The following is a 115,101-nucleotide window of genomic DNA, read 5'->3' as shown; positions in this document are numbered from 1 at the left end:
GGATAAACACTCCAAACCTCCTAACAGACCGATCGAAAACTGGAGGGGATAAAAATGCAACTCCAGAATGTGGGACATGCCCCCCATGTCCCCCCCCCGTCCGTCCGTCCGTCCCCAGTGAAAGTTGCACACCTGATCACTTGAAAAAACCACAATGCTGGTTGGCGAAATTTATACGTTTTTAACGATATATTTAGTCAAAATTACATGACTCAGTCAAATCACTGGACAACTGAAACCAAAGCAACCATTCCACATAAGCACTGTCAGGAATATATTCTCAGATTTATGTTTTGAGTAATAATAATAAATGTGTCAATACTACATCAGAATTGATTATATTGTAATCATTTTGGTGAATCCTAACAGATGCAGTGTATATATGTGCCTCTACAGTTATCAGTAATTGTGTAGTGTAGTGATGTTGTAGCTTATGTCTTTTGTTATGGCACAAGATTAGCATTTTTTGTTGCGCTAACCTTCTGTTTAGGGTATTTTATCCTTATGCTGGTATGTTGAAACTGTATCTGCATATAGTCTCTTGTATTGTTGCAGGAATGTAGTATATCAATGTGTAATCATTATATTGTGTATTGGAATAAAGCACAGTTATATTCATGAGTATGCAGAACAGCAGTTGTGGAATAAATAATGAAAGGTATTGTTTTAGTTCTAAACAACCACAGACCATGACTGCAACTGTTTTTGGACAAAGTTTAGGATTCTAAACATCTCGATGCCTTCAAAACTAACAATTTTAATATCCTGAGCAAACATGGTGTGCAATAAGCAATATGTTGCTAGATAAATTGTAAAGATTGCCTTGAAATATTGTATATTCTGAAATGTTTTATGATTTTTATACATGAAATATTGTCCTTGATTCATTGTTCTCGGATATGGTGCTTCCCTGGCCTGCATGGTGCTCTGATAATGAGTTACCCATCATCAGGAAAAATTGGAGACATTGCCTGCCCTAGGACAATTTATTTCGGTACTGTTTACCACACTTGCCAAATAACAGAAATCAAACTGATCATGCAATATAATATGTTTTTGATGTATTTTGGACCATTTTCAATGATGTTGACTACTTTTAAAACGTATTCTTCTACAGAACCACTGAACAGATCAGCACCAAATGTTGTGTTTTCCAAGACTCTTGCTCAAACAATATGGCTGTGATGATTTTTCCCGTCCAACAGCGCCACCATGCAGCCAAACTGAACCATACTTTACAGGTTAGCTAGACTCCTATATAATTGATTTTATTTTGAGTAACAGACATATACAACCAAATGTACAATGTGGAACCCGAGGTCCACATTGTATTATTGAAAGTATTAATTAAAACGCTTGTTTCCAAAGTGGTCCTCGATGGTAAAAACAATAACACTTATAATGATTAAAAGGCAAGACAAAATTACAAACAACCATAAATACATTCATTTATATTGACATCCTAAAAAGTGGCACTATTCACTGCACTTCTCCCGAACCTTAAAAATCAACCATATTCATTTCACATTAAAACAATCTGTTAATTGCAAATCATACCAATCCTTCACATAAATACACCTGACCAGCAGTAGGGGGCACAAGGGGCAGTGGAGTGGTTTCTCTTACTGAGACAAACTTGTCCAAATGGAAACCTTTTAACTGCTTTTTAAATCTAATTTAACTTTTTCTTTGCTTGCTCTCCAAGGGAAGGCTATTCCATAGACAAATACCTCTATGGAAAAACATGCTCCTCGCAGTACTGTTTACTCTTGGCATTTTACAAGACATAACACTAGCTCTGGTATTGTGACTGTGTTGGTTATAGACCATATCAATGTGTTTTTGTCATGTAACCTGGGGCACAATCATTTAAGATGTCAAGTTTAAGTTGGTCCACTCTGAACTCCAAAGGCAACGAGCCCACCGGGAACTCCTAACATTATTTTGCATGACCTGCATTATCTTTTTCAGCTTTTATGATAGCCCACTATACCAAGCAGAGCAGGCATAATCAAAATTACACTAAATTAAGGTTGAGACGAGCAATTTCTTAACTTTAATGTTCAAATATCTAGTGTTGCGATATAAACATGTCAATTTGTTCACCATTTTAGAAAGAATTTTAGCAGCAATCGGGTCTCCAGGGAAACACCAAGATAAGATACACTTGTTTTAGATTCAATCTCCTTGTTTGCACAGGTTACCGTTATTTTGTCAGCCCTAAGCAATCTAAGTTTTGTTCCAAACAAAATCGATAAAGTTTTTCCCAAATGTAGTGACAATTTGTTGCCAGACAACCAATCTCTAACAAAATGAAATTACTTACTCAGGGTCTCATCTATGTAAACTATATCCTTCCCTGATACCAGTATGGATGAATCATCAGCAGAATAATTTGCAAATAAATTCAATTCAATGTGATTTTCTGGATTTTTTTTCTCTCATTTTGTCTGTCATAGTTGAAGGTACCTATGATGAAAATTACAGGCCTCATCTTTTTAAGTGGGAGAACTTGCACAATTGGTGGCTGACTAAATACTTTTTTGCCCCACTGTACACTTTGGTTGGAGTCATTAAAACTAGTGCATCATGTTTCTATTCATCATCCTTGACTTGTTTTTACAACTTGATTGGAGTCCACCTGTGGTCAATTCAATTGATTGGACATGATTTGGAAAGGCACACACCTTTCTATATAAGGTCCAACAGTTGACAGTGCATGTCAGATCAAAAACCAAGCCATGAGGTCGAATGAATTGTCCATAGAGCTCCGAGACAGGATTGTGTCGAGGCACAGATTTGGGGAAGGGTATACCAAAACATTTCTGCAGAATTCACAGTGGCCTCCATTCTTAAATGGAAGAAGTTTAAAACCACCAATACTCTTCCTACCAATCAGGGGAGAAGGGCCTTGGTCAGGGAGGTCACCAAGGACCCGATGGTCACTCTGACAGAGCTCCAGAGTTCCTCTGTGGACATGGGAGAACCTTCCAGGGGGACAACCATCTCTGCAGCATTCCACCAATCAGGCATTTATGGTAGAGTGGCCGGATGGAAGCCACTCCTCAGTAAAAGGCACATGAAAGCCCGCTTGGAGTTTGCCAAATGGCACCTAAAGGACTCTCAGACCATGAGAAACAAGATACTCTGGTCTGATGAAACCAACATGAACTCTTTGGCCAGAATGGAAACCTCATGTCTTGAGGAAACATGGCACCATCTCACCGGTGAAACATGGTATTGGCAGCATCATGTTGTGGGAATGGCCCTCCTATGTTGAACATAATAAACGGCTCTCTATCCACTGGATGTGTACCAAACTCACTAAAAGTGGCAGTAATAAAGCCTCTCTTGAAAAAGCCAAACCTTGACCCAGAAAATATAAAAAACTATCGGCCTTTTATAGAATCTTCCATTCCTCTCAAAAATTTTAGAGAAGGCTGTTGCGCAGCAACTCACTGCCTTCCTGAAGACAAACAATGTATACGAAATGCTTCAGTCTGGTTTTAGACCCCATCATAGCACTGAGACGGCACTTGTGAAGGTGGTAAATGACATTTTAATGGCATCGGACCGAGGCTCTGCATCTGTCCTCGTGCTCCTAGACCTTAGCGCTGCTTTTGATACCATCGATCACCACATTCTTTTGGAGAGATTGGAAACCCAAATTGGTCTACACGGACATGTTCTGGACTGGTTTATGTCTTATCTGTCGGAAAGATTTCAGTTTGTCTCTGTGAATGGTTTGTCCTCTGACAAATCAACTGTAAATTTCGGTGTTCCTCAAGGTTCTGTTTTAGGACCACTATTGTTTTCACTATATATTTTACCTCTTGGGGATGTTATTCGAAAACATAATGTAAACTTTCACTGCTATGCGGATGACACACAGCTGTACATTTCAATGAAACATGGTGAAGCCCCAAAATTGCCCTCGCTAGAAGCATGTGTTTCAGACATAAGGAAGTGGATGGCTGCAAACTTTCTACTATTAAACTCGGACAAAACAGAGATGCTTGTTCTAGGTCCCAAGAAACAAAGAGATCTTCTGTTGAATCTGATAATTAATCTTAATGGTTGTACAGTCGTCTCAAATAAAACTGTGAAGGACCTCGGCGTTACTCTGGACCCTGATCTCTCTTTTGAAGAACATATCAAGACCATTTCGAGGACAGCTTTTTTCCATCTACGTAACATTGCAAAAATCAGAAACTTTCTGTCCAAAAATTATGCAGAAAAATTAATCCATGCTTTTGTCACTTCTAGGTTAGACTACTGCAATGCTCTATTTTCCGGCTACCCGGATAAAGCACTAAATAAACTTCAGTTAGTGCTAAATACGGCTGCTAGAATCCTGACTAGAACCAAAAAATGTATCATATTACTCCAGTGCTAGCCTCTCTACACTGGCTTCCTGTCAAAGCAAGGGCTGATTTCAAGGTTTTACTGCTAACCTACAAAGCATTACATGGGCTTGCTCCTACCTACCTCTCTGATTTGGTCCTGCTGTACATACCTACACGTACGCTACGGTCACAAGACGCAGGCCTCCTAATTGTCCCTAGAATTTCTAAGCAAACAGCTGGAGGCAGGGCTTTCTCCTATAGAGCTCCATTTTTATGGAACGGTCTGCCTACCCATGTCAGAGACGCAAACTCGGTCTCAACCTTTAAGTCTTTACTGAAGACTCATCTCTTCATTGGGTCATATGATTGAGTGTAGTCTGGCCCAGGAGTGGGAAGGTGAACGGAAAGGCTCTGGAGCAACGAACCGCCCTTGCTGTCTCTGCCTGGCCGGTTCCCCTCTTTCCACTGGGATTCTCTGCCTCTAAACCTGTTACGGGGCTGAGTCACTGGCTTGCTGGGGCTCTCTCGTGCCGTCCCTGGGGGTGCATCACCTGGGTGGGTTGATTCACTGTTGTGGTCGGCCCGTCTGGGCTGGCGCCCCCCTTGGGTTGTAACGTGGCGGAGATCTTTGTGGGCTATACTCGGCCTTGTCTCAGGATGGTAAGTTGGTGGTAGAAGATATCCCTCTAGTGGCGTGGGGGCTGTGCTTTGGCAAAGTGAGTGGGGTTATATCCTTCCTGTTTGGCCCTGTCCGGGGTGTCCTCGGATGGGGCCACAGTGTCTCCTGACCCCTCCTGTCTCAGCCTCCAGTATTTATGCTGCAGTAGTTTATGTGTCGGGGGGCTAGGGTCAGTTTGTTATATCTGGAGTACTTCTCCTGTCCTATTCGGTGTCCTGTGTGAATCTAAGTGTGCGTTCTCTAATTCTCTCCTTCTCTCTTTCTTTCTCTCTCTCGGAGGACCTGAGTCCTAGGACCATGCCCCAGGACTACCTGACATGATGACTCCTTGCTGTCCCCAGTCCACCTGTCCATGCTGCTGCTCCAGTTTCAACTGGCCTGGGCCCTAGGACCATGTCCCAGGACTACCTGACATGATGACTCCTTGCTGTCCCCAGTCCACCTGGCCATGCTGCTGCTCCAGTTTCAACTGTTCTGCCTTACTATTATTCAACCATGCTGGTCATTTATGAACATTTGAACATCTTGGCCACGTTCTGTTATAATCTCCACCCGGCACAGCCAGAAGAGGACTGGCCACCCCACATATGCTCTCTCTAATTCTCTCTTTCTTTCTCTCTCTCGGAGGACCTGAGCCCTAGGACCGTGCCCCAGGACTACCTGACATGATGGCTCCTTGCTGTCCCCAGTCCACCTGACTGTGCTGCTGCTCCAGTTTCAACTGTTCTGCCTTATTATTATTCGACCATGCTGGTAATTTATGAACATTTGAACATCTTGGTCATGTTCTGTTATAATCTCTACCCGGCACAGCCAGAAGAGGACTGGCCACCCCACATAGCCCGGTTCCTCTCTAGGTTTCTTCCTAGGTTTTGGCCTTTCTAGGGAGTTTTTCCTAGCCACCGTGCTTTTACACCTGCATTGTTTGCTGTTTGGGGTTTTAGGCTGGGTTTCTGTACAGCACTTTGAGATATCAGCTGATGTACGAAGGGCTATATAAATAAATTTGATTTGATTTGATTTTGATTTGATTTTTCAGCGGCAGGGACTGGGAGACTAGTCAGGATCGAGGGAAAGATGAACGGAGCAAAGTACAGAGATCCTTGAGGAAAACTCTATCGAACATCTCAGGAGAGACCTGAAAATAGCTGTGCAGCAACGCTCCCCATCCAACCAGACAGAGGATGAAAGGATCTGCAGAGAAAAATGGGAGAAAATCCCCAAATACAAGTGTGCCAAGCTTGTAGCGTCATACCCAAGAGGACTTTAGGCTGTACTCGCTGCCAAAGGTCGTTCAACAAAGTCTGAATACTGATGTAAATGTGAGATTTCAGGTTTTCATTTTTTTAATGCATTTGTAAACATTCCTAAAAAACAGTTTTTGCTTTGTTATTAAGGGGTATTGTGTGTAGATTGAGGGGGGAAAGCAATTATCAATTTTAGAATAAGGCTGTAATTTAACTAAATGTGGGAAAAGTCAAGGGGTCTGAATACTTTGTCCTGAATGCCGAGAGCGTCACGTCTGGAGGAAACCTTGCACCATCCCTACGGTGAAGCATGGTGTTGGCAGCATCATGCTGTGGGGATATTTTTCAACGGCAGGGACTGGGAGACTAGTCAGAATCGAGGGAAAGATGAACTGAGCAAACTCCAGAGAGAGCCTTGATGAAAACCTGCTCAAGACCTCAGACTGGGGTGAAGGTTCACCTTCCAACAGGACAACGACCCTAAGCACATAGCCAAAACAATGCAGGAATGGTTTCGGGACAAGTCTCTGAATGTCCTTGAGTGGCCCAGCCAGAGCCCGGACTTAAACCTGATCGAACATCTCTGGAGAGACCTGAAAATAGCTGTGCAGCGACACTCCCCATCCAACCTGACAGAGTTTGAGAGCATCTGCAGAGGAGAATGGGAGAAACTCCCCAAATACAGGTGTACCAAGTTTGTAGTGTCATACCCAAGAAGACTCAAGGCTGTAATCTCCGCCAAAGGTGCTTTAACAAAGTACTGAGTAAAGGGTCTGAATACTTATGTAAATGTGATATTTCCGTTTTTTTTTTTAGATTTGCAAACATTTCTAAAAACCTGTTTTTGATTTGTCATTATGGGGTATTTCGTGTAGAGTGATGAGGAAAAAAACAATTTCATACATTTTAGAATAAGGCTGTAAGGTGACAAAATGTGAAAAGTCAAGGGGTCTAAATAGTTTGTTAGTCGTTTTATAATTTGATTACGCTATGTTTAGAAAGCCTGTAAGTAATTTCAAGCCTTATTCGTACAGTTTTGTTGAATAGGAAATGCGTCATATAAAATATTACATTTTCATATTTTTATCATATATACATATATCCTCAACTCACTAAACCTCAACAATGTTTAACTATTTTTTTACCAGAAAGGTGAGATTTTAAACTTTCTTTGAGTATGCAGCATTTCTAGTTATTTTTTATGGCACTCATGATAAATCACTACTTTTGGGGATTACTTTTTCCGATTACATTTAGTTAGATTAACTGGTTTTAAATTCGCATGTATCGAATGAAAAATAGAAGTTAAATGGGTTTCCATCGCATTTTTAACTCTGATGGTTTTGTCTCAAAAACTGTTGCGTTATATAGCAAATGTGCCAATTCCAGTACAAGCACATTCGCTCCAGCCAACAGTTTGCACCTACATTATGAGATTATTATGGATAAGAGTGATATTATTTGTATTTGTCAAATGGTAGTCAAGCGTCGATCATCATGTCACCAGAAAAATACCCTCGATATTAATTGGAAAGGAGCTCCAAGCTCATCCCCTTGCACATTTACCACCTTGTGATGTTCATCATCATTTATTTCATCTGTTGCCTAATAAACTGCATGCTTTCCCAAGGCGTAGTGGGATTACCGCACAACATATCATCGCTTCAATCCAAGTTTACATCGATATGTTTATTATATCAATATTTTCTCATTAAGGCGTTTCCACCTCCAATTCTCGCATAATGAATTTTGACACAAAAATACCCCCCAATGTCAAACAAACAAATTGTCTGTTGCCATTCATTCGAAAAAAATCCATCAACCCGGTGGTGACTTTTTTAATGCGTCGGGTAATTCATCCGAGTAAAATGGCTGAATGGAAACATAGGTAGAGAAGTGAAAAATTCTTCCTTAGCTGTTCATTTTCGCAACATCTAAAGGTACAACCTAGATTGGAGCAAATGTCTTAAGTAGCTGAACATGTCATCACTCAAATAAAATAAAATTGGACTGGTCACATACACATATTGTTGCTCCAACAGTGCAGTACTATCTAACAATTTACAACAGTACACAAATCTAAAAGTAAAATAATGGAATTCATATAGAAATATTAGGACGAGCCATGTCGGACTGGCATTGACTAAAATAGAATACAGTATATACATATGAGATGAGATAAGCAGTCTGTAAACATTATTAAAGTGGCCAGTGATTCCAAGTCTATGTATAGAGGGCAGCAGGCTCTAAGGTGCAGGGATGCTTAACTGGGTGGAAGCTGGTCAGTGATGGCTTTTTAACAGTCTTGAGATAGAAGCTGTTTTTCAGGCTCTCAGTCCCAGCTTTGATGCACATGTACTGACCTCACCTTCTGGATGATAGCGGGGTGAACAGGCCGTGGCTCAGGTGGTTAATGTCCTTGATGATATTTTTGGCCTTCCTGTGACATCCTGTAGGTGTCCTGAAGGGCAGGCAGTGTGCCCCGGTGATGCGTTGGGCAAGCCACACCACCTTCTGGAGAGCCCTGCGGTTGCGGATGGTGCAGTTTCCGTACCAGGCAGTGATACAGCCTGACAGGATGTTCTCAATTGTGCATCTGTACAGGTTTGAGGGTCTTAGGGGCCAAACCACATTTCTTCAGCCTCCTGAGGTTGAAGAGGCTGTGTTGCACCTTCTTCACCATACTGTCTTTGTGGGTGGACCATTTCAGATTATCAGTGATGTGTACGCCGAGGATCTTGAAGCTTTCCACCTTCTCCCCTGCAGTCCTGTCAATGTGGATAGGGGCGTGCTTCCTCTCCTGTTTCCTGAAATCTAAGATCAACTCATTTGTTTTGTTGATGTTGAGGGATAAGTTATTTTCCTGGCATCACTCAGCCAGGGCCTTCACCTCCTCCCTGTAGGCTGTCTTGTAAATATAATCAATAAATAATAATACATTTCTGATAATCAGGCCTACTACTGTTGTGTAATCTGTAAACTTGATGATTGAGTTCAAGGAGTGTGTGGCCATGCAGTCGGGGCTGAGCATGCACCCTTGTGGGGCCCCTGTGTTGAGGATCAGCGAAGTGGAGGTGTTGTTTCCTACCTTCACCACCAGAGGGCGGCATGTCAGGAAGTCCAGGAAGCAGTTGTACAGGGCAGAGTTTAGACCCAGGTCCCCGAGCTTAATGATGAGCTTGAAGGGTACCATGGTGTTGAAGGCTGAGCTATAGTCAATGAACAGCATTCTGACCTAGGTGTCCTTCTTGTCCCGATGGGATAAGGCAGTGTTCAGTGCGATAGCGATTGCATCGTTACTGTTTACTTACCGTAACACACCACACACAATAACGGAATGTACACTAGCTGAACTGTTTCTGAAACGCCAACCACGCACCCGCCTGACATTGTTGAAACCAGACTTGTCAAGCACTGTGGAAAAGCACCAGCTACAGCAGAAGAAAGCTCATGACAGACACTCAAAGAATGTCAGATAATTCAAAGAGGGAGAGAAGGGGATGGTACGTGACTTCAGACACCCCAAGCGCCTGTGGAACTCAGGTGTGATCTTGCAACGCAGAGGACCTTTGATTTACCAAGTCCAAATTGGTCATCGCCATGTCAACGTTCATGTGGATTATCTGCTACGGTTCAAAGCCCCAGCAGAGACATGGTGAGAGAACAAGAACAATAACGACCTCCAGGACTATTCTCCTGACTGTGGATGTACGGGAGAGACAGAGCCAGACCTTCCACCCGAACCTGGCCCACCACCGGAAGCCCAGGAGGAGCGGAGGTATCCTATTCGACAGCGAAGGGCACCTCAAAAGCTTGACCTGTGAGTTGAGCTGTTTCGGGAGGTAACAGACAGTAAAACAAACACTTTAATATGTCCTAGATAAAAGGAAAGAAAAAGGACATTACCTGGGTTAGTAATTAGGACACAAATTCCATCTTCGGGGCAGAATAATCCCCTGGATTTGTGCTGGGTTCTGAAAAGTCTGCTTCAACCCAGTAGTTGAAAAATGTTTAAGAATGCATTGTTCAGATATTGCATTAGTAGTTCCCTAACATATTTACCTCTTTCTCTGGGAGTTAAACACTATGGGGGAGGAGTGTAGTATCTGCGATCGACATCTGTTTATATTAGTTACTATGCTGTTACTAAGCTGTGATGTATTATGGCAGTTACGTTACTACACCTAATAGGAAATGCACAAGCGCACTATTGTGCCGGGGGCTGTGGAGCACTTTTTTTTTTACTAAACGAAAACCTAACTGTACTCCCGTCTCCTGCCTTAGACCGATGGGAAATGTCCCCTACTGGCTCTCCAACACCACTTCCAGCAGTGTCTGGTCTCCCATTGAGGGACTGACCAGGACCAACGCTGCTTAACTTCAGAGGCAAGCCAGCAGTGGGTTGCGGGGTGGTATGCAGCTGGTGCTACATTGCCATGACATGGCCAACAAGTGTTTATCGAGTATTTCTATTGGAGTAGCAGTTTATTCCTATCTTCATACTGTCTTTAATTGCACCTTCCAAGGCCTCACCATTTCATGGGAATTTGCATTTTAATTTGGCCTTATGGGGAGGAAGAGGAATACTAATAATAATAATAATTAATGCCAACAATCACCATTAGGTTTCACCAGGTTCGCTGCTAAACTGCTAATGATTTCTAGATCTGTCATGTGGACATTTATACTTTGTTGCAATATAAAAGAGTAGATTCCACACAAACTATGCATTATGCAGGTTGTTTCAGCCTATCAACATCCAGGATCTAAACTACCCGGTTCATAAACAAACCTATAGCATGAATAAAAATGAGTGTAAAGAAAGAATATTATTAGCTATTTTGTAGAATGTTAATGAATGTATAGTCGGCACATTACAAATGACATGTAATTACCACAGGTACAAAGTAAAAAATAAAGGGGCTATATCGTAAAAATTTATAAAAAACAAAATGTGCTTTTTTGTCTTAATCTATGGTTAGGATTAGGTATAACATTAGCAAGAAGGTTTGGGGTTAGGTTTAAAAACAGATTTTAAGAAGATACATGTAAGAAATAGGCGGGGTGTATGACTTTGTGGCTTTGGTAACCAGTGACGACCGTATTTTGAGTTCTCTTATCTGCATCAGCGTCCTTCCGGCTTCCAAGACTCAGACCGAAAAGGGGTTGTCTCAAGTTACTACAGCCACAAAGTCGAAATTGACTATATCGTAAAAATACCGGGGGGGGGGATCGTTTCTTGGCCTTAATTTAAGGTGAGGTTAACAGTGTGGTTACGTTTAAAAATCAGACTATGTGAAGAGAAATAGGAGGGATTTAGCCATAATTGTGACTTTGTGGCTGTGGGAACTAGTGAGCCCAACGGAAAGAGAAAAGCCTTGGCTGTGATGCCGGTGAATGATGGCTGCTTTTGGGATCCTGAGTTACGAACACCGGCCACTGAAGCGGCCACGACTCGGACCTCCGGACGTTTATCCTCAAGACCCAAAGCAAAAAGAGGTCAGAAACTTAAATCGTTTCTCAAACCAACGTTGCAAAGACAAATTGACACAAAGAGCCTAGCTACCGTTATTTGGAAAGGAGTCCCATTGGCTAACTAACTACGGTTGCTAGTTCGTCCCAGACGGCTATCACAGGCCCAAGCCAGTCTCTCTAGCAATAACAATGAACAGCTAACGTTACTTGGCTTTTCAGTTTGCTAAACATCAACCAGGTAATGTTAGCTTGATAACAGTAGCATTCTAGCTCGTAGTTAGCTAGCCAACCTTTTCTGACGTAACCAAAATGTAAACTTTACGATAGATAATTTGGCCATATTTCAAGTTATCAAATTAGTGCACTAACCATTAACGTTACTTGCATGGTTGCAGATTAGGTCAACTTGCTTGCATTTAATGTAACGTTAGTTAGCTAGGTACACAACTCGGATTCATTTAGGAGAAGCTTGATCGATAACAAACTAGGTAGCTACTTAGCTAGCATATTTAGCAGCTATTTTAGCTAGCTAAATGCCTTCATTTTCACAAATTGGCAAACGGTTAACGTTACCATTGAGGGTTCTCCCCAGGATTTAACAAGGTGGTGCTGCTGAGTTCAGCCAGAGGACTCAAGAGATTTTTGTGTTTTTGAACACCTGTAACTGCCAAAACATTGCCAGAAGGTGGCGCATCGCCTCTTACATTCTTTGGGGAGAAGCCTTGCATGTTGTGCTAACATAGCTAATTTTAGCATGTGTGTGTCTAGCTATTATAATCTACAATGTTTGTCTAGCTATACAGTTTAGCAAACGTGAACTACTAGTTTAGCTACCAATACCATAGCTAGATAACGTTAGCCATATAATTTTATCTAGCTAGCACTGTCTGGTTCTCATTTACTGTGCCAGGAGACTACTTTTGTACAAATTGCTGTGGGAAACTATTGGTCATGATGTAGAGCTTCTACTAATTCCAGTGACATTTTAGTTAACTTTCCAGGCATTTTTGGCATAGGATCCTTAGACTTAGTAAAAAATAATTGCCACCTCTGGTCTCTTGGCAGTCCCACCCCTATGGGAGATCAACTCCCGCTCAGCAGTTAGTGCTCTTCTCTGTCTTGGAACCCCAATGGTGTAACAAGCTTCCCCCTGATGCTAGGACAGCAGAGTCCTTGCCCATCCTCCAAAAACATCTGAAACCCTAGCTCGAATTCGGTTTTGTCTAGAGGGGATACAGCTTTTGTCAATTGACTTTTCGTAGCAGGTCTAGAAGAACGTACGCAGCAATTTTGACAAAAGCTGTACCCCATATAGACATGACCACCTTCGGTGAGGTTTTAGGGTGGACTACATCCCAAAAGTTGTATTGCCACCCACTACTGGATTCAAAGTAAAAAAGAAAACCATACTTGATTGGTAATCTAACTCACTCCTCACAACTAAAATAGTCAACAAAATAAAGGAAAACATACTCCCACTTCGTCCATTCTTCAAATTTCCATTTTTCTGCACTCAAGCTATGGGGCCTGATAGGGCAGTACAGCTCGTCACAGCCTATTGTGTTACTCATTCGCGGAGAAGTCCTCCAATCCCAGAAACTTTTTTTTGTGTGGGGGATAACACTGATGTCATATATAAAATAAGGGAGGGTTTCAGACATTCTGGATGTCGCCACATCTTTGTTGATAAATGCTGATAAATGTACTTACTACGACTGTGATGTGGTTGTCTCACCAAGTTCTCTTAAAGATGAATGCACTAACTAAGTCGCTCTGGATAAGAGCCTCTGCTAAATGAGTAAAATGTAAAACTGTAAACTCAATGATATTATCGAGTTACTCAATCCCCCAATGAGCTATTCGCCATTTGTTTTGTGTTCAGGTGTTCATTGTGTGACTTCATCAACTGCATGGACTGAATTTCACGAGATCTAATGTCAATTTCTGTTCCAGGATGAATTGACTGCGTTGAATGTGAAGCAAGGATTTAATAATCAACCGGCAGTGTCAGGGGATGAACATGGAAGTGCTAAAAATGTCAACTTTAATCCCTCAAAGGTGATCTTCTACTCGTAATGTTTCTCTTTGTATCACATGTAGTGAATCATGATTCATGTTGTATGTATAGTAGGATCTCTTGTTCATTACATACTTCCCTATTACCCCAACAGATTAGTTCAAATTTCAGCAGCATCATTGCAGAGAAGCTGCGCTACAACACATTTCCAGACACAGGCAAACGGAAGCCGCAGGTTAACCAGAAGGACAATTTCTGGCTCGTTACTGCCAGGTCACAGAGCTCTATCAACAACTGGTTTACAGATTTGGCCGGAACTAAACCACTCACCCAGCTGGCAAAGAAGGTAGGACTTTGTACCAAAAACATCCCTGCGGTGCACATTCAGCAGAGCACTACATTGTGAAAGAAATATGTTGTGTTCTGGCCTGGGGTGGTCTACCGACCTATGCACTGCCTCTGGAGCACATGTCAGTATGGGTTCGAATCAGGCTCACTGTTCTTCAGCACTCTTAAAATAGCTCACTTCAAATTATAACAGCACCCTCACAAACTCAAAATTCGAAAAAATATTCTGCAGCAACATCCTCCATCAAACCTGTTTTGTTAAATTGTGTTGGTGTGCTAGGTGCCGATCTTTAGTAAAAAGGAGGAGGTTTTTGGCTACTTGGCCAAGTACACAGTACCTGTGATGCGCTCAGCATGGATGATCAAGATGACCTGTGCGTATCACGCCGCCATTACAGAAACAAAAGTCAAGAAGCGGCACGTGATTGACCCCTGCATAGGTAAGCAAACACTCCTTAAAATAATATATAGCCTATCCATCCTCCTAGGAACATCAGTTTTTTTATGATTGAGCATTTTCCAGCCAAAGCTCCTCAATAATGTAACATTCCAATATCCTGGGTGTGTTCACTGCCATTTAGAAAAGATAGGCTGCTTTATCTCTAGAATTTTGCTCAGTCATGCTGCATTAACAGGAGCATATGTCATTGTTAGGAATTGAACTGTTCTTTCTGTCTGCACTGCAGAATGGACTCAGATCATCACAAAGTACCTGTGGGAACAGTTGCAGAAGGTGGCCGAGTTCTACCGCCAGTCTCCCAGCCAAGGCTGTGGCTCTCCTCTCCCGGCCACCTCGGCCGAGGTGGACACGGCCATGAAGCAGTGGGAGTACAATGAGAAGCTGGCCATGTTCATGTTCCAGGTTGGATGGTCCTTTGGTTTGTCTGTTTTTTTGTCTGTTTGTCTGCCTGTGTCGGGTTGCATGTCTGTCTTCAGGTTTTCATATGTCTGCCTGCCTCAACCAGGGACCTATGTCTGATGAGTTTGTGATAAGCAAACTGCATTTTTTTTTCACTGAACAGTTTGAAATTGAGTTGTTACTTGGTTAGAATTGTTACTTTGATGTTAGCTTTACACAGTTGTCTGCAATGGCTGTTGTGATAGTATAGTCCTATTTCACTATGTCACTGTGTAATTAGTGGTTCGTTGAAGGGGAAAATGTCATGAAACTGCTAGCAAGTTAGCTTATTGTTAGAGGGCCAGTCATTTATTTGTTAAACTAAACCATGAGGTAATGTAAGAGCCATGAGGTAATAATAAGACAATGTATGGATTTTATGATAGCATCACAAACAAGCGAAAACGGTTCACTTTGGATACAAGCATATCCAAAACATGATACAGACACCACCATGCTTGAAAATATGAAGATTGGTACTTGGTGGTGTTGGATTTTCCCCAAACATGCTTTGTATTTAGGACAAAAAGTACCTTTCTTTGCCACATTTTTTGCAGTATTACTTTAGTGCCTTATTGCAAACAGGATACATGTTTTGGAATAGTTTTTATTCTGTACAGGTTAGTATTGTGGTGTAACTACAATGTTCATCCATCCTCAGTTTTATCCCTTCACAGCTATTAAACTCTAACTGTTTTAAAATCACCATTGCCCTCATCGTGACATCCCTGAGCAGTTTCCTTCCTCTCCGGCAACTGAGTTAAGAAGGACACCTGTATCTTTGTAGTGACTGGGTGTATTGGTACACCACCCAAAGTTAATAACTTCACCATGCTCAAAGGGATATTCAGTGTCTGCTTTTTCTACAAATAGGTGCCCTTCTTTGCGAGGCATTTTAAAACCTCCCTGAATTAATAGTGAAATGGAGTAATTTCATAGGATTCATTTACGCTAAATACTTTGTTGTAGAAGACCAAGCAATAACAAACGGTTGTTTGCTTGCGTCCAGGATGGCATGCTAGACAGACACGAGTTCCTCACGTGGGTGTTGGAATGCTCCGAGAAGGTCCGACCTGGAGAGGACGAGCTTCTGAAGCTGCTACTGCCCCTCCTGCTACAGGTAATGCCTATATACCATCCATATAGCACCCATCATCTTAATAATTTGGTGGTTGCTTATGTTTTTCCTATTTCACACAAGTGTGTATTGGAAATGTGTTTTTTTGCATATCCCAGCTCCCCCTGAGACACCTTTGGAGACGAGGTCACGGCCAGGGTCTGCTATTATCAATTAGTGTTAAGTGCCTTGCTTGAACACATCGGCAAGATGTTTTACCTTGTCAGTGCAGGGATTCAAACTAGCAACCTTTCTCCTAGATTATCTTTCTCCTACTGCAGTGATGGATTTCATTCTCCACGTTACAAACCACACATTTCACATGGAAAGAGTAACTTAAGGAGACACTCGAGATGTAATTTATCTTGAAGAATCAGAAAATGTCCAGGGTTTCTGGCATCTTCTAATTATACATTTGGGGGCATTATAAGCTACTTTTTCAAACTAACTTTTGTGCAAAAATGGTACATTGTTAATGACACTCTCAGGTTGATGCCAAGCACCAAGTTTATTAGCAGTCTTCTAACAATAACCTAAGTAACGAACAATATTTCAGTAATATTCCCCTGGCGGTGCAGTTTAATCCACTTGGAAGTAAATGTATTTACCTTAACTTTTACAGGTTAGTCATTGAAGCGGACTTATCTACCCTCTCCTCAATTTTTTTCCCCCCCCGTATTCCATTGTTGTGATCACATATCAGCTCTGAAGAGTGTGTACTGACCTTGTGAGTCATGTCCCCTTCTTCAGTACTTAGGGGAATTTGTGCAGTCGGCCTACCTGTCCCGGAGGCTGGCCTATTTCTGCACGCGACGCCTCAACCTGCTGCTAAGTGACGGGAGCCTGGGGCCCGGCGCCGGGGGACACCCAGCCCACAGCATCCTGGCACAGCCAGGGAACGCCCTGCCCCCCATGCCCACCTCCCAGCCCGCAGGGGGCAATCAGCCCCAGACCCCATTTACAGACTTCTACATCTGCCCTCAACACAGGCCCTTGGTGTTTGGGTTCAGCTGCATGCTACAGGTACACAAACACGCTCAATAGCCTTCCCACTGAACTGAATGGATTGCTTATTACTGCTACTGAAGTACTATTAATATTACTGCTAAGCCATCAGGCTAGTATGGTACATGACTAAGTTGGTGAACTAGCTTTGGTAAAATGTTCAGTGTTGTGATTGTTTCTGATTCTCCATGTTATATTTACAGTGCCGTCGGAAAGTAGTCAGACCCTTGAGTTTTTCCACTTTTTGTTAGGTTACAGCCTTTTTCTATAATTGATTAAATCGGGTTCTGGCTAGGCCACTAAAGTTAATTTAGAGATTTGTCCCGAAGCTATTCCTGTGCTGTCTTGGCTGTGTGCTTATGGCTGTTGTCCTGTTGAATGTGAATCTTAGCCCCAGTCTGAGGTCCTGAGCTCTCTGGAGCAGGTTTTCATCAATCATCTTTCTGTACTTTGTTCCATTAATCTTTTCCTCGATCCTGACTCATCTTTCATTCCCCTGCCGCTGAAAAACACTGACACAGCATGATGCTGCCACCACCATACTTCACCGTAGGGATATGCCAAGTTTATTCCAGACGTGTGGCATTCAGGCCAAAGAGTTCAATCTTGGTTTCATCAGACCAGAGAATCTTGTTTCCCATGGTCTGAGAGTCCTTTAGGTGTATTTTGGCAAACTCCAAGCAGGCTGTCATGTGCCTTTTACTGAGGAGTGGCTTCTGTCTGCCACCACTATCATAAAGGCCTGAATGGTAGAGTGCTGTAGAGATGGTTGTCCTTCTGGAGGGTTCTCCCATCTCCACAGAGGAACTTTAGAGCTCTGTCAGAGTGACTGCCGGGTTCTTGGTCACCTCCCTGACCAAGGCCCTTCTCCCCCAATTGCTCAGTTTGGCCGGGCAGCCAAGAGTTGCCGCTTTCTAGGTAAGCCACACTGAAGCATGCATTAGAGCACCAGCTGTTCCGGACGACTGTGTGATCACGCTCTCGGAAGCCAATGTGAGCAAGACCTTTAACTTCTTATGGGCAGGTGGGACGGTAGCGTCCCACCCGGCCAACATCCGGTGAAATAGAGTGAAATTCAAAAATAACATTTAACATTCTTTAAAAAAATGTGTTTTACATCAAAATAAAGCTTAACTTCTTGTTAATCCAGCCGCGGTGTCAGATTTCAAAAAGGCTTTACGGTGAAAGCAAACCATGCGATTATCTGAGGACAGTGCCCCGCATACAAACACACAATCATATTTCAACCATGCAGGTGCACCACAAAAGTCACAAATAGCGATATAATTCATGCCTTACTTTTGAAGATCTGCTTCTGTTGGCACTCCAAAATGTCACAGAAACATCACAAATGGTCCTTTTGTTCGATAATATCCGTCTTTATGTCCCAAAAATGTCAATTTATTTGGCGCATTTGATTCAGACATGCCTACAAAGTATCTAATAAACGCGCATCAGTAGAGTCCACCTGGAGTGACACTTACAATGAATAGCACTACTTCTTCATTTTTCAAAAGAAAAACATTGAACAATTTCTAAAGACTGTTGACATCTAATGGAAGCCATAGGAACTGCAGCCAGGTTCCTAATAATAAGGGTATCCCATAGGGAAAAAAATGGAAAATCCTATGACCCCCCCCGGATGGTTTGTCCTTGGTGTTTTGCCTGCCATATCAGTTCTGTTATACTCGCAGACATTATTTTAAGTTTTAGAAACTTTGGAGTTTTCTATCCAAATCCAAATGATATGCATATCCTAGCTTCTGGGCCTGAGTAACAGGCAGTTTACTTTGGGAACGCTTTTCATCCGAAGGTGAAAATACCCAAGAGAGGTTAGACAGGCCAACATTCACAAAGCCAAAGGACAGACGAATTACCAGTAAGTGTACTCAAAGCATGCTCAGACTAACTGGCAAGTGTCTTCACTGACATTTTCAACCTCTCCCTGACCGAGTCTGTAATGCATACATGTTAAAAGCAGACCACCATTGTTTTCTTGGGCACAGGGACAAAGGTAACCTGCCTAAATGACTACTACTCACGTCGGTAGCCATGAAGTGCTTTGACAGGAAACCCTAAACCCACTCCAGTTTGCATACCGCCCCAACACATCCACAGATGACTCAATCGCATTCCACACTGCCCTTTTCCACCTGGACAAAAGGAACACCTATGTGAGAATGCTGTTCATTGACTACAGCTCAGTGTTCAACACCATAGTGCCCTCCAAGCTCATCACTAAGCTAAGGACCCTGGTATTAAACACTTCCCTCTGCAACTGGAACCTGGACTTCCTGACAGGCCACTCCCAGGTGGTAAGGGTAGGCAACAACACATCTGCCACACTGATCCTCAACACGGTGGCCAGTCAGGGGTGTGTGCTTAGTCTCCTCTTGTCTTCCCTGTTCACCCACACTTCGTGGCCAAGTACGACTCCAACACCATCATTAAGTTGGCTGACAACACAACAGTGGTAGGTCTGCTCAGACCTGGCAGTGTGGTGCCAGGACAACAACTTCTCCCTCAACGTGAGCAACCCAAAATATCTGATCGGGGGACTACAGGAAAAATAGGGCCCAACATGACCCCATTCACATCGAAGGGGCTCTAGTGGAGCAGGCCGAGAGTTTCAAGTTCCTTTTGTGTCCACATCACCAACAAACTATCATGTTCCACTGTGTTCTTGTCGACCTTCAATGCTTAGGTCCCCAAGAAATTGGGGTTACCTGCCTTGTTCAAGGACAAATCAACAGATTTTTTTTTTTTTACATTGTCGGGTATTCAAACTGGTGACCTTTCGGTTACTGGCCCAATGCTCTAACAGCTAGGTTATATGCCGCCCTATTGTCAGTCACATCCCTAAATTCTTATTCTCCTCGTCTTGGTTTCGTCAGAGTATTATGCTGTGCTGTCCCAGTGCCCTGGTGTGGCACTACTCTCTGACAGATAGCCGGAACAAGACTGGTTCCCCACTGGACCTATTGCCCATCTCCCCCTCCAACCTGCCCATGCCAGGGGGCAACGGCACCTTTACACAGCAGGTAAGGCCCAGAGTCTGGTTCTTGTCAAGGTTTCTTGATCCTGCTGTTTGCTGCGCAGCACTTTGAGACTAAACCTTTCAATCAATCGACAAATGCATAACATCATTGCATGCCTCTTGCCTACTAGATTGAGATTTGTATTTGTCCTCTCAGCTGTCCTATTTGTATTAAGGATTTCCATTAGCTGCTGCCAAGGTAGGGTCCAGCAACATTAAGGCAGTTCTATACAATTTAAAATATTACATGACATTACATTTCATAACACATTAAGTGTGTTCCCTCAGCCACTACTCTACTACCACATATCTACAATCCAAAATCGTTGTATACGTGTATGAAAAGTGGGTGTCTTATCATGTGTCTGTGCCTGTGTTCGTCTCCTCACAGGCCCTGCTGTTCCTTAAGGTGTATTTGTTTTTTAAAATCTGATTCTACTGCTTGCATCAGTTACCTGATGTGGAATAGAGTTCCATGTAGTCATGGCTCTACATAGTACTGTGCACCTCCCATAGTCTGTTCTTGACTTGGGGATTGTGAAGAGACCTATGGTGGCATGTCTTGTGGAGTATGCATGGATGTCAGAGCTGTGTGCTAGTATTTTAAACAGACACCTCGGTGCATTTAGCATGTCAACACTTACAAAGACAAGTAGTGATGAAGTCAATCTCTCCTCCACTTTGAGCCATGAGATATTTACATCCATATCTGCTTATCTCAGTCTTATCTATGCTTTTACATCAGGTCCGTGCAAAGGTGCGAGAAATAGAGGAGCAGGTCAAGGACCGAGGGCAGGCTGTGGAGTTCCGCTGGTCCTTTGATAAATGTCAGGAGACAACTGCTGGTAAAGAAACCGCTGTTAAGAGGCACCTATAAAATGACATAATACATCCAGACAATGACTCTATGGGCTGTTTTCCCTGACAAAGATTGAGACTAGTCTTGGACTAAAAATCAATTTCAATGGAGATTCTCCATTGAGCATGCTTTTTGTCCAGCACTAGGCTTGACCTGTGTTTGGGTTATCCAGCCCTAGGTGCGTAAGGGAAATGGAAATGAGCAACATTTAGTGTTTTACCTCACAATAATTTTTCTGCTTTCACCAGGCTTCACCATTGGGAGGGTCCTACACACCTTGGAGGTTCTAGACAACCACAGCTTTGAGAAGTCAGACTTCAGCAATTCCCTGGATTCCCTTTACAACCGCATCTTTGGCTCGGGCCAGAACAAAGACGGTCACGAGGTAATTTTTTCCCAATCAATATTGTAGTGGTCTCTAAGATGAGCACTCCTGCATATGTCAATCTGAAGACTTTAATGATTTGCACTTGCAGATGAAAAGTTAAAATGTAAAGTTTGAGTAAGAGCCCAACAAACACTGCGGCGAAAAGAAAATCTGCTTCCTAAGATTCAATTTGGCCCTAGTCATTACAGTATATTTTTTATTTTATTGAACCTTTATTTAACTTGGCAAGTCAGTTAAGAACAAATTCTTATTTACAACGGCCTAGGAACAGTAGGTTAACTGCCTTGTTCAGGGGCAGAACGACAGATTTTTGCCTTGTCAGCTCAGGGATTTGATCTAGCAACCTTTCAGTTACTGACCCAACGCTCTAACCACTAATCTACCTGCCCAATAACACATAATTTCTTCTTCTGTGGACAATTAACTGTGTTCTATTCGACTCTTTTCTATTTTATTACATTCTAGAAACACTGCGTATAATTCTCCAGACACAGGTTTCCGTGCTGTATGGTCTTTGCCCTGACATGTTTCTCTATGTGTAGATGTCCCCTGATGACGACGCAGTGGTGACCTTGCTGTGTGAGTGGGCGGTGTGCTGCAAGAGGTCTGGCCGCCACAGGGCCATGGTGGTGGCCAAGCTACTGGAGAAGAGACAGGCGGAGATCGAAGCCGAGGTGAAAGAGAGGCGCACACTGACACAAGCACACACAAAAAGCACACACACACAAAAAGCACACACACACAAAAAGCACAAAGCACCGTGACTGCTCCATAATGACACGGGCCCATGAGTCACTCAGCCACAGCTGTTCCTGAGGATTCTCCTTTGTTGCCTCTTGAAAACATGTCTCTCATGCAAAAGAGATTTTTACCTTGAGATTACTTAAATATTATTTAAATAACAAGATTTTACATTCTGTCATAAGATGAGGTATAGGTTTTTGTATTTCCAGAAGGCTATTTTTCTTTGCAATGTTGTCTACATCGTTTAATGAAATTGTACTACCCCTGTAAGGTATATTTGTTCAATTGCAGTGGTTCTCACACTATGTGTATGATTGAGAGTTCACAGAGGTGCGGTGAGTCAGAGGTGGTGGATGAGAAAGGCTCGGTGTCATCGGGCTCTCTCTCGGCGGCCACCCTGCCTGTGTTTCAGGACGTGCTCCTACAGTTCCTGGACACTCAGGCCCCCGTGCTCAGTGAGTCTGCCCTTCACTTCAGTCATACTACTATTTCATTATATTCCCTTATTTTGGTTGTCTGCAGCTCTGTCCCTAATGGCACCCTATTCTCTATAATGTACAACTTTTCACCAGGGCCCTGGTCAAAAGTAGTGCACTATAAATGCAATATAGGGTGCCGTTTCGGAGCCAGCTTGGTTCTCTGCATCTCTTGATATTGTTCCTTATTCCAGCACCCTTTTGGATTTACCGTCTCCCGTTGTTATGCACTACTATGTCTCTGGGACTTGAGCTATGCTGTACTGCGCTGGTCTAGTTACACATCCACCCTATTGCTGAAAAGGACAATGTGAAAAGAAAACATCCGCAACAGCACAGTATTGTTCAAGTCGACACGATAGTGGGGAATGCGTATTGGGTTTGCTAAACTTAGTAAGGGTCCTGTGCAGCTTAGTTGGTAGAGCATGGCGCTTGCATCAGGATAATACGTTTGATTCTTGCTTGGGCCACCCGTACAAAAATGTACGCGTGCACTACTGTTAGTTGCTTTGGATAAAAGTTTTTGCTAAATGTCATATTATATTATAAACCTTTCTGTTACTGCTGCTAATGCTGGAGTGTATCGTGACAAACTATCTCCCTCTGTCTCTCCTCCTTAGCTGAGCCGAGCAACGAGAGCGAGCGCGTGGAGTTCTCCAACCAGGTGCTGCTCTTCTGCGAGCTCATCCGCCACGATGTCTTCTCCCACAACATCTACATGTGCACGCTCATCTCCCGCGGCGACCTTGCCTCCGACTCCCACCTGCCTCGCCCCCGTTCCCCTAGCGATGAGCCCTCGGACGAATCAGAGCGCAAGGAGGCTGGCAGCAGTGTCAAGAATGAGGCATGTTATTTGGAGGCGGCTGCTGTTATTTTATTGTGCATGATGAATCACCCTACATTTACATTTGAGTCGTTTAGCAGATGCTGTTATCCAGAGCAACTTACAGGAGAAATTAGGGTTAAGTCTCTTGCTCATGGGCACATTGACAGATTTTTCACATAGTCGTCTCGGGGATTCGAACCAGCGTCCTTAGGGTTACTGGCCCAACCTGCCCCCCCATCAGTAATAACTAATTGCTTTTGAATTAATTTGGGGAATAAATATTGTCTTTTTTTCTTTTCGCAGGACACTGGTCTCTCAGAGTCAATGGAGATTGATCACAACTCAAGTACTAATTTTGATGAGGTAAGCACCATGTCTCAGAAATTGGCAGCCACTGTAATGTGCACTAGTGAATATTCTCCCTGGCACATCTATATAGTATTCTTAACTGTACTTCATCCTACTTTCCCATTGACCTCTGGATAACCTTTCCATCCTGTGTACAGCCCTATTAATTTTAGCTGTCTCTTTTTTTGTAGATGTTTTCTCCCCCCATGCACTGTGAGTCAAAGGGCAGCCCCTCCCCGGAGAAGACTGCCCAGGATCCTGCCTTTCCATTGGTGTACGAGCAGCCCCGCCACATCCAGTATGCCACCCACTTCCCCATCCCCCAGGTAAGCAGTCCGGAGAGAGGTTTTTGCTAGCTCAGATGGATTTTAATTCTGGGTTAGCAGTGCAACTCTAGACATGTTAGCCCTCTGGGCAAAAGCCTAGGCTCTGGGAGTGAAGTTTACTCATCACCCAGAAAAGCTTTGTGAACTACTTTCGCTACATTGGTAACAAATGTTTACAGGTTTTCTGGTAATGCTTTTCACACAACCTCCACTACATATCCTATGCACAAATGTACTCACTATTTGACACGGTTATCCCTTTGAGCTAAAGACTAGGCATTCGCTAAGGGTGCTAACACAAGTCTGCAGATCTCAGATAACTCATAACATCCTGCCGCTTTCAAGGAGAGGGACACTAATCAGGATACTTAAAAGAAATTACGCTTTGCCCTCAGACGAACCATCGAACAGGCAAAGTGTCAAAGATTGAATCGTACTTCAGCGGCTCTAACGCTCGTCGGATGTGGCTGGGCTTGCAAGCTATTACTGACTACAAAGGGAAACCCAGCCGCGAGCTGCCCAGTGACGCGAGCCTACCAGACGAGCTATGTGCCTTTTATGCTCGCTTCGGGGCAAGAAACACTGAAGCATGAATGAGAGCACCAGGTCTTCTGGACGACTGTGATCATGCTCTCCGTAGCTGATGTGAGTAATCGTAGTCCTGATGTCATAGTTATTTTCGGTCATAAGAGATGGTAGCGGCAACATTATGTACAAAATACAGTTGAAGTCCGAGGTTTACATACACTTAGGTTGGAATCCTTTAAAACTGGTTTTCAACCTCTCCACACATTTCTTGTTAACAAACTATAGTTTTGGCAAGTCGGTTAGGACATCTACTTTGCATGATACAAGTAATTTTTCCAACAATTGTTTACAGACAGATTATTTCACTTATAATTCACTGTATCACAATTCCAGTGGGTCAGAAGTGTACATACACTAAGTTGATGGTGCCATTAAACAGCTTGGAAATTCCAGAAAATGATGTCATGGCTTTAGAAGCTTCTGATAGGCAATTGACATAATTTGAATCAATTGGAGATGTACTTGAGGATGTATTTCAAGGCCTTACCTTCAAAGTCAGTGCCTCTTTGCTTAACATCATGGGAAAATCAAAATCAGGCAAGACCTCAGGAAAAAAAATTGTAGACCTCCACAAGTCTGGTTCATCCTTGGGAGCAGTTTCCAAATGCCTGAAGGTACCACGTTCATCAGTACAAACAATAGTACGCAAGGGACTACGCAGCCGTCATACCGTTCAGGAAGGAGACATGCTCTGTCTCCTAGAGATTAACGTACTTTGGTGCAAAAAGTCTAAATCAATCCCAGAACAACAGCAATGGACCTTGTGAAGATTAATTGTTTGGCCATAATGACCATCGTTATGTTTGGAAGAAAAAGGGGGAGGCTTGCAAGCCAAAGAACACCATCCCAACAGTGAAGCACAGGCGTGGCAGCGTCATGTTGTGGGGGTGCTTTGCTGCAGGAGGGACTGGTGCATTTCACATAATGGATAGCACATGAGGGAAATTGATGTGGATATATTGAAGCAACATCTTAAGCATCAGTCAGGAAGTTAATGGGTCGCAAATGGGTCTTCCAAATGGACAATGACCCCAAGCATACTTCCAAAGTTGTGGCAAAATGGCTTAAGGACAACAAAGTCAAGGTATTGGAGTGGCCATCATAAAGCCCTGACGTCAACCCTATAGAAAAGTTGTGTGCAGAACTAAATAAGCGTGTGCGAGCAAGGAGGCCTACAAACCTGACTCAGTTACACCAGCCAAAATTCACCCAACTTATTGTGGGAAGCTTGTGGAAGGCGACCCAAAACGTTTGACCCAAGTTAAACAATTTAATGCAGTGCTACCAAATACTAATTGAGTGTATGTAAACTTCTGACCCACTGGGAATGTGATGAAATAAATAAATAAAAGCTGAAATAAATAATTATCCTATTATTCTGACATTTCACATTCTTAAAATAAAGTGGTGATCCTGACTAATTTTTACTGGGATTAAATGTTTGTCAAATACATTTTTCACGATTCCTAAGGTGTATGTAAACTTCCGACCATCAACTGTAAGTAAAAAAATGTTAACAACCAACGCAAATAAACAAACGAATCACAATCTGCTGTGGGCGCAAAACGTCTGCCTTCTCCGGCGCCATCGGATGTGAGTAAGACTTCTTTAAACAGGTCAACATTCACAAGGCCGTGGGGCCAGATGGATTACAAGGACTTGTACTCAGATCATGCGTGGACCAACTGGCAAGTGTCTTCACTGACATTTTCTACCTCTCCCTGACCGAGTCTGTAATACCTACATGTTTCATGCAGACCACCATAGTCCCTAGGCCCCAAAAAGCAACGGTAGCCTGCCTAAATGACTACTGCCCCGTAGCACTCACGTTGTTAGCCATGAAGTGCTTCGAATGGCTGGTCATGGTTCACATTAACACCATCATCCCAGAAACCCTAGTCCCACTCCTATTTGCGTATCGCCCCAACAAATCCACAAATGACACAATCTCAATCGCCTTCCACACTGCCCTTTTCTACCTGGACAAAAGGTACACCTGTGTGAGAATGCTGTTCATCGACCACAGCTCAGCGCTCAACACCATAGTGCCCTCAAAGCTCATCACTAAGCTAAGGACCATGGGACTAAACACCTCCCTCTGCAACTGGATCCTGGACTACCAGGTGGTTATGGTAAGCAACAACACACCTGCCATGCTGATCCTCAACACGGTGGCAAGTCAGGAGTGCATGCTTAGTCCCCTCTTGTACTCCCTGTTCACTCACGACTCCATGTCCAAACACCGTTCCAACACCATCATTAAGTTGGCTGAAGACACAACAGTGGTATGTCTGATCACTGACAGCGATGAGACAGCCTATAAGGAGGTGGTCAGAAACACAGTACAACCTCTCCCTCAACGTGAGCAACCCAAAAGATCTGATCGTGGGACTATAGGAAAAAGAGGGCCCAACATGCCCCCATTCACATCAAAGGGGCTGTAGTGGAGTAGGTCGAGAGTTTCAAGTTCCTTTTGTGTCCATGTCCCCAAAAAACTATCATGGTCCAAACACACCAAGGCAGTCGTGAAGAGGGCACGACAACGCCTTTTCCCCCTTAAGGAGACTGAAAAGATTTGGCGTGGGTCCCCAGATCCTCCAAGTTATACCGCTGTACCATTGAGTGCATCACCACCTGGTATGGCAACTGCTTGGCCTACGACCGTAAGGCGCTACAGAGGGTGCAGCGTATGGCCCAGTACATCACTGCGACCAAGCTTCCTGACATCCAGGACCTATGCGGGTGCATCTGTGAACTACCTGTGAACTACCTCCACTATGCATGTGTTGACTCACTCTTTGACACAGTTAGCATTCTGAGCTAAAGTCTATGCCAGTGATGGGCAAATGCAGATAAAAAAATATTTTTTATTGGCGAGTTAGTCTAGCGACCAGCTACCTTTTTTAACTTGTAGTAATCTGACCGGGGGGCCCCAATTAGATTTTGTTAGTCACACTTTCCGATATCATATTAAAAACTGCAAACATTTCTCTCAACCTAATGGCAAAATGTCTAGAATTGCAGGAAATTTGCTGTAAAACTGAAGAAGAAAAAATAATCTGTCCCATGACAAAATGTGCTAAATCTCATCTGCCCCATGGCATAATGAATTGCAGCAAACTTGCTTTATAATTTTAACATTTTCTCTTTGCCCCATGTTAAAATGTGTAGAATTACAGAAAATGTACTCAACTTTCTTCTACACTGTCAATATGGGGGGGGGGGACTAGGGCTAGCTCTGGGTGGGTATGGTTGTGGGTACTCAGACCCATGGGCCAGTATGGCCACTCATGATGAGTTCAGATTTTTTGTAACCCCAGCCCCTGCAAAGTTGCCCATCCCTGGTCTAGGCATTAGCGTTAAGGGCCAACATAAGTCTTCAGATCTCAGGCTACATAAACTACTTCCACTACTCAACGCGTAGTGCATACATTGACTGACTTGTTGTTCCCAGGAGGAGAGTGCCAGTCACGAGTGCAACCAGCGCCTGGTGGTGCTCTACGGCGTGGGAAAACAGCGAGACGAAGCAAGACACGCCATCAAGAAAATCACCAAAGACATCTTGAAGGTGCTCAACCGCAAAAGCACAGCAGAGACCGGTAAGACCCTTACTGGTGGTTTACATGCTTTACGATTTGATGATGGTAACTGCTTGTATTATCTTATCTATGGGGCTTCTGTTTTCCCTCGTGCAAAATGGTATGTTTGATGTATTTCTCTCTGCAGTTGCTTTTAGCATGTTTCACATAGAGGGATAAGAAAGACTATGCTCGTTCTGGAAACTCGAGACTCTGACATGACTGCGCACCAGTCGTGATGTTCAACGATAGATTTATGGAGCTCTCAGCAGATGTGCTCCCTGTATATCACACTGCATATAATGTTTGTGCAGATTGCAGCGAGCCGTTATCTTTTTAAGTTTTTTTTATGGATGCTGTCCTTTTTTTTTTTTTTTAATGCTGACTCAGCTCTTGGGCTACCTCACAAATAGCGCACTATTCCTACATAGAGCTCGCAACCTTCATTCAATTTTAATTTTCATCCTGTCCGATTTCTATGCTAATAGCTGTCAGTTGCTGCCACCCATCTTATTTCTCAGAGCATGTGACCTTAACAATAGTTATTTGAAACAATAGTTATTTAAGTGCTTTAGCTTACTTCATTCAAGTAATTTCTTTTCCTTTTAATAGTTTAATAAACTTCTATTTTCCTTTTAATATTTGAATTGTGTTATTTGAGCACAATCTATTTTATAATGTGAATTTTAAAAGCGCATGGGGTGCCATTTGGGGCATAAACATGTCATCAGACGAGCTCTAACCTTTGAGAATGGCCCTATATATAATAGTCGATTTTCTTTTCTCTCTCAGGAGGAGATGAAGGACAGAAGAGGAAGAGGAGTAAGCCCGAGGCCTTCCCCACAGCACAGGACATCTTCTCCAAATTTCAGCACCTCTCCCACTTTGACCAGCACCAGGTCACCTCTCAGGTGAGCGACGCTCCTCCCATAGCAGTCCAGTCCCACCTTTTTTAATGGGGCTTCAAAACTTGCTAGTGGAGTCCTCTGAAGCTATTCAGTAAAAATAGATACTGATGATATGCAATTAAATAAATGATTCCTATAAAACCACATCTTTCACTACAAACTGATATTTTCAATTGCTTTTATTTTGATACTGGAGTTTGCAATGTTATGGATATTCACAGTAATGTATTTACAGTAGGCCTGTTTCCCTTCTCTTCTCTATGACTAGGTGTCCAGGAATGTTCTTGAACAGATCACCAGCTTTGCCTTAGGGATGTCCTATCACCTGCCCCTGGTCCAACACATCCAGTTCATATTTGACCTCATGGAGTACTCCCTTAACATTAGTGGCCTCATCGACTTTGCCATTCAGGTACAGCTTTATCTCTAATGTCAATGCATTTAATCGTAGCATTTAATTACACTTTTCGTACTGATAGTTATATTTTCTATTTTATTCCCTGAATGGTTTTAATATTTGTATAATTAACCTTCTCTTACTTCCCCTCTCCCGTGCCTGTGTGTGTGTGTACTTGTGTCTCTAGCTGCTGAACGAGCTGAGCTTGGTGGAGGCAGAGCTGCTGCTCAAGTCGTCCAGCCTGGTGGGCAGCTACACCACTGGCTTGTGTCTGTGCATCGTGGCCGTGCTGCGGAGGTACCACTCCTGCCTCATCCTCAACCCTGAGCAGACGGCGCAGGTCTTTGACGGGTAAGTCACACAAGCTTAACTATTCACCTTTTATAGCCTGGGTGCTAATGCCATCCAACCCTTCGTCATTCACATCAATAGCCTGGGGCGCTATCCAACCCCTAGGCATTCAGCTCTATTATATAGCCTGGTCGCCAGTCTGAATCGACTTTAGCCATTGTATGGGCAAGGCAGTGACATGGCGTTATTGAATGCAGAAACAGTCAGGTACCTAGGCTATTCACTGACAAGAAACCTGTCTATGTTTTATTCAGACCTAGGTCATCAAAAAGTATAGCTAAAGCAAATACTTTGGAGTCAAATGCACCCCTCAAATACTTTGGCGTTTGCACTTTTGGGACTATTGCAATGGTCACCTTGTATCCTGCAAGCTCAATTCAACCTGTCTTCCATATCTCATTTAGTACAGGAAGCGTTCTGTCCTTTGTTGTTTTGCATTAACGTGTTGAATTATTTTAATTAACCAGGTTGCGCATCGTGGTGAAGTCAGGGGTGAACCCTGCAGACTGCTCCTCAGCTGAGCGCTGCATCCTGGCCTACCTATATGACCTCTATACCTCCTGCAGTCACCTCAAGAGCAAGTTTGGAGAGATCTTCAGGTTAAACATGAACATGGACCATCAACTGTTCAATGCAGTTTTATTGTATTCTACCATTTCCATGACGTTGTTTTAGTGGGCCAAGTCAAGTAAACATTGTGTTGAAACCAAAATATTTGGCCCCACATGGTAGCCGTCTAATGATTCTAAAAACAATCCGTGTCCTTCCTCTCCCTCAGAGCCATGTATTTAGAGAGTTGGGGCAACTTGTAGAATTTTGAATATTTGTTACATTTTTTTGACATTCAGTTACATTGCATTGTTTAATATCCCCCATGTAATGTTAATTGGGAGCTAACATTGCTGCCATAGAATGTTGTAGTGCCATGTAAATGAATCATAATGCAGAAACATCAATGTCCAGGCTCTCTAAATATATGTCTCTCCCTCCCTGGTCCAGTGAGTTCTGCTCCAAGGTAAAGAACTCCATCTACTGTAACATCGACCCGTCAGACTCCAATATGCTGTGGGACCCTGTGTTCATGATGGAGGCCATCGCCAACCCATCGGCCCACAACTTCAACCACAGCATGGTGGGTAAGATCCTCAACGACAGCCCCGCCAATCGCTACAGTTTTGTCTGCAATGTCCTCATGGATGTGTGCGTGGACCACCGGGACCCCGAGAGGCAAGCACTGTTTTTCTATAAAACCGTTATCAATAATTGATTGCGGATATGTCCAGATGCATTAAAACAATTCAGGTGTCTTGACTGTCAACTAACCAGTTATGCGTATCTTATATGAATTATATAGTAAGGTGTTATGAGTTTAATACCCATCTCTGTGTGTCTATTTATACAGAGTGAATGACATTGGGATCCTGTGTGCGGAGCTGACTGCGTACTGTCGCTCTCTGAGTGCTGAGTGGCTGGGCGTCCTCAAGGCCCTCTGCTGCTCCTCCAACAATGGCAACTGTGGCTTCAATGACCTGCTGTGCAACGTGGACGTGAGTGTGTTCACACGCACTCGGCACACCTACACTGCGCAATAGCCCTGCAGCTCAGTGAAATTCTTGAGCTCCGATGCAGGACAATAAAATAATACAAATATACATATTCACTGTGGCAATGATAATGTCCATTGGGGTGGGGGCAGGGTGAGGGGAGTAGGGGGAGCAGCAGGGGGAGAGGGTGGGTTGGAAGACTGGGGGAGTGGGTGGGGGTGACATGGAAGCAGATAGCTGACTAGTGGTGGCTATTCAGCAGCCTGATGATCTGGGGGTAGAATCTATTGGCCAGACTTACAGATTTTGCCATGATGTTCCTATACTGCAACGGTCTGAGTGATGGAAACGGGAAGAACAGACCATGGCTTGGGCGGCTGGGTGCCCTGATGATTTTATTGGCCTTCCTGTGACACCTGGTGTTGTAGCTGTCCTGGAGGGCAGGCAGTGTGCATCCAATAATGTATTCGGTTGAGCCCTCTATAGTGCCTTGCGATCCACGGCGGTGGAGTTGCCATACCGGACTGATTCAGCCCGACAGTATGCTCTCGATGGTGTTCCTGTTGAACACTGTGAAGGCCCTTGGAGACGGGCTGAATTTCTTCAGCATTGAGATGTGTATGTCGAGGATCTTGCCAGTTTTACCGTCTCCACGGCGGCCCAGTTTATGAGGATGGGGGCGTGCCCAGCCTGGTTCCTCCTGAAGTTCACAATCAACTCATTTGTTTTTCTGACGTTACGGAAGAGGTTGTTTACCTGGTACCGCGGCATCAGTGTTTACCTCCTCCAAGTAGGCTGTCTTATTGCTGTTGGCAATTAGGCCTACAACTTTTGAGGCCACGCAGTCGGGTATTCATGGAGTACAGGAGGGGATTGAGGATGCCCCCTTGTGGAGAATCGGTGTTGGAGGTAATGTTGCTTACCTTCACCACCTGGGGGTGGCCCGTCAGGATGTCCGGACCCAGTTGCATTAGGAGTTCAGGGCCATGAGCTTTGTGGTGAGCTTAGCGGGCACTATGGTATTGAAGGCCGAGCTGTAGTCAATGAACAGCATCCTCACATATGCATTCCTTTTGTCCATGTGGTTGAGGGCAGTATGCAGTGCAATGGCGATTGGGTCGGCCGTGGATCGGTCAGGGCAGTAGGGGAATTGGAGAGGGTCGACTGTCTGGGGGGGTGATGTGATGTGGTCGTCAAAGCACTTCATGATGATGAAATGCGTGTTGGGTCGGTAGTCTTTCAGTTCCTTTCCCTTTCTTGGGAATGGGGATGATATTGGACATTTGAAGCGGCCTGAGCTAGAGAGATTAAAAATGTCCGACACACAACAGCCAGCTGGTATGCACATGCTCTGAGGACACGGCTAGGGATGCAGCTTGGAACAACAGCCTTACGATGGTTAACACGTTTGAATGAATTAAGTTGGTCTTTGAGAGACCTTAAGTGGGTAAATCTATAAATATTGGGGCCAATGTGTGACATTGGGATCAACATTTAAAAATGGTTTGAAACAAAAATAAAAAGAAGTTTCTTGCAATTCCCCGTTTACTTTGAGGAACAAATATGCAAATTGGCCCATAACTGTGGGCTACCCTATGACCATACTGTTCATTCTAAAAGTATTCAGACCCCTTGACTTTTTCCAAATTGTATGTTACGGCCTTATTCTAAAAATGGATTAAATTGTTTTTTTCCCCCTCATCAATCAACACACAATACCCCATAATGACAAAGCAAAAAAAGTTATATTATGAAATGTTTTAAAAAAAGATCACATTTACATAAGAATTCAGATCCTTTACACAGTACTTTTTTTGAAGGGCCTTTGGCAGCGATTACAGCCATGAGCCTTCTTGTGTATGACGCTACAAGCTTGGCACAGCTGTATTTAGGGAGTTTCTACCATTTTTCTCTGCAGATCCTCTCATGCTCTGTCAGGCTGGATGGGAGCATCGCTTCACAGCAATTTTCAGGACTCTCCAGAGATGTTCGATCGGGTTCAAGTCCAGACTTGGGCCACTCAAGGACATTCAGAGACTTGTCCCGAAGCCACCACCATGCATAGTGCCACGTTTCCTCCAGATGTGACTCTTGGCATTCAGGGCAAAGAGTTCAATCTTGGTTTCATCACACCAGAGAATCTTGTTTCTCATGGTCTGTGTCTACTATAAAGGCCTGATTGGTGGAGTGCTGCAGAGATGGTTGTCCATCTGGAAGGTTCTCCTATCTCCACAGAGGAACTCTGAAGCCCTGTCAGAGTGACCAAAGCCTTTCTCACATAATTGCTCAGTGTGGCTGAATGGCCAGCTCTAGGAAGAGTCTTTGCGGTTCCAAACTTCTTCCATTTAAGAAAGATGGGAGGCCACTGAATTCTGTAGAAATGTTTTGGTACCCTTCCCCAGATCTGTGCTTCAACACAATCCTGTCTCGGAGCTCTACAGGCAAATCCTTTGACCGCATGGCTTGCTTTTTGCATTGGCATGCACTGTCAACTGTGTGACCTTTATATAGACAGGTGTGTGCCTTTCCCAATCATGTCTAATCAATTGAATTGACCCCAGGTGGACTCCAATCAAGTTGTAGAAACATCTCAAGGATGATCAATAGAAACATGATGCACCTGAGTGCAATTTTGAGGCGCATAGCAGGGTCTGAATAGTTACGTTAGTATGGTATTTATTTATATATATATATATGTATATGTATATGTATATATATGTGTGTGTGTGTGTGATATATATATGTATGTATGTATGTATGTGTGGGTGTGTGATATATATATATATATGTATGTATGTGTGTGTGTGATATATATGTATGTATGTATGTGTGTGTGTGTGATATATATATATGTATGTATGTGTGTGTGTGATATATATATATATATATATATATATATATGCAAACATTTCTAAACTTGTTTTTGCTCTGTCATTATGGGGTATTGTGTATTGATTGATGAGAAGTATTTTTAATGTCATCTATTTTAGAATGAGACTTTAATGTAACAAAATGTGGAAAAGGTCAAGGGGTCTGAATACTTCCCAAATGCACTGTACAGCCTTCTTAAGCAGGGTTCATACAGTCATTGGCAAGTCAAATGCAAGGACTTTCTTGTAATTGTGTAATTTATATACTTGTTCATATAAAAAAAAGTTTCTTCCAGTGCAGTTGCAAATACCATCCAGCGCTATGATGAAATTGGCTCTCATGAGTACTGCCTCAGGGATGGAAGACCCATACTTACCTCTGCTGCAGAGATTGCAACCCAAATAAATGCTTCAGAGTTAAAGTAACAAACACATCTCAAGATCAACTGTTCAGCGGAGCCTGTGTGAATCAGGCCTTCATGGTTGAATTCCTACAAAGAAACCACGACTAAAGGACACCAATAAGAAGAAGAGACTTGCTTGGGCCAAGAGACACAAGCAATGGACATGAGACCGGTGGAAATGTCTGGTATGGAGTCCAAATATGAGATTTTTGGTTCCAACAGTGTGTGAACGGATGATCTCTGCATGTGTATTTCCCACCGTAAAGCATGGAGGAGGAATTGTTATGGTGTGGGGTGCTTTGCTGGTGACAATGTCTGCGATTTATTTAGAATAAGGCACACTTAACCAGCATGGCTACCACAGCATTCTGCAGCAATACGCCATCCCACCTGGTTTGAGCTTAGTGGGCCTATCCATTTTTTTGTTCTCAACAGGACAATGACCCAACACACCTCCAGGCTGTGTAAGGGCCATTTGACCAAGAAGGAGAGTGATTGAGTACTGCATCAGATGACCTGGCCTCCACAATCCCCGACCTCAACCAAATTGAGATAGTTTGGGATGAGTCGGACCAAAGAGTCAAGAAAAAGCAGCCAACCAAGTGCTTAGCATATGTGGGAACTCCTTCAAGACTGTTTGAAAAGCGTTCCAGGTGAAGCTGGTTGAGAGGATGCCAAGAGTGTGCAAGGTTGTCATAAAGGCAAAGGGTGGCTATTTGAAGAATCTGAAATATATTTTGATTTGCTTAACACTTTTTTGCTTTCTACATGATTCCATATGTGTTATTTTATAGTTTTAATGTCTTCACTATTATTCTACAATATAGTAAAAAATAAAAACCCTTGAATGAGTAGGTGTTCTGAAACTTTTGACCGGTAGTGTATTTATTTTATAATTATATCCAGAATAATTAATAGGAATAGCGTTTTTGCATCATAGTCTATCAAAAATAAATGAGCACAGTAGACTGTCCAATCCGAGGCACTAAAACATGAACCCATGACCTTGATGCTTTCTCTGTTAAATCTAACGAGGCCCTGCTGTAATGCAAGCCCTCAATATCAATTCGATAGGGATATTAGATCCAGGCACAACTGTCTTCACCAGCGTGAGGAATGAGAAAAAATGTATATTCTGGACATTCCTCGCAAACACCTTTTATCTAGCACTTGGGCTGTTGCGTCACATGCGCTATCACAACAGCTGTTCATCATTTAAATGTCAATTATAAAAATTCCTTCCTAACTAATCATACACCAAATGCACATCCAACAAGTATTATACAGAATTATTGAAGAACCACGTTAATGACAGTATCGATTTAGGTTTTAAGTATCAAGGTGGCTCTTTCAGTTAGAAGCATTAGATTTGCATTCGCATACTGTACATCATTTTGTATTTGTGTGCCCATAAGGCAGGGTTTCCCCTAACACTACTCGGGACCCCGGATTTACGTTTAGATTTTTGCACGACACAGCTGATTCAAATAATCAACTAATCATCAAGCTTTGACCTTGGAGGACCGAGTTTGGGAAATGCTGACATAAGGAGACGACAAATGTTACGTAGTTACACTGGATTTCTTAGATCTCTATATAAAAATTTGACTGAAAGCTAGATCCAAGATTCTTAACTAATTAATGCTTAAAACATGATATTACAGCTACTTAACACTGCCATAAATACAAGAACAGAAAAGTAATGTATTATGTGCCACAATTTTAAACAAATCTGTCAAGACAACAACCATGAGAAAGGGTTAAACATGAGTTTACCTATTTACCTATGAATTTTATTGCATTCGGAAAGTATTCAGACCCCCTTTTTTAATATTTTTTTACACAATATGTTTCGTTACAGCCTTATTCTAAAATGGATTAAATAAAATCCTCAATCTATACATAGTACCCCATAATGACAAAGCAAAAACATTTGTTTGCAAATTTGGAAAAAAATGAATATAAACATACCGTATTCAGACCATTTGCTATGAAGCATCTGAAATTGAGCTTTGGTGCATCCTGTTTCCATTGATCTTTCAATTGATTGGTCATATCTATATAAGGTCCCACAGTTGACACTGCATGTCAGAGCAAACACCAAGCCATGAGGTTAAAGGAATTGTCCATACAGCTCCGAGACAGGATTGTTTCGAGGCACAGATCTGGGAAGGGTACCAAAACATTTCTGCAGCATTGAAAATCCCCAAGAACACAGTGGCCTCCATCATTCTTAAATGGAAGAAGTTTGGAACCACCAAGACTCTTCCAAGAGCTGGCCGCCCGGCAAAACTGAGCAATCCAGCGAGATGGACCTTGGTCAGGGAGTTGACCAAGATCTTATGGTCACTCTGACAGAGCTCCAGAGTTCCTCTGTAGAGATGAGAGGACCTTCCAGAAGGACAACCATCTCTGCAGTATTCCACCAATCAGGCCTTTATGGTAGAGTGGCCAGACGAAAGCCACTCTTCAGGAAAAGGCACATGACAGCCCGAATGGCATTTGCCAAAAGGCATCTAAAGGACTCTGACCATGAGAAATAAGATTCTCTGGTCTGATAAAACCAACATGAACTCTTTGGCCAGAATGCAAACCTCATGTCTGGAGGAAACATGGCACCATCCCACCGGTGAAACATGGTATTGGCAGCATCATGCTGTGGGAATGTTTTTCAGCGGCAGGGACTGGGAGACTAGTCAGGATCGAGGGAAAGATGAACGGAGCAAAGTACAGAGATCCTTGAGGAAAACTATCGAACATCTCAGGAGAGACCTGAAAATAGCTGTGCAGCTACGCTCCCCATCCAACCAGACAGAGGATAAAAGGATCTGCAGAGAAAAATGGGAGAAAATCCCCAAATACAAGTGTGCCAAGCTTGTAGCGTCATACCCAAGAGGACTTGAGGCTGTACTCGCTGCCAAAGGTCCTTCAACAAAGTCTGAATACTGATATTAATGTGAGATTTTGGGTTTTCATTGTTTTAATGCATTTGTAAACATCCCTAAAATACTATTTTTGCTTTGTTATTAAGGGGTATTGTGTGTAGATTGAGGGGGAAAAAACAATTATCAATTTTAAAATAAGGCTGTAATTTAACAAAATGTGGGAAAAGTCAAGGGGTCTGAATAATTTCCGATAGCTGCGTTGTAGCTATATCTTAATGCAATTACATGAAAACTTTTGGCAAATTATTAGCAATGACTTATCACCAGCTGTAATGTATTTTCCAGCATAGGACATTCTCACTAGGACCCTAGTTTATAAAAATACCCATGTAACCCTCGTTGTCCTCTGGGGCTCTCCTTGGCTGCTTAGTCATTGTGGTGCTCAAAGCATAAGAAAAAGGTGTTTTGCTTGTCCGATAGGGCAGCATTGGTGTCCGCGACATGGCTGGCTTTGTTTTTGTTATCCGTGATTGTTAGGAGCCCCTCGTGTCCGACCCGCTGAATGCTCTGAGAGGCACGATTAGAGTGGAACACACACAGTAACATTCCAGCATCTCTTTCTCTCGACACCAATACGTGTTGAGTAATTACCAGTCCACTTCAAATTTGAACATTTCCTTCTCTGTTTCCTTCTCTCTGTTCTATCAGGTCAGCGATCTCTCCTTCCATGACTCCCTGGCCACCTTCGTAGCCATCCTCATTGCCCGTCAGTGTCTTCTCCTGGAGGACCTGGTCCGCTGCGTAGCCATCCCTTCCCTCCTCAACGCTGGTAAGAGCCCGTCTCTCACCCCCAGACCCAATGCCAGGGTCCTGTTCCTGAGGCACCAAACAAAAGAAATCCGTGAAATAGGGATGGACTGACTACCTGTACTCGGTCTAATAAGGAACGTTAATTTTCGTTTTCCGTTGCTAAATGCTTTGAAGCGTTTTTGTTGCATGCCCTAAGGAACACCACCCAGGCCTTATTCTTAGATCCCAGTCTCTTCTATTTAATCTAGCCTGAACTCTCTGCCATCTCGGTATAAATGAGTTTACAGTACACAGGCGCCCTGTCTGCCTGCCTCTCTATGCTTTGAAGATACTCCCATGCCCATAATGCATTACTTTTGTCTTTTCTGTCTGAGCAGGAGGTAAACGCCACAGTGTGTCTGATCCCACTCGGCACAGTGTGTGTGTCTGTCTGTGATGGCCAATCAAGGCCTCATTCAGCTTGTTTTCAAAGTCCCCTGTGAAGTTGTCAAAACATGGTACAAACATTATTGGGCACAGACAACAGCAAAAAGGGCAGGAAGGTAGAGACAACAATACATCACACAAAGCAGCCACAACTGTCAGTAAGAGTGTCCATGATTGACATAAAACTGTCCAGTTTGAGTGTTTGTTGCAGCTTGTTCCAGTCGCTAGCTGCAGCGAACTGAAAAAAGGAGCGACCCAGGGATGTGTGTGCATGTGACTGTCAGAACGGGTGTTGTATGTTGAGGATGAGGGCTGCAGTAGATATATCAGATAGGGGAGAATTAGACCTAAGAGGGTTTCATAAATAAGCACCAACAGTTTACAGAGGAGTATAGAGTGCAGTGATGTGTCCTATAAGGAGCATTGGTGGCAATTCTGATGGCCAAATGGTAAAGAACATCTAGCCGTTCAAGAGAGCACCCTTATCTGCCAATCTGTAAATTGTCTCCGTAATCTAGCATGGGTAGGATGGTCATCTGAATCAGGGTTAGTTTGGCAGCTGGGGTGAAAGAGGAACGATTACGATAGAGGAAACCAAGCCTAGATTTAACTTTAGCCTGCAGCTTTGATATGTGCTGAGAGAAGGACAGTGCACCGTCTAGCCATACTCCCAAGTACTTGTATGAGGTTATTACTTCAAACTCTAAACCCTCAGAGGTAGTAATAACACCTATGGGAGGAGGGGCATTCTTTTTACCAAACCACATTACCTTTGTTTTGGAGGTGTTCAGAACAAGTTTAAGGGTAGAGAAAGCTTGTTAGACACTAAGAAAGCTTTATTGTAGTGCATTTAACACACATTTGGTGGAGGGGCCAGCTGAGTATAGGACTGTCTCGGTCGATTTGTTTTCGTGTCTGGGTCTGATTGTTCTTGGGTCCATTGTTCTTGGGTCCAACTTTTTCGTCTCCCCCATAAAACTGGGGACCACCCAAGGACCCTGGAACACCACACCAACCAAAAAACAATTGTTTTTAAATATTCTAAAACAAACATGCTGCCCTGGTTAAAGCTGCCCCAGCCAATCTCGTCCTCCACAGACCTCAGCAACCAGTGTGCACAGGAAGCTACCTTTAAGCATGACACTTTTTTCAAAAGGAGGACAACAGGGACTGATGACAGGAGCAACAGGACAACACTAAATGAACAGTGTCAGTGAGCGACACGCATATGTCACAACACTCGGGGACAACGCGCATTAGAATGCGTGTCCACCAGTATCTGCATAAACCACTACGTCGTCCAGATAAACAGCACACCCGACGAGACCGGAGACAACCCTATTCATAAGGCGCTGAAAAGTGGCAGGTGTGTTACGCAGGCCAAAACTCATAACCGAATAAGAGTACAGACAGAAGGGTGTAATAAAGTCAGAGATTGTGTGTCCTATGCCCAATTGGCACCTGCCAATAGCCCTTTATTAAGAAGTAAAACTTGCTCACTAACTTCGCTGCTCCAACCTGATCAATGCAGTCCTCCATCCGGGGAAATGAATCTGACTTTGTGACACCGTTTACCTTACGGTGGTCCGTACAAAATCATTGTCCCATCTGGTTTACTGACCAAGATACGGGGAAAAGCCCAGCTTGAGAAAGGCTCTGCAATATCATTATCCAGCATGTACCTGATCTCAAAATCCAGACAACAAACGTTTCTCTGGTGAAATTCGGTAGAACCCCTGACGGATGGGGTCAGCATCCCCAACGTCAATATCAGCATCCCCAACGTCAATATTCCCCGAATCAGACTCAAATCAAATGTTATTTGTCACATACACATGGTTAGCAGATGTTAATGCAAGTGTAACGAAATGCTTGTGCTTCTAGTTCCGACCATGCAGTAATATCTAACAAGTAATCTAACCTAACAATTTCACAACAACTAACTTATACACACAAGTGTAAAGGATTGAATATGTACATAAAAATATATGAATGAGCAATGGCCGACCGGCATAGGCAAGATGCAGTAGATGGTATAGAGAACAGTATATACATATGAGATGAGTATTGTAGGGTATGTAAACATTATATAAAGTGGCATTGTTTAAAGTGGCTAGTGATACATTTTTTTTTTTTTTTTAATTCAATATTAAAGTGGCTAGAGATTGAGTCTGTATGTTGACAGCAGCCACTCAATGTTAGTGATGGCTGTTTAACAGTCTGATGGCCTTGAGATAGAAGCTGTTTTTCAGTCTCTAGGTCCCCGCATTGATGCACCTGTACTTACCTCGTCTTCTGGATGATAGCGGGGTGAACAGGCAGTGGCTCAGTGGTTGTTGTCCTTGATGATCTTTTTGGCCTTCCTGTGACATCGAGTGGTGTAGGTGTCCTGGAGGGGAGGTAGTTTGCACCCGGTGATGCGTTGTGCAGACCTCACTACCCTCTGGAGAGCCTTATGGTTGTGGGCGGAGCAGTTGCCGTACCAGGCGGTGATACAGCCCGACAGGATACTCTCGATTGCGCATCTGTAAAAGTCTGTGAGTGTTTTTGGTGACAAGCTGAATTTCTTCAGCCTCCTGAGGTTGAATAGGCGCTGCTGCGCCTTCTTCACCACACTATCTGTGTGGGTGGACTATTTCAGTTTGTCTGTGATGTGTACGCCAAGGAACTGCTTCCTCTGCTGTTTCCTGAAGTCCATGATCATCTCCTTTGTTTTGTTGACATTGAGTATGAGGTTATTTTCCTGACACCAGACTACGAGGGCCCTCACCTCCTCCCTGTAGGCTGTCTCATCGTTGTTGGTAATCAAGCCTACCACTGTAGTGTCGTCTGCAAACTTGATGATTGAGTTGGAGGCGTGCTTGGCCACGCAGTCATGGGTGAACAGGGAGTACAGGAGAGGGCTGAAAACGCACCCTTGTGGGGCCCCAGTGTTGAGGATCAGCGGGGTGGAGATGTTGTTTCCTACCCTCACCACCTGGGGTGGCCCATCAGGAAGTCCAGGACCCAGTTGCACAGGGCTGTCTCGAGCTTAATGACGAGTTTGGAGGGTACTATGGTGTTAAATGCCGAGATGTAGTTGATGAACAGCATTCTTACATAGGTATTCCTCTTGTCCAGATGGTTTAGGGCAGTGTGCAGTGTGATTGTGATTGTGTCGTCTGTGGACCTATTGGGGTGGTAAGCAAATTGGAGTGGGTCTAGGGTGTCATGTAGGGTGGAGGTGATATGGTCCTTGACTTGTCTCTCAAAGCACTTCATGATGACCGAATTGAGTGCTACGGGGGCGATAGTCATTGAGCTCAGTTACCTTCACTTTCTTGGGAACAGGAACAATGGTAACTGAGCTAAATGACTATCGCCCCCTAGCACTCACTTCCGTCATCATGAAGTGCTCTGAGAGACTAGTCAAGGACCATATCACCTCCACTCAGCAGAGAAGGGTAACACAGACTCTATCACAAACAACTCAAAGGCACTGGTGTCCCTCAGGATCTTCACTGGCACTGGGTCGTTACTTCCTAACAGACACACAAAACCCTCTCATGAAAGATAAATAATCTGGGTCAATTGGGTCTTCCACATGCACCTGGGCATGAGACGGACTGACAGGAGTGAACGGATGTGGGACAGGCGACGCTAACGCCGTAGGCTTAGGTTTAACGTTAGCGCAAGTCCTGAATTTACCCTTAGCCCTGAGAACAGGACATTTGTTTTTCCAATGACCTGAACACTGACAGTAGTGACATTCTTGACTACAGTCAGCTTTACCATGGGAACCAGGCTCAACCCTAGATGAATGAAGCTCTGCCCGTGAACCAGAGTGTTTCGGTGGGCGAGACCCAAATCTCTCTGGACGCCCCCACTCACACGGAATACGGGACTCCTCAATGCTACTTTTGCGAGTCCAAACTTACTCGTCCGACAAAACCGCAGCTTCAGAGACTGTCTTCACTTTGTGTGTGTTAATGTACGTGGCTGTTCGATCCGGGATTGTGTCCTGAAATTGCTCTAGCATAATCAGATCACACAATCTCTGGAAACTCTCTTAACCGCAGAGGCGGAATGCGATTAAACTGTGAAGATAACTCTTGTGCAGATGCAACATGAGTCTTTATCAGCCCTTTTTAAAGTTCTAAATTGTTGGCGGTAAACCTCAGTAAGCAATTCGTAAATCTGTAAAACAGCCATTATAACCTTAGCATAGCTGACACTGTCAGCTACACAAAGAGCTGAATATGCTTCCTGCGCTTTACCAGTTAACACACTATAAACATTAAAGTGTGATCAGAATCAGGCTAACTCCTAGCGTCAGCAACTCACTCAAACAATGAAAATAACATCTGGGTCCTTTTCATAAAATGTTGGCAACAGACGTAAGTATCCAACAATATAAAATGTTTCCGGGGCACAGCCGAGAGAGGAGCGACCCCTAGGGAAATCAGGGTCACCTTCCCTAAGCAAACCCTCCCCCGACAGCTTTCCATCCCTAAACAAGTTTAGCCGTGCTGGTTGCAGCTTGATTTTAGCATGTTCCCATTCCTGTTTAAATTCCAATTCCTTATGCGTAACACGATCATGCTCTGACTGTAACAGAAGCAGTTCTTTCTGCTGTTCAAAATAACTACTACTAGGGCTAACAGAGTGAAATGGGGAGACCGCTGGGGAGGTGGCGAGTCCTCTGCAGAGGCTGCCCCAGTGGTAACTACGCGTATACAACTCTACATTAGATTGGCCTTCAATATTAACCTTACAATTTTTGGGAGGTTTATCACTAATTTCAAACTGGTAGTGCTTAGCTATCTTCAACAGCTGTTTAGTACATACACTAGCCGTTCAAAAGTTTGGGGTCACTTAGAAATGTCCTTGTTTTTGAAAGAAAAGCTATTTTTTTGGTCCATTTAAAATAACATCAAATTTATCAGAAATACAGTGTAGACATTGTTAATGTTGTAAATGACTGTTGAAAACCTGGAAACCATTCAACAGTCAACAATTAAATATCTACGTAGGAGTACAGAGGCCCATCAGCAACCATCACTCCTGTGTTCCAATGGCACGTTGTGTTTGCTAATCCAAGTTTATACATTTAAAAGGCTAATTGATCATTAGAAAACCCTTTTGCAATTATGTTAGAACAGCTGAAAACTTGTTCTGATTTAAGAAGCAATAAAACTGGCCTTCTTTAGACTCGTTGAGTATCTGGGGCATCAGCATTTTTTGGGTTCTATTACAGGCTCAAAATGGCCAGAAACAAATAACTTTCTTCTGAAACTCGTCAGTCTATTCTTGTTCTGAGAAATGAAGGCTATTCGATGCGAGAAATTGCCAAGAAACTGAAGATCTCGTACAACGCTGTGTACTACTCCCGTCACAGAACAGCTCAAACTGGCTCTAACCAGAATAGAAAGAGGAGTGGGAGGCCCCGGTGCACAACTGAGCAAGAGGACAATATATTAGTGTCTAGTTTGAGAACCAGACGCCTCACATGTCCTCAACTGGCAGCTTCATTAAATAGTACCTGCAAAACACCAGTCTCAAAGTCAACAGTAAAGAGGGAGGCAATGCGGAGATAAAGAAACAACAAACATATATATTTATTAAATAAAGTAACAATAGTGTGTAAGTGAGTGGATGTGTGCATAGATGGTGATAATGAGGGGTATTGAGAGGTGCAAAAACAAATGAACAGAGGCCAAAAATGCCACAACAAAAAAACTGTCTGCGTGGAGTCTCTTCAATGTATGGGGGAAGGTGTATTTATCCCCGGGACACACCCGAGCCCAGGTGTCCTATTTCACAGACAACCCTCCCAGCTCTGCCCACTGACATCATATTAAGGAAAACAAGAGCAGAGAGAGAGAATTTGGCAGATAGTAGGAGGGTTGTCAGACTTTGCTAAAGCAGCTTTATTCCCGTTCAGATTCTTGTTGTGGTTGTGTGTGGCTGTCTGTGTGACCCTTTAACCTACCTCTCTCTGTGTGTTTCTCCTCCCAGCCTGCAGTGAGCAGGACTCTGAGCCCGGAGCCCGTCTGACCTGCAGGATTCTGCTGCACCTTTTCAAGACCCCGCAGCACAACCCCTGCCCCCAGGATGGAGCCAAGTCAGGTACTCACAAAACAAACTAATTCCAAGTGTAATCCCACATCTTATAATATTTTAATTGATTGATGCCATTAATTAATATGTTTTTAATTTAATGAAATTGTTAATGGTTTTATATTTTGCAGATAAATCTTCTGTTGGGATCCGGTCGTCGTGTGATCGCCACCTTCTGGCTTCCTCGCAGAACAGCATAGTGGTCGGAGCTGTCTTTGCTGTCCTAAAGGCTGTCTTTATGCTGGGTAATACACTCAGTATTATGCTATTATTTTGTCCTTAAAGTTTCTTGAGTCCAATTTGACAATTGAATGTGAATAGGTTGATGTATTTATAGTTATTAAAGTGGAACTGACAGCGTTTTAGCAACATGAAATCGTATTAAAATATTTTTATACATACCCAGGAAGAATATGACTTTCACTTTCTCACAAGCGTGCACATAGATATCTATAAAATTTTCATTTTCATAAATTCATAGAATGTTTGGGAATGATGTAAAGTAAGGCATTTGTTAAAATTCTATAGCAATATAGAGTGGAAAAGCTTCCATGCATTTGGACAATTAATAGACACTGCAGTAAATAAAACTGTCTTGTCCAGGACTGGAGTCTACTCAGACCAGTGTGCCATAGCCAATCAGAGCTACAGTTGGCCTATATGCAAATAAGCCATTTCCCACACGGTCCTGCCATCATTCACTTTGACCTGTACTATGTGTAGGCAGTAACAACAGCGCGACTTTAGATTATTAGAACGCATTCACCAAAAGCCACAAAATACACCTGAATGGATTTCTGGAAATATGTAAACACCACGGGAGTCCTCTTACATTTGCAAACTTTATAGTCCTATTGATCAAAAAAACATGAAAAGATAGGCTCTTTCTCCCTCAGTTATGCACATCAAAAACAACAAAATCATGAGCTAAAATCTAACAAAGGAACATTAGATAAACCCTCTCAAACTTTTTCAGCTAGTTAGCCGTCAAAATTGCACTGATAATCGAGGGGGAATAGTTGCCTACTCGTCCTACTGCAGCTTGCCTGCCTGCCCGCTCATTTTATAGATGCCAAAAACATTTGATAGATAGCAGCATATGCTAACTGTCGATAAGTCGTTTAAGTTCAGAATAGCTAACTCGCAAATCAATTCACAGTTCTTGTTCGCTAATTACCTCTAGCTGTACCGAAAAGCGATATGAGGGGGAAAAGTCGGCCACTCACCCACTCCTCCAGTGACATGACATCCTCCCAGCAGCTAGCTAGCTAGAGAGCTAATGTTAGGGTCTGTGTTTTTAACTTGCTAAATAAACAGCTAGCTACATAAATAGATATGCTATCCCAGTGGTGTCAAACTCAATCAGAGCACAGGCCACATTGAGAGAATTGAATTCGTGGGCCAGACATAGACTATTTGTTTTTACATGAAAAATGTGCAATTGCGAACCAAACTGGCCATTGTTTCATTTGAAAAAAGAGGCCCATTTATAATGTTCAATTATGTACATAGGCTGCTGTACAGTGCATTCGGATAGTATTCAGATCCCTTGACTTTTTCCAAATTTCATTTATGGTTCAGCTTTATTCTAAAGTTGATCTGTTTTTTTCCCCTCATCAATCTATACACCATACCCCATAATGACAAATTGAAAACAGGGTTTTAGAAATTGTTGCAACAGAAATACCTTTTCCATTAATCATCCTTGAGATGTTTCTTCAACTTGAGGTCCACCCGTAGTAAATTCAATTGATTGAACATGATTTGGAAAGGCACACTCCTGTCTTTATAAGGTCCCACAGCTGACAGTGCATGTCAGAGCAAAACCAAAGCCATGAGGTCAAAGAGGTTGTCCGTAGAACTCCGAGAAAGGATTGTCGGCACAGGTCGAACTTTGGCCTGAATGCCAAGCATCACGTCTGGAGGAAACATGGCACCATCCCTACGGTGAAGCATGATGGTGGCAGCATCATGCTGGGGGGGATTTTTCCAGCGGCAGGGACTGGGAGACTAGCCAGGATCGAGAGAAAGGTGAACAGAGCAAAGTACAGAGAGATCCTTGATGAAAACCTTCTCCAGAGCGCTAAGGACCTCAGAAAGGACAACGACCCTAAGCACTCAGCCAAGACAACGCAGGAGAGGCTTCAGGACAAGTTTCAGAATGTGCTTGAGTGGCCCAGACTTGAACCAGATCAAACATCTCTGGAGAGACCTGAAAATAGCTGTGCAGTGATGCTCCTCATCCAACCTGACAGAGCTTGAGTGGATCTGCAGAGAAGAATGGGAGAAACTCCCTGAATGCAGGTGTGTCAAGCTTGTATCGTCATACCCAAGAAGACTCGAGGCTGTAATCCCTGCCAAAGGCGCTTTCACAAAGTACTGAGTAAAGGTTCTGAATACTTAGAAGTACCAGTCAGTTTCGGCACCTATTCATTCCAAGGTTTTTCTTTATTTTTACAATTTTCCACATTGTAGAATAATAGCGAAGACATTAAAACTATGAAATGACACATGGAACGATGTAGCAACCAAGAAAATGTTAAACAAATCTAAATATATTTGAAATTCTTCAAAGTAGCCACCTTGATGACAGCTTTGCACACTCTTGGCATTCTACAATGTAGAAAATAGACTAAATAAAGAAAAGCCTTGAATGAGTATGTGTGTCCAAACGTTTGACTGGTACTGTATGTAAATTAAATATTTCAGTTTTGCGTGTTTTATACATTTGCGCACACACACACAAACTTTTTGCTTTTTCATTATGGGTTATGTGTAGATTGAGACAAAACAATTTAATCAATTTTAGAATAAGGCTGTAACAAAAATGTGGAAAAATGCATTGTATATAGCATTTTAACATATTACAACGAAATAAGACATAAATATTTTTCCAGCCTTTGCTGCTATATGCTTGCAGATGTGCATGACATTTCACGACCCAAATCAAAATGTATTTAATAACTACAAATAACAAAAATATCGCTGTAGAATTTACATTTTTTTGCACTGCATGCGTCACCGGTGAGGTTGAATGCAGCATTGCTGTATGGTGCACTCAAAATGTATTGTAGTTGAGTAGCCAGCCAAGGCTACTTCTCAAATGTTGCTGTAATTCTCCTTTGCATGTTGTTTTGTTGCAGGTTTTATTTTTGGCGTTATTCATTGTCTAGCTTTAAAACCTGAACCCAGACTGCAACATTTTAGTAGCCAAGCTAGGACTGTGGCATGTGTCTGTGTATTTTCCCTTCACTGTGCTCTGTAAATGGGAGACACGGAGGTGCAATTTAAGTTGAATTTACCGACGCGATCACTTCAGGCTGTAATTCCATGAAGTAGATGACTCAAAAGTCTCATTTATACTTGCTTTTGTGTCCTATTTGGCTTGTGGGCCTTGTTTGACACATGTGCTCGCCTATTAGCCACATTGACTGACTGCTGTAATTTACAACCTGAAAGCAATCTTTTTTTTTTACTAACAAGAAATGTATTGGTGACCATGTTAGTCATGCGTTGAACTGCATCCATCTATTCTGCCAGCGATGCCTTTCTGTACGTCATGGCATTTTGAGTCAAATAGAGCATGTTTTTAAAAAGCTCATATAAAGTTGGTTTTGAAGCATAAACTGGGAATTTTATATTTTGTACTGATATTATGATCTGTTTCATATCTGCAAAGTATTTAAAACACTGTCAGTTTCACTATAAATGTCGATCTCTTACAACTGGTCACCAGTAAGACCACAGAACCTTGAAGTTCTACCTTTTGTAACATTTTCTCTCCATTGCGCTCCAGGCGATGCAGAACTGAAGGGCTCGGGATTTTCTCACCCCGCCGGCCTCGACGACGACGACATAGGTTCCAAGAAGTCGGGCGGCCACACAGCCTCTATAGAGACGGCCAGCCTAGACATGTACGCCAAGTATGTGCTGAAGAGCATCTGCCAACAGGTGAGAACATGTGAAAGGAGACATTTCACACCAGGGTCAAATTTTTGGGACTTCCTATATTTTCTCTCTTCCGTTTCCCTCACACACCAGAAGCTGCATATTTCCTAATGCAAGTCATTTCTAGGTGTGGAGTCCAGAAAGTAAACTGAAGTGAAACATTTCCTAATTGAAAACCAACTGTTCAAATCCTGAGTTGACTGAATTTATTACTCCATTTCGGGTAATGACAATGCACTTGCAGCTCAGTTAGGACTTGGAGTGAATCAGTCTTAGTATTTTATTAGGACCCCATTAGCTACTGCTAAAGCTAAATTCCCCTGATGTGAAAATAGCAACCTTGTTTCACTAAATTCCCCTGACATTTAGTATTTTGTAAGGATCCCCATTAGCTGTTCCAAAAGCAACAGCTACTTTTCCTGGGGTCCAAACAAAACATGAACAATTACAATACAGAACATTATTAGACAAGAACAGCCCAAGGACAGAGAAGGCACATGCAGCCTACACATCAATACATACAGAAACCAGGTCAAATATGGGAGAGGTGTTGTGCCGTGAGGTGTTGATTTATCTGTTTTTTGAAACCAGGTTTGCTGTTTATTTGAGCAATATGAGATGGAACGGAGTTCCGTGCAATAATGCCTCTATATGGCACTGTATGCTTTCTTGAATTTGTTTTGGATTAGAGATGAAACGGTATGAAAATGTCATATCCTGATTATAGTGACAAATGATCACGGTATTGTTAAAATGTGCTGGAAATGTACTGATACACAAACGGAAATCATTTCACCAAGGTTTATATACAAAACCAACAAACAACAAATAAAGTTAGCAGCACTATGCACTTTTTGTGTGCATAAACATAAAAATAATAACATTAAAGATGGCACCATGTGGCTTTGAGAGAAGCTTCCCTAGTGCAGGTTTTAATGAACACAACCTTAAGCAAATCAAATGTGCATATAAAAGCAACACAAGTAAAGCAATGTGCATGTAAGAACAATACAACTATATGTAAACACATCTAATGTGCAGGTGTTGACATCAAAATAACAACACACAAAATGGAAACAAATCAAATGAACAGCACTGATTGTAAGTCTGTTCTCACCTTCATAAAGAAATAAGGTGCTGCTGGCCTAACATCCTGTATGTATGCATCTTTGTTCACTTGAGATTGAAAAGTAAAAATGTCCTCATAATTACTTTGTCCGGTTTAAGTAGTGATCTGTGACGGGAGACAATGTGCCCGCTGGCACTGAACGCTCTCTCTGCTGGCATGCTAGTTGCTGGGTTGAAAAAAAGCTTCCTGGCAACACTGGATTCAAGTTTTATATTAAGTCTTCAAGCTAGATCCCTGTAATCATTGAAGATCACTTTTCTAGACTCTCTGGACTAAAACCTTATAAGTGTACAGTATTACGTTTTGTATCTTTAAAAAATACAACTGTTACATTACCCAACAGTTTACCTAGAACATGGGCTGACGGTGAAGTAGACATTACATTTACATTTAAGTCATTTAGCAGACGCTCTTATCCAGAAAAAGACTTACAAATTGGTGCATTCACCTTATGACATCCAGTGGAACAGCCACTTTACAATAGTGCATCTACATCTTTTAAGGGGGGTGAGAAGGATTACTTTATCCTATCCTAGGTATTCCTTAAAGAGGTGGGGTTTCAGGTGTCTCCGGAAGGTGGTGATTGACTCCGCTGTCCTGGCGTCGTGAGGAGTTTGTTCCACCATTGGGGGCCAGAGCAGCGAACAGTTTTGACTGGGCTGAGCGGGAACTGTACTTCCTCAGTGGTAGGGAGGCGAGCAGGCCAGAGGTGGATGAACGCAGTGCCCTTGTTTGGGTGTAGGGCCTGATCAGAGCCTGGAGGTACTGAGGTGCCGTTCCCCTCACAGCTCCGTAGGCAAGCACCATGGTCTTGTAGCGGATGCGAGCTTCAACTGGAAGCCAGTGGAGAGAGCGGAGGAGCAGGGTGACGTGAGAGAACTTGGGAAGGTTGAACACCAGACGGGCTGCAGCGTTCTGGATGAGTTGTAGGGATTTAATGGCACAGGCAGGGAGCCCAGCCAACAGCGAGTTGCAGTAATCCAGACGGGAGATGACAAGTGCCTGGATTAGGACCTGTGCCGCTTCCTGTGTGAGGCAGGGCCGTACTCTGCGGATGTTGTAGAGCATGAACCTACAGGAACGGGCCACCGCCTTGATGTTAGTTGAGAACGACAGGGTGTTGTCCAGGATCACGCCAAGGTTCTTAGCGCTCTGGGAGGAGGACACAATGGAGTTGTCAACCGTAATGGCGAGATCATGGAACGGGCAGTCCTTCCCCGGGAGGAAGAGCAGCTCCGTCTTGCCGAGGTTCAGCTTGAGGTGGTGATCCGTCATCCACACTGATATGTCTGCCAGACATGCAGAGATGTGATTCGCCACCTGGTCATCAGAAGGGGGAAAGGAGAAGATTAATTGTGTGTCATCTGCATAGCAATGATAGGAGAGACCATGTGAGGTTATGACAGAGCCAAGTGACTTGGTGTATAGCGAGAATAGGAGAGGGCCTAGAACCGAGCCCTGGGGGACACCAGTGGTGAGAGCGCGTGGTGAGGAGACAGATTCTCGCCACGCCACCTGGTAGGAGCGACCTGTCAGGTAGGACGCAATCCAAGCGTGGGCCGCGCCGGAGATGCCCAACTCGGAGAGGGTGGAGAGGAGGATCTGATGGTTCACAGTATCGAAGGCAGCCGATAGGTCTAGAAGGATGAGAGCAGAGGAGAGAGAGTTAGCTTTAGCAGTGCGGAGCGCCTCCATGATACAGAGAAGAGCAGTCTCAGTTGAATGACTAGTCTTGAAACCTGACTGATTTGGATCAAGAAGGTCATTCTGAGAGAGATAGCGGGAGAGCTGGCCAAGGACGGCACGTTCAAGAGTTTTGGAGAGAAAAGAAAGAAGGGATACTGGTCTGTAATTGATGACATCGGAGGGATCGAGTGTAGGTTTTTTCAGAAGGGGTGCAACTCTCGCTCTCTTGAAGACGGAAGGGACGTAGCCAGCGGTCAGGGATGAGTTGATGAGCGAGGTGAGGTAAGGGAGAAGGTCTCCGGAAATGGTCTGGAGAAGAGAGGAGGGGATAGGGTCAAGCGGGCAGGTTGTTGGGCGGCCAGCCGTCACAAGACGCGAGATTTCATCTGGAGAGAGAGGGGAGAAAGAGGTCAGAGCACAGGGTATATTTGACATATTTGGTATTCATATCACAAAATATATAAATTAGCTCTCCACAAAGAATTTCAATAAACTAGTAAAAAATAGACAAATACCTGTCTATTTATGGAAAAATTGCCCTGATTTAACCATAGGACTAATTTACTACTCCTGATGATTTCATTTTTCAAATCCTATGAGGGAAAAATATTTTGCTTTCTGGGAAGCTAAACCAGACAAGATAAAGTGTGCCTGTCAATATAATGAATATGGACTGGGTTGGTTAAGATTATTAAATATAAAAGCACTAAAGCTCTCTCTAAAAGCTTCACTTATGCAAAAGTTTCATTTGAACCCTAAATGGTTCTCAAGTAGATTACTAAGAAAATTGCCTTTTTGCCTTTGTGCAGATTGCCATGTCTCATTTTCGATTAATTGAAAATGATTATTTTTTCAAGGTATCTCTCTTTTTCAAACAAGCATTGCAGAGTTGGCTACAATTTCAATTTCATCCCCCTGAAAAGATGGAACAAATATTACAACCAATATTATGGCTCGACTCAAATCTGCTGGTTGATGAAGGGCCTGTATTTATGGAAAATATGTTTTGAGGGTATTTTGTTTTTAAATTATATTGGACTTGTGGAGTTATGTCTTTCATGGAGTTATCAGAATTGTATGGGAAGTTCTGCTCAATCCAAGATTACAAGCAACTGATTACATCATTACCCCAAAAATGGAGGAGGCAGGTGGCAGCGGAAGGAGGTAGGGAACTGGTCTGTCTGCCCAATATAAAGGTGCAAAACAGGCAGAGGAATAAAAATAGCAAAATAGCTAAGTATACCATTTTCATTTGAGGACCAGAATCTTGACAGCTGTGCCGTTGTGAATTTTGATGTACTTATTCCACGGTACAGGGTGTCTGAGTTAATATAGAGCAGAGCAGGATTCAAGACTTTGTGCTTCTCAGCTAAAATTATTGTACAGAATTCTTGCCACCTACAAAATTTGGAATAATTGCAGCTCTGCAGATTTTGTTGTGAGGAGACCGAATCAATAGACCATTTGTTTTGGTATTGCCCTCAGGTTGCATGTTTCTGGTCTCAGGTTTAGGAATGCCAACAGCATACCACCCTGCATACCACTGCTGGCTTGCTTCTGAAGCTAAGCAGGGTTGGTCCTGGTCAGTCCCTGGATGGGAGACCAGATGCTGCTGGAAGTGGTGTTGGAAGGCCAGTAGGAGGCACTCTTTGCTCTGGTTTAAAATGTATCCCAATACCCCAGGGCAGTGATTGGGGACACTGCCCTGTGTAGGGTTCCATCTTTCGGATGGGATGTTAAACGGGTGTCCTGACTCTCTGAGGTCATTAAAGATCCCATGGCACTTGTCGTAAGAGTAGGGGTGTTAACCCCGGTGTCCTGGCTAAATTCCCAATCTGGCTCTCAAATCATCATGGTCACCTAATAATCCCCAGTTTACAATTGGCTCATTCATCCCCTTCCTCTCCCCTGTAACTATTCCCCAGGTTGTTGCTGTAAATGAGAATGTGTTTTCAGTCAACAGGTGCATCCTGTTTCCATTGATCATCCTTGAGCTGTTTCTACACCTTGATTGCAGTCCACCTGTGATAAATTAATTTGATTGGACATGATTTGGAAAGGCACACACCTGTCTATATAAAATGCACATGACAACCCTCTTGGAGTTTGCCAAAAGGCACCTAAATACTCTCAGACCATGAGAAACAAGATTCTCTAATCTGAAGAAAGCAAGATTAAGATTGGCCTGAATGCCAAGCGTCACATCTGTAGGAAACCTGGCACCATCCCTACGGTGAAGCATCATGCTGTGGGGATGTTTTTCAGTGGCAGGGACTGGGAAGACTAGTCAAGATCGAGGTAAAGATGAACGGAGAAAAGTGCAGAGATCCTGCTCCAGAGCACTCAGGACCTCAGACTGGGGCGACGGTTCACCTTCCAACAGGACAATGACCCTAAGCACACGGCCAAGACAACACATGGAGTGGCTTCGGGACAAGTCTCTGAATGTCCTTGAGTGGCCCAGCCAGAGCTCGGACTTAAACCTGATCGAACATCTCTGGAGAGACCTGAAAATAGCTGTACAGCGACACTCCCCATTCAACCTGACCGAGTTTGAGAGCATCTGCAGAGGAGAATGGGAGAAACTCCCCAAATACAGGTGTACCAAGCTTGTAGTGTCATACCCAAGAAGACTCGAGGCTGTAATCGCTAAATGTCTAAAAATGTTTTTGCTTTGTCATTATGGAGTATTGTGTGTAGATTGATGAGAGAAAAAAACGATTTAATCAATTTTAGAATAAGGCTGTAACGTAACAAAATGTGGAAAAAATCAAGGGATCTGAATAGTTTCCAAAGGCACTGTATGTTAAACAGCACAGCATAGTTGAAAGATGTACAGTATTGTGTGTAGAAATGGCCAGTAGAGCTAGATGGGATGGGCTGAGGGTTGGGGTGGGGAATTGGAGACAAGTGGGAGTGGAGTTGCTGGGCGAGGGATAGAATGATAGTCAAAGATAAAAGTAAAAAAATTAAGTCAATAAAACGTATCAAAAACTATGTTTGAATGACACTGAGGGGCATTGTTACTGCTAATGCCTGTTTGCCTGAGGCTGATGCCGTGCAGGTGTTTGGACACATGCTCATTTAAATGCACACACATGCACATACATGGAAACACACATACACACACGTAAATAGTGCCATACATGTACTCACACATATTCAGTTGGCCTTGCTGTTATGATTTTTGCATATTTCTTTCCCTGTTTTCCTTGATCTTTTTTTCTCTTGTTTGTTTTGGTGGTGGTGGCTGATGGGTTGCTGGTTCGGGTCCCTGTTTTTGACCTTGTGGGAGATCTGTTGACGTGCACTTGAGCATGGCGTTGACCCTAGTTGCTTCTGTGGCTCTGGATGGGAGTCTGTTAGATGACTAATGTGATGTGGATGTTGAGCAGCTTCACTGCAAGTAGATTGTGTTTTATTTTTTAAATTCAGGAATGAACTAATTAGGAGTTTAATTTCGGTTTCACTTCCTGCATTGACTGAATTAAAAACTGAATGGGGCCAAACAATGTTCAGTATATACCCCTTGGTGATCTCTACCTATCATCACACATCTCTCCCTCCATCAGGAGTGGGTGGGCGAGCGCTGCCTCAAGTCCCTGTCGGAGGACAGCAGTGCCCTGCAGGACCCGGTGCTGGTCAACATCCAGGCCCAGCGGCTGCTGCAGCTCATCTGCTACCCTCACCGCCAGCTGGACAGTGAGGAGGGGGACAATCCCCAGAGGCAACGCATCAAACGCATCCTCCAGGTCAGCCCACACAAGACCTAAAACCTTTTTCTGGAAATTACTTTGAAATGGTTTCTTTGAAGCCATCGAGGCCAGTTGTAAGTGAATCAGTGTCAGCCCTAGAAGATCGTTGGGGATGGCGGAGAGAGCACAGCAGACGGTACATCCATTACAAATGGGGGGGTTGTGGGTGCTAGAATTAATCAGTGGGTGAACTTTCTCTGAACCCTGGCTGTAGCTCAGCAGACCACATTAGGAAGCATGAGTTTTCTGAATGTCATTACTGCCATCTGCTGACTAAAGCAGTGCTCCAGGGAAAGTGGTGAACTTTGATGCTCTGTGTGACAACTTAACTGTTTGGGGATTGTTGTGATGTGTACATCTAAAAGTTGTGTCCCATCCTCCCGGCTGTAGAACATGGACCAGTGGACGATGAGACAGTCGTCCCTGGAACTGCAGCTCATGATCAAGCAGAGTACTAACAACGTACGTAACCAGACTCCAGTGTCCTGTAAGGTCCTCAAGACACTAACACTGCCATTTAATCAAAATTAAGCATGATATTCCATTTACATTTTAGTCATTTAGCAGATGCTCTTAACCAGAGCAACTTAAAAGATCAATTAGTGTTAAGTGCCTCGCTCAAGTGCACATCAACATATTTTTCACCTAGTCGGCTTGGGGATTTGAACCAGCGACCTTTCGGTTACTGGCCCAAACCTCATAACCGCTAGACTGTCTGCCACCCAATGATATTGCAAGGATATTGCTCAAAATATAGATTTTGAATACAATCCGTCTGTAAAGTTCACAAGTGTGCCTCTGGTTCAATTGAATCCATAGAGATATAGAATTAAAGTGGCTTATGTCAAAACCCTTCGTAACTGTAGAATGTGCTAGTAATGGCAGCCGTCTTTGTCAAGGATAGACATTGAGTGCAAGTGGATGAACTCGTCTTTATTGTCTCCCTGCAGGAGCTGTACTCCCTATTGGAGAGCATCGCCAAGGTCACCATAGAGGTGTTCCAGAAGTCAGCGGAGATGAACTCCAACAACCCCTCAGGAAACAGCTCGGCCGGCGCCGGAAGCTCTACCTCCAACAGCAACAGCACTAGCAAGATGAAACCAGTGTTGAGGTGTGTGTGATGTTTCTAAATTCTCCCTCCCATTTACAAATACAGTTGAAGTCGGAAGTTTACATACACTTAGGCTGGAGTCATTAAAACTCATTTATCAACCACTCCACAAATTTCTTGTTAACAAATTAGTTTTTCCAGGTCGGTTAGGACATCTACTTTGTGCATGACACAAGTAATTTTTCCAACAATTGTTTACAGACAAGATTATTTCACTTATAAATACCTGTATCACAATTCCAGTGGGTCAGAAGTTTACATACACTTGATTGTGACTTTAAACAGCCTGTAAAATTCCAGAAAATTATATCATGGCTTTAGAAGCTTCTGATAGGCTAATTGACATAATTTGAGTCAATTGGAGGTGTACCTGTGGATGTATTTCAAGGCCGACCTTCAAACTCAGTGCCTCTTTGCTTGACATCATGGGAAAATCAAAAGAAATCAGCCAAGACCTCAAAGAAATTGCAGACAAGTCTGGTTCATCCTTGGGAGCAATTTCCAAATGCCTGAAGCTACCACATTCATCTGTACAAACAATAGTACGCAAGTATAAACACCGTGGGACCCACGCACCCGTCGTACCGCTCAGGAAGGAGACGTGTTCTGTCTCCTAGAGATGAACATACTTTGGTGCGAAAAGTGCAAATCAATCCCAGAACAGCAGATGCTGGAGGAAACAGGTACAAAAGTATCTATATCCACAGTAAAATGAGTCCTATATCGACATAACCTGAAAGGCCGCTCAGCAAGAAAGAAGCCACTGCTCCAAAACTGCCGTAAAAAAAGCCAGACTACGGTTTGCAACTGCACATATAACAAAGATCGTACTTTTTGGAGAAATGTCCTCTGGTCTGATGAAACAAAAATAGAACTGTTTGGCCATTATGACCATCATTATGTTTGGAGGAAAAAGAGGGAGGCCTGCAAGCCGAAGAACACCATCCCAACCATGAAGCACGGGGGTGGCTGCATCATGTTGTGGGGGTGCTTTGCTGCAGGAGGGACTGGTCCACTTCACAAAATAGATGGCATCATGAGGGAGGACAATTATCTGGATATACTGAAGCAACATTTCAAGACATCAGTCAGAAAGTTAAAGCTTGGTCGCAAATGGATCTTCCAAGCATACCTCCAAAGTTGTGGCAAAATGGACAACAATGTCTAGGTATTGGAGTGGCCATCAGAAAGCCCTGACCTCAAACTTATAGAAAATGTGTGGGCAGAACTGAAAAGGTGTGTGCGAGCAAGGAGGCCTGCAAACCTGACTCAGTTACAGCAGCTCTGTCAGGAGGAATGGGACAAAATTCACCCAACTTTTTGTGGCACGCTTGTGGAAGGCTACCCGAAACGTTTCACCGAAGTTAAACAATTTAAAGTCAATGCTACCAAATACTAATTGAGTGTATGTAAACTTCTGACCCACTGGGAATGTGATAAAAGAAATAAAAGCTGAAATAAATCATTATTTCTACTATTATTCTGACATTTCACATTCTTAAAAAAAAGTGGTGATCCTAATTGACCTAAAACAGGGATTTTTTTACTCGGATTAAATGTGAATATTTGTGACAAACTGAGTTAAAATGTATGTGGCTAAGGTGTATGTAAACTTCCGACTTCAACTGTATGTAGGAATACGGAGTTCACTGATAAATCACATGGTAAAATGGTTATTTGCTATATAATTATTTGATAATAGTTTTTCTGTGAGATAAATGAAAACTAGAATATATCGTAGGTACTACCAATTGTCAAATTTCAACCAGATAATATCCATTGTTTTCACAATCTCTTTTGGTAAAACCATTTGAAATGGCAAAAGCAGTGTTTCCAAACTCCAGTCCCCGAGTATCCCAATCATGCTTTCTCATTGTTGGTGAAATCTAACCTCAGTGTAAAATCTCTTTTATATTCGTTTGTGTACCCCCCAGTTCGTCAGAGCGGACAGGTGTGTGGCTGGTGGCACCACTGATTGCCAAGCTGCCCACCTCAGTCCAGGGCCACGTCCTGAAGGCGGCAGGGGAGGAGCTGGAAAAGGGCCAGCATCTGGGATCCTCCTCACGCAAGGAGAGGGACCGGCAGAAACAGAAAAGGTCAGACAACTCACACCCGAGGAATCCCTTTTTTTGTCCTGGTCCCGACAGATATACAGTATAGATCAATAAATACACAGCACAGGACAGACCCCTTCTTTCAGAACAGTTTGTTTTAGTGGGTGTCAAAAACAGGGGCTTTATGAGGTGCTGTTTTGGGTTATGTAAATAATGCTTATTTTATCAACACGGTTGTACTCTCATCCAGAAAGCATAGTACTCCGCTCTATTATGATAATATTTTGCCCCAGCTTTCACATTTGTCTGTCTCCAGCATGTCTCTGCTGAGCCAGCAGCCTTTCCTATCTCTGGTGCTAACCTGTCTAAAAGGCCAGGACGAACAGCGAGAGGGCCTCCTCACCTCCCTCTACAGCCAGGTGCAGCAGGTAAGACCCAACACAGCCTCTCCCCCATCTTCTTATCCCACCACACCCCCTCTATTCGGCCAAAATCCCAATTTGAGATTGTATGGTTTCATTGACATCATTGCACGTTTTACACAAAAGTCAGTGTGTGCATCGCAAGTGAGGATTCTGCCCTTGTGCTCACTGTTGGCCATATCTGCCATCTCATGCTGACTGATGCTATGGCTGCATTTCCATCTTCCAGATTGTAACGAACTGGCGGGAGGACCAGTACCAGGATGACTGCAAGGCCAAGCAGATGATGCACGAGGCACTGAAGCTGCGGCTCAATCTGGTGAGGTTTCTTAGTCACCACTACCATCATAGTCATGTGATTTCGCTGTTATGCCTGAATGTGCTAAATTGTCCAATATCAGATAAGGCCAGACGGACAGAAAGTACCTCTGAAAACAAATCAAACCCAGTTAGTTACTGCTTATGTTTTTGTCCATTAAAAGTACAAAGAGATGTAGAGGTTGAAAATGTATTAAGAAAAATCCATGCAAATTCTCTGGCACCTTGACATAAGTTTCATGGACGTTTCTGAATTGCATGCTAATGCCCCGTTTACATCGTGACGTATTTAAATGTTGTTTTAACATTTTTTTTATTTCACGCAAGTCAGTTGAGAACATATTCTTATTTACAATGACGGCCTAGGAACAGTGGGTTAACTGCCTTGTTCAGGGGCAGAATGACAGATTTTTACCTGGTCAGCTCTGGGATTTGATCCAGTAACCTTTCGGTTACTGGCCCAACACTCTAACCTCTAGGCTACCTGCCGCTCCTATTTGTATTTGTATTTCATTACGCCGTACGTCAACTTTATGCAATCTCGTTCCTCTACTGGAAGGAGAGCATAGGATAGGATTTCACAATGCAAAACAAGATGGAGGAGAGTCTCTCATCAGAGGTGGCATTTATTTTGAGAGATTGCAAAATTTGACCTTTTCATTCAAGACAGGATAAATATAATGTTTCAGGTGATAATAAAACATGTTTTGTTTAGTTACTTTTTCCTCAACTTGTTTCTATAACGTTCTAGCAAGTTAAGCTAGCTTGCACTGTAAAGCAGCTAGATAGCTAAAAGCGAGGCTAGGTGGAAGATACCACTGTAGCTAGCGACCTCCACCTAATAATTATCATCAAAAACACACCCAATTACCATCACAATAAACTTACATGGGAGACAAGTCATATAATTGGCTTAAAAGCTTATAGGAATGGGTAATTGTTTATAAACTGCTAGCTATCCCACGAAGCTATTACAGAAAACCACATTTTCATCTTCCACGGTTTGGTAACTTCTTGTCCTTCAATGGGCTCTGGCTGGACTGAAGACGGTGCAAAGTTTGGAAAATGTAAAAGAATGCAGCGTCCTTCGAGCAAGCCTTCAACCGCAAGAGGGCATTACGATTCCACTCCGTTGTGGATGTCCCCATTGAAATGCATGACATCCGGCGCAATGTAACGGAGTGCTTATGGGTAATGTGAACGAGGCTTAAAATGAAATTGGATGTCTTGTCTTTGCTCTCCAGGTAGGTGGGATGTTTGACACGGTACAACGCAGCACACAGCAGACCACGGAGTGGGCCGTGCTACTCCTCGACATCATCAGCAGCGGTACAGTGGACATGAAGTCCAACAAGTAAGTCTCAACACACCTGCTCACACATTTTTAACTTCATCACTTTACTTGGGTTCATTTGTTAAGATTGTAATGTCAACATGTAAAGTACCTGACTGACGTGTGTGATTTCTCTTCTCCCTCACTCTGCCTGTCCGTCTCTCTCGCTCTCTTCCTTTTTCTCTCTCAGTGAGCTCTTCACTACGGTACTGGACATGCTGAGTGTGCTGATTAATGGCACACTGGCTGCTGACATGTCAAGCATCTCTCAGGGCAGCATGGAAGAGAACAAGAGGGCTTACATGAACCTGGTAAAGAAGCTTCGGGTAAGATCACACTGGATTTACACTGGTGTAGAAAACATTAGGAACACCTGATCTTTCCATGACAGGCTGACCTGGTGAATCCATATGAAAGCTATGATCCCTTATTGATGTCACTTGTTAAATCCACTTTAATCAGTGTAAATTAAGGGGAGGAGACAGGTTAGAGAATGATTTTTAAGCCTTGAGACAACAGTTGAGGCATTGGATTGTGTATCTGCGCCATTGAGGGTGAATGGACTAGAGGTCGACCGACTATGATTTTTCAACGCCGATACCGATTATTGGAGGACCAAAAAAAGCCGACACCTATTAATCGGCTGATAATAAAAAATACATTTGTAATGATGACAATTACAACAATACCGAATGAACACTTATTTTAATATAATACATCAATAAAATCAATTTAGTCTCAAATAAATAATGAAACATGTTCAATTTGGTTTAAATAATACAAAAACAGTGTTGGAGAAGAAAGTAAAAGTGCAATATGTGCCATGTAAGAAAGCTAACGTTTAAGTTCCTTGCTCAGAACATGAGAACATATGAAAGCTGGTGGTTCTTTTTAACATGAGTCTTCAATATTCCCAGGTAAGAAGTTTTAGGTTGTAGTTATTATAGGAATTATAGGACTATTTCTCTATTTACCATTTGTATTTCATATACCTTTACCTATTGGATGTTCTTATAGGCACTTTCGTATTGCCAGTGTAACAATATAGCTTCTGTCCCACTCCTTGCTCCTAACTGGGCTCGAACCAGGAACACATCGACAACAGCCACCCTCGAAGCAGCGTTACCCATGCAGAGCAAGTGGAACAACTACTCCAAGTCTCAGTGCGAGTGACGTTTGAAACGCTATTAGGGCGCATCCCGCTAACTAGCTAGCCATTTCACATCGGTTACATCAGCCTAATCTCGGGAGTTGATGTGCTGTTTATGACTTCAAGCCTAATGCTTGAAGCACAGAGAAGAGCTGCTGGCAAAACGCAAGTGCTGTTTGAATGAATGCTTATGAGCCTGCTGGTGCCTTAACTTAATTATAACATAATAACACACATAAATACGAGCCTTAGGTCATTAATATGGTCGAATCCGGCAACTATCATCTCGAAAACAAAACTTTTTTTCTTTCAGTGAAATACGGAACCGTTCTGTATTTTATCTAACGGTTGGCATCCCTAAGTCAAAATATTCCTGTTACATTGCACAACCTTCAATGTTGTGTCATAATTACGTAAAATTCTGGCAAATTAGTTCTCAACGAGGCCAGGCATATAACCTGACTCTGCGTGCAATGAATGCAAGAGAAGTGACACAATTTCACCTGGTTAATATTGCCTGCTAACCTGGATTTCTTTTAGCTAAATATGCAGGTTTAAAAAATATATACTTCTGTGTATTGATTTTAAGAAAGGCATTGATGTTTATGGTTAGGTACACATTGGAGCAACGACAGTCCTTTTTCGCGAATGTGCTCCGCATCGATTATATGCAACGTAGGACATGCTAGATAGACTAGTAATATCATCAACCATGTGTAGTTAACTAGTGATTTATGATTGATTGATTGTTTTTTACAAGATAAGTTTAATGCTAGCTAGCAACTTACCTTGGCTTCTTACTGCATTCACGTAACAGGCAGGCTCCTCGTGAGGCAGGTGGTTAGAGCGTTGGACTAGTTAACTATAAGGTTGCAAGATTTGTATCCCCCGAGCTGATAAGGTAAAGATCTGTCGTTCTGCCCCTGAACAAGGCAGTTAACCCACTTAGGCTGTCATTGAAAATAGGAATGTGTTCTTAACTGAATGTCTAGTGAAGTAAAGGTGTTTAAAAAAAAAAAAAAATGGGCCAAATCAGCATCCAAAAATACCGATTTCCGATTGTTATGAAAACTTGAAATCGGCCCTAATTAATCGGCCATTCAGATTAATCAGTCGACCTCTAGAATGGACAGGACAAAATATTGAAGTGCCTTTGAACAGGGTATGGTGATAGGTGCCAGGTGCACTGTGTGTCAAAAACTGCAGAGTTGCTGGGTTTTTCACGCTCAACAGTCTGTATCAGAATGGTCCACCAGCCAACTTGACACAACTGTGGAAAGCTTTTGAGTCAACATGGGTTTTCGACGCCTTGTGGAGTCCAAGCCCCAAAGAATTGAGGCTGTTCTGAGGGCAAAAGGGGGTTCAACTCAATATTAGGAAGGTGCTCTTAATGTTTTGTACTCTCTGTTTATATGTGGAATATATAACAATTTATGTCCGGAAAGGTGTTATGCTCGGTGTTCACCACAAGAGGTCCCCACTCGCCTAGAATTCAGTCGAGCAACTGTCAAACAGACACAAGGAAGCTTCTCAATTCAATACTATTTGTATCTTTATTTCAAGGTGTTTGGCTCGTAACTCTACTGTTGTTGTGTGTATTTGCAGAAAGAGCTGGGTGACCGGCAGTCAGAGAGTCTGGAGAAGGTGCGGCAGCTGCTCCCTCTGCCCAAGCAGACTCGTGATGTCATCACGTGTGAACCTCAGGGCTCGCTCATCGACACCAAGGGCAACAAGATTGCCGGCTTTGAGAAGGAGGTGAGTACTATGAACTTTTACCCTTGGAAAACATTGCCAACTCAGTTGTTGAAGGTATTACTGTTTCTCTGTCACTAAGATATTTAATATTTTTAGCCCACATGGTTCTTCATAAACGTGTCTTTCAGCTGTTCACTAGGAATGTCTTCCCTAAATAGCAGACCTGTGTTCAAATACTGTGTTTTATTTCAAATACTTGATTGAGCTTGCCTGGCGAAATGGAACCAATGGAATTGTCCCAAATCTGTAAACCACGCCCAGGCTCCTTCAAATGCTCAACGTTTATTAGAGTAAACAAATAGTATTTGAACTCAGCTCTACAAAATACGTATGCATTCAGACATCTTAATTTTCAGGATGAATTTGGGGCAACACCAGTCTCCAATAATTGATCTATGTCAATTTAAAAATCACCTCTCCTTTTCCATCAGGGCCTCCAAGTGTCCAACAAGCAGAAGATCTCGCCGTGGGACGTGTTCGAGGGCCTCAAGCACTCTGCCCCTCTCTCTTGGGGCTGGTTCGGGACGGTGCGCGTGGACCGTAAGGTGACCAAGTTCGAGGAGCAGCAGCGCTTCCTCCTCTACCACACCCACCTGAAGCCCAAGCCGCGCAGCTACTACCTGGAACCCCTCCCCCTGCCACCTGAGGAGGAGGAGCCGCCCACACCCGTGCCCCAGGAGCTCGAGAAGAAGATGGTGGAGGCATTGAAGCCGGAGAAGAGCGTCCCTGTGGTGTCGTCCGACGTGACCAAGAAGAAGCCCAAGAAGAAGAAGACACCATCCACCAGCAAAACTGAGGTGAGGGGGAGACACTGGGACAGGTCCTGTCCAGCAAAACTGAGGTGAGAGACACTGGGACAGGTCCTGTCCAGCAAAACTGAGGTGAGGGAGGACACTGCGACAGGTCTTGTCCAGGAACAACTACTAGCTAGGCCCTGTTAGGGCTGTGGCGGTCATGAAATTTCCACAGCGGGTGATTGTGAAGCAAATAACTGTCGGTCTCACAGTAATTGACCATTAATTAACAAACACATTTAGCATCTCCTGGCTTCCACTTTGATGCAGACCTTTGGAACATCTTCGTATTTAAAAAGTTTAATAAATCTATATAATATTTTAGACGGATCTAAAGAAGCATGATTTGAAGAAAATGTACTCTATTTCAGAAGAACAGAATAGCATACTCTTGAGTTGTCCTTATGTTAGGTCCTGATCTGGCTATGCCAAATGACTGTGGGCTACACAAGTTAATTTAGCAGGCAAGATTGCATTATTGTGGCATTATTTTCTATTATTTTACAGTATGAAAAATACAAGGGATAGGGATATTTTGTCCAAACGATTTGAGTACGCACATGCTGCTATTCTGTGTTGAGCAGTTAAACAAAGAAATTCTTCATCTAGAGTTATTACTGTAACTTTAGTTATTCTACAAACGTTGGGCTATATGTTTAGATTTTTAATACATTGTGATGCGAATCCAATGATGATTTGAAAAAAGTAGCTTGAAAGGCCTGAACTCTGCTTTGTTTTTTGCTCAGCTTGTACACTTCATCAGTATCTCATTCACAATTTGACAAGCACTTGATAATGCCTAGAATTTCACGGTGACATCCCCTGTGTGTGGCAGTAATGCCCCCTAAAATAAATCCATGCCTTTTGTTGCCGGAGTGCTGCGTTGTGCCCTTCTCCCTGAGTGCTGCTTGCTCCAAAGCACCTCTCACTCACGTGGCTCTCCATCACTTGATTGGATCTTTCTCACAGGCTACAAGAGAAGACGGACACATCAGGGATGCAACTGTGCGCGTTCTTATCCAATTCCAAGGTGCATATTGAAGATATTGGAAGAACTGTCCACATTTAGTTTTTGTCAGCCAACTAGACGAGTAGGCCTAACAAAGAGCAAAAGCCTAGTGTAAGTGCTGCAATGTGCACACGCTAGTAGGATATAAGCGCGAATGATCCTTTATTTATTTTATTTCACCTTTATTTAACTAGGCAAATCAGTTCTAAGAACAAATTCTGATTTACAATGATGGCCAAAGAACAGTGGGTTAACTGCCTTGTTCAGGGGCAGAAGGAAATTTTTACCTTGTCAGGTCGGGGATTCGATTCAGCAACCTTTCGGTTACTGGACCACCTCTCTAACCACTAGGCTACCTGCCGCCCCTTTAACGGGAAAGCATCATTATCAAAAGTGACCGCAAATGTGATTATCCATGTAATCAAAGGTGCATTTTTATGGTCAAAATTGGGGAAGATAAAATTAACTTAGGAGCTGCTTTTGTATGCCAGTTTGGCTCTACACCCCTTGTAAAGTGGATTAAAGTGCTTAATTTTATGAAGTTATTTGGCCACTTTAGTTTTGATACAAACCTTATCATAACATATAGGCCTATGGGCTTGGCTACATGATGTGTGCGACTATGATTCTTACCCTGTGCATCCTTCACAAGTGATAATATATAATTTTCAAGGCTGATATTGTCACTCATCAGACTTCTTGACTTAATATTGTCTTGTACTAAACAATATACAGTGTCTTCGGAAAGTATTCAGACCCCTTTTTCCACGTTTTGTTACGTTGCAGCCTTATTCTAAAATGGATTAAATAAGTCAAAATCCTCAGCAGTCTACACACAATGCCCAATAATGACAAAGCAAAAACGGGTTTTTAGACATTTTTGCACATTTCTAAAAAATAAATAAATAATACCTTATTTACATAAGTATTCAGCCCCTTTGCTATGAGACTCCAAATTGAGCTCGGGTGCATCCTGTTTCCATTGATCTTCCTTGAGATATTTCTCCAACTTGATTGGAGTCCACCTGTTGGAAACTCAATTGATTGGACATGATTCAGAATGGCACACACCTGTCTATATAAGTTTCCACAATTGACAGTGCATGTCAGTGAGGTCGAAGGAATTGTCCGTAGAGCTCCGAGACAGGAGTGTATTGACGCACAAAGCCGGGGAAGGGTACAAAAAAATGTCTTCAGCATTGAAGGTCCCCAAGAACACAGTGGCCTCCATTATTCTTAAATGGAAGACGTTTGAAACCACCAAGACTCTTCCTAGAGCTGGCCGCCCGACCAAACTGAGCAAACGGGGGAGAAGGACATTGGTCAGGGTGGTGATCGAGAAACCGATGGTCACTGACAGAGCTCCAGAGTTCCTCTGTGGAGATGGGAGAACCTTCCAGAAGGAAAGCCATCTCTGCAGCACTCCACCAATCAAGCCTTTATGGTAGAGTGGCCAGACAGAAGCTACTACTTAGTAAAAGGCACATGACGGCCCACTTGGAGTTTGCCAAAATGCAGCTAAAGACTCTCAGACCATGATAAACCAGATTCTCTGGTCTGATGAAATGAAGATTGAACGTTTTAACCTGAATGCCAAGCATCACGTCTGGAGGACACCCGGCACCCTCCCATTCGGTCAACCGTGGTGGCAGCATCATGCTGTGGGGATGTTTTTCAGAGGCAGGGACTGGGAGACAGTACAGAGATCATTTTTGAAAACCTGCTCTTGAGAGCACTCAGGACCTCACTCAAGGTTCACTTTCCAACAGGACAATGACCCTAAGCACACAGCCAATACAACCCAGGAGTGGCTACAGGACAAGTCACTGAATGTCCAGAGCTTGAACTTGAACCTGATCTGCAGAGAAGAATGGGAGAAACTCAGGGGTGCCAAGCTTGTAGCGTCATACCCAAGAAGAATTGATAACTGTAATTGTTGACAAAGGTGTTTCAACAAAATACAGAGTAAAGAGTCTGAGTACTTACTTAAATGTGATGTTTTTTATTTAATACATTTGTAAACATTTCTATACCTGTTTTTGCTTTGTCATTATAGGGTATTGTGTGTAGATTTAGGAGGGAAAATCCATGTAATAGATTTTAGAATAAGGCTGTAACAAAATGTGGAAAAAGTCAATGGGCCTGAATACTTTCCGAAGGCACTGTATGTGTGACATGTGTTTTGATTTAAAGTGGTTCTTCCTTTCATATTTGCGTCGTATTGCAGCACACATTGTGGGCTGCTGCACCATTCTGTGGCACGTTATTTAATTGTCAGCCATTTTTTCTGTTATAGTAAGTTAGTGCTAGTTTGACCACCAGGGGGCATCTTTGAGAAGCATTTGATCGTCTTCCATATTGGCGTTACCAGATCATTTAAAACCTTTTTGTAATAACATAGTATACGGGATTGATTTCAAGAAATGTGGCTTAATTAATTTGATTAATATTATGGTTCTGTTAGGATGGAATGGAAAATATCCCGCTGTACAACGTGGCGGTCGGTAGTAGGCTACAGCATAAGAGGATTGGAGGATTCTAAATGGTTTGCCTTCATTAGACAACTTTGTTCCAATATTTCTGTAAATCAGTGATATTTATTCCCATAGTAAAGTATTATGGATCCATAACTAAATAAACATAAGCATTTTTACAGATTCTTTTTTACAATTATTTTATTAACGAAAGCATAAAGAAATGCATAGAGTATATCCTTTTACATTTGGATAAAGCATTTAAAGCATTTTGAAGATATAAGCCGTCTGCATTTGTTCATTAGGCTACTGTGCAGTCTGACAAGTAAACATCACCTCCAGTACATACTGTAGTAAACATGGGAAAGTGAATAATTCCTTATATAAGGGAGAGCAGGTCATGTCCAGACTTTCTCGGTGACCTCAAGTCCTCCTATGTTTTTAATTATTTTTCGGGTTGCATCAGTCATGGACAGAAACTTCTGAGACACAGTATTAATGATGAACACCCGGAAATTCACTGGTAAGCCACATTTGCCTCGGGATCCATCTCAGTTTGTATTCTGTGCCCACTCGTGGTATCTCTCTTTGGTTTACACATCCTTGGAATAGCAGAACAGCATAACGGTCCGGGCGGCCCTTGCTGTGCCTCTCCACCAATGCCACCTGACTCTTCACTAATGAGGAGTGACTCTCCGCCAATACCGCCTGGCTCTGGACCAATGCATCAGCTGTCACCCGTATGGTCTGCCTTCAATGACTCGATCTCGGTCTTCATAGTTTGAATCACATCCATGAGCACCTTCATCAGATAAGCAGAATGGTACAGCCCTGAGCCCCCAGAGTGGCCAATGATTGAAACGGTAGATCAATTAAGAATTAAAAGTGACTCCAACGCACACGTGCTGGCAACCATGCGTTTTCGGTGATCCCGTTGTCCAGCCCTTTGTTCACTGATCTCCACAGATGGTTGTCGGCATAGTTGGAAGCTCTGCAAAAACACAAGGCCATCAAGATGTTTTGGCAAAAGAAATTGGCGATACAACAATGTTTATTTTTTATTTAACCTTTATTTAACCAGGTAGGCTAGTTGAGAACAAGTTCTCATTTGCCACTGCGACCTGGCCAAGATAAAGCATAGCAATTTGACACCTACAACAACAGAGTTACACATGGAATAAACAAAACATAGTCAATAAATCAGTAGAGAAATAAGTATATATACAACGTGAGCAAATGAGGTGAGAAGGGAGGTGAAGGCAAAAAAAGGCCATGGTGGCGAGGTAGATACAATATAGCAAGTAAAACACTGGAACTGTAGATTTGCTGTGGAAGAATGTGCAAAGTAGAAATATAAATAATGGGGTGCAAAGGAGCTAAATAAATAAATACAGTAGGGCAAGAGGTAGTTGTTTGGGATAAATTATAGATGGGCTATGTACAGGTGCAGTAATCAGTGAGCTGCTCTGACATCTGGTGCTTAAAGCTAGTGAGGGAGATAAGTGTTTCCAGCTCCAGAGAATTTTGCAGTTTGTTCCAGTCATTGGCAGCAGAGAACTGGAAGGAAAGACTACCAAAGGAGGAATTGGCTTTGGGGGTAACCAGTGAGATATACCTGCTGGAGCGCGTGCTGCTATGGTGACCAATGAGCTGAGGTAAGGCGGGGCTTTACCTAGCAGAGACTTGTAGATAACCTGTAGCCAGTGGGTTTGGCGACGAGTATGAAGCGAGGGCCAACCAACAAGAGCGTACAGGTCGCAATGGCGGGTAGTGTATGGGGCTTTGGTGACAAAACGGATGGCACTGTGATAGACTGCATCCAGTTGGTTGAGTAGAGTGTTGGAGGCTATTTTATAGATGTCATCACTGAAGTCGAGCATCGGTAGGATGGTCAGTTTTACGAGGGTATGTTTGGCAGCATGAGTGAAGGATTCTTTGTTGCGATATAGGAAGCCGATTCTAGATTTAATTTTGGATTGGAGATGCTTAATGTGAGTCTGGAAGGAGAGTTTACAGTCTAACCAAACACCGAAGTATTTGTAGTTGTCCACGTATTCTAAGTCAGAGCCGTCCAGAGTAGTGATGTTGGACAGGCGGGTAGGTGCAGGTAGCGATCGGTTGAAGAGCATGCATTTAGTTTTACTTGTAGTTAAGAGCAATTGGAGGCCACGGAAGGAGAGTTGTATGGCATTGACGCTTGCCTGAAGGGTTGTTAACACAGTGTCCAAAGAAGGGCCAGAAGTATACAGAATGGTGTCGTCTGCGTACAGGTGGATCAGAGACTCACCAGCAGCAAGAGCGACCTCATTGATGTATAAAGAGAAGAGAGTCGGTCCAAGAATTGAACCCTGTGGCACCCCCATAGAGACTGGCAGAGGTCCGGACAGCAGACCCTCCGATTTGACACACTGAACTCTATCAGAGAAGTAGTTGGTGAACCAGGCGAGGCAATCATTTGAGAAACCAAGGCTGTCGAGTCTGCCGATGAGGATGTGGTGATTGACAGAGTCGAAAGCCTTGGCCAGATCAATGAATACGGCTGCACAGTAATGTTTCTTATCGATAGTTGTTAAGATATCGTTTAGGACCTTGAGCGTGGCTGAGGTGCACCCATGACCATGACCAGATTGCATAGTAGAGAAGGTATGGTGAGATTCGAAATGGTCGGTAATCTGTTTGTTGACTTGGCTTTCGAAGGCCTTAGAAAGGCATGGTAGGATAGATATAGGTCTGTAGCAGTTTGGGTCAAGAGTGTCCCCCCTTTGAAGAGGGGGATGACCGCAGCTGCTTTCCAATCTTTGGGAATCTCAGACGACATGAAAGAGAGGTTGAACAGGCTAGTAATAGGGGTGGCAACAATTTCGGCAGATAATTTTAGAAAGTAAGGGTCCAGATTGTCTAGCCCGGCTAATTTGTATGCGTCCAGATTTTGCAGCTCTTTCAGAACATCAGCTGACTGGATTTGGGAGAAGGAGAAATGGGGAAGGCTTGGGCGAGTTGCTGTTGGGGGTGCAGTGCTGTTGACCGGGGTAGGAGTAGCCAGGTGGAAAGCCTGGCCAGCCGTAGAAAAATGCTTATTGAAATGCTCAATTATGGTGGATTTATCAGGGGTGACAGTGTTTCCTATCTTCAGTGCAGTGGGCAGCTGGGAGGAAGTGTTCTTATTCTCCATAGACTTTACAGTGTCCCAGAACTTCTTTGAGTTAGTGTTGCAGGAAGCAAATTTCTGCTTGAAAAAGCTAGCCTTGGCTTTTCTAACTGCCTGTGTATAATGGTTTCTTAGCTTCCCTGAACAGCTGCATATCACGGGGGCTGTTCGATGCTAATGCAGAACGCCATAGGATGTTTTTGTGTTGGTTAAGGGCAGTCAGGTTTGGGGAGAACCAAGGGCTATATCTGTTCCTGGTTCTACATTTCTTGAATGGGGCATGTTTATTTAAGATGGTTAGGAAGGCATTTAAAAAACATATCCAGGCATCCTACTGACGGGATGAGATCAATATCCTTCCAGGATACCCCGGCCAGGTTGATTAGAAAGGCCTGCTCGCTGAAGTGTTTCAGGGAGCGTTTTACAGTGATGAGTGGAGGTCGTTTGACCGCTGACCCATTACGGATGCAGGCAATGAGGCAGTGATCGCTGAGATCTTGGTTGAAGACAGCAGAGGTGTATTTAGAGGGAAGCCCATGTTTAAAGGCTTTGGCGAGGTACCTGGTAGATTCATTGATCATTTGTGTGAGATTGAGGGCATCAAGTTTAGATTGTAGGATGGCTGGGGTGTTAAGCATGTTCCAGTTTAGGTCACCTAGCAGCACGAGCTCTGAAGATAGATGGGGGCAATCAGTTCACATATGGTGTCCAGAGCACAGCTGGGGGCAGAGGGTGGTCTATAGCAGGCGGCAACGGTGAGAGACTTGTTTTTAGAGAGGTGGATTTTTAAAAGTAGAAGTTCAAATTGTTTGGGTACAGACCTGAATAGTAGGACAGAACTCTGCAGGCTATCTTTGCAGTAGATTGCAACACCGCCCCTTTGGCAGTTCTATCTTGTCTGAAAATGTTGTAGTTTGGAATTAAAATTTCAGAATTTTTGGTGGTCTTCCTAAGCCAGGATTCAGACACAGCTAGAACATCCGGGTTGGCAGAGTGTGCTAAAGCAGTGAATAAAACAAACTTAGGGAGGAGGCTTCTAAAGTTAACATGCATGAAACCAAGGCCATTACGGTTACAGAAGTCATCAAAAGAGAGCGCCTGGGGAATAGGAGTGGAGCTAGGCACTGCAGGGCCTGGATTCACCTCTACATCACTAGAGGAAAAGAGGAGGAGTAGGATAAGGGTACGGCTAAAAGCAATAAGAATTGGTCGCCGAGAATGTCTGGAACAGAGAGTAAAAGGAGGTTTCTGAGGGCGATAAAATAGCATCAAGGTATAATGTACAGACAAAGATATGGTAGGATGTGAATACAGTGGAGATAAACCTAGGTATTGAGTGATGAAGAGAGAGATATTGTCTCTAGAAACAGCATTGAAACCAGGAGATGTCATTGCATGTATGGGTGGTGGAACTAATAGGTTGGATAAGGTATAGTGAGCAGGACTAGAGGCTCTACAGTGAAATAAGCCAATAAACACTAACCAGAACAGCAATGGACAAGACATATTGACATTAAGGAGAGGCATGCTTAGTCGAGTGATCAAAAGGGGTCCAGTGAGTGGAGCGGTTGGTTGGGGGTCACGGCGATTTAGACAGCTAGCCAGGCCATCGGTAGCAAGCTAGCATAGGATGGAGGTCTGTTATTAGCCACCTCTTGCGTTCCGTCAGTAGATTAGTGGGGTTCTGTGTGGTAGAGGGGATTAATCCAAATCACACAACAACAACAAAAATAAAAACAATAGATATAGTTATAGATGCCCAAGATGAAAACATAATAATATTTTTTTTTTTAAATTGGGCGTTCAGGTAACGTCGCGACGGAGGAGCCAGCCGGATAACTCCTTCGGGTAGATAACGTCGGCAGTCCAGTTGTGAAGGCCCGGTGGGGCTCCGCGTAGGCAGTAAAACGGATCCGGATAGGTGACTGCAGCCCAGGAGTGATTGATGGAACTGATTGATGGAACTCAGGAGTGATTGACGGAACTCAGGAGTGATTGACGGAGCTGGCTAGCTCCGGAATAATTGATGTTTGCTCCGGAATCGACGAAAGCCGATAGTCACACGGCTAGCAGCTAGCTAGCTGTGAGATCCAGGTATGAATGTCCAGAGAGCAGTTGAAATCCAGGGACATGGAGAGAAAAATTGTTCCGGTATGTTCCGTTCCGAGCCGTACAAAACTGGCGATAGATTTTCGAGCTAAAAGATAGCTGATGACCACAAACCGTGGTTAGCTGAATACTAACGATTTGCCAGTAAAGAAGCTAACTAGCTTCTGAACTAGCTTCTGGATTAGCTTCTGGGCTAGCTTCTGGCTAGCTCCTGGCTAGCTTCTGGCTAGCTTCTTGGAGTTTCTGGCTAGCTTCTTGGAGGATTACAGATTTGAGGTAAATAATACTTTTTTATAAATATAAATTGGTGAGGCGGGTTGCAGGGGAGTGTTTTGAAGATGAGTTGATGGAAAATAAAAATAAAATGTACGTGAAAAAAGTTGTAAATATATATATATATACGGGACAAGACGAGGACAAAAGACGTCTGAACTGCTATGACATCTTGGAATCCTGAACAGTTGCCGTACCAGGCGGTGATACAGCCCGACAGGATGCTCTCGATTGTGCATCTGTAGAAGTTTGTGAGTGTTTTTGGTGACAAGCCGAATTTCTTCAGCCTCCTGAGGTTGAAACAAGCTAGCAGTTAGCAGACCGGGGCTGGCAAGCTAGCAGTTAGCAGATCGGGGCAGGCAAGCTAGCAGTTAGCAGGGGCTAGCAGTTAGCAGACCGGTGCAGGCAAGCTTGTAATTAGCAGACCGGGGCAGGCAAGCTAGCAGTTAGCAGACCGGGTCAGGCAAGCTTGCAGTTAGCAGACCGGGTCAGGCAAGCTTGCAGTTAGCAGACCGGGTCAGGCAAGCTTGCAGTTAGCAGATCGGGTCAGGCAAGCTTGCAGTTAGCAGACCGGGCGGGTCAGGCAAGCTTGCAGTTAGCAGACCGGGCGGGTCAGGCAAGCTTGCAGTTAAGCAGACCTAGCAGTTAGCAGACCGGGTCAGGCAAGCTTGCAGTTAGCAGACCAGGCAAGGGTTAGCAGACCGGGTCAGGCAAGCTTGCAGTTAGCAGACCGGGTCAGGCAACCGTTAGCAGTTAGCAGACCATTAGGGGGTCAGGCAGTGCAGTAGCCTAGTGGTTAGAGCGTTGCAGTTAGCAGACCATGGGGCGGCAGTGTAGCCTAGTGGTTAGAGCGTTGGACTCGTAACCAAAAGGTTGCAAGATCGAATCCCCGAGCTGGCAATGTACAAATCTGTTATTCTGCCCCTGAACAAGGAAGGCAGTTAACCCACTGTTCCTAGGCCGTCATTGAAAATAAAAATTTGTTCTTAAATGACTTGCCTAGTTAAATGAAGGTAAAATAAAACATTGATCATCTCAGCAAGGTTTTACCTGTGGTCGTGGAGCTTGGTGGAACTGCGACTAAAATGTAGTTTAAATAAAAATTGGCATTTTAAGTGTCTTTTTTCTCATTATTTTATTAACAAAAGCATCAAGATGTTAGAAGTGTAACATTTTGGAGTGCTTAAGCATCGAATACATTGCAAGTTGAGGGATTTTCACAACAGTAGCCGGACTATAAAAAGTCTATTGTCCTGCTAATAGGAAACATTTGCATGATGGGCTGCACCTGCTGCAGTACTACAGTGCACTTGTGAAAAAATGTTCAAAAACCTGTTTTCAAAATGCCTCCAGTTGTCCATCACTACTGTAAATAAAACAGAGCATCTTGTTTACATTCTTTATTGTAACCACAATCTCACAAATAATTTGTCTACCTTTCCATTTAATTTTAGAGTTTGGGATTTACAAATGTGCGCTTTTCATTATTAGTTACATTGTTTTAGTTCGAACGTGCAGACTTTTTTTTAAATTATTGTTTTATGTAGGATGCTAGATTTTTGACCAGTTGCAATTGTTAGTAGGCCTACTAAAAAAAAATACTACTTCTGTTAGTCTGTTAAGCCTCATAGTCTACCACAGCCAGTTCAGTTATTTTATATAGGTTTAGGCTCTGAAGAAATAGACTGCAATTAAGCCTTGTTGTTTGTAAAGTCAAATTAAAATGAAGATTGTTGAAATGAATTGCTCGGCTTGTTTCTCTATCTGTTGGTGTGCAACACTTGCATAACAAGTTAGCTATATTTTTAGCACCAGCCACTGTTCACCTCCTATCGATAGTGCTGAGGTTGCCGCCAGTTGTTTTTAAATTGAACCTTTATATAACTAAGCAAGTCAGGTGAGAAAAAAATCTTATTTGCAATCAGCCAAATACATTTAAACTCAAGTTTTTCACAGTTCCTGACATTTAATCCTAGTAAAAATTCCCTGTCCTAGGTCAATTAGGATCACACTTTATTTTAAGAATGTGAAATGTCAGAATAATAGTAGTGATTTATTTCAGCTTTTATTTCTTTCATCACATTCCCAGTGGGTCAGAAGTTTACATACACTCAATTAGTATTTGGTAGCATTGCCTTTAAATTGTGTAACTTTGGTCTAATGTTTCGGGTAGCCTTCCACAAGCTTCCCACAATAAGTTGGGTGAATTTTGGCCCATTCCTCCTGACAGAGCTGGTGTAACTTTTTCAGTTCTGCCCACAAATTATCTATAGGATTGATGTCAGGGCTTTGTGATGGCCACTCGAATACCTAGACATTGTTGTCCTTAAACCATTTTGCAACAACTTTGAAAGTATGTTTGGGGTCATTGTCCATTTGGAAGACCCATTTGCGACCAATCTTTAACTTCCTGACTGATGTTGCTTTAATATATCCACATAATTTTCCTTCCTCATGATGCCATCTATTTTGTGAAGTGGACCAGTCCCTCCTGCAGCAAAGCACCCCCACAGCATGATACTGCCACCCCCGTGCTTCACGGTTGGGATGGTGTTCTTCAGCTTGCAGGCCTCCCTCTTTTTCCTCCAAACATAATGATGGTCATAATGGCCAAACAGTTCTATTTTTGTTTCATCAGACCAGAGGAGATTTCTCCAAAAAGTATGATCTTTGTTATATGTACAGTTGCAAACCGTAGTCTGGCTTTTTTATGGCGGTTTTGGAGCAGTGGCTTCTTCCTTGCTGAGCGGCCTTTCAGGTTATATCGATATAGGACTCGTTTTACTGTGGATATAGATACTTTTGTACCTGTTTCCTCCAGCATCAGCTGTTCTGGGATTGATTTCCTCTTTCGCACCAAAGTACGTTCATCTCTAGGAGACAGAACGCGTCTCCTTCCTGAGCGGTACGACGGCTGCGTGGTCCCATGGTGTTTATACTTGCGTACTATTGTTTGTACAGATGAACGTGGATGAACCAGACCTTTTCTGAGGTCTTGGCTGATTTCTTTTGATTTTCCCATGATGTCAAGCAAAGAGGCACCGAGTTTGAAGGTCGGCCTTGAAATACATCCACAGGTACACCTCCAATTGACTCAAATTATGTAAATTAGCCTATCAGAAGCTTCTAACGCCATGATATCATTTTCTGGAATTTTCCAGGCTGTTTAAAGGCACAATCAACTTAGTGTATGTTAACTTCTGACCCACTGGAATTGTGATACAGTGAATTATAAGTGAAATAATCTGTCTATAAACAATTGTTGGAAAAATGTATTGTGTCATGCACAAAGTAGATGTCCTTACGGACTTGTCAAAACTATAGTTTGTTAACAAGACATTTGTGGAGTGATTGAAAAACAAGTTTTAATGACTCCAACATAAGTGTATGTAAACTTCCAACATGAACTTTTTGTGTGTTTGTGTGTGTGTGTGTGTATACACTGCTCAAAAAAATAAAGGGAACACTAAAATAACACATCCTAGATCTGAATGAATGAAATATTCTTATTAAATACTTTTTTCTTTACATAGTTGAATGTGCTGACAACAAAATCACACAAATTATCAATGGAAATCAAATTTATCAACCCACGGAGGTCTGGATTTGGAGTTACACTCAAAATGAAAGTGGAAAACCACACTACAGGCTGATCCAACTTTGATGTAATGTCCTTAAAACAAGTCAAAATGAGGCTCAGTAGTGTGTGTGTGGCCTCCATGTGCCTGTATGACCTCCCTACAACGCCTGGGCATGCTCCTGATGAGGTAGCGGATGGTCTCCTGAGGGATCTCCTCCCAGACCTGGACTAAAGCATCTGCCAACTCCTGGACAGTCTGTGGTGCAACGTGGCTTTGGTGGATGGAGCGAGACATGATGTCCCAGATGTGCTCAATTGGATTTGGGTCTGGGGAACGGGCGGGCCAGTCCATAGCATCAATGCCTTCCTCTTGCAAGAACTGCTGACACACTCCAGCCACATGAGGTCTAGCATTGTCTTGCATTAGGAGGAACCCAGGGCCAACTGCACCAGCATATGGTCAGTCTCACAAGGGGTCTGAGGATCTCATCTCAGTACCTAATAGCAGTCAGGCTACCTCTAGCGAACACATGGAGGGCTGTGCGGCACCCCAAAGAAATGCCACCCCACACCATGACTAACCCACCACCAAAACGGTCATGCTGGAGGATGTTGCAGGCAGCAGAACGTTCTCCACGGCGTCTCCAGACTCTGTCACGTCTGTCAAATGTGCTCAGTGTGAACCTGCTTTCATCTGTGAAGAGCACAGGGCGCCAGTGGCGAATTTGCCAATCTTGGTGTTCTCTGGCAAATGCCAAACATCCTGCACGGTGTTGGGCTGTAAACACAACCCCCAACTGTGGACGTCGGGCCCTCATACCACCTTCATGGAGTCTGTTTCTGACCGTTTGAGCAGACACATGCACATTTGTGGCCTACTGGAGGTCATTTTGCGGGGCTCTGGCAGTGCTCCTCCTGCTCCTCCTTGCACAAAGGCGGAGGTAGCGGTCCTGCTGCTGGGTTGTTGCCCTCCTACGGCCTCCTCCACGTCTCCTGATGTACTGGCCTGTCTCCTGGTAGCGCCTCCATGCTCTGGACACTACCCTGACAGACACAGCAAACCTTCTTGCCACAGCTCGCATTGATATGCCATCCTGGATGAGCTGCACTACCTGAGCTACTTGTGTGGGTTGTAGACTCCGTCTCATGCTACCACTAGAGTGAAAGCACCGTCAGCATTCAAAAGTGACCAAAACATCAGCCAGGAAGCATAGGAACTGAGAAGTGGTCTGTGGTCACCACCTGCAGAACCACTCTTTTCTTGGGCGTGTCTTGCTAATTGCCTATAATTTCCACCTGTTGTGTATTCTATTTGCACAACAGCATGTGAAATTTATAGCAATCAGTGTTGCTTCCTAAGTGGACAGTTTGATTTCACAGAAGTGTGATTGACTTGGAGTTACATTGTGTTGTTTAAGTGTTCCCTTTATTTTTTTGAGCAGTGTATACTCAGTAGATGTGGAAAGGTTGACACAAATGATTAGTTGCAAGTTGGAGGGGGTTTCACACCTAGCTTGGCTATTAGACGATTCTTTAGTAAAGGTTGAATAGTCTATTGTTCAGCTAATAGCTCATCCTAAAAATGTTATTAGCAGAATTCACATCCTGCTACCCTTGTGAAAAACTAATACTTTTTCCCCTTTTCCACTTGTTAAAGATTTCAATTGATAGTGTTTTTAGCCACAATCGGCCCCAACCCCAATTAATACATTTGGGCACAGTCGATAGCGTGCTGGACCTCGAGCTAGAATGTTAAGGGTATGAAACCTGCTCCCTGCTTGTTTCATTACATTATTACGCTGGTCTCAGTGCAAATAGCCCGGATTGTTACTCCCATGTCGTTCCTCACCCTCTTCCACACGTCATTCTCTGCCTGAGTGGTTTGCTTGTGGGTGTGCTGGCAGGATATGGCAGCACCTTCGGTTGTGCGTCAAGAATTCAGCATAGCAAGTTTGTATGAAGGTCTGGTTATTCACATGCAAATAGTAAAATACTCTAAACCACTCTGGTGACAAATAAACTTTGCTGCCCTGTTTTCAATCGTCTGCATGGCTGGGAGAACCTCCTCAGATGAATGCAGATAATGGGAGTTAGATATGCATAGGAAGTGTATTGTACTGTTTTTTCTGTAATATATGAATTACAAATCAGCCTTTTACTTAAATCATGTTTCTAGTCTATTGCATAGTTACAAGGTGTAATCTTTGATATCCCAGGAGCAGGAGTGGTAAACACTGTTGAAGTGTATAATTGTAATACATACATGCAGACACAGCATCATTCAAAGAATGGGGTTTGATACACCTGGTATTGGATATGACTGAAAAAAACTTTGTAAATTAACTTTATGATGAAAAATTATTCACAATCGTTTCTCTACATTAACTAACATATTCCTCTCAATTGGACTTTTTTTGGACTCGTTACAATTACTTACATTTGCTTCCATCATGTTTTTGTCAGACATTTTTTCCTGAAGAAAGTCGCCGGCGATGTGTGGCATAACGTCAAATTCGTCATTGGAACCACTCGATATGATTGGTCATATAATAACCTTGGGGCCCGAACGCTCCCCTGCGGTGGTCTGGAGCGATGAAGCCGTGGCGCTGGGTACCTCAAAGTCCCGCGGCATAAGCGCACAACTTTTAAAGGATGAACCACTTAGAAGGGACCATTATCATGCACCTGTCTTTAAACAGGGGCAGGGGAAAAATACATACTCTACAGTACTCATTCAAGGGTTGTTCTTTATTTGGACTATTTTCTACATTGTAGAATAATAGTGAATACATAAACTATGCAATAAAATATATTGAATCATGTAGTAACCAAAAAAGTGTTAAACAAATCAGCATATATTTTAGATTCTTCAAGGTAGCCACCCTTTGCCTTGATGACAGTTTTGCACACTCTTGGCATTCTATCAATCAGCTTCACTTGGAATGCTTTTTGGAGTTCCCACATGCTGAGCACTTGTTCGCTGCTTTTCGTTCACTCTGCGGTCCAACTCATTCCAAACCATCTCAGTTGGGTTAAGGTCGGGTGATTGTGGAGGCCAGGTCATCTGATCCGGCACACCTTCATTCTCCTTCTTGGTCAAATAGCCCTTACACAGCCTGGAGGTGTGTTGAGTCATTGTCCTGTTGAAAAACAAATGATCGTCCCACTAAGCGCAAACCAGATGGGATGGTGTATCGGTGCGTAATGCTGTGGTAGCAATGCTGGTTAAGTGTGCCTTGAATTCTAAATAAATCAGTGTCACCAGCAAAGCACCATCACACCACCTCCTTCATGATTCACGGTGGGATCCACACATGCGGAGATCATCCATTCACCTACTTTGCGTCTCACATAGAGACAGCGGTTGGAACCAAAAATCTCATCAGACCAAATGACAGATTGCAGCAGAGGTAACTCTGCAGCAGAGGTAACTCTGGGTTTTCCTATCCTGTGGTGGTCCTCATGAGAGCCAGTTTCATCATAGTGCTTGATGGTTTTTGCGACTGCACTTGAAGAAACTTTGAAAGTTCTTGAAAGGTTCTGTATTGACTGACCTTCGTGTCTGAAAGTAATGATGGACTGTCGTTTCTCTTTGCTTATTTGAGCTGTTTTTTCCATAATATGGACTTGTTCTTTTACAAAATAGACCTATCTTCTGTTTACAACCCCTGCCTTGTCACAACACAACTGATTGGCTCAAACGCATTAAGGAAAGAAATTCCACAAATTAACTTTTCACAAGGCACACCTGTTAATTGAAATGCATTCCAGGAAGCTAGTTGAGATAATGCCAAGAGTGTGCAAAGCTGTCATCAAGGCAAAGGGTGGCTACTTTAAAGAATCTCAAATATAAAATATATTTTGATTTAACACTTTTTTGGTGACTATATATATATGATTCCTTATATTTTTTCATAGTTGTGATGTCTTCACCATTATTTTACCATTTATAAAATAGTAAAAAATAAAGAAAATCCTTGAATGATTGGATACACCTAATCTTTTGACTGGTACTGTATGCACTTAAATAGAGAATAGAGGACGCTTTTCCCGTGGTTCATTTTCATGCCAGCCAGGTAGGCTATACTCCTGTTGTAAAGATAAGAAATATGCTTAGTATTAGAAAAGTTGAAAAATAATGATAGAAGGCCAAGCCTATAGAAAGCTAATGGGATCCTCCAATTTTTAATAGAGGCCATCACTCTGTTTTCTCTAGCAATTACATAGCCTATTGAAATGTTGCGCAACATGAGCTCATGGGCTCTCATGAAGTGTTTGATTAGATTTTCGATGACATTTGCGTTGATGTTAGAGGGATTAGAGGTAAAATAGAGTGTGGAGTACCAGGCAGTTAGCAAATTTGGTAGGCTACTTGTCACGAGAATTTTCAATCCCAATGATAACAACTGACAATCAATAGCTCTGACCAATCCCCGGGATCTGTAAGACCACTGGTTTAATAATAATTATTCAAAGACTCAGCTTATGCAAAAAGAGAACGTTGTAAAGTCAAGAATACAAAAACATCAATTTTATAGCTGCGCACATAGTGGGGCAAAAAATTCGTATTTTATTTAGTCAGCCACCAATTGTGCAAGTTCTCCCACTTAAAAAGATGAGGCCTGCAATTTTCATCATAGGTACACTTCAACTATGACAGACAAAATGAGAGAAAATCCAGAAAGTCACATTTGCAAATAAATTCATTAAAAATCCTACAATGTGATTTTCTGGATTTTTTTTTCTCATTTTGTCTGTCATAGTTGAAGTGTACCTATGAGGAAAATTGCAGGCATCTCTCGTCTTTTTAAGTGGGAGGTCTTGCACAATTGGTGGCTGACTAAATACTTTTTTACCCCACTGTACTTCTACACAAACAGTAGGTGAGTGTTATCCTTTTGTATCACTAGCCGACAGTTCCATTCCCCCGAGATTAGGGAGACCTTGAGAAGTACTCCCTGTCCTCTCCCAAGTCTCAGAGGCTTAGCCAGGTCGGTTCAAACACAGTTTGAATTGTTCTTCGGTATTTTACTTGGCGCACACACAAACACAAGTTCAAATCCTAAGCTACGCCTTGCTCAGACAGTCTGTGTTTTTCCACTATACATTGTTTAACCTAATTCCGACCTAAACTACACACATCATCAGATTATAATTTTCTGATTCTAATCAATTTCATACAGTTATAAGGTTTCAGAGTGGAATTATTGTATCATTATCTTTCACATATACATTATTTTATCACTACTAATTACCATCAGCAGCATCAGAGCTTGGAGAAGCCTAATTACCGTGACTAAGCGGTCATGTGGAATGCCTTCATGACTCGTGACCGTCGGTGTGGTCACCGCAACATCCCTAGGCCCTGTACCCTTGGCATTTGTGTAGACTATAAAGAATAGGATAGGTCTAAAGAATATGGTGCAAATTCCACCGAACCTATCAGAAGGCAAGATGGAGTGACAACCATATTGCTTATATACCTGTCCAATCCCTTCAGATCTAGGAATGGGTCTTTTTGGATTAGGCTAGTTATGGTAGAAACGTAAAAGTAGTCATAGATTTAAGGACTCTGAAATCACTGAGCACTCATGAGTGTCATCTTGAGGGATTTGAAGGACGACAATGTATGTCTTGTCTAATAATATTCATTCTAAAAGTACAAAAGCTGGATGATATTGTTGTTGCACATATTACCATTATACAGTATATGTGTAGTGTGTCTCGTAGAAGGTGTTTGTCTTCTCTCTCCAGGACTTTGTGACACGTACCCAGGGTGGAGTGCCGTATGGGACAGGTTTGCCCCCAGAGATCCTCATGGGCCAGCAAACTCACCCCTACAACAGGTTAGGCTACAGCCAGCAGGCCATGGGCATGTATGCCCAGAACCAGCCTCTACCTCCAGGTCAGTGCCAACATTATCATTGTCTAAGTCCAGGGTTCTAATTTATGAGGAGTTTAGCCTTTTAAATCATATTGAAAACAGTTACTGATCCTAGGCCAGCACTCTACTCTGATATTGATGAATATGGGCCCTGTTTTAGTTATTACTAGTTAGTATTCACAATATCATGAAAAAAACACTCTGGAACCTGTATTCCTCTCATGACCGTTTTAAGTGAGGCGTGTTTAGCTTTTGATCATCACCAACCATGGTCAATCGACACCATGTTTTGTTACAGCCCAGCACTAAAACACACGATTCTGCTTATCAACCGAAATCTTAAAGACCTTGATTAGCTGAAACGGATATTAATGCTGTGGTGGCTTTTTGTCATTTTGACTTTGACTTAAATTCTCATCCTTTTCCCCTTCAGGGGGCCCTGGTTTGGACACCCCGTACCGACCAGCCCGGAACCCTCAGATGGGCAAGATGATGCCCACGCGGCCCAACTACCCGGGTGTGATGCCAGCTGGCATGATGGGCATGGAAAAGCAGTACCCTATGGGCTATAAGCCCCAGCCCAACATACCGCAGGGCCAGATCCTGCGCCAGCATCTGCAGGTCAGACTGGTGAGTTTGCAGTGACTAGACTCCATTGGAATGGGACAGTAGTGAGTACAGAGGTTATTCTCGACTGGACCTCCCCCAGTGTGGTGTTGAGGGGTTTGCTAGATGTGTTATTAACATGCTCATAGAATAGGATCTTGAACCTGGCTTTCACTGTACACATGTAGATACATTTGCACAACTGAATGCATTCAACCTCAAATGTGTCTTCCACATTTAACCCAACCCTTCTGAATCAGAGAGGTGCAGGGGGCTGCCTAAATTGACATCCACTTCATCAGTGCCCGGAGAGAAGTTGTTGTTGGGGATTAACTTGCCGGCTCGGGGATTCGAACCAGCGAATTTCAGTTACTGGCCCAACACTCTTAACCGCTAAGCTACCTGCCGCCCGTGAAGAAAAAAAGTTGAACTTCCGTTGTAGAAAGCAGCACATTGCTTTTTAAGAACGTTGGAACGTTGTCTCTTGACATTTTCAGAACCAGAGTATTATTGGACAACAGATGCGACAGATGACGCCCAACCAACAATACGGCTCCGTGCAGCCAACTCAGGCAAGTCTTTCAGATGAGACACTTTTGCCAAAATGTCGTGTCATTTCTTTCCAGATGTACCTGTAAAACCTGTTTTCTTATCCTTCTATTTCCTTCAAAACTGAATTTGACCCTATGCATAAACTAGTGTCCTCTATTCCTTCTTTCTCCTCTCTGCATATTTGTCCTATTATTTTCATTAACATTCTGATTTTTATCTCTCCGTGTACAGAACATCTCCCAGGGCTATACCACGTACGGCTCCCACATGGGGATGCAGCCGCATCCCTCCCAGGTGGGTGGTATAGTCCCTCCGTCGTACGGGAACCAGGGTTTCCAGGGAAGCCACTCGGGGGCCAACCTGGGTGTGGTGGACTCTCTGAGGCAGATGGTACAGAGGCCCAGCGGCTACGTTCACCAGCAGGCACCGGGCTACTCGCACACCATGCAAAACACACAGAGGTGGGCAGGAGGGAAGAGTTGAAGAGTGGTGGGGGTTTGGACAATACACTGTACTGCACTCCAATAGCACAGGGATGTCTGCTGTCCATTATCAAGGATATTTTGGCTACTTTTGTCTCATATTGTGTAGGGCTGTGACAATACCAGTATTGTCACAGCCTGAAACATGAAGCAGAGTAAACTCTTTGGTCCTGGGGTGGCAGGTAGAGTTATTATTAAGTGTAGGTCCAGTAACCAAAAGGTTGCTGGTTCGAATCCCCGGGCCGACTAGGTGAAAAAGGTGTCTGTGCCCTTGAGCAAAGCACTTAATCATAATTGCTCCTATAAGTCGCTCTGGATAAGAGCATCACCTAAATGACTAAAATGTCCATGTAAAAACATGCTGTATTTAAAATATTGTGTGCTATAGCTTGGAAAATTTGTAAATGTAACTTTAAATGACAACATAATGATATTTGTTTCCAACATTAGGGCTGTTTTCATAAAGAAGTTATATACGTTTCGTGTTTTGTTTCCTTGCCACGATACTAACAAGTATCCCAACACTGGTATCGTGCCTTCGCTAATATGGTGTTCATGGAGTGCCTTCTTTCACTCCTTTTTCTTGCACATATCAAGACTTTGTCACATTTAGCATCACTGCCTAGTATCTGGGTACAGAGTTATCAAAGTCAACTCCACCCATAAACTGCACTCTGATTTCCTTTGACATGAATGCAAACATTTGACAGTGTAGTCGCAGAACACTTTTTCCTTTCATGCTGTAGCACTGTAATGGGCAACAGTGACCTTATTCAAGACAGTGGTGTATTTGTGAAACATTTGATGATGTACTGGTCCTCTGAATGTGGATCTCTTCCACCATCTCCAGGTTTCCCCACCAGTCCATCCATCAGGCTCCCGTCATGCAGGGCCTGAGCCACATGGGTACGCAGGGGGTCCACCCGGGAATGAGACCAAACCAGATGCTTGCTGAGCAGCAGCAGGCCCAGCAGCAACAGCAGCAGTACCTCAGACAGCAGGCACTCCGAGTATGCTTTGTCTATTTACTAGGTCTTCTACTTGCAATATCTAACACTACAGACCAACATGGAACAGTGTATTGATTATATTTTAACTACACATGTACTGCTATTGCCACTCAATGCGGTCTAGATCTAAACAATCACTTCCACAATTATTCAACTGATGGTCTAGCACAGGGGCCACATTGGGATTTCAACTGAGTGCCGCAAATATCTATTTCTGTTTAATTATTTTCAGAGGACCAGCGGATTGAATGGGATCGCGGGACCCACAGGCCGTAGTTTGCCCACCCGTGCTCTAGCATGACATATAGTGAGTGTAAGAATTCCTGTATAGTTGTACGATGGTGTCACCCTGCTCTGTTTCTGTATTTGTCCCTGTCTCCTATAGGCCCAGCAGCAGGCTCAGCAGCAAGCTCAACAACAACAACAACAGGTTCAACAACAGCAAGTTCAACAGCAACATCAGGTCCAGCCCCAACAAGTTCAGCAGCAGCAGCAACAACAACAACAACAACAACAGCAGCAGCAGCAGCAAGTAGCGTCAGCACCGCCCTCCGGTGCCCAGGCTCAGAACCAGGCCCTGGGCATGCAGCCCATGCCCCCACAGCAACCCATGGTACGTCCAACTTAGAGGATGATACAGTCAAATTGCCAAGGGGCAGTTCCAAAAGGACGGATCAAATTAGCCAGCTAACTGTCCCAAAAATTCTGAATTATTTTTATGTTTTCGAGAAATATATATTTGAAATTAGCATGGTATAATTTACTTGACAACCACCAAACACATTCAAGTTTAGCTTTCAAAATGAACCATAAAATGTAAGAGATCTGATATATCAAATATGTAACAATGTTAGCTGGCGAACTTAACTTAATGATCCTGCTTGCTGGAACACCCCACAAGTACAAAATAAAACCCCAGCCCTACTACACCTAGATCTATTTCCAATTATCACTCTGACCTGAACAGTTTTTTGCTACTCTAACTTTCCAGGGAGGATGGTGAAGTTTAAGGTTAGCACACACTGCTTTTGTCCAGCCTGATTCAGGCAAGGCATGGCTACTATGCCCCTCTGAGTTGGCACTAGCCATGTTATCGGGTAGAGGTTGGGGTCGGCACGATAGATTGAAAATAGATTTTATTCATAGTGTAGAAAGCATTAGGAACACCTTTCTAATGTTGCTTTTTTTTGCCCTCAGAACAGCCTCAATTCGCTGGGGCATGGGTGTTGAAAGCATTCCACAGGGACGCTTGTTCACGTTTACTCCAATGCTTCTCACATTTATCAAGTTGGTTGGATGTCTTTTGAGTGGTGGACCATTCTTCATGCACACGGAAAACTGTTGAACGTTAAAAAAAGACATTAGCATTGCAATTCTTGACAAACAGTTGCGTGCGCCTGGCACCTACTACCATACCCCGTTCAAAGGGACTTCAATATTTTGTCTTACCCATTCACCTTCTAAATGGCACACAATGCATGTCTCAAGGTTTTAAAATCCTTCTTTACTTTGTCTCCTCCCCTTCATACACACTGAATGAAGTGCATAAAACAAGTGACATAAGTAATATGGAGGAAACTAAGATACTAAGGAGGGCTAGAGGGAACTACTGCCTTATTGCCAGTTGTGGCCCTCGCAGAGAATTGATATCAGAGATTCACTAGTACAGGACTCTCAGGCCATAGCCAGACTAAGAATAAGAAATGTTCTTGCATACAGTGGGCAAAAAAGTATTTAGTCAGCCACCAATTGTGCAAGTTCGCAGTTGCAAATGAGAACTTGTTCTCAACTAGCCTACCTGGTTAAATAAAGGTGAAATAAAAAATTAAAGTTATCCTACTTAAAAAGATGAGAAAGGCCTGTAATTTTCATCATAGGTACACGTCAACTATGACAGACAAAATGAGAAGGGAAAAAATCCAGAAAATCACATTGTCTGATTTTTAATGAATTTATTTGCAAATTATGGTGGAAAATAAGTATTTGCTCACCTACAAACAAGCACGATTTCTGGCTCTCACAGACCTGTAACTTCTTCTTTAGGAGGCTCCTCTGTCCTCCACTCATTACCTGTATTAATGGCACCTGTTTGAACTTGTTATCAGTATAAAATACACCTGTCCACAACCTCAAACACTTCAAACTCCACTATGGCCAAGACCAAAGAGCTGTCAAAGGACACCAGAAACAAAATTGTAGACCTGCACCAGGCTGGGAAGACTGAATCTGCAATGGGTAACCAGCTTGGTTTGAAGAAATCAACTGTGGGAGCAATTATTAGGAAATGGAAGACATACAAGACCACTGATAATCTCCCTCGATCTGGGGCTCCACGCAAGATCTCACCCCGTGGGGTCAAAATGATCACAAGAACGGTGAGCAAAAATCCCAGAACCGCACGGGGGGACCTAGTGAATGACCTGCAGAGAGCTGGGACCAAAGTAACAAAGCCTACCATCAGTAACACACTACGCCGCCAGGGACTCAAATCCTGCAGTGCCAGACGTGTCCCCCTGCTTAAGCCAGTACATGTCCAGGGCCGTCTGAAGTTTGCTAGAGAGCATTTGTATGATCCAGAAGAAGATTGGGAGAATGTCATATGGTCAGATGAAACCAAAATATAACTTTTTGGTAAAAACTCAACTCGTTGTGTTTGGAGGACAAAGAATGCTGAGTTGAATCCAAAGAACACCATACCTACTGTGAAGCATGGGGGTGGAAACATCATGCTTTGGGGCTGTTTTTCTGCAAAGGGACCAGGACGACTGATCCGTGTAAAGGAAAGAATGAATGGGGCCATGTATCGTGAGATTTTGAGTAAAAAACTCCTTCCATCAGCAAGGGCATTGAAGATGAAACGTGGCTGGGTCTTTCAGCATGACAATGATCCCAAACACACCGCCCGGGCAACGAAGGAGTGGCTTTGTAAGAAGCATTTCAAGGTCCTGGAGTGGCCTAGCCAGTCTCCAGATCTTAACCCCATAGAAAATCTTTGGAGGGAGTTGAAAGTCCGTGTTGCCCAGCAACAGCCCCAAAACATCACTGTTCTAGAGGAGATCTGCATGGAGGAATGGGCCAAAATACCAGCAACAGTGTGTGAAAACCTTCTGAAGACTTTGACCTCTGTTATTGCCAACAAAGGGTATATAACAAAGTATTGAGAAACTTTTGTTATTGACCAAATACTTATTTTACACCATAATTTGCAAATAAATTCATTAAAAATCCTACAATGTGATTTTCTTTTTTTTTTTCCCCCATTTTGTCTGTCATAGTTGAAGTGTACCTATGATGAAAATTACAGGCCTCTCTCATCTTTTTAAGTGGGAGAACTTGCACAATTGGTGGCTGACTAAATACTTTTTGCCACACTGTATATTGTCCGTTTTTGTCTTTCAAAGTTAAACTCTAGTCAACTATTTTTGGGACGAGTTGCATACGCACAAAGGCCCATATATTGTGCGTTTTTTGACGGGCAATCATCTTGTCAACGACAGACTCCCATTGAAAAAAAGTTATAGTATGTCTGTACTTTCAACGACCGAAATGTAATATTGTTTGTGTGTTTGTCGCAGTTCCCACGACAGGGGATGCAGCAGACTCAGATGCAACAGACTCAACAGCAGCAGCAGACTGCAGCACTGGTCAGGCAACTCCAACAACAACTCTCAAGTAAGAAAGACACTCAATTAACTTTAGTGAGATTTGTTACAGCCTTGTATTAACCCCAGGGTTAGGGAGGTACTACCTGGATTTGTCCCATAAGAAGTGCACATTTAAAATGTTTTCTGTTGGGTGCCCTAATGAAACTGCTGATATTGTCAACAGTTCTATCTTGTGTTGCGTATTGTGCTTTGTAGTCAAAATGTGAATTTTTTTCACAATTTCCAGTCATTTTAGGTCTGTTGATAACAAGTGCTTTTCTTTTCCCCAGATACACAACCTGGACAGAACACCAACTCATATTACTGATAGTGCTTGTTGTATATTAGTGTGTGTGGAAGGATAGGGATATGGGAGTGTTCCCAGCCAGCCCATAGATTGGCAGATGTGTCCAATGCCCAGCAGGCCCCTGTTTTAGAGGTGTAGGCTCTTAGGGGGGAAATGGTGGTATTGGCCAAGAAGGACGACAGATGAGCCCACAACTCAACCACAGAGGCTCAACATGCTGTTCGAAAACCTTCTCAACTTCAGTCATGTAATTTCTGAAAATCCAAGGAGGAATTGTGCTGTGAAATATTATGATCATAAAGAATAATGGAAGAGTCTGTAAAAAAAATACAAGAAATTATAAGAATGCACTTTTTTTTCTTTTTGTTTGTCAAATTTTTCAGTTTAGTGTATTTCTCATTAAAATATCATGTCAGTTATTGTCTTGTATTAGTGTCTGGTGCAGTCTTCATCTTGATGAAGATGTCTGATAAGGGTCAATGTGACAATCAGGATATTATTAATGATATTGAAAGGCAATGAGTCATTATTATCCACTATTGATTGTCTTTAGTATCTTTATTTTTAATTTAATCAGGGTTCTGGGATGTCATGGAATTGTATTATAAGCATTCCAGAGGGAAAGTAATAGAGGAATTGATGCAATCATGGTAAATCATATAATTTTGAATATGGATAACTATTTGGAAATTAATATTTTTCCAGTTCTTTCTCCACATTACATTTCCCTGGGAGCTTTTGGCCATTGTCATGTAAATTCTAAGGTTGACGGAAAGTCATGGAATATTTTAACAATGAAAGCCCTGTTAGATATACTGTACGTGTCGTTAATCACCTAAAAAGACCAATCCAATCAAAAAATATAAAGATGTATTTTCTTCTGCATGCGAGCTGCAGGTCTTTTGATCAAAAACCATGCCCCTGCCTTAATGATGAGACAGATGCTTTCATTGGACAGAACAACAAGTGGTTGAGCAGTGAGAAATATGGCAGACTTGGCTGTGGGTGACTCACCACTTCAAGTTCTTACCAAAAAGGTAAGCTAATGTACTAAAGGCTATTGCTTTGTCTCAAATGGCACCCTGGCTCTGGTCAGATGTAGTGCACAATGGGAATAGGTGGCCATTTTGAACGCTCTATAACCACTTTCTAACTGGCCATAGGCTACCATCCTAATACCAGAGACGATTCAAACGGAGTTGTCATGACCACTGATGAACCCAGTCGATGGGGTAAACTCAGTTATGCACTTTTTTATTTTGTGAATAGGATTTAAATGGGTAAAAACTGGCAACTGTTGAAGTCCTTTATTTAGAACAATTCAAATCAATGACGTTTCCATCTTGGCCTTCATCAGAATGAAAAAAGACCGGTAGACACAAAGCCAGATGTTAGAATGCAAGTGTGTGTGAGTCAACAAAATTTCAACAAGTGAATGTGTTGGTGGTGGACAGCACCATGGTGCTGAAATGGGTTGACCCACAGACTGAGCAGCGCTGAGTCTAGGAATACCATTGGCTAATTGGAGGTTATTGTGACTTTACTTTCATTAATCTGATTACTTATTTATCTAATCAACTATGTTTAATTGTTATCAGATTTTTAAATGAATCATGTAACAATTAACATTTACATTTAAGTCATTTAGCAGACGCTCTTATCCAGAGCGACTTACAAATTGGTGCATACACCTTATGACATCCAGTGGAACAGCCACTTGCATCTAAATCTTGTTGGGGGAGAGAAGGATTACTTACCCTCTTACCCTATCCTAGGTATTCCTTGAATAGGTGGGGTTTCAGGTGTCTCCGGAAGGTGGTGATTGACTCCGCTGTCCTGGCGTCGTGAGGGAGTTTGTTCCACCATTGGGGGGCCAGAGCAGCGAACAGTTTTGACTGGGCTGAGCGGGAACTGTACTTCCTCAGTGGTAGGGAGGCGAGCAGGCCAGAGGTGGATGAACGCAGTGCCCTTGTTTGGGTGTAGGGCCTGATCAGAGCCTGGAGGTACTGAGGTGCCGTTCCCCTCACAGCTAGGTAGGCGAGCACCATGGTCTTGTAGCGGATGCGAGCTTCAACTGGAAGCCAGTGGAGAGAGCGGAGGAGCGGGGTGACGTGAGAGAACTTGGGAAGGTTGAACACCAGACGGGCTGCGGCGTTCTGGATGAGTTGTAGGGGTTTAATGGCACAGGCAGGGAGCCCAGCCAACAGCGAGTTGCAGTAATCAAGACGGGAGATGACAAGTGCCTGGATTAGGACCTGCGCCGCTTCCTGTGTGAGGCAGGGTGTACTCTGCGGATGTTTTTGAGCATGAACCTACAGGAACGGGACACCGCCTTGATGTTAGTTGAGAACGTCAGGTGTTGTCCAGGATCACGCCAAGGTTCTTAGCGCTCTGGGAGGAGGACACAATGGAGTTGTCAAATGGCGAGATCATGGAACGGGCAGTCCTTCCCGGGAGGAAGAGGAGCTCCGTCTTGCTGAGGTTCAGCTTGAGGTGGTGATCCGTCATCCACACTGATATGTCTGCCAGACATGCAGAGATGCGATTCGCCACCTGGTCATCAGAAGGGGGAAAGGAGAAGATTAATTGTGTGTCGTCTGCATAGCAATGATAGGAGAGACCATGTGAGGTTATGACAGAGCCAAGTGACTTGGTGTATAGCGAGAATAAGAGAGGGCCTAGAACAGAGCCCTGGGGACACCAGTGGTGAGCGCGTGGTGAGGAGACAGATTCTCGCCACGCCACCTGGTAGGAGCGACCTGACAGGTAGGACGCAATCAAGCGTGGGCCGCGCCGGAGATGCCCAACTCGGAGAGGGTGGAGAGGAGGATCTGATGGTTCACAGTATCGAAGGCAGCCGATAGGTGTAGAAGGATGAGAGCAGAGGAGAGAGAGTTAGCTTTAGCAGTGCGGAGCGCCTCCGTGATACAGAGAAGAGCAGTCTCAGTTGAATGACTAGTCTTGAAACCTGACTGATTTGGATCAAGAAGGTCATTCTGAGAGAGATAGCGGTAGAGCTGGCCAGGACGGCACGCTCAAGAGTTTTGGAGAGAAAAGAGAAAGGGATACTGGTCTGTAGTTGTTGACATCGGAGGGATCGAGTGTAGGTTTTTCAGAAGGGGTGCAACTCTCGCTCTCTTGAAGACGGGAGGGACGTCCAGCGGTCAGGGATGAGTTGATGAGCGAGGTGAGGTAAGGGAGAAGGTCTCCGGAAATGGTCTGGAGAAGAGAGGAGGGATAGGGTCAAGCGGGCAGGTTGTTGGGCGGCCGGCCGTCACAAGACGCGAGATTTCATCTGGAGAGAGAGGGGAGAAAGAGGTCAGAGCATAGGGTAGGGCAGTGTGAGCAGAACCAGCGGTGTCGTTTGACTTAGCAAACGAGGATCGGATGTCATCGACCTTCTTTTCAAAATGGTTGACGAGTCATCTGCAGAGAGGGAGGAGGGAGGGGGAGGATTCAGGAGGGAGGAGAAGGTGGCAAAGAGCTTCCTAGGGTTAGAGGCAGATGCTTGGAATTTAGAATGGTAGAAAGTGGCTTTAGCAGCAGAGACAGAGGAGGAAAATGTAGAGAGGAGGGAGTGAAAGGATGCCAGGTCCGCAGGGAGGCGAGTTTTCCTCCATTTCCGCTCGGCTGCCCGAAGCCCTGTTCTGTGAGCTCGCAATGAGTCGTCGAGCCACGGAGCGGGAGGGAGGACCGAGCCGGCCTGGAGGATAGGGGACATAGAGAGTCAAAGGATGCAGTAAGGGAGGAGGAGGGTTGAGGAGGCAGAATCAGGAGATAGGTTGGAGAAAGTTTGAGCAGAGGGAAGAGATGATAGGATGGAAGAGGAGAGAGTAGCGGGGGAGAGAGAGCGAAGGTTGGGACGGCGCGATACCATCCGAGTAGGGGCAGTGTGGGAAGTGTTGGATGAGAGCGAGAGGGAAAAGGATACAAGGTAGTGGTCGGAGACTTGGAGGAGTTGCAATGAGGTTAGTGGAAGAACAGCATCTAGTAAAGATGAGGTCAAGCGTATTGCCTGCCTTGTGAGTAGGGGGAAGGTGAGAGGGTGAGGTCAAAAGAGGAGAGGAGTGGAAAGAAGGAGGCAGAGAGGAATGAGTCAAAGGTAGACGTGGGGGAGGTTAAAGTCGCCCAGAACTGTGAGAGGTGAGCCGTCCTCAGGAAAGGAGCTTATCAAGGCATCAAGCTCATTGATGAACTCTCCGAGGGAACCTGGAGGGCGATAAATGATAAGGATGTTAAGCTTGAAAGGGCTGGTAACTGTGACAGCATGGAATTCAAAGGAGGCAATAGACAGATGGGTAAGGGGAGAAAGAGAGAAAGACCACTTGGGAGAGATGAGGATCCCGGTGCCACCACCCCGCTGACCAGAAGCTCTCGGGGTGTGCGAGAACACGTGGGGGACGAGGAGAGAGCAGTAGGAGTAGCAGTGTTGTCTGTGGTGATCCATGTTTCCGTCAGTGCCAAGAAGTCAAGGGACTGGAGGGAGGCATAGGCTGAGATGAACTCTGCCTTGTTGGCCGCAGATCGGCAGTTCCAGAGGCTACCGGAGACCTGGAACTCCACGTGGGTCGTACGCGCTGGGACCACCAGATTAGGGTGGTCGCGGCCACGCGGTGTGGAGCGTTTGTATGGTCTGTGCAGAGAGGAGAGAACAGGGATAGACAGACACATAGTTGACAGGCTACAGAAAAGGCTACGCTAATGCAAGGAAATTGGAATGACAAGTGGACTACACGTCTCGAATGTTCAGAAAGTTAAGCTTACGTAGCAAGAATCTTATTGACTAAAATGATTAAAATGATACAGTACTGCTAAAGTAGGCTAGCTGGCAGTAGCTGCGTTGTTGGCACTACACTAATCAAGTCGTTCCGTTGAGTGTAATAATTTCTACAGTGCTGCTATTCGGGGGCTAGCTGGGTAGCTAGCAGTGTTGTTTACGTTACGTTGAGTTAAAAGAACGACAATAGCTGGCTAGCTAACCTAGGAAATCGGTCTAGACTACACAATTGTCTTTGAAACAAAGACGGCTATGTAATAGCTATGTAGCTAGCTACGATCAAACAAATCAAACCGTTGTAAATGAAATGAAAATGTGATACTCCCTGACCGGTGATTGAATTCGAATCAGTAGACGTGTGGTGACGTTAGCTAGCTGTTAGCTGTTAGCTGTTGGCTAGCTAGCAGAGTCTCCTACGTTAAGGAACAAATAGCTGGCTAGCGAACCTCAGTGAATTAAGATAATCACTCCAAGGCTACACACACTAAACTACACAATTATCTTGGAAACAAAGACAGCTATGTAGCTAGCTAACACTGAACTAATCAAGTCGTACAGTTGAGTGAATAGCACTACAGTGATGCTAATCTGTGTGCGTTAGCTAGCGTTGCTAGCTCCTGGGCGAATAGCAGTGAAGGCTACGTTAGGGCGACGAAATACGAAATACGATAATTATGCAATTATCTCTGATACAAGGACGGCTATGTAGCTAGCTAAGAAGAATTGCTAAGATTATGTAGCTAGCTAACAGTAAACTAATCAAGTCGTACAGTTGAGTGAATAGCACTACAGTGATGCTAATCTGTGTGCGTTAGCTAGCGTTGCTAGCTCCTGGGCGAATAGCAGTGAAGGCTACGTTAGGGCGACAAATACGATAATTATGCAATTATCTCTGATACAAGGACTATGTAGCTAGCTAAGAAGAATTGCTAAGATTAGACAAATCAACCGTTGTACTATAATGAAATGTAATGAAAAGTTATACAACCTGCAGAGCGAAGTGCGAATGCGACCGCTTTCATTAGGATTTGAGGCACTACGAGAGCGGTTCTTGAAAGAGTTACCATCTCCAGAATTAAACGCTAAAGGACTTTACCAATCACATCCATAAACAGTCAACTTATTAAACCATAACCTCGTATCATGTCATCATTCTGAACAGTCGTAACCTCCTGCATCTACAAAAACCTGAGCCTTATGATTCAGTACTACACAAATTGGTTTTAATTATTTACTAGCTAACTAAATGGTAACACAGGATAAACATACACACGTAATACATTAGAAACAGGTCCCTAGCGGACTGACACAATATGGTGGCTTGTTACAAAAGATATAGAGAGGGACAGAGACGCAACACTTTGGTACATTTAGAAACTACGCTCACAGTAATCATATACTTTGCACACGAACCGCCGCCCGTTTGGAGTAAGAAATAATGGATGTATTTACATGTAAATGTCTTGGTTCACCGTGTATCTCTGTCGGAACCAGGCTGCCTTGGAAAGAGAGTTGGGCCATTTTGCGGCACGCATGTAAGGCTCTTTGTCCAAAAGGGGTCCCCGTCCGTCTCCTACTGTTGCTCTCCTCTGCCATCACCTGGCATCCGGTGACCTGTCATGTAGTCCTGAACAGAACTACAGAGCTCACTCTATTTCCACTTGCTCTAGAAGATAATTATTTGAAGATAGGCTAGCCAGCCATGTCAATGGTTCTCAGTGGGGTGATGTGAGTCGCGTACTGCGGTGATTTGAGAAGAGTAGTAGAAAGGTCACACTTAAATTCACTTTTCTAGATACGTTACTTGGACAGCTAATCAGCCGTACCAGTGATTGTCCGGGAGGTGAGCTTCTCGCCTCTACCTCGTGTTGATATTCAGAGTTTGAACCACTTTGGACATGGGCTGCAGCTACACGCCTCTGGGCTTATATGTTCATTCTTAACCCATCGTTTTAAACACTTCGTGAGGGCAGTTTGGGGCTGACAAACTCTGACCTCACTCAAGGGGGAGGTGACTACTTACAAAGTTATAGAAACAATTTCCTCGTATAGTTTCTAAGATCATATCCCTCTCAACAAAAACACTTTCATAATTGTTCATATTTCATACATAACGTAGAGGATGGACACTTCACACAAATAGTGTGTATACTTTTAAAGTTACACAGACCATTTCAAATCCCACCTTACCTTCTCTGCTATGCAATCTGGTTTCTGAGCTGGTCATGGGTGCACCTCAGCCATGCTCAAGATTCTAAACGATATATCCGCCATCGATATAAGATAATACTGTGCAGCCGTCTTCATCGACCTGGCCATGGCTTTCGACTCTGTCAATCACTGCATTCTTATCGGCAGACTCAACAGCCTTGGTTTCTCAATTGACTGCCTTGCCTGGATCACCAACTGCTTCTCAGATGGAGTTCAGTGTGTCAAATTAGAGGACCTGTTGTCCGGACCTCTGGCAGTCTCTATGGTGTGCCACAGGGTTCAATTCTCGGGCCGACTCTTTTTCTCTGTATACATCAATGATGTCGCTCTTGCTGCTGGTGATTCTCTGATCCACCTCTATGCAGACGGCACCGTTTTGTATACTTCTGGGCCTTCTTTGGACACTGTTAACAAACCTCCAAATGAGCTTCAATGCCATGCAACACTCCTTCCGTGGCCTCCAACTGCTCTTAAATGCAAGTAAAACTAAATGCATGCTCTTCAACCGATCGCTTCCGGCAACCGTCCGCCCGTCTAGCATCACTACTCTGGACGGTTCTGACTTAGAATATGTGGACAACTACAAATACCTAGGTGTCTGGTTAGACTGTGAACTCTCCTTCCATACTCACATTAAGCATCTCCAATCCAAAATTAAATCTAGAATCAGCTTCCTATTTCGCAACAAAGCATCCTTCACTCATGCTGCCAAACATATCCTTGTAAAACGGACTATCCTACCGATCCTTGACTTCGGAGATGTCTTTTACAAAATAGCCTCCAACACTCTAGTCAGCAAACTGGATGTAGGCTATCACAGTGCAGTCTGTTTTGTCACCAATAAACTACCCTCCACTGTGACCTGTATGCTCTCATTGGCTGGCCCTTGCTTCATATTCGTCGCCAAACCCACTGGCTCCAGGTCATCTATAAGTCTCTGCTAGGTAAAGCCCCACTTTCTCAGCTCACTGGTCACCATAGCAGCACCCACCCGTAGCACGCATTCCAGCAGGTATATTTCACTGGTCATCCCTAAAGCCAAGTCCTCGTTTGGCCGCCTTTCCTTCCAGTTCTCTGCTGCCAATGACTGGAACGAATTGCAAAAATCACTGAAGCTGGAGACTCATGTCTCCCTCTCTAACTTTAAGAATCAGCTGTCAGAGCAGCTTACAGATCATTGCACCTGTACATAGCCCATCTATCAATAGCCCACCCAACTACCTCATTCCCATATTATTTATTTTTTGATCCTTTGCACCCCAGTATCACTACTTGCACATTCATCTTCTGCACATCTATCACTCCAGTTTTTAATTGCGAAATTGTAATTATTTTGACACTATGGCCTTACCTCCCTAATCTTATGACATTTGCACACACTTGTTTATCCCATGTGTAACTTTGTTGTTTATGTCGCTTTGCTTTATCTTGGCCAGGTTGCAGTTGTAAATGAGAACTTGTTCTCAACTGGCGTACCTGGTTAAATAAATGTGAAATAAATACAAAATAAAATACATTATTTCCTTAAACATTTTTAATGACATCACAAAATAACAACTGAAATTACATTCTTTAGGTTGCCCACGTTCTATGTTAGAAATGTTGTTTCAGAAGTTTGCTTTAGAATGTGTTAGAGTTTCGGTGTGAAAATGTTTATGAAACAAAGGCACATTCCTGTGTGAATTTGGAGAGCAAGATAGTTGAAGTTCTAATCTTTGAGTTACAACAGAGTGTGAACCATCAATGCCCCCACCAGCTCCCTTCTCCTCCCCTCTGCAGGCGAGAGGGAGTCTGGCCGACGTCATCCACTGCAAAGCTGATCTGACCCATTTGGATCCTTACAGGACAGCCATGACAGCGTTCAAGCAGCGAAGCTGGTTGAAACCTGCCCCAGTATCTGTGTGTTTAGAGATGTAGACGATGAGTATGTTGTGTCTCCTCAAACGCGCAGGAAGCTCTGATTCAAACTCCCATTAGACAGCTCTGCAAGCATTATGTGAAAATACATTTGTCACTCACCAAATGTGCAGTTTCGCTGAGCAACTATCTTCATTTACTCCCGTTATGGTCGGTATGTACTTCCAAAAAAGGTTCAAATACAAAATGACAAGCAACTGAAAAAATGCCTCTTAGGCACTTCTAATGTAAATCACTCATTACTGCCATGCACAGGTCTGAAGTCTACAACAGCTCAATACATTGGAGCTGCCGGAGGCATTTTTTTCTGTTGCTTGTACATTATCATTTTTATTACTATCTGTAGAAAATCATGGAAGATGTAATGTATGAATAGGAACCGTGTTTAATATGGGTCACTAAAGAACTGTCCCCTCATCAAGAAAATGATGTATCGGGTTCGTTATTATTCATATCTTTGCAGCATGTTCTCAACTGCTGAAGGGACTTCTGGTCCAAACCCACGGCCCCATCTTAACATCTTTATGATGATCCAGACAATTTCATTGGACAGCAATATGGTTGAGAAGCACGAAAGACTGGTTTGCAAGTTGCAACCTTGCTCATGCTTAGGTAGCTTTTGCTTCAAGTTCTGACCAAAACAGTAAGGTAATGATCGTAGGCGATAACTTCAGTTTGCCAGCTAACTAGCTACTTCACATTCTGATATTGAATTTGTATTATTGTGTGTAGCTAAGTATGCTTAACCCTTAGAGAGAGCATTGCATTGTGTGTTTTGTAGTTGAGCTGCAACAGATTTCCACAATAATTTTCATACGTTGCTATCAACCTCATTATATAAAGACAAAAGGAAACATATGTTCACACATTTCTTTTCTCACATATTAGTGTTATTTAACACTGTAAATTGTAGGAATAAGTGGTTTTGGTGTATTTTTCCATTAAGTTCGAGGTCCGAATACAATTGAGAGAAAAGTGCATAAAAAGGGAAATCATTTCCAGTTACACGCATTTAACCCACGAGCATAATAAAACAATCTCTATCAAAAGCCGTCTGTTTAAACTAGAGATATCTGTTTTTTTACATGGGCTGTGTCTCAATCCACCGCATCCGCCAATGCCGGCCTTCCGCATGTGTGGTGAAACGTGACTGAGCTACAGCGGTGTTTGTCAGACCATGAGGTCCTGAAAATTGGTCTTCTCACGAAAACTTCTGTAGTGTCCGAACGGTTTGGCCCACAAACTAATATGAGTCTCACAAACACGAGAAGATGGCCCGTATAAAGGTACCAGTTAAACAAATGAATGGCAATATATATGAAAGTAGTTTAGTGCAAAAAAATGGGTTAAATATCAACTACATTTCCTGATTTTTCTAATGTCTCTCAGATATAGGACAGACCCATTAAAACACACTTCCTATTTGATACATTTTTAATTATCTGTTTTTCTGTGTATGAATCTGTTTCTATGGGCGAATAGCAGCAAATTCAATGTTTCATCAAATTATTATGATTTTTTTTCTTTCGGATACCTAAAGTGGGCATAAAATTCTAAATCGGGTGGCTAAATGATGAGATAGGGGAGGCGCATGCAAGCAGATGAGACAATTTGTCAGGATGGAAGAAATTATATAGAAAACCTGCAATAAGGCAATTGTAAACCAGGGAAAAACCACACAACCCTCCCCAAAGCAAAAAAAAAAAAAAGTTAAGTGACCCTCCCATACTTTGGACCAACCCCCTACCCCAGTACATTTCGAACTGTCCCTTAGCAGATCTGCCTACTGGCTGAGAAATCAGAGTTCGAGATCAGCAAGAATTGTTGCACTGATGCCATTCACTAAAATCGCTACATTTGTGGCAACAGTGGGATGATCCCTTGGGGGCCATTGGAGAGGTGTGCTCATGTGAGGGACTTGCTATAGTGAAGCGTGTGGACACACTCTCCCTAACAGAGGGAATTATGTAACAAACCATACCTGGGAAGTCCTATATTCTTGGAAAGTGGAATGTCATAGAACGTGAAAAAGTAATACATGAGTAATAATAATTTAAACTATTGTAATTTGAGCCAGGATTCAATCAAATGTCTATTTTCAACAAGCACACTGCACTTGATTCTTAAAGGTAACTTACCCCTGAGCAGATTTCTGCAGAAATTACTGTAAATGCGATCTCCACCAACATCGGGGAAAATGCCTTTAATAGACGCATTGTCGACAGTACAGCACACTCGTCGACAATGCACCTTTGATTGAATCTTGGCCTTGATAAAATAAAGAACAATAATAAAGGTGTCTCCCGAAAAGGGAGCCGTGGTGACGGAGCATAAAATAGTCATAAGATTTGTAACTACAAGTTTTGGCATTTTATTTCAACATAATCTAATAAATAAATAATAAAGGTCCTCTGAAATGGGGGCGGTAGTGGCTGGGCATAAAATAGTTATACAAAAGGTCATTATAAACATGGTTTTCAACTTGGTAATAAAAATAAAGAACAAACATAGTTCTCGTAGGTAAGTTTGAGCCTGTGAGGGCATCCCAAGTGGTGCAACGGTCTAAGGCACTGCATCGCAGTAATTGAGATGTCACTACAGACCCGGATTCAATCCCAGGCTGTGTCGCAGCCGCCCGTGACCGGGAGGCCAATGAGGTGGCACACAATTGCCCCAGCATCGTCTAGGTTAGGGGACGGTTTGGCCGGCCGGGATGTCCTTGTCCCATCGCAATCTAGCGGCTCCTTGTGTGGGGCAGGGCGCATGAACGTTGACATCGGTTGCCAGCTGAACAGTTTTTCCTCCGGCACATTAGTGGGGCTGGCTTCCGGGTTATGCGAGCGGTGTGTCAAGAAGCAGTGCGGCTTGGCAAGGTTGTGTTTTGGAGGACGCATGGCTCTCAACCTTCACCTCTCCCGAGTCCGTACGGGAGTTGCAGCGATGGGACAAGACTGTAACTACTAATTTGATAGCACGAAAAAGGGGTAAAGTACAAAAACATTAATATAAATAATATTAATGAGCCTGTGATCTTCACTAACAGCGGTGTTGGCAGCCAGAGTGAGTATGATTTGGATATTCTTGCCTCTACCATGTCTCTGGAGTAATTTGACAGATCTGTTGTGGATTCTAATAAGAGCAGGGATGAGGCTCGTGAAATCAAGAGAGAGTATTACAGCAAACTGGTTGAAAAGAGGGATTCACTGATTGTGGAAATGAGTGAAAAGGACAACAAAAAGTAAGTAGAACCATTTTAATTTATCTTAAAAAACAAACCAAAACATCAATTCATTTAGAACCACGGTGTTCATCAGTATCAAATTCAGGTAAGTATGTGAGGCGATTACATACATAAATCATGTATGATAAAGTAGTCTACAAAACAATACATCAATAAATAATAATCAAAATCAATTTAAACTATATTGGAACTTGGGCTAGGAATAAATCAAAGGCATAAGCCGCATTCGAGATCCGCATGGACGGTTGCACTGTCACGGTTTGCTATAATTGTTACATTAATGGCAACGTCCCTTTGGGCCATTGGAGAGGTTTGCACACTTGAGGGACTTGCTATTTTCCGAGTTTGTAGAATAGTGAAGTGTAAGTACACACTCTCCTGAACTGAGGGGGTGGTTAGCAGGTCTGCCTACAGGCTGGAAGATCTGGGTTCATGATTAACGCACCTTTGATTGAATCCTAGCCTTGATAAAATAAAGAACAATAATAAGAACAATAATAGAATTATCCTCCGAGGAGGTGGAGCAGTAGCCTCGTGAGCTGCCTGATCCCATGAGCAGCCTGACGCTGCATGGACATCAGTCTGGTAATTACGAGGCTATGGGAGGTGGTGGTGTGGTGGTGGGGCATAATATTGTAATGCAAATTATAACTGTAAAATTGTTCAACATGATAAAATAAAGAACAATAATAAAGTTGTTAGCAGAAGGGGGGTGGTGACAGGAGAAAACAATTATCAATTGTAAACATGAGCAGCAGTCAAGCAAGATCAAACATGCAGGAAAAATAATGCAGTACACAAGTGACATTCAATCTAATTTATTTCCACTCGTATCAAATAGAATGTTCATGTTTACGATTTCACTTTAGCGTCTTTCTTAGCTTTCCCTTTCTTTGCATTTGGCCACTTCAGATGATTAAACAGTACTCCAATGTCAGGACCCAGTGCTCTGCCCTCAACGAGGTAGTTTTTTCACTTATACTTTACCAGGAAGTCCAGAGCAGCCCAGCTCTTCTCCTCTGCCTTCACCTCCAGCCTGGACAGAAGCTTATCTGCCATATCTGGTACTATGGGCTGGAGGAGTGTCCCATATATCCTCAGATACTCTAGAGACACGCTGAGGATGGTGTCTAGCCATAGTTGGTCTCTACTGTCAACCCTGTCCAACTTCCATGGCATGTGCTGCTGGACGAAGCCATTGGTCTACCTCACATACCCGTTAATGGCCTCTAGAGCTTTGTATAAGTGCACTCTCTCGTAGAGCTATTCCACCACAGCTGGTGTTGAATGTACAGCTTCCAGCATGTGATAGTCTTCATCCGTAGCCCTCCCCTCGTGTTCTTCGGTCCGTTGACTGGGGAAGGAGTCAGTGCAGAAATGGGGGGTAGACCTGAGTTGGGTTGAGAGATGGGGAAGTGCAGTGGTTTAAAAGGCCACCCAGAGAATCTGTCAGCTCAGTGTTGAGCAGTTTGTCCACTTTATTATTGTCATAGTCACAGTCTGTGTCCGGGACCCCTGGCGCAGGAAGAAGTTCCTCATTCTGTCTGTGGTGAACCGCTGAGACCTCTCCTGGGGGTCCACTCCACCACGTTCCCCAAGGTTTGTGACATTTTATTCCCTCCCACTGTCCAATGAGAGTGCACATGTATGGTCTGTGGAAATATGGTGCAGACAGATATGTAAGCTCTGGTTCTAGCTACTAAGCAACTTTGCAGTATTTTGTTTATGTGTGTGTTAGTTCTCTTACATTATTAGCCCAGAATTTTTGGGAGGTTATTACATACAGCCGGAAATAACTTTTGGATATCAGAGTGATGGTAACTCACAAGCATTACGACCAGGAATACAACTTTCCCAAATTGGATCCTTTGTTCGTACCCGCCAGGGCAATTGAACTTATTCCAGAGGCTGCTCCAAAACACAGTCGGCGGAGAAGAGGTATTCGGAGCGGACACACCATCCACCATTTCCGAGTATATTACTCGCTAATGTTCAGTCTCTGGATAATAAAGTAGACAAGCTCAGGATGAGGATCTCCTTCCAGGGATCAGGGATTGTAACATACTCTGTTAAATCGAAACATGGCTCTCTCGGGATATACTGTCCCCGTCCATACAGCCTGCTGGGTTCTTAGTACATCGCGCAGACAGGAATAAAGAACTCTCTGGGAAGAAAAAAAGAGCGGTGTATGTTTCATGATTAAGTACTCATGGTGTAATTGTGATAACATACAAAAACTGAAGTCCTTTTGTTCACCCGACCTAGAATACCTCACAATCAAATGCTGACCGTATTACTTCCCAAGAGAATTCTCACAGCCGTGTATATTCCCCCTCTAGCCGATACTATGATGGCCTTCAAAGAACTACACTGGACTTTATGCAAACTGGAAACCACATATCCTGAGGCCGCATTTATTGTAGCTGCGGATATTAGCAAAGCAAATTTGAGGAAAACGCTACCGAAGTTCTACCAACACATTGACTGTAGTACTCGCTGGAAAACCTTGGACCACTGCTACAGTAAAAAAAATCAAAATGTCTTCATGGCCCTCATCTGCCCTCCTTTTGGCTAATCTGATCATGACTCCATTTTTCCTCCCTTCCTGGGAACCACACATGCAGAGATCATCCGTTTACCTACTCTGCGTCTCACAAAGACACAGCGGTTGGAACCAAAAATCTCAAATTTGGACTCATCAGACCAAAGGACAGATGTCCTCCGGTCTAATGTCCATTGCTTGTTTTTTCCCATTCTTCCATGCATATTTTCTCAAGCGCTGTTTGGTTAGATGGGGAGCGGCAGTGAACAGCAATTTCAAGTCTTTCCACAGATTTTCAATGGGATTCAAGTCTCTTTATTGCCTGGGCCACTTGAGGACTTTCACATTCTTATTCTGAAGCAATTCCACCGTTGCTTTGGCTGTAAGCTTGGGGACAGTGTCCTGTTGGAACATAAATCTTCGCCCCCCAGTCTAAGGTCGTTTGCACTCTAAAGCAGGTTATCATCAAGGATTTGCCTGTATTTGGCACCATTCATTGTTCCCTCCCAGTCCCTGCCACTGAAAAGCATCCCCATAGCATGATGGTGCCACCACCATGCTTCACGGTAAGAATGGCATTAGACAGATAATAGGCTGTGCCTGGTTTTCTCCAGATATATTGCTTTGCATTCAGGCCAAAGAGTAAAATGTGTGTCATAAGACCACAAGCTCTTTTACCTTATGCACTGAGTCTTTCATGTGCATTTTTGCAAACTCCAGGCTCGCTGTCATGTGCCTTTTCCGTCTGACCATTCTCCCATAAAGCCCCAGATTGGTGAAATGCTGTAGAGACTGTTGTCCTTCTGGCAGGTTCTCCTATCTCAGTCAAGGAACTGTAGTTCTGTCAGAGTGGCCATTGGGTTCTTGGTTACCTCCCTGACCAAGGTCTTTCTTGCCTGGTTACTCAGACGGCCAGCTCTGGACAAAGTCTGGGTAGTTCAATATTCTTTCAATTTCCCAATAATGGAGACCACTGTGCTCTTGGGAACTTTCAACACTCTAGAAATGGTTTTATACCCTTCCCCAGATCTGTGCCTCATCACAATTCTATCTCTGTGACCTACAGTTCTTTGCCAGTGTAATGAGTTTCCTCCTCTTCTTCCGAAGAGGAGAGGCGAAACGGATCAGAGGACCAATACGCGGCGTGGTAATTTTCCATGGTACTTTTTAATGCTATAAGGTACACATGAACAAAACTAACAAAATAAGAAATGTGAAACTCAAAACAGTCCTATCTGGTGCACACACAGAGACAGGAACAATCACCCACAAACACACAGTGAAACCCAGGCCACCTAAGTATGATTCTCAATCAGAGACAACTAATGACACCTGCCTCTGATTGAGAACCATACTAGGCCGAAAACATAGAAATTCCCAAAACCTAGACAAACAACATAGACTGCCCACCCAACTCACGCCCTGACCATACTAACTAAACACAAAACACAGAAAATAAAGGTCAGAACGTGACAGTACCCCCAAAGGTGCGGACTCCGGCCGCAAAACCTTGACCTATAGGGGAGGGTCTGGGTGGGCATCTGTCCGCGGTGGCGGTTCTGGCGCGGACGCGGACCCCACTTCACCCTTGTCTTTGTCCGCCTTATTTTCCGCCTCCGTGGCTTTCTCACCATGGCAACCCCTTCTCAATGACCCCACTGGACAGAGGGGCAGCTCGGGACAGAGGGGCAGGGGCTCTGGACAGAGGGACAGGGGCTCTGGACAGAGGGACAGGGGCTCTGGACAGAGGGACAGGGGCTCTGGCGCCTCTGGGCTGAGGGGCTCTGGCGCCTCTGGGCTGAGGGGCTCTGGCGCCTCTGGGCTGAGGGGCTCCGGCAGCGGCGCCGGACAGGCGGGACGCTCCGACAGCGGCGCCGGACAGGCGGGAGGCTCCGGCAGCGGCGCCGGACAGGCGGGAGGCTCCGGCAGCGGCGCCGGACAGGCGGGAGGCTCCGGCAGCGGCGCCGGACAGGCGGGAGGCTCCGCAGCGGCGCCGGACAGGCGGGAGGCTCCGCAGCGGCGCCGGACAGGCGGGAGGCCCGCAGCGGCGCCGGACAGGCGGGAGGCTCCGGCAGCGGCGCCGGACAGGCGGGACGCTCCGGCAACGGCGCAGGACAGGCGGGACGCCCGGCAGCGGCGCAGGACAGGCGGGACGCTCCGCAACGGCGCCGGACAAGCGGGAGGCTCCGCAGCGGCGCCGGACAGGCGGGACGCTCCGCAACGGCGCAGGGACAGGCGGACGCTCCGCAGCGGCGCAGGACAGGCGGGACGCCCGCAACGGCGCCGGACAAGCGGGACGCCCGCAGCGGCGCCGGACAGGCGGGACGCCCGCAGCGGCGCCAGACAGGCGGGACGCCCGCAGCGGCGCCGGATGGGCGGGACGCTCCGGCAGCGGCGCCGGACAGGCGGGAGCACCTGCAGAGAGGAGACAGAGAGACAGCCTGGTGCGTGGAGCTGCTACAGGAGGCAGCGGCGCCGGACAGGCGGGACGCCTCCGGCAGCGGCGCCGGACAGGCGGGAGGCTCCGGCAGCGGCGCCGGACAGGCGGGAGGCTCCGGCAGCGGCGCCGGACAGGCGGGAGGCTCCGGACAGGCGGGAGGCTCCGCAGCGGCGCCGGACAGGCGGGAGGCTCCCGGCAGCGGCGCCGGACAGGCGGGAGGCCCGCAGCGGCGCCGGACAGGGGAGGCCCGGCAGCGGCGCCGGACAGGCGGGAGGCTCCGGCAGCGGCGCCGGACAGGCGGGAGGCTCCGGCAACGGCGCCGGACAGGCGGGAGGCTCCGGCAGCAACGCCGGACAGGCGGGAGCACCTGCAGGGAGGAGACTGAGAGACAGCCTGGTGCGTGGGGCTGCCACAGGAACTACCAGGCTGGGGAGACTTTCAGGAGGCTTGGTGTTAGGAGGAGCCTGAAAGACCGGGCTGTGGGGGAGCACTGGAGCTCTGGTGCGCAACCTTGGCACCACTTCCCCAGGCTGGACAACTACTCGAGCCCGGACCCTCCAGAGTGCAGGCACAGGTTGAACCGGGCTGTGGGTAAGCACGGGAGATCTAGTGCTTACTACACGCACCTCTCCCCTAGGCTCCACTCCCACAGTTGCCCGGTACGAGCGGAGCGCAGGCAGAGGACGCACTGCACCCTCCCAGCGCCCGGAGACACAGCACGCAGAGCCGGCGCAGGATAACCTGGACCAAGACTGCGTACCGGCGACCAGACCCGCTGAGCAGGCACCATACGCCCTGGCTCAATGCCCACACTCGCATGGCACTCTCGGGGGCTGCCCTATAGCGCACCGGGCTATGGACACGCACTGGCGACACCGTGCGCTCAACCGCATAACACGGTGCCTGACCAGTAATGCGCTGCTTATCATAAGCACGAGGAGTGAGCTCAGGTCTGCTACCTGGCTTAGTACCACACCTCGTGTGCCCCCCAAAAAAAATTTGGGGCTGCCTCTCGTACCTGACGCACTGCCGTGCTGGCTCCTCATATTGCCGCCGCTCAGCTTTCGCTGCCTCCAGCTCTGCTTTGGGGCTGCGATTTTCCCCAGCCCGTGCCCAGGGTCCCTCTCCGTTCAGTATCTGCTCCCATGTCCAGGAGTCCTGTGATGGTGGCCTCTGTTGTTGATGCTGCTGCTGCTGTCGTCGCTGTCCTTTACCACGCCGCTTGGTCCGATTTTGGTGGGTGATTCTGTAATGAGTTTCCTCCTCTTCTTCCGAAGAGGAGAGGCGAAACGGATCAGAGGACCAATACGCGGCGTGGTAATTTTCCATGGTACTTTTTAATGCTATAAGGTACACATGAACAAAACTAACAAAATAAGAAATGTGAAACTCAAAACAGTCCTATCTGGTGCACACAGAGACAGGAACAATCACCCACAAACACACAGTGAAACCCAGGCCACCTAAGTATGATTCTCAATCAGAGACAACTAATGACACCTGCCTCTGATTGAGAACCATACTAGGCCGAAACATAGAAATTCCCAAAACCTAGACAAACAAACATAGACTGCCCACCCAACTCACGCCCTGACCATACTAACTAAACACAAAACACAGAAAATAAAGGTCAGAACGTGACAGCCAGAGTTTCCGCTCTGACATGTACTGTTAACTGTGGGACCTTATATGGAGATGGGTGTGTTTCTTTCTAAATTGTACAAACAATTGAATTGGCCACAGGTGGACTCAAAGATGTAGTAACATCTCAAGGATTATCAAAGGAAATTGGATGCACCTGAGTTCAATTTGTAGTGTCATAGCAACAGGGTGTGAATAATTTTGTAAATTAAATATTTCTCCATTTCATTTTCAATACATTTGATAAAATGTCTAAACATGTTTTCACTTTCATTATATGGAGTAATGTGTGTAGATGGGTGAGACAAAAAAATCGATTTAATCAATTTCGAATTCAAGCTGTAATGCAACAAAAATGTGGAATAAGTCAGGGGGTATGAATACTTTCTGAAGGCACTAAGTATCGTCATAATATCATATTGTGAGATCCCTGGCAATTCCCAACCCTACACATTGTGTAAGATGGCGACGACGGAGAAGGGCGACATCTTACGAGTTCCATCCCGACTTTGTTATTTAGGGCCGTTCTGTCGACTCTGCATTGTTGGGAAGGGCTTGTAAAACATACATTTCACTGTAATGTCTACAACCGTTGTGTTCGCCGCTCGTGACAAATCCATTTTTATTTTATTTTATTACGATTAGTAAATATGTACGGCGCCTTCTTTAGGCCAATCTCCTTGATAACGCTGACAATCTTTTTGGGGCAGCCTGCTACGAACTAAGATTATAATTTGAGAAACATGTTACATCAGTCTCATAGTGACCTATGCTAAATCACTCAGCATCGGTTAAGAGCCACTGATCCATAAAATAATTGGCTTGTTAATATGTAAAAATGCAAGAATATAAACTATTGCATCATGCTCCCAGAATGTACTCATTCAAGCGTTCCGACTGTGGTCTCTCCCAGGATTCATTATGTCTATTGTGCATTGTCATCAAGCAATTCACCGGCACCACTGTCCTAAAGGAACCCCTGTTTTGGTGTCTACTCATCTGCCTGGTGATCTACCTCCGCATCCAGATCAGCTATCTCAATAAAGCCTTGGACATTTACAACACGTCCATTGTCACGCCCATCTATTAAGTGTTCTTCACCACCTCCGTAATGGTGTGTTCGGCCATCCTCTTCAAGGAGTGGCTGAGCATGACCATGGACGGAGCTGTGGGAACCGTCAGTGGGTTCCTCACAATCATCCTGGGTATCTTCCTCCTTCATGCATGTAAAGACATCACATTCAGCTGGGACTCACTGCCACTGTACCTGAGGAAGGGGCCTCCAGGGTCCCCCTGGGGCCAGCAGCCTTACGTGGCCCTGCCCAGAGAGGGCAGCTCAAAGCGTGGGTATACTCCAGAGTGCTCCATTTGGAGGAACAATGGCTTTGTCACCACTTAACACCTGGGTTGGGGTCAATTCAGTATGATTGAAGCTCAATTCATGACTCGAAAAATGCTCTCAGAAAACAATAGGCAATTTTCAATTCATTAATTTAATTTCCTGAATTAAACTGAATTGACCTCAAGCCTGCTTAGACAAAGGCTAAATGTTCAGAGACCAATTGCCCATTGCCAAGCTTTACATTTCTGTTTATTTGATATTTAAACACCTGCGTAGAGAAGTGAAAAATATGTTCACTAAATCTGTATTGAATTAAATCTTATAATGCAATAACCACTGGAAGGATAGTTTGCCTTGCTACAACGGTCATGAACTGTAATCGAGTCAGCACTCTGGATTTCTATAATGACAAAGATGGGCACGTTGAGCTATTAGCAAAGTCCAATATCATTTAATTTTTACTTAAGGGTACGCCTAAACCACTCAACAGGTCTCCCGTTTATCTCTAGATGTTGTTTCTAAAGTATATAAAAGTGGTTTATGTACAGTTGAAGTCGGAAGTTTACATGCACTTAGGTTGGAGTCATTAAAACTCGTTTTTCAACCACTCCACAAATGTTTTGTTGACAAACTATAGTGCATGACACAAGTGATTTTTCCAACAATTGTTTACAGATTATTTCACTTATAATTCACTGTATCGAAATTCCAGTGGATCAGAGTTTACATACACTAAGTTGACTGTGCCTTTAAACAGCTTTGAAAATTCCAGAAAATGTCATGGCTTTAGAAGATTCTGATAGGCTAATTGACATAATTTTAGTCAATTGGAGGTGTACCTGTGGATAAATTTCAAGGTCTACCATCAAACTCAGTGACCCTTTGCTTGACTTCATGGGAAAATCAAAAGAATCAGCCAAAACCTCAGAAAACAAATTGTAGACCTCAAGTCTGGTTCATCCTTGGAAGCAATTTCCAAACGCCTGAAGGTACCACGTTCATCTGTACAAACAATACTACGCAACTATAAACACCATGGGACCATGCAGTCGTCATATCGCTCAGGAAGGAGACGCATTCTGTCTCCTAGAGAAGAACGTACTTTGTTGTGAAAAGTGTAAATCAATCCCAGAACAACAGCAAAGGACCTTATGAAGATGCTGGTGGAAACAGGTACAAAAGTATCTATATCCACACAAAAACAAGTCCTATATCGACAACCTAAAAGGCCGCTCAGCAAGGAAGAAGCTCAGCAAGGAAGAAGCCACTGCTTCAAAACCACCATTCAAAAGCCACACTAGGTTTTTAACTGCACATGGGGACAAATATCGTACTTTTTGGAGAAATGTCCTCTGGTTTGATGAAACAAAAATAGAACTGCTTGGCCATTATGACCATCGTTATGTTTGGAGGAAAAAGGGGGAGGCCTGCAAGCCCGAAGAACACCATCCCAGCCGTGAAGCACAGGGGTGGCAGCATCATGTTGTGGGGGTGCTTTGCTGCAGGAGGGACTGGTGCACTTCACAAAATAGATGGCATCACGAGGAGGGAAATTATGTGGAACATCTATATGAATATATATATATATATATATATTGAAGCAACATCTCAAGACAACAGTCAGGAAGTGAAAGATTGGTCGCAAATGGGTCCCAAGCATACTTACAAAGTTGTGACAAAATGGCTTAAGAACAACAAAGTCAAGTGGCCATCACAAAGCACTGACATCAATCCTATAGAAAAGTTGTGGGCCAAACTGAAAAAGCGTGTAAGGAGGCCTGCAAACGTGACTCAGTTACACCAGCTCTGTCAGGAGGAATGGGCCAAAATTCACCCAACTTATTGTGGGAAGTTTGTGGAAGGCAACCCAAAATGTTTGACCCAAGTTCAACAATTTAAAGGCAATGCTACCAAATACTAATTGAGTGTATGTAAACTTCTGACCCACTGGGAATGTGATGAAAGAAATTAAAGCTGAAATAAATCACTTATTATTCTGACATAGTGGTGATTCTAACTGACCTAAGACAGGGAATTTTTACTAGGATTAAATGTCAGGAATCGTGAAACTGAGTTTAAATGTATTTGTCTAAGGTGTATGTAAACTTCCGACTTCAACTGTATGTCGTGCTATGAATGAGTTTTAAAGGTACACAATTTAAAATATGAAGTCACCGAGTGTGATCAAATTGAATGTATTGATATTAGTTTTGAGATCAAATAGTTTACCGAACTGCCTTGTTTTTCAGACTTATTGATAGGCCTATTGGTCTCATTCCTGGATTTTAATGTCTTTAATGCTACAAGACCTACTGTGAATCAAGGCAATGCAGCTTTTATCTTAGTGTAGGCAGTTAAATCATCTGTGTTTCATACAGTAAGTTACTGGTTGTGTGAAGATTGAACAAAATCTGACTAACAAGTTACTGTAATACCTCAATTGTATTATTTCACTGATCATGGATATGAATCAGTATTAACTGAGGCTCTTTCCTAGACCAACACTTTTGAAATGCATTCCTACCGCATGTGCCATACTAACTATTGTATTTCTTAATAATTTATTTGTAAAATACTGTTGATTCTTTGAGTATGTGAATAAACAATTATCTTTAACCTTTTACGCAGCAATACCCTAATACTGGGACCACATTGTATTCAAGTCATGGCCAACGATGACAAAGTAGGCAATATATTTGTTTATTGCAAATATACAATGGAACACTTGTTTCAGCTATAGATTATGCCCTTTTCCCAACAAGACATTGTTCGTACTCTGACTTGATACTGAATGCAGTGAGTTCCAGTGGCTTTCCGAGGCGGTGGCGAATTGACTGTCCCATTTATTTGGCCCTTCTCTTCAATGCCCCAGGACACAACCTCAACAGCTGGTCAAGATTTTTATCAAATCAAACGAATGAAAGATCTCCCATCTCAGTTATATGATCAACATGCGACAGGCTCTTTCATTCAATTTACAACAGTTTCAGAAAAACAATATGAAGATATTTGCTAATAACCAAATAATAGCCGGAAACTCGGAAGTGTACAACTTGCTAATTTGTTGAAAGCGGAACATGTATTAATACAACCAGTTACCGTGTCGGAAATGTGAGTTTCCTAGGTCTGACTAGCACGTGAACGTGGAATTAATCTTGTGTCCTGCTCGGTGAGAGAAATTGGCCAAGACTCTTTATTTGTCTCGGTGACATGATGCAAGGTGCAAAACCAAGGAACTTTTATCAAAACGTCATGTTTCTTCCCCACCCTGGTTTTTGGACAGTATTCTCACTGCACCATATAGAAAGCTGGTATTGCTGTAAGCCACATCTTGATTGTCAGTCGAGGAGGGTGTTGCTGGACTATTCAGACATGGATTCTGAGAAGGAGCCCTTACTCCTCTGTGTCTGCTCCAATCTGTTCAGGATGAATTGGCTAGTGTCAATGAAGCGCTCTACACAGTTCACAAAGCAGATCTCTGTCCGGGAATCCAGCTTTGGCCCAGGTTTGTCCATGCATTTCTCCTGTGGAGAGCCAGAGGAGACAGGTGTTCAATCATTGGTTGGATCACGTCATTGCATGGAGTGGAGGGCATTGCATCAGGCATGAATAACTTAACATTTAAACACTTTTTTTATGGCTAGTGTTATCTGGAATCCTTGGTGCGTCCCTACCCTAACCGATTGAAATTTCAACTTTAATGGGGTGACGTCAGAGTTGGGACGTCCAGAGGATGCTGTAACAAACCGGCATTACCAACTAGCTAGCTACTAAACACAAACTAGCTAGTACAATTAAGGAGTCTACATGCCCATTGTACTATTGGCTAACTGTCTATGCATTCATTCAATTGATGTTCAAGTAGCTAGCTAGCTTGCTAGATATCATTGCGGAAACGTTTCTTACCCAACACACTTCAGTCATCTGATGAACCAACTGCTGAAACCTTTGTTTTTGGGACTCGATTTCGATGAATTGCTGAAGTTGAGGGTCTGCTGTTGCTCCTTGGTTCTCCATGTTCATGCAGAAATCGGTTATAAATTGAACAGAGATATTCACAGACCTTCACGTGTGTGGATGGGCTAGGCGCATCACAGGAAACGGAAGAGAGCTCGACCAATCAGAAAGTGCGCCCCAAATAACAGTACATTTCATTGGATTTGGGTCCAACAAAAATGACGTGTTAAATACATTTGATCAACTTCCTCTCAGAGATACCGAGTCTCCCTTCCTGACTATCCTTATTAATGTCATGTGCAAAATGCTTATCTGAGATAGAGGCTCAGACAATGCAAGGTAGGCTACTGTTCTTTCTCAATAGTTTTATAAAACCACAACTACATTTTCAGTTGATAAAATGTATTTCTACTAAGCATACATTTCAGTGGATAGACAGTAAATAAATATGAAATCTTACAGAAATAGATAGGACTATATAATATATTTAATTGAAAGCAATTTACCAATGATAGTAATAAAGGAAAACATAATAAATAAATAAGGAAAAACATTTAATATCTATCATGTTCTCAATTACCAACAGTTACATTCCTCAAATAAGATTTTATTTAACTACTGGAGTTTGTCATAAGAGTCCCATGTTCAACCATAACGCATCTCTCAGCTCTCTCACAGGAATTCTTTAAGTTTAAGTTTCATCTACTTCTCCAATGGATGATGTCCAGAATGGATTAGGCCCTGAGTTTATGAAGACTTCAGTCTTTTCTGCATGAGGAAGTGTATCTGCCAGAGGGGTGAGTCTGTGAACTGTGTTTCAATCAGAATATGGTAGTTGGATCTACTGGAGCTCGTAGAGCAAGTCCTGAACAGTCACCGACAGCTCCTGAAAGGTGGGTCTCTCGTCCGCCTTCTGCCAGTCAACGCAAGAGGAGATACAATACATGAGGGTGGGGCAAACAATTAGATTACAAGTTGTCAAGCTGACATGTATGTCCATTTCTCTGACCATTATCTTTGACCCCCACTTAGCTAGCCTTATCCCAGAACGGTGCTGTTTGCCTTGACAATGACCATAAAAGTTGGAAAGACAGAATACACAGATCTGGGACCAGGCATTATTCTGTATACTGTACGTACGTACATCCAGCCAACAGCTGATCTGGATGGTGAAGACTCTATCATTGGCCATATGGGGGCGATAGAGGAGCCTCTTGAAACCTTATCCACTATCTCATTGTTGTTTAACCGTTCTTAGGGCAGTCTTCCCAAGGTGTAGACCTCCCACATTAAGACCCCTATGGAGAGCAAGTTAACCTTGTCAATATGTATTAAATTATCATCATCGGAATAAAATAGTTTGTGAATAAAGGCTGGATAGGTGTAGCCTGTTCCCAGATCTGTCTGCTCTAGCCAACTCCTATGTTGGGCAAGTTCAACCAGTGAAACAAGAGATAACATATTTGGGTGTTTTGAGAACAATGCAACTCACGAAAACCCTGGG

General features: G+C 43.7%; 2 protein-coding genes across 3 annotated transcripts; one reads left to right on the top strand and one right to left on the bottom strand.

Moving 5' to 3' along the window:
* Positions 1 to 11,426: 11,426 nt before the first annotated feature.
* On the top strand, positions 11,427 to 89,948 carry LOC118363651 (mediator of RNA polymerase II transcription subunit 12-like). 2 transcript variants are annotated; one of them, XM_035744734.2, is made up of 44 exons: positions 11,427 to 11,771; positions 13,701 to 13,805; positions 13,919 to 14,110; positions 14,393 to 14,552; positions 14,799 to 14,974; positions 16,020 to 16,130; positions 16,878 to 17,150; positions 20,027 to 20,173; positions 20,915 to 21,014; positions 21,277 to 21,413; positions 21,959 to 22,090; positions 22,489 to 22,615; positions 23,257 to 23,480; positions 23,766 to 23,825; positions 24,002 to 24,136; positions 28,179 to 28,323; positions 29,095 to 29,213; positions 29,479 to 29,622; positions 29,795 to 29,958; positions 30,426 to 30,557; positions 30,958 to 31,185; positions 31,361 to 31,505; positions 38,370 to 38,490; positions 44,895 to 45,005; positions 45,128 to 45,241; positions 48,793 to 48,947; positions 55,332 to 55,511; positions 55,905 to 55,976; positions 56,465 to 56,625; positions 58,560 to 58,721; positions 58,996 to 59,107; positions 59,331 to 59,420; positions 60,664 to 60,773; positions 60,943 to 61,078; positions 63,508 to 63,657; positions 64,089 to 64,454; positions 82,799 to 82,949; positions 83,362 to 83,558; positions 84,032 to 84,106; positions 84,318 to 84,547; positions 85,419 to 85,578; positions 85,964 to 86,191; positions 89,154 to 89,250; positions 89,513 to 89,948. In XM_035744734.2, exons 1-44 carry the CDS (start codon positions 11,670 to 11,672, stop codon positions 89,548 to 89,550), a joined length of 6,474 nt encoding a protein of 2,157 aa, XP_035600627.1. In that variant the 5' UTR covers positions 11,427 to 11,669; the 3' UTR covers positions 89,551 to 89,948. The 2 variants fall into 2 exon arrangements, with proteins under 2 accessions (XP_035600627.1, XP_035600626.1); XM_035744733.2 differs by having other exon boundaries at positions 22,480 to 22,615.
* Positions 89,949 to 112,324: 22,376 nt separating this feature from the next.
* LOC118363650 (mitochondrial import inner membrane translocase subunit Tim8 A) lies at positions 112,325 to 113,772 on the bottom strand. Its single transcript, XM_035744732.2, has 2 exons — positions 113,547 to 113,772; positions 112,325 to 113,164 (listed from the first exon to the last, which is right to left on the bottom strand). Exons 1-2 carry the CDS (start codon positions 113,661 to 113,663, stop codon positions 113,003 to 113,005), a joined length of 279 nt encoding a protein of 92 aa, XP_035600625.1. The 5' UTR covers positions 113,664 to 113,772; the 3' UTR covers positions 112,325 to 113,002.
* Between the last annotated feature and the right edge of the window lie 1,329 nt (positions 113,773 to 115,101).

This window comes from Oncorhynchus keta, chromosome 30 (genome assembly GCF_023373465.1).
Source record: "Oncorhynchus keta strain PuntledgeMale-10-30-2019 chromosome 30, Oket_V2, whole genome shotgun sequence".
NCBI lineage: Eukaryota > Metazoa > Chordata > Actinopteri > Salmoniformes > Salmonidae > Oncorhynchus > Oncorhynchus keta.
The sequence above is the reverse complement of the archived record's forward strand: the minus strand, read 5'-3'. Positions and strand labels throughout refer to the sequence as shown.

Bases quoted from the DNA above. Each gene is read 5' to 3' on its own strand.
- LOC118363651 (XM_035744733.2), top strand. From the start codon at position 11,670: ATGATGGCTGCTTTTGGGATCCTGAGTTACGAACACCGGCCACTGAAG. The intron at 24,137-28,178 runs GTAAGCAGTCCG...TGTTGTTCCCAG, and splicing joins CCCACTTCCCCATCCCCCAG to GAGGAGAGTGCCAGTCACGA. The intron at 45,006-45,127 runs GTACTCACAAAA...TATATTTTGCAG, and splicing joins CCAGGATGGAGCCAAGTCAG to ATAAATCTTCTGTTGGGATC.
- LOC118363650 (XM_035744732.2), bottom strand. From the start codon at position 113,663: ATGAACATGGAGAACCAAGGAGCAACAGCAGACCCTCAACTTCAGCAA. The intron at 113,165-113,546 runs GTAAGAAACGTT...GGCTCTCCACAG, and splicing joins AGATGACTGAAGTGTGTTGG to GAGAAATGCATGGACAAACC.